Source organism: Tauraco erythrolophus, chromosome 1 (genome assembly GCF_009769465.1).
Source record: "Tauraco erythrolophus isolate bTauEry1 chromosome 1, bTauEry1.pri, whole genome shotgun sequence".
Lineage (NCBI taxonomy): Eukaryota > Metazoa > Chordata > Aves > Musophagiformes > Musophagidae > Tauraco > Tauraco erythrolophus.
Window position 1 is genome coordinate 57,896,489 of NC_141465.1, and position 143,205 is coordinate 58,039,693.

The following is a 143,205-nucleotide window of genomic DNA, read 5'->3' on the forward strand; positions in this document are numbered from 1 at the left end:
AGTTCCTGGTCTGTGCTTTAGTCTAGACTGTCTTGTCTACACAGAACTGCTAGAACATGTTGGGTAACGGCCTTTTCAGAGACTCATAGAGTTGTATGTCAATAGGGATTATTACATCATCTAATCTGACCTACAAGATATCAGAAAACTTTACATTTCATCCACTTATTTCTGCATTAAGCCAAATAATCTATTCAGCTAAAACTTTTCTCCCAGAAAGGCATCCAATCTTGGGCTGAACATGTTAAGAGAGAAGTCTATGCCTTCTTCAATAGTTTGAGATGGAAAATGGTGGCTATTTCCTGTTTGCAGGTGTCTATCCAGATTCTGCTGCCAGCCACTGGTATTTGTTAAGTCTCTCACCATTAATATTATTGACTCTAGTATTTGTTATTCCACCCACCCCTAAAGAAACCTATATTCATGAGGAATCACCTTTGGCATATTCTTTAATCAAGTCTTTTGAAGCCTCTCACTGTAAATTGTGTTCTGTGATCCTAGAATTATTTTTATGTATCTCTTCCATTGTTACAAAAGTCCTTTTGAGAACAGAGATATCAGAAGAACAGTGTTCTAGCACTCCACTATTCCTTATTTGTGTGTATAAAGTCAATGATCACATAATCCTCCCTCTATACTATCTGGCAATTCATGCCAAGATAAAAGGATGCTATCCCTAGCCTCATTTCACAGCCACTCTTTCCAGGTGTCATGGTTTGATGGGTGGCAGGAGAGAGGCTTTACTCCCTGTGACCTCCCTGGTTTTGGAACCAGGTTAGACTTGGTTCTGGACACCAGATCGGACTGCCATCCCCCTCGGGGTTGAGCCAATCAGCGCCTCTGCGAATTGCCCTATTTAAGTCGGGACAAAGGAACCGAAAAAGGTGCTTTGCCCAGGAGCGAGGAGAGAAGGGAGGAGGGCACTGCCCCCGCTCCCTGGCTCCTGGCCGGGCGGCTGCCTGTGTCGGGCTGGCGCCGCCCACTGAAGATAGCGGCAGCAGAGCCGGCTGGGGAACTCAGGGGCACCCCACTCCCGGGGTGCCCACTGGGCTGAGTTCACCTGGAGAGGACTGAGATCTGAGAGAAACAGCCGCATCGACAGCAGGTCAGTGAGGATGGAGCGGGAGGAGGTGTGCCGGAGCTGAGTTTCCCCTGCAGCTGGTGGTGAGACGGCAGGCAGCCCCCCTGCAACCAGGACGGCCTCGGTGGAGCAGAGACCCACTCGCAGCCCGTGGGGAGAAGATGCCTGAGCCTGAGGATGGTCGTGTTGGGATGCACAACAAGGTAGAGAGGCATCTGGAGTCTGCGTGACGACCCACGCCAGAGCGAGTGGCTACAACTTCCTAAGAATCCAAGACTGTGGTAAAGCCCACACTGGGGCAATCTGTGGGGAAGGATTGCTTCCTGTGGGCTGGACTCACGCTGGAGAAGTCTGTGGATTTTTCCTTGTGAGTAGGGGATCCACTGGAGCAGGGGAAAGGGGTGTAAGGACTCCTCCTCCTTTAAGAAAGAAGCAGCAGTAACAGCACGGAATGAACTGACCTGCACTCCCCCAGTCCCTGTCCCCTGTGCCACTGGTGGGAGGAAGTAGAGCTGGGAGGAAAAGGAAAGGGGGCGGGGGGAGGTGTCGGTTTTAAGATCTGGCTTTGTTTCTTTTTATCCTCTCAAGTAACCGGTTTTGTTTCCCTTTGTCTTTTTGAGTAATCATCAATAAATTGTTTTGCTTTTAAGAAAGCCGAGACTGTTTTGCCCGGGACCATGGTTGGTGGGTGCTCCCTCTGTTCTTGTCTCAACCCTCAGTCCCTTTATTATATTTTTCTCCTCTCCACTTTACTGGAGAAGGAGAGACTGTGTGAGTTTTAGTTGCTGGATCAGTCTAAAACCACGACACCTGGATATGCTCCTTACTTGATAGCTTTCCTTTTGCAGTTCAGCATGTGAATGCCCTGCCTTTCTCAAAAGGACCCAGGGTATCAAGCAATCCAAATTCTTCTGTAGGAGTGTCTTGTCTTGATGATTACTTAGTTTTCTTCAGTCCTTGCAGCAAACATGTTCAGCAGTAATTTTTTGCTCCAAGTCACACGGACAATGTCGATTGCACTGGATCTAAGGCAAATATTTATAAACACAAGTCTTAGAATAACATTTCCTTACCAATAACTGCCTTGTTCTTAATAAGCCAGTTAGTCGGTTCTTAATCCATTTAATATATTCTTCACCGGTATTGTGGAATATTTACTTTTTAAATTAGAATTCATTTTACATTATATAAAGGCTTTCAAAGCTGTAGGTAGATTGCAATCCTGCAATTACAATCCCCTCCCAAAACAGTAATTGCAAAGGAAAACATCAGGTTTGTTTAGGCTTGCTCAGGTCACTCTTCCTGTGCATTTTAAACATGACTGTCACATTGCCACTCGCCTACTTTTTTGAAACTTCCTGTTATTATCAGTATTTATTCTAAAAGTGTGGCATTAGGCCAAAGATTTCCTTTGCCACCTATTCAAGTATGCAGTCAGTGCAGCATTCAGTTCAAGACGGATGTGTCTGCATAATTGTATCATCTAGTTTCGGTAATAACTAAGCTTCCCGCTTTGTAAAAAGGTCATAGATGAGCCATGCTTGAGAGCTGGTAGTCTCCTAGCATCTCCCACACTTTCTGTGTGTGCTCAGAAAAGGGAACTTCCCCCACTACCACCCCACAACTCACATGGATCAGTTCACCAGCTGCAGTATGGAGAATTAGAGGATGTGTCTTTTGGTTACGTAACCCCACAAGAAGGATGAAGCCAAGAACATACCACTAATGCAGAAACAGTAATTGAAACAAAGACTAATATGTGCTGTCTGAGCTGGAAGCCGATCACTCAAATGGTGCCTGCAGTGAACACACACCCTCCACAAGCATGGCATAGGGCAAATCCTTAGCTTTCCCCACATCCGTCTCCTTATTCACAGGCTCAAACTGCAAGGAAGATAAAAAGGCTCTTGCCTCCCTTCCCAAATGGCCTCTGTGTCACACTTCTTTGCTTCATTTCCAGCAGTGTTAACACACCTGGCACAAAGCAACTGCTTTCCTCTGGCTCTGCTTCAGGAACAGGGCTGGTGTCAGTGCAGTTGACTGGACCCAGCAGGTGGGAATAAACCTTTCCCCACAGCTGCGGTAGGTTAAAATCACCCTTTCTTCTCCAGAGCATCTAGAGACAGGGCTATAAGTGCTAGGGCTATAGGTGGTACTCCAGCTATAGAAAGTGCTATGTCTATAGGTGGTGCTCTGGCTATAGGGAGTGCTTCACATATAGAGGTTTGGGCTGTTAGACTTGCCCCTCCCATTCTCATCAGACAGCTTGTGCCAAGGAAGAGGTTTAGACTGGGTATTAGGAAAAATATCTTTACCTAAAGGGTTGTCAAACATTGTAACAGGCTGCCAAGGGAAGTGGTTGAGTCACCATCCCTGGAGGTATTTAAAAGACGTGTAGATGTGGTGCTTAGGGATGTGGTTTAGCCGTGGACTTGGCAGTACTAGGTTAACAGTTGGACTCGATGATCTTAAGGGTCTTTTCCAACCTAAACAATTCTATGATAAGAAGTGGGGAATAAACAGGGTTTAGGCCATTCATTCACATGGGGCCTGCGTCTGTTCCCATTTTGTTCTTCTTTCCCTCAGCCTGAGCTGAAGTGAAGCTGTTGATGTATATGGCAGCAGGCAATGAAAGGTGACTATTTCAAGGAGGAATTCTTTACAGCAGATGTTTTTTAAATAAAGTGGGTTTTTTTATCTAATGCTTTTAGCAAACTTGAAGTCAAAATCTGTTCTGAATATATAAAAATACAGCTTTGTGAAAGGATTTATTTATCTTCTGATTCTCTTTTACTTTACATATCATTTGGGGGATTGTTTTTTCTATCTTTTAATTACAGGAGTGCTTCTAAAACAGGATTCACTGGCTTCTAACATTTCTTATCTAAGGAGTCAGATAGCAATTAATGACTTGTTGGAAGAGGAAAATGTTATTTTCTGAGCAGATTTTTTACTCCACAGAAGCAAACAAGCTAATGAGAGAAAACAGGAAAGAAAAAAATGTTTCCAGTCAATGTACATTATTGAGAGCTAATACATTTCTCTTGACAGCCTAGTCATTGATATCTATTCTTCATTTTTAGAGTAGGTTCTTATATGTGAGATAGATTGAGCTCCCCTGGAGTTCCCAAATCTCCTACAGAGCCCTATCAGAGAATCCTGCTACAAATTCTGCCAAAGAGGAGCACAGTGCTGCAAAACCTCAGTGATGATAAGTGTCCTAGCACCAGGCAGCTGAGAATGACGTCACTGAGAAATGTAAAACAAAGCCCGTGGAAGATCTAAAGTCTTTCTTTTGTAAGCTGTATGACATTTCAAAGTGATTTAGGAAAGTGAACTAAGTTAGCCAGAAAGTCATGTGGGGATTTTAATTCTGTGAAATATATAATAACTAAAATTATAATATACTTGGTACATCAGAACTAGTACCCTTCAGATTGATGAATGCTCAGAAACATGTACAGGCTGAAATTAGAAGATATTCATATAAAACAAAGCCTGAGTCCTGGGATGCCACCTAAAACCCTGTACATCATTTACATCTCTATAGAGTTATGGAATCCATTAGAAAGTATCTGAGCTCTCTTCAACAATTTTTTTTACCTGCAGTTGTTTTCAGGAGAGGACAAACTTTATTGGGTTATGTTAGAAAGATCTTCTGACTGGCAAAGGATGTACATAACCATCCTCCATTTTGTGCATTTTGTTTCTGCTGTATACATTCAAAGAAGTTGTCTTAGAATGTAATTGTCCAGTAACTTACAGACACTTTAATTTATTTTAAACATCTACCTATTCCTATCTTGCATACAGATAAATTCTCTCAGAGGATTTTAAAATGCATCACAAAAATGGCTATCACCATCACAGAGTTTTGGACTGTAACGAAGAGATACAGAGGACAAGAAGTCATCAAAGCCTTATGTAAGTAGGCGTACTAAAGTACTTGTATACTTTAATAAGTAGTTGAGGCTACCTAATGTATAGATAGGCTTCAGCCTTCCAGTCTTAGAGACTACCTGGGCTCAGCGTTGCAAACTTAACACTCAGGTGGAAGTGAACCCTGATACTCAAATACACTGGCAGAAGACTCTCTGCGTGCAATCAAGGTAATTTTCTGGATTTGATTCATCTCTTGTCTGGGAGCTGTATTCTGTTAACTTTACTCCTGAACAGTCATGTTGAAAAGAATGATGGAGGAGCCTCTGGGTCCTAAAAGCAATGAAGCAGAGTAATTTTCCTTGTAGATCAGGGTATTTTTACTTGCTGGCCAATGTTGTATTTCTCTACCATCTAGTGGTGAAAACACAATCTCAGAAAACAACTTCAGTAAGTTTTAAAAACATCGATATTTTAGCCAGAAGGTAGTTAGCATTTGGAAGTTCTTAATGAAAGATGAAATGACTTTTTATGTTGAAATAGGATACCAAACCACTTAAGGCACCAAAATGTAATAGGATTCCACAAGCACCGAGGTGTCCAGATTAACAAACTCAGCCTGGAATGAGAGCTACAGTGCGTGAGAGTGTGCATTAGTAAAAGAAAATGGGGCATGACTCAAATAACTGCTTGTTACTTATTTCACAGAGTATTTTAACTAAGAATCTCAGGTTGAAAGTGCAATGCATATGCAACATGTTGTTAGCAGAGGCAGAAAAAGTTAAGGTTTACGCAATGCATGTGGCTTCTAACCACATCATTTAATCATATGCTACAGTTCAACCCAATAAATGAAAAAATGCAAACTTTATTTTTATATTAAAAAGCTTGTTTTCCTGAAAATTATGTTCAAGGATTTTGTCCATTCATCAAACTGATGAGTATTAGTTGTGAAGTACTGGGTATATTCTAGTTGGATTTATTATATATTTTGCATAATTTGAAATGTTACCTCACTTTCTGGCTAAATTAAGCCAACAAGCTGGGATAACCAAAATAACTGCCATGCACATGCTGTATGCCCAAAATATGTTAAAATACTTAAAATGTATAGGGGCACACAAATAATTTTATCTTAACTACTTCTCCATTATTTCTCCTTCTTCAGTTGTTGCCTTTATAGATAATTTCTACCTTAGAGTTTATAGTATGTTGCAGTAAATACAATAAAGTTTAGCTGATTGTTAATATCAGAGCCTAAATAATGAATAGTTAGTCTTCCTTACTGGTCTGAGCATATGGAAGCTGTCAATGCACTTTGGATCACAGCTGCTACACTAACGAATGCCTGAAACTTGTACGTAAAAGTAATACCAAACACCGTTCATACAATCTTCTGTTGGGCACAGGAAATTGTTTGGCTATGGTAATAATCATTTCTTCAGATATATTTTCCATACCTATTAACAAAGTATTTAGCACTGTAGCATAACAAATATCCTCCTAATTACTGTATCTGGACCTGTTTTCAATGCTAATATTCTACTTTTCAGTTTCTTGCATGCATAGATAGATACACTTACTATGCATACACATATGTACTGTCATGAAATATATATGAAAAATAATTCACTCTCATCAGTGCATAAGAAATGTAAATCAGTTCAGAGTTGCTAAGATGTGATTTCCTTAATGCAGAATCTGTAAAGAACAGAAGTGAATAGTAGTGTCATTCAAAATCCCATCTCTGCTTTTAACAATGAGGGCAGCCTTCTGGGCGGTCTCCAGAAATGACATGGGCAACTATAGGCGTCAGAACTGAGTCTGCTGAAGTCAGAGTGACATCTCCAGTATTTTTACGTCTGTCTAAAAGAAGTAGAGCTTCAAACCCCAGCACAATGCTCTTCCTTCTTAACCAGACTAGAAGAGAATAGACGAAGGCAGAGAGAGAAGAGAAAGATGTAATGCAGCCCTGGTGCTGGCATTAAAGACAAGAAAGCCCTGGTGCTGACATTAAAGACAAGACAAAAGCCCATGTCAGGAGACACAGAGGGGTCAGGTCCCAAACATCTTAGCTAACACTGAGACAGCAACTGAGTGGGCAGCCCAGGCTCTCTGCAACATCACAGGGTTTCCCCACACAGGGGTATGTTTAGGAAGAGAGAGCTGGCGAAAAGTCAAGACTGCTGAAGGAGCACATGAATCTCTAGGTCTTCTGCAGTGAAGTGAGCATTTAGGATTAGTAAAGATTCTGAAACAAGAGGGTTTGGGTCAGGGTGTGCTGTGGGGCTGCGGTGAGGCAGGAGGGGAAAGGGTTTGCAGGGGAAAGAAATCTGGAAATGAATGAAGAGCCTGGAGCCTCTTTGGGTCCTGGGTAAACCTGCACATAGATGTAGCCTATACTGCTGGTGATGAAAAGCTAGGAGAGCCCCTAGAGACAAATGTTGACTTTGGCAGTATAGCAGAAATAAAGTACCTGGTAATGCTGAGCACTGACAGTTGTAGACCAGTTAAGTTATAAAACTACAGGGGAAACTTTTGGTTTGTTTAATATTTTGAAGCTGCCCAGTGCCTGCAACACAATACGGGAAGGAAGGAAGCCTGCAGTTTGTGGGAAATCTGATATGCTTCATTGGTAAACCCAAGCTGGCAAATTCCAGGATAAAACTAAAATTAAAGATACTTTTAAATGAGTGCTATAGTAAATATATGGCATGTAAAATATAAGGAAATTTTACTTGGTTTCTATAGAAGTATTATTACCAATTATTATAGACTTGTTAATTTTAAAAGTTAAAGAGGGGAATTCTGCTTCTGAAAATCTGCCTAATACAATGCCAGCTGTGCAATCACTGCTTAAACTTCTGTAACAAGAAAATGAAAGAGAATTCACAATTTCAAAGACGTTTCTTAATGACTCAATAGACATATATAGAAGGAGCAAAAGATAAAACTTTCTAATGACATTTGTGGGTATATTCTGTATATTCTTCCCCAAGCTACATTAGCAGTAGAATTTAATTCACTGGTCTTTAAAAAGGGGGGTTTACAGTACTTAATAGCAAACCACAAAAAGCCAAGAGGGAAGTAATGGGTAGGAAAATCAGACATATTAAAATAAAATGGGCACATGGGGGAAAAGGAATTAAATATATAACTTCATAAACTGATAGGTAATTGGCATAGAGAAAGCGAAATACAGTACTCAGCATTTTTATAAGGCTGCAGATGCTATAGTATTTGGATTCCAGATCACAGCATGTAACGTACAAGCAAAAATTCCAAGACTATTTTTATATGTTTGTCTACTCACCTCTCCCCAAGCCTACAGATGTTGAAGTGAGGTATTAGAAGAAGATACAGAACAGTCATGAGTGAAAAGCATGAGACCACATCCATTTTCAGAGCACCTAAATGCCATGGTAGAATATGGTATCAGACAATTAGTTCTGCTGAAGACGCGTTTTTTATTAAAAAAAAAAAAAAGTCACTTCTAGTATTTCAGTTTGTTTTAGCTGTTTCTTTCCCACAATACACTGGCAAAAATACATTTCACACCCTTGAACAACATAGCTATGCCAGCAAAAGTTTGTAATACAATCTTGGCTTAAGGATGCCATTGATATAAAAACATTTCAGGCCTCCTAATCAGTGTTTTTGTTCTATGTAGACCACCACAGCAAAGCTGTTTCTTTATGGCTTCATTGGGAATGTTCCCACCATTGATTTCTGGAGCAACATTGCATTCCTGAGAGTGCAAACAGCATGTGATGTGATGAACTGCACTTATCCTTTCTGCAGCACTGGAGCCATTTAGATGTTCAACTGTTGTGATTGCAATGGACGATTCGCGTGACCTCTGATTTTAAATAGGCAAGAAGATCTACTCTGAAGTCAGTCCTCAGTTCTGAAAGACAAGTGCTCTTCTGCAAGCTTGTAATACAAAAACGTTCTTTAAAAGGACTTGACTTTGATTTAACAAGAACTATTTTTAACACTCTGTATTTACAGGTCAGTGTTTTCCTTTTTCTCTATATTGTTTTTTCAGTTAATAGGCTTGAAATCCAAATGTGTCATGGCTTTCGAAATTCTATACTCAGAAACTGCAGCTTGTGGCAGTTGTCAGAAAAATACTGAAAATAGTTTTAAGCTGACTTGTGAGCTGTAGTAGCAAGGAACAACATGTCTATAAATCTAGAATAGTAACCATTACCAAAATGCACGCCAGGGTTTCTTTTTGACTTTGCCATTGAGTCTGTTTGCAGACAAACAGGAGTATTGTTCTGTCCCCGACAAGTCATACTCAAGCTGTATGCAACACTTGCTCTATGGTATGGCTCCCAGCTTTTTAATGAGTCTCAAGACTTTTTACCTTTTAAGATTCTATACCTCTGTGGATTCTTCATTACAGATTTCCTCTCTTGTGGGTTCAAATGATCACTTTACAGTAGACAAAAAAATTGACCTGAATATGAAATACTCAAAGTTGTTAGGCTGTTTATTTTACTAAAATTTTATATAATGACCAATTACTAATAGCCATTATTATTAATTGCTAATTAATAAGCAATAGAAACTAAAGTTTCCTATACTTCATCTTTAAAATCTTTGATAAAGTATATTAGTATGGCATCAGATCATCATTAGCCAGCTGGACTGAGTTGAATATAACGAACTAATTAACTAATCAACTCAAGGTACCGATCCTGCCTACAAGAGGCAGGCCATTTCCTCCTGGCTGTGGAAGATGCAACAGTGTCCTTGGTGCTGCAGCCTGGGCTGGTGAGCAACAACTGGTGACCCTGACATGATACATCGGTGAGACCCCCTGAAGCCCTGACTCCCTCGCCGGAGCCGAGAGCCTGAGCCAAAAGAGCCGGAGCCAGAGCGAGAGTCCTCCAGTGAAGAAGGTAAAGCCGCAAGCCCCAATGTGGTATTTACGGGAGGGAAGCGTGCTGGAGTTGGATGAATGGGCCGGGTCTCTGCTCACCCTAAAGCCTTCGTGAAAACAAAAAATTGTAAAACAAAAAGGGGGAATTATGGCATCAGATCTGTCGTGGTTTTAGGCTGATCCAGCAACTAAAACTCACACAGTCTCTCCTTCTTCAGTAAAGTAGAGAGGAGAGAAAAAAAAACAAAACAAAGGGACTGAGGGTTGAGACAAGAACAGGGGGAGCACCCACCAACCATGGTCCTGGGCAAAACAGGCAGAGCTTTTCTCAAAGCAAAACAGTTTATTAATGATTACTTAGAAGGACAAAGGGAAACAAAAACCGATTACTCGAGAGGACAGAAAGAAACAAAACCAGATCTTAAAACCGACACCTTCCCTCCGCCTTTCCTTTTCCTCCCGGCTCTACCTCCTCCCCCCAGCAGCACAGGGGGCAGGGACTGGGGGAGTGCAGGTCAGTTCATTCCGTGCTGTTACTGCTGCCTCTTTCTTAAAGGAGAAGGAGTCCTTACACCCTTTTCCCCTGCTCCAATGGATCCCCTACCCACGAGGAAAAAATCCACAGACTTCTCCAGCGTGAGTCCAGCCCACTGGAAACAATCCTTCCCCACAGATTGCTCCGGTGTGGGCTTTACCACAGTCTCGGGTACTTAGGGAGCTGTAGCCACTCGCTCTGGCGTGGGTCGTCACGAAGACTCCAGATGCCTCTCTGCCTTGTTGTGCACCCCAACACGACCATCCTCAGGCTCAGGCATCTTCTCCCCATGGGCTGCGAGTGGGTCTCTGCTCCACTGAGGCCGTCCTGGTTGCAGAGGGGCCGCCTGCTATCTCACCATCAGCCGCAGGGGAAACGGCTCCGGCACACCTCCTCCCGCTCCATCCTCACTGACCTGCTGTCGATGCGGCTGTTTCTCTCAGATCTCAGTCCAGGTGAACTCAGCCCAGTGGGCACCCCGGGAGTGGGGTGCCCCCGAGTTCCCCAGCTGGCTCCGCCGCCGCCATTCTCCGTGGGTGGCGCCGGCCCGACGCAGGCAGCTGCCCGGCCGGGAGCCAGGGAGCGGGGGCAGTGCCCTCCTCCCTTCTCTACTTGATCCTGGGCGAAGCACCTTTTCCGGTCCCTTTGTCCTGACTTAAATAGGGCAATTCGCAGAGGCGCTGATTGGCTCAATCCCGAGGGGGATGGCAGTCTGATCTGGTGGCCAGAACTAAGCCTAACCCGGTTCCAAAACCGGGGAGGTCACAGGGACCAAAACTCCTCTCCTGCCACCAGAACCACCCCCCCCTCCACATCAAACCATGACAAGATCATTATTCGCCAGCTGGACTGAGTTGAATATAATGAACTACTAATTAACTAACTCAAGGTACCGACCCTGCCTACAAGAGGCAGGCCATTTCCTCCTGGCTGCGGAAGATGCAACAGCGTCCTTGGTGCCGCAGCCCAGGCTGGTGAGCAACATATTAGCACAAAGGCATTCCTGACTTCATACTACTCAAATTTATGACCACATTGAAAATCTGTGACACACTGTGAGTGCCTTATCTAGTCTTCATTTAGTGACACTGGTGGCTTGTGGTTTTTCATTATGTTATCTTATAAATTATCATTCTAATAAAAATATTTTTTGAAATTTTTATGTTAATTTTTCTAGATGGTCTCTGCCTATGTGAATGCATCTAGTCTCAGCATCAGAAAACAGTCTGAAATGAAATACTGTAGATTTTTGACCATCCCCTGTAGTTAGAACAGCACCCAACTGAGACTATAACTCTTAGTATCTGCAAGAACAGCTGCAGCGCTGGAAAATTCATAAGTCATCAGAAGACAATCTCTTGGTTTTCAGTAGGGATAGAGTTAATTTTCTTCTTAGTAGTTAGAATAACACAGTGTTTTGGATTTAGTATGGAATTTGATATGAGAAGAATATTGATAATATACCAATGTTTTTAGTTTTTACTAAGAAATCAAGGACTTTTCAACTTCCCATGCTTTGCCAGAGTGCAGGTGCACAAGAAGCTGTGAAGGAGCATAGCCAGAGCAACTGACCCTGACTGACCAAAGGGATATTCCATACCATATGACACCATGCTCAGCATATAAAGCTGGCGGAAGAAGGGAGAGGGGGACGTTCAGAGTGAGGCCATTTGTCTTCCCAAGTCACTGTTACATGTGATGGAGCCCAGCTTTCCTGGAGATGGCTGAAGACCTGTCTGCCAATGGGAAGCAGTGAATTAATTCCTTGGCTTGCTTTGATCATTTGTGCAGCTTTTGCTTTACCTTTACAACTGTCTTTATCTCAACCCACAAGTTTTCTCATTCTTACTCTTCCAATTCTCTTCCCATCTCACCCAGGGGGAGTGAGCAAGTGGCTGGGTGGTGCTTAATTGCCTGCTGAGTTAAATCCATAACATATGGGATCAGGTAGTATGTTCAGATCCTCATGCACCTCTGTGCTTTATTCCAGCCTCTTACAGATTTAAGCAGTTTTAAAGGGCAGGGGTTTTAAGAACATGCTAGATATGTGCCTTACTTCCTCCAGCTATCAAAATAAAAATCTGGTTTCTGTATTTTATAGCTTGTCAGAAAAAAATCATGATGTTTTGGTGGGGTTTTTTTCAGATCTCTCCACTTTATAGTGATCTTATTATTGGTGAAACACTCTTGTTTTGGTTTGGTTTAATATTTTCAGTGCAAATTTTAGTCTAGCAGCCTCAACTGCCTAAAAGCTGCTCTAAATCTCTTTTGCTCTTCTTTGCCATGAGGGAAAAAAAAAAAAAGCAGAAATATTTGAAATAAGCTCTATAAATTCTGGTATGTACATATGTATTATGTAAACATTAAGCTATGGCTACCTTCACTGCAGTAGAATGAAGAGAGGACAAGAGACCACCTGCCTGTTATTAAGCATTTAACTTACATGTGACTGCTCCTAAAAAGCAGTATCCACGCAGACTGCAATGGATGCACACATGGCCTGTGTTGTTCGGAGCAGTCAACATGATGATATGGTACTCAGAGGAGGTGAGTGCCGCTCTAGAGCAGCACACAGAGAAGTGGCCACCTCTGTGAGACAACACAAGGGCTGTGCACTGCTGAGCAGGAAGAAGCCAACAAAAAAAAAAGCAGCTGCAAACCTGCAACAAAAAAAGTGCAGGACCAAGGGCCTCAGGAGTCTGAATTAAGCACCATCTTGTGCAGGTAAGCACAAGAAGGAGAAGATTATTTCTTTTCCATGGAGATCATGTACAGCATGGACAGAGTGGTCAGGACCCTTTTTGCTACCTTACAACACGCTATAAGCTGCTCTGAAGAGTGCTAACATCCATCTCTCTTGCAAAAGGTGAGATTCCTGAAGGGAAATCCAGAGCCATGGTTCCTGTTGTAAGTGCTCTTTATACACCTTATTCATGGCTTTTAATTAAAAAAAGGGAAAAAAAAAATCCAGCAAAAATCATGGGAGAAAAAACAAGAAAAAAACATTTCAATTTTTTAGCTAAGTTCCCATCCCACTCTGCTGAAGAGTTAGAACATGCCTACATGTAGGTTCCTGGCCCATACTACTTATACTGTCCAAAGTAGGTTGTTATGCTTAGACAGAAAAGCAAATTGTTTTTGAAAAATGGAAACACACACTGATTTTTTAGATTTGCTTGGGAAGTTAGATGGGATGCAAGTAATCTGAATCGTTCTCTGAGACTTGTGAGCAGCAGCCTTCTAAGTCAAGCCTTAGGCAGGAATTGGGGCATCTGAATGAATGCTTTACCCCAGACCAGGAGTGCACTTCTGAAGTGACTCTCCCACTCACCCCCACTTGCTGCACTTTGGATAACGTTACAGAGCAGTCCTGGAGTGCATGAATCAGATTCCTTCTTGGTGTCACAAACCTGGATACATGCTCCAGGACAATAGATAAGGCTCTGCAACTGCTCCTGGGCATTCAGGCCTTGAAAACCTACTGTAAATCAGAGTTAAAAGAAATAACACCGTTTTACATCATTGTGCAATGACTTTTAGAAAGGTAGAATGTGAATCTAATGTTACCTGAAACAGAAATTTCAAAAATAAATTAGTCGCTAGAGGGAGCCCTTTAATCATCATAGCCTAGTGTCAGCCCACCACTAACTTGGGCCTTCAACACTTAGATGTTGAAGTACTTTAATAGGGTGAGTGAGTACCACTTCTTCCAGTATTCAGCTCAAAGAAAATTAGGGAAAAAGACAAGAGCATGCAAGGCTTCTGCAAAATTCCACATTCATTCCACATTCTGAACAAATACAGGCTTTCTAAAGATTTCCGTACCGAAAACCAGATAGACACAGTTAGTGCAATGGCTGGGAACAGAATTACCTTTGCCTCGAGCTTTTAAAAATGCCATGTTTACACGGCACCAGTGAGAGGGCATTCACCTTTCCCTCCTTCAAAGATCAAAAACGAAAACAAGCACAAGTTGTCACTGTGAGAGGAAAGTCTTTAGACCACAAGCACTACCCTCCCTCCTTTGTCTTCATTACAGCGTAGCTGTGCCCAGGCAGTCATTCCCAGCAGCCAGATTTCAATGAGTGCTACTTACAGCAGTGATCTGGTCTAGCTCTGATTTAGAAGGCTACGTGCGAAACAACAAAGATGTGTTCCTGCAGTGTAATTGCAGACATGAGTTCAATTTTCTACTATACTCTAAATTTAGCAAATAACGTAGTAGTTATGGCTTGTGGTTCTCCAAGTACTACAGAATTTGCAAGAAGTCCTGGAAAAACACAAGGAGAATAGAAGAGCTGTGGAAGAGACCCCAGCTGCAAGAGGGGTTCTCCCAGTCAGCAGGGCCTGGCTGGGATTGATTGCATCCTGGATAGAAAAACCTAGCACCTCAGAAGGTGCTTTTTTTTTTTTTTTCCAGAAAATGTACAGCAGCAGAGGGCATCAGAAAACAAGAAATCCTATATATGCTAATGAATCCTAAAGCCCTAAAGGCATGATGAAGTGGAACAGGAACCAGAAAGGTGCAGATTGAGATGCTATAACATAGGTGGGGATAAGGAAGCAGGTGCTGAGAGAAGGAAAAACAGACACACCACTTCTGTGCATGCTGACATGCATGGAAATGTTGGGGTGGGAGAGAGCAGGGAAGGGATCAGCTCTGGTGCTGTAGCCAGCCTCAGAGGTGTTCCACTAGCAGACCAGTCTGAACACTGCAATTGGTGATGAACCACCAACTCATAACAACATCTCCCTTCTCTTTTAAGATACAAAACACAGGAAATTCTGTCAGTAAAGCAAGATTGCTGTTTGATCGTATCTCGTCCTCTCCCAAAACACTCGATACAACAGGACTCAAACAAGAAAAATCAAGAAAGCAAGCATTAGCCAGCATGTAACCTTATTTTCTGCCTTTGTGCAATGACCAGGAAACAGCCAGCACTCAGAAGTGAAGCCAAATGACTCATTTTCTGCAAAAGCAAATTCAGGTCTCCTGCCAGCACTTCCTCCCCACTCTCTGAAACTATTTCTTACTGCGCATGCAGAAATTACGTCCTCAGCACTGCAGGCACTCAGGGCTCGCATAAAGTGAGGCTATTTGCTCAATTTCTTCTTCTACAGGTAAGCAATTCTTAATTGCTGCTTCGTAAGTACAGCTATTTTCTGTTTTTCTTGATGGAAACAAGGAGAGGTTTATGGGGAACTGTTACTTATAGTGCCTGTCATTGGAGTGTCTCAGTCTTGAAGGAGGTTCTTCCCTTCCCTTGAGAAACCGCTGCTTGGGCAGAAAGCATTTTAGCTGCATTAGTGGCGTTCCCCAGCCCCACCCTCACACATGTATGAATGTCACCGTTGTGCAAACGGCAGTGGGACGTGCAGCTTAAGGGACTCTGGGATAAGTTAGACCACCCAGCTGCTTGTAAGCTCCAGTATAACACAGCTTTCCTGTGCCTGAGTGCGCATGAGCAGCTAGGGCAGATTTAAGGACTGCCTTCAGAAACAGATGTTAGACGCCCTGCTGTAGCAGCAGTCATCGTGCTGAAAAATTTGGAATGGTTTTAAATCAACTGAAAATAAGCTCGTGCTCCAGTCTATCAGCTGCCTGATTTGAGTGTAACTTGACCAGGTATTGTATTCCTCCCTTACTATGTTGGGAAACGCACAGGAAAATTTTAATGGGCATTTGGAAATTAGAGGGGGTTTTTTGCTTCTGTAGATATAAATATCTTGAGGAAGTTTTTAAAAGGCATTTCCCTTTACAACGACATTATTCTCTTACATGCCTGTGTACAAAGTGAGAACATTCAGCCACAGGCAACTTGTTATCTTAAGTTTGGCTTTTATTGTATTTATATCAAGTCTACAATATAGGAATTTTTAGCAGACTTTTTCACAGACCAAACAGTACCAAATTGAATGGAATTACCTGTAAGATCTTTCACCAAGTGTTGCCAAACTGATGCCACAAACAGGTACTGTTTTTTGTGAAAAATGTATCTGAGTGTATCTAAAAATATTAATATTTTCTTGTATGTGAACTGGCTTGAATTGAGATTTCAGTACCTTGTAAGTATTTTGGTAGAAATGTAAAGACACATTATAGAACTTCAATCAGTAAAGGAAAACAGTGAAGTATGAAATATATGCAAGCTATACCCCCCTGGATTATTAAAATGGATAAGAAAGGGATAAAATCTAAATTACTTTAGCGGGGTTAAATAATGGGAGAGGGAGGAGTTTTACTTTAAGCCAAATGCATTTCAGATCGCAAACTGGACAGTTTGCTTGCAGCATGGCTTGAGTGCCACTCTGGCAGAAGTGGTCCCAAAGAAGTCCCAAAAAAGCACCCTCCGAACTGCTTGTGGCTCAATCAGGTGGGCATTTCCTGCTGCCCCAGCTGCCGAGGGACCAAGCAAGGAGCTGCACGGCATTGCGGGGACCTGGGGTCCCCCCGACTTCTTGGAAAGGGGAGGAACGTGTCAAGCAGTTTTCACCATCCCTCTTCTTCCCACTGGAGCTGCTCAAGTTTCTCTGACTGGATTCCCATCACCTTTTACTCAGGAAATGGCTTGACAGGGATGAGATCAGTCAGTGCAGCGGCTGTTTTCTGTATATTACTTGCTATTGTACAGGGAGCTTCCGAAGGATCTCAGCCTTGAGCTCCAGCCTGTGCTTTGAAGAAGCGTCTCTCTACTGTGAAGTATGGGCAATTAGCAACAACCGATTACACAATTAAATTTGAGTATTTCCAACTCCCATTTATTTCCGCTGTTTCGGAGGCACATAACATGTATATGTAAAAGATGGCTGAGGTGTCCTCCAGTATCTTTGCGATACACACTCAGGATGCAGCAAAGGCACAAATCCAAATGCAGGAAACTAAGTCTGAGTGTCTGTAGATAACAATGCTGCATCAGCACTGGTGCGGATAAAGAAGTGTTTCGAGCTGTTTGGATGCCAATTTCCTAAGCACAGAAATTTAAATTTTCCCTTTGAGGTCTGTAGTGTTGATGAATAAAATTTAAGAACTATGGATATTAACTAAGCTGCTAAATACTATCATTTCTGGAAAAGAAAATGCGAAACCAACATGATTTATAAAATTGGGATGCTTGGGATAGTTCAGCTAGACGTGGAATAAATTTGAAAATAGTCTGTTTTAAGCCTTTGAAGCAAGGTCATTTGGCCCTTACTTCAAAGCCTTTAAACAGTTTATCTTGTCCTGGCAGCGAAAGAGAAAGCCTCTGAGGAACCTTTGCAGAAAGCTGTGCAGAGAGAGGGGGAAGAGCATCACACCCTGAAATCTGACACATACAAAGAAGGAAAAGGCTCAGCTCAGAGTCAAACAACAGGAGGTCACAAATTCAGTGTCTTCTAAGGAAATGTCATCATTGGAAGAGGATGACTAGAATTTCTACAACTAAAGATATCTTTTACAAGCCTGAAAGGAAACTCGGCACATTATGTGAAGAAGCAGCAGGCTGCTACTGTCCCTGTGATTACAGAAAAATAAATGATATTGAGGACTGGATTTTAAAAAGCTCTTCTCTTCCTTTCTGAACAGTAAGTACTTTTCATACAGCTTAGTCGTGTAACAAAAGAGAATTATTTTGCTATTTCAGATAAAGTTCTCTACACAAAAAGAAAAATTCCTCTAAGAAGGGAAGTGCTAGCAACAAAAATAACATTCATGCCTTTACTCTTCTTCATTTAGGGTCTGATCCAAGGTGCACTGAAGTAAATAAAACAGAGAGAATGTCGATAGGCTTTGATTAAGTTTTTTATCTATTTTTATCGCAGTCATTACTAGGAAAATGCAAACATGTCGTGGTTTTAGGCTGATCCAGCAACTAAAACTCACACAGTCTCTCCTTCTCCAGTGAAGTAGAGAGGAGAGAAAAAAAAAAAACAAAGGGGCTGAGGGTTGAGACAAGAACAGAGGGAGCACCCACCAACCATGGTCCTGGGCAAAACAGACGGGGCTTTTCTCAAAGCAAAAGAGTTTATTAATGATTACTTAGAAGGACAAAGGGAAACAAAAACCGATTACTCGAGAGGACAGAAAGAAACAAAACCAGATCTTAAAACCGACACCTTCCCCCCCCCTTTGCTTTTCCTCCCGGCTCTACCTCCTCCCCCCAGCAGCACAGGGGACAGGGACTGGGGGAGTGCAGGTCAGTTCATTCCGTGCTGTTACTGCTGCTTCTTTCTTAAAGGAGAAGGAGTCCTTACACCCTTTTCCCCTGCTCCAATAGATCCCCTACCCACGAGGAAAAAATCCACAGACTTCTCCAGCGTGAGTCCAGCCCACTGGAAACAATCCTTCCCCACAGATTGCTCCGGTGTGGGCTTTACCACAGTCTCGGGTACTTAGGGAGCTGTAGCCACTCGCTCCGGCGTGGGTCGTCACGCAGACTCCAGATGCCTCTCTGCCGTGTCGTGCACCCCAACACGACCATCCTCAGGCTCAGGCATCTTCTCCCCACGGGCTGCGAGTGGGTCTCTGCTCCACCGAGGCCGTCCTGGTTGCAGGGGGGCAGCCTGCTATCTCACCATCAGCCGCAGGGGAAACTCGGCTCCAGCACACCTCCTCCCGCTCCATCCTCACTGACCTGGTGTCGATGCGGCTGTTTCTCTCAGATCTCAGTCCTCTCCGGGTGAACTCAGCCCAGTGGGCACCCCGGGAGTGGGGTGCCCCCGAGTTCCCCAGCTGGCTCCGCCGCCGCCATTCTCCGTGGGCGGCGCCGGCCCGACGCAGGCAGCTGCCCGGCCGGGAGCCAGGGAGCGGGGGCAGTGCCCTCCTCCCTTCTCTGCTCGATCCTGGGCGAAGCACCTTTTCCGGTTCCCTTGTCCTGACTTAAATAGGGCAATTCGCAGAGGCGCCCTATTGGCTCAACCCCGAGGGGGATGGCAGTCTGATCTGGTGGCCAGAACTAAGCCTAACCCGGTTCCAAACCAGGGAGGTCGCAGGGAGCAAAACCCCTCTCCTGCCACCAGAACCACCCCCCCCTCCACATCAAACCATTACAAAACATGACAAGGCTCTCTCTCTTGGTTTTGCAGAATCTGAACACTTCAAATGCAGAAATGATTTGGCAGCAAATATCTTATTGGTAAGAAAAAAGTTTATGAATTATTGTTATATCATACTTAGATCTAAAGGGAGCAAAGTTTATTAATGACATAATACTGTATTATAATAGAGTAGGGTTGTTTGTCTATAAAGTATACTCATAATGTGAATTTGTTTGTTTGTTTTTCTTGTTCTTAAATTTTTCACTACACAAAGGTCCCAGTAAGGGCAAGAAGGATGTCAGAGGAAGTTGATCACGTTCTCAGTTTCACAAACCAACTTCTAAAAAACATCCCATGAAGCTACTAAAGCAAAAAAACTTATACGTCATCTGTCACATGTAACGTCTCAAGTGAGACTGCTCATAGGAAGTTTGGAATCTATCAGAAAAGTAGATTTTAAAGTTATGGTCCTGACACTTTCATTTTCATGACATCTGTTTGGGTCAATGATCAAATTTTAACACATCCTCTATGTCTGGGCAGAGAGTGGTGTGATCTGCGGCCAAGCTCATGTGGGAAGGTCTTCAGCCACATGCAGTGGGAATGATGAACGGCCAGGTCATTGACTTCTTTTCTTCTTCTGTGTTTCAGGACATCCCTGGTTACACCTCTGATTTTTGGTCTGCTTCTGCAGCCACCGCTGACACAGCTTTCCATTGTCACACAGCCAAACATTGTCCTGTTGATGGCTGATGATCTCGGCATAGGGGATGTAGGTTGCTATGGGAATGATACTATCAGGTAAGGAAACTGAGAACAACAGTGAACAGAGCTGGTGTGTTATTTAATGTAAGACTGCAATCCCCTGCCCATCATCAGCTATTCAAGCTGTCTTCAAGTTCATTTCCTGGAGAAATGGGAGGATCCCCTCAGGTGCTGTTAACGATAAATGTAAAGCACCACCAAAATTATCTCACAGCCTAGAGGGCATTCCCAGGGCCAGCTCTGCTATCCCAAGCTGTTTTGCTGTGGGAATCTGCCAGCCTTTCTTGTGTATTCCTTAATTGCTTGACATTGAGAAGCGCCAAGCTCTTTCACATACCTGAAGATAGAAATGTTGTCCCCTCTTTCAACATATCAGGCCTTATTACTTCATTTAACTTTATTTTGCCATTTTTTCCCGGTCTCACATCAAAATACAGTATAAATCACTGCAATAATCTATGTTATTAGGAAATACTTCTCTTTTCAGACCCAAGGACACAGAATTTCCCTTCTCTTTAAAAATCATGCTATGTTATTGACTGCTAGTTTCCTACCAGCTTGTCACTTCTTTGAACAAAAGCAAATCTGATATAATCATTCCCCTCATCCAGCAAAGTTCTCAGAATCTCACCCTGATTGGCACTGGCCAGCAAGCTTCTGATAAGTAGCTGATGATCCTAGGTAGCTGATGAGGCTCCGCATGGCTGGACATCCAGTTCAGTATAGCATCACTCCCAAGGCATGAGTTTTCTTCTTCAAGGGCAGTACGGTACATTTCTGCAAGGTCGTTTACAGGGCTTGGGAAACAAGAAAGAATCATTGGCTTGAAATTTATCTGCATAGCTATTGATAATGACGAAAGAAAAAAAAATATTTCCCCATCACTTAAGAAAATTAAAATAAAACAAAAAAAAAGATCTTTCTTAGCCATCTTCCAATAGAAGAAACTTCCCAAAATAAAGATAAGTATATTATTCCTCATCCCCATTCCTTTGAAGACCCTCTGAATGACATCTGACAGTGTTGGTTGCATTTTTAGGACCCCAAACATTGATCGCCTGGCAAAGGAAGGAGTGAAACTGACCCAACACATTGCTGCGGCTCCACTTTGCACCCCCAGCAGAGCAGCTTTCCTCACTGGCAGATATCCCCTCCGATCAGGTTTGCCTTGCACAGCCAAGCAGCCTTTAAACATTACTTTATTGCTGAAGGGAACAATGTCATACAATGGGCACAAAAGATGTAAGGATGTGCAAAGACAAGGGGTACCACAGACATGTCATCCCTCACTGAGGCACACACAGACACACCAGCTAGGTCTAGTACCTTTGAGGTGGCATCTAGATTTATGGGGTACAATGAACTGCCCTGGGGCAGAGAAGAACAGACTCCACAGAGCAGCTTGCTCCCCCACCAGCTCACAATTTCAATTGCATTTTGGTGCTGTATTGCACAGATTTCAGCCAAAAAGGAGTTAGCACAAATTGTCACATTCAAAAAAGTCATTACACAGAACTTGAATAATAATAACACATTTCTAAAGCACTAGTTACATTAATCTCTATCATGGATTACTCCTCATCAGAGATCAGAAACAGCTCAAGCTCCCTGCAAGGAGCAGAGTAGATCTATGCAGATTTATGTCCATTCCCTCCAGTTGAGGTGCAGAACGAGTCGTTCACAGGAAAGCTTTCTTACCTGTATGTCAGAATTCATCTGTCCTACAAAATAACAGTTTGACAGCTATATTATTTTTCCCAGTTCTGTTTTTGAAAAAAAAAAAAACTATCCTGTCAAACTGCATCCCTGAGATGAAGAGGTATGAAAAGCAAATAGCTCTACATGTTTCTAACAGCGACTCTCTAATGCTTGTTCTATTGCAAATGATCTTCAGTGCCTTCATTCCTGAGGCATTTTGAAGCTGGTATGTCATCCTACTTTCATCCTGACAGCTCCCACTGAGATAGCTTGAAAACACGCATGAGTTTGTACAGACTCTCTCCCATTATAACAGCAGGGCCAGAGATGTGTGACACTTCCATGACAGACTGTACTTCACGTTATGTTGTATGATGGGGTGACGCCAGTATATAATGCTAAATAACAGAGTGTAAACCTGCAGGTGAGAAGATTGCAGTGCTAGATAGTTATTCTGTGGGCTTGAGAATTCAGATGTCAGCCATGCCACTGTGCAGGGAAATCTTGAGTTCCCAGGCAGCCTTATGCCAGTTGGAGTCTGAGGCTGACAGAGGGCTGGAGTCTTCTACTCCAGAATAAGTATTATACAATGAAGAGACTTAACTCATTCTTGTCCAGTGGCCTAGATTCATATCCCCAAACAAACAGCATTAGGATAAAGGTTTAAAACTGTAATACCTACAAAACCAGGAAACGAAGGGTGTTTGATAAAAGTGCTCTACCAGTTAGGCTTACTAAGACTGTTTATTATTGTATTTTGTAGGAATGGATGCTATAAACAATTACCGTGTTATTTTTTGGAATGGCGGCTCAGGAGGACTTCCTCCGAATGAAACCACTTTTGCCAAAATACTGCAGCAGCAAGGCTACAGCACAGGACTAATAGGTATGGGGACAATCCTGAAGATGGTCTAGAACTTGTTTCACCTGCATATCTCACTCGAACCACTTGCTTTAGTTAGCAACTCCTCATACATAGGTTGTAATATTTTTATTTCCTAATTTAAGAATATCTTGTAAGAAGAAATCCTGGCCTAAAAGAATCTCACTTCAAAGAACAAGCATCTGATAAAGAGAATAATTGTTGTTGACTTGCTTGCAAGCACAGCTGTGGTTGTTCAAATATATAATAGAAAATGTGTTAATATTTCTTGAATACTATTCTACCAGGTATATAACAATTTTTCCAAAGATATTTCATAAAAAAACCCCCACAAAAATATGAGTTCCATTTAAATATGCATGCTGATGCTTTACACAGCTCAGAGCAGATTCACAACAAAAGGTAACAGCTGCTACTTAAAACAATAGAGCCAGTTCATAACATCACAAGATCTGGCCTTTCAAAACCAGAAACAGAGCAATTGTTTTTTCTTTAATTACAGCTTGCCAGTATAGTTCACCAGATTTCAGTACAGTCCTCAAAACATGGCCTCCTTCAGCATTAATAAGATTTCCATTTTACTTTATATTTTACAGGACTTTTCCTTTTTAGTACAGTTTTAACTTTTGGTCATGATCCAGCTGCACATAATTATTTGTCTTAGGTATGTCACATAATTCCACAGACTGATAAAACGCAAACACTCCTGGCCTGAATTTTCAACTATTTGCCCTACCTCATCTGAGCATTTAAATGTCAATATCCAAAATCTGTGTCTGACACATAAAAAAATTGGCTGCACAAATAAACTGATTTTACTAATAAAAGTGTCCGGAGGAATGGATTTGTATTCATTCAGCAGAATAAAACTAAGCCATAGAGGACAACGCTAAACAAAGCTCTCCAAGAATTTTAAGTTCTATGTTACTGAATCTTGTTCTCCTGTTATTTTTGTAAATATATTATTTTAGTTCTTTTAATCAGCTCATAAAAAAGAGCACATCTATTAGCCACTTGCTTCAACTTGGCTTGTAGTAACTAACAAAACAAACAGATTTGTCTGCACTTTGTCAGAGGAATTGCCCTGCGGGGAGATTATGCTTCATCGCTCCTAGAAGCTAGCTAGCAAAGCGGGCTGGTGTTTTACTTGTGAACACCTCAGCTAAAATCACACCATAGACACCCAGACCATCACTTAGTTTAACTGGATTGACAGATTCCAATTAACTGCGCCTGAGGGGATGATGGAAAGCATTGGTTATAAGTGACACAAAAAACCTCATACAAACAACTTCACATTCAAGTCATGAAGCAAGAAATCTTACAAAACATCTACCCACGTCACCACAGCTGAATGAGCACTGAATAGTCTCACCCGAATAGTTTGTGATGGTTTTGCTCTGAGCACGACCAGTTTAATTGCAAAGTTAAATCCTATTAATAACCTCCAGCTTGATGTGATAATGAGACTTTTTGTTGGGAAATGCTTTGCAGATTCTTTGTAGTCAGAAAGCTGATGTCGTGTAACATATACCCTCAAAGATTAATTTATCTTATTTATACACTTAATCTTGTGGAGACTTGAGTCTTTCGTAGCATGTCAGAAGCCTTTATCAACCTCAGCTGGAGATTTAGGTGTTGGAGTGCATCTGAAGTAAAGGATACTTTAGCTGCACCTCTATTTATGACCAATGCATTTATGTATTGATTACAAATCTGTTTGATTCTATAGCTGGCTCTAAATATGTCAAGAGGTAAACTGATAGAGATTTTAGCTGAAAGTGATTCATCCATGTAGAACAGAACTTTCACTCTTTCTTTATATCTTAAAAGTAGCATTTTTTTTTCTCTTAAACAGTTTTTTCTACTGCTGTTGTAATGCACAGCAACTCTATTGAAATCTACTCAGGGTTGGCTGCTACTATATATATGGGTAACATAGTGAACAATCTGTTTAGGATAATGTCCTTCAGAAAGTACACAGTTCCTTACTCCACAATAAGAATTAGTTACAAGTTAGTTTTCAAGTAAAATTCTGAAAGTTTATTTTCATCTATAGATCTGGTATCCAAGGCTTGCATTACATTAGAAATCATAAAATGCAATTAAACTGCATCTTTCTGATGAGAGGTAGAGTTTGGTCACTTGATTCAGATATTCACAAGCCTCAGTGTTTAAGCCAAACGAGTCAACCTTTCATGTCTCCGTGTAAGCGCATGACCAGTCTGTTTGAATAGACTGGAGGGAAAGCAAAAGCATGGTTTCAACGTGCTATTCATCATAATAGCAGACATATGTTCATAATAAGGAAAAATTGTATTGCAAAGGGTCAGGAGATGTTACTTTTGATACAGGAAGACTTCAGAATTGAAAAGAAGGTGGCGTTGACTTTTTAAATTTGATGAAATACAAATAAATGGCAAAAATATGTATAAAACAAGGCCTTTTATTCTCATCCAGTATACGGAGATACTGTTATCAGCAAAGTTACTTACATGGGTACAGCTTCCCGAGAAATCTTGATCTCTCTTCTGGACCTGGTGGTTTGTCTGCCAAATCCACTGCTGAGCTGCAAGTTACTTGACTACACTATCCACAGCTTCCCTTATCAGTTTGGCACCAACACGTCGCTGAGTGTTGCCATAGTCCTGACATCAAGCTATTCAAAACTTTCCAGAAACAAGTCTGCATAGCACCTTGAAGGTAAAAAGACAACAAGACAACAAAACAATGTTATTTTGCCTGGTACTTACAAAAAGACTTAATCCTCCTCTTTCATACTTGACAGGTCTGCAAGGAAGGCCATACATTTTTGCTTTGTTCTGAAAATTTGTATGTTTCTCAATTTCTAGTTCCCTTTATAGTTCAGTATTTCACATTTGATCAAAGCTACAGGGCATGGATATGTATACAGAGCACCAATAATTCTGTTGGAAATCCATAATTTGTAGACTTTTAGTTTCATCAATCATAAGAAACATCTCATTACGTAAGTACATACTTGGTGTATATATGTAGGATGAAGAAGTTTTCATGAGTAGGAAAAAAAAATGATTTTTTGAGAAATGTTTTGTATGAGGAAAAGCCCAGTTTAAAATATTATCTCTTACCATTTTTATTTTCAGGGAAGTGGCATCAAGGTGTTAACTGTGAATCCCGCAGTGATCATTGTCATCACCCTCTAAACCACGGGTTTGACTATTTTTATGGGATGCCTTTTACGTTAATAAGTGACTGCCAGCCAACGGAAACACCAGAGATGGACAGAGCCTTTAGAAGGAAACTCTGGGTTTACACTCAGATGATTGGCCTCGTTACACTTACCGCTGCCCTGGGAAGACTGACCGGCTTGATTTCAGTCTGCTGGAAAACGCTGACCTGCCTTGCTGGGTTTAGTCTTCTGTTCTTTGTATCCTGGTTCTCAAGCTATGGGTTTGTACGATACTGGAACTGCATTATGATGAGAAATCACGAAGTTACTGAGCAGCCAATGGTGACAGACAGGACTACACCCCTTATCTTGAAAGAGTCCATTTCGTTTATTGAAAGGTAAAGTGTAATTCCTTTGATCACAATTTTCTGGTTCTTGCACGCCTTGCAACTTCTAAACAGTACTTTCTTATGTGAAGTTTTTATAATTTTTATAATATTATATAGGATTATAAGTACCATTATGCCTATTAACTATTAATAATAGTAATAATGATATATTATTAAACAAAAAAATTAGCTGCTGCTTAAGAACGTCTGTTATTCCTAGCTTCACTAAAGCTGATAACATTTCCAAATTTCCATGGATTGGATTGAATATTTCTAGGCTGTATTGAGGAATTACTATTTCTATCAATGAGATCAACATTGCAGCCTTAAGGGATAGCAGCTGATGGCGGAAATGTATGTGTGGGCCAGGGAACGAGAAGTAGAGCTGTGATGCAACCTTATCATATGGACTCATAAGTGGGCAACAGCCAGCAGGAGATGACTCTGCTGCCTTCGTTTCTGTAGCACAGTGATGGTTTGCAATAACAGAAAGTGGAGCATCAAACCGGAACTTTTCTATCTTTCATTCAGGTAAAAAAGAGGGTCATTTTATATAAGCCAAGTATTATTTTATCAGATAGATTCTAATTGCTGGGTTTTCATACTTTACAAAGCAAGATGTTTCTGAAGGGATTATTGAAATATGTATATATGCAAATCATAATACCATTTCCCATTATGACTGCTCTTTGTATGTACTGAGAATCTTCCTCCCTAATAACAAAGAATTGATTTCTGTTTTTTTAGAAATAAGCACAAGCCATTCCTCCTCTTTCTTTCCTTTTTACATTCCCACACCCCTCTCCTCACCACAAAGAAGTTTCTTGGGAGGAGTAGCCATGGTTTATATGGAGATAATGTAGAGGAGATGGACTGGATGGTGGGTAAGTCACCAGAGCAAATAACAATATCTCCAACTACCTAATACCTAGGTCTGAATATATAATAAAAATGCAGTTGTTATTAAAATAAAAAGGAAGAAAATTAAAAACAAGAAGGGAAAAAGTCCAAAAATTTTCATGAATATCTGTCAATCTTCTATGAGCCCTGTTGGCTTACAGTATTGGTTTTTTATTTTCTCCAGTCTTGGACCAAAGGAATCTTTCTGTTCACTCAGGTTTTTTGATCCAGTGTTTACCAATTTTAACCATGTCTCTTTGGCTCCTGTCAGGAGGAGCTCTCCTGCTCTTCTTTCTAAATAAGTGAGAATTATTTCGTTTTCTACAATTATTAAAGATCAGGTAACTTCAGCCTTTTATGCTCATGTCTTATCTATTTCTAAGTGACACATCAGAAGGTGATACAACTGATAAGTAAATTAATTCCAGGTGTAAACCAGCAGGCTACTTCTCTGTGACGGATGCATTCAGCAGAGTACTGTATATTTTTCAGCTCCATTAACAAATCTAGAAATGTTCTTAAATGTTAATCGGTACGCTCCCGATTAGATTCATGTTATTTCTCAGCCTGTGTTTTGTAGGGCAAGGAGAATGATTTATCATCCAGTCATGACAGAGGAGATGTAGCCACATTTGTAAACGGGATAAGAATCACGCACACATACAGAAAGAATTGTTTTCAAACCTACCTGTCAAACACTTACACACCACAAATACAATTAAGAACATCAGAAACAGCTCAATAATGACTTTTAAATAAAAAAGAACTATATTTTTAATGCATATTATACCCAGACAGTAATTTCATACAAATACCAACTGTGGTCTAGACAATGTAAGATAAGTGCACGTTACGTTTTTTCTTCATTTCTCATGATGGCCACCACTGATGCAGAATCCAAGTTTCTGAGGCCTTGGATCATGCTTTCTTTCCGTATTTCTGCAGCACATGGTACTTCTGTCCTTTCCAACACAGGAAATATGTTCTGTGACTGTGGTTTTTGCACTCCTTTGCTATAATACTGATAACAAAGGGGTTAGGGCACATCACAAATTTTCTGTGCTTTTACAGACAGTAACAACTACAAATCTCAATCCTAAAACATTCTTCTTTTAAACAATGAGCAGCCCTACATAGATAAGAAATTACACTGATGAATGTTTACAAATCAGAGGCTAAAATTTATGTAGTTTAAATGATAATTTTGCTTTTTAATACAGACATATTCCTGTGTTTTACAGGCCAGGTTCTAGATACTATTGACAAGGAAGGCTTGAAAAATAATACACTAGTTTATTTTGCCTCTGATCATGGTGGATGGCTGGAAAGACATGAAGGCAAAAGGCAGCTGGGTGGTTGGAATGGAAAATACAAAGGTAAGAGCTGTCAGGGATGGTGACAATCCAGCAACAACTAGTAAAGTACTCAGGACACCCCTAAAGCTTATATAGGACTGTATGCCCAAGCAGTAACAGTCTTTTATCATTGAAAAGCAAATTTGTCTCATTCTAATTTAGCATTTAAAAATGCAGTCAATTCTAGCCTGTCCAGGTATTCTTTATAAGCATGAATTCTCAAACTGTCATTTCTTCTTAAGGCAACTGATCACAAGTTAGTTTTTATTAAGATTGTGTAACTTCTCACTAAATATTAGTTGCATTATGCATCTGAACCTTTGCTTTAACCACAATAGGTATGTTACAGGATTGTAAAAGAAAGAGAACTAGGCTGGGAAATTACTTTATGCCTGAAAATTTTAGCCACACTGAGTTTGGATGGGGCAACATGTTCGTAAAACAGTAGAAGGGAGTAAGCGTATAAGATAACTCAAGAGGTCTGATGTAGTGAACACACTTTCACTGATGCTGAGGAGAAGGAACTTAGTGGTATAACCAAAAGGATAAGGAAGGCTCATAAAGGTAACATTAGACAGCTTATAATAATATAATAACATTTGTCTAAAATGTCTCTGTTTTAAATGAAACATTTGTTTTAATGAAAATTTATTATTTTCTTTTATGAAAGGTGGAAAAGCTATGGGAGGCTGGGAAGGAGGAATCCGAGTCCCAGGGATATTTAGATGGCCAGGAGTGTTACCTGCAAGCACAGTTATTGATGAACCTACAAGCCTGATGGACATTTATCCTACAGTAGTTCATCTGGCTGGAGGGGTGTTACCCCAGGACAGGTACAAACACAACTGTCTTTATTCCTCCTTCTCTCCCAATACAATGGAAGGTCTAGTTTGGAAACACATTCTGAGTCTGACATTTTCTTTTCGCTCCTGCTCCTTTTCTAGACACATAAATGTTACCACAGCTCAGTCGCCTCTTCTCTACATTTGAGATTCAGCATCTACCTGCAAGCTTCTACAAGCATCTTCCTCGTTCAGAGTTGGCAGTTCCAGCAAGAGACATTAAGGAGGAATGCAGTCCTGTACAGCTTACCCCAGTCTGATGATCTCTGTTTTTTCTGTTAGGGTAATTGATGGCCGGGATCTGATGCCTTTACTGCAAGGAACAGTTGAGCACTCAGAGCACGAGTTCCTGTTTCATTACTGTGGCATTCACTTACATGCTGTACGGTGGCACCAGAAAAACAGTGAGTACACAACTTCTTTCCCAAGAATTACGTTCAATCTACAGGAGTACAGATTTGTCTTACACAGTTTTTCTGGGATTGCAACTTTTCAAGTAGTTCCAGGTGTAAGGTGGTCAATAACTTGCTAGCATTACCTGTATTGTATGGCACGAAGGGTTTGTTTGCATCGTCAAGGCACATGGCATACTGGGCAGGCTATTGGAGCTCAGGATGGGTCTCACTCATCGCTCCATCTGAATTCAAGGCCTGGGGAGTCCATGCCCTCCTTGTCTCATGAAAAAGTCTTTGCCTCAGTCCTTTGTCTCTCCTACTGTTACCTTAAAAAGGAAGAAAGCCATGGAAACCCCAAATCATAGAATCATAGAACTGTTAGAGTTGGAAAGGACCTCAAAGGTTATCTAGTTCCACCCCCCCTGCCATGAGCAGAGACACCCTCCACTACACCAGGTTGCTCAAAGCCTCATCCAACCTAGCCTTGAACACCTCCAGGGATGGGGCATCCACAACTTCTCTGGGAAACCTGTTCCAGTGCCTCACCACCCTCGAGGGGAAGAATTTCTTCCTTATACCTAATCGAAATCTCCCCTCTTTCAGTTTGAAGCCATTGCCCCTTGTCTTATCACCATATACCCTTGTAAAATGTCCTTCTCCAGCTTTCTTGTAGGCCTCCTTCAGGTACTGGAAGACTGCCATAAGATCACCCCAGAGCCTTCTATTCTCCAGACTGAACAACCCCAACTCTCTCAGCCTGTCATTTTTTCTTTTTTTTCATGTTTTCACAGAAAACAAGGTCAAGTGCAAATGATACTTGCTGAAAATTTTGGAGAAATTTTCAAACATAAGAAATAATTTTACATTATTGACTTAATTTCATGGCACTTAATTTTAAATGAAATCAGAATACCATATGAACTAATAATTGTAGAGCTGAAATGTAATCAGAAATGAACTCTAGAAAAATATTTGCTCTTCTAGTGTCTTGCGATAACCACTAGGGTCATTGCAAGCCTTCTTTCTTTCCCGCCAGGTGGAGCCATCTGGAAGGCTCATTATGTGACCCCTGTCTTTCATCCACCTGGAGCTGGGGCTTGTTATGACAGAGGATTTTGCCCATGTTTTGGGGAAGGTGTGACCCGTCATGACCCTCCATTGCTGTTTGATCTCTCACGAGACCCTTCAGAAGCCAAACCTCTGTCAGCTGACACTGAGCCCCTCTTTGACACTGTAATAAGAAAGATTGAAAGAGCCACGGAAGAGCATCGCAGGACACTGACGCCAGTCCCAGAGCAGCTCTCCCTGTATAATGTCGTGTGGAAGCCGTGGTTGCAGCCGTGCTGTGGGACATTCCCATTCTGTTGGTGTGATAAGGAAGGTGATAATAAACTTGACAACCTCTAAAGGAGAGAAACAAAGTTACTTCCTCAAAAGTCTTTTTAGATCAAGAGTATTTTCTTCAGTGGCGCTGATTGGTGGGTTGTTTGTTTGTTTTAATGGAGCCTTTATATGAGAATTGTTCCAGTGAATGGCACAGTACTCGGTAAAGGTGGCTTTAGACTCAACACTCTCAGAGAATGAGCAAGACAGACCGATATGAAGAGCATGTTTTAATGTCTCTTGACAACTGCATGAATAGTTCAAATGCAGTGAAGCGGACCAAGATTAGAACTGTACAAGTGATGATATACCATGTTTCGTTGTTTATGAAGGTATACTTAGAATCTTGCTTTGTTTTTTGTTCTGAATTTCTAAGTAATTCATGGACGGAGATCTCCCTTAATTTTATTATCCTCATTGGTGATGCATAAGGTGCTGCTATAAAAACATTTTGCAGACTACTGCCTCCAAAATAATTCCAAAACAATTGTGCCCACAGTTCTTCAGAGAATTGGCTTTAAAAGTAGCTTCCTTCATTCCTTGTAGCTAGTCCCTCCAGCAGAAGTGATGATGGCAGCTGGTTAGCCTGGGGCTTCTGGATCAGGAGAAATTGCCCAATTGCTTGGAAAAGTGATGAGCTGGGTAATGGCTGTCTGTGTGGGACTCCTCTAATTGGAGTCGGCCTCTTTTGATGGAGAACACAAACGAGAAAGGATTTTCCCTTTCCAAAGCTCTCACTGCACCCAGCTCCCTCAGCAGCACAAGCAAGGGCATGTGGCACTGATGGTCACAGAAGTGACCATCAGTGACACTGATAAACAGTTCAGTCATTTGGGCAAGGATTACATGAGTTACCTTGCTGCCCGTATCTCAGTCATGACTGGTTCCTGCTAACAAGTAGTAGGTTTGGAAAAGACTCTTTGAAAGATGTTTGATACTAATTATGAAAACAAACAAACTCTAATTTACTGTTAAAAAATGAAATGCAGAGTTAGGTATTTTTTTCTTCACAAGTTAAATTATAATTCCACCAGTTAGGTTTACTCAGATCTATCTCCTTTGCTGCTGTAAATCCAATTCTTCCCTTCTTTGTGTTAAAATACTTGTTCCTATTAAAGTGGACTTGCAGGTAATGCTTTTCTTTCTAGGATACAATATATATCTGTTCACACGAACAAGTTTACAACAGTATATCTGAATATGTAGGCATCTGAGAACATTATTTGCCCATTCAATTTATTTCACTTTTTTTAAACTATTTTTGTAACTATCATGCTAGGACCCTTTTCAGTTGTCCCCCTCCTTTGATAAATGTTCAGTTTATCTTGGTTTTATTTTCCCCCTTGTTTCCCACAATTCAGCCCTCAGGAAATCTGCAGGTAAACAAAGCCCTACAGCTTAAAGGCAAAGTTTTATTTTATGCTGTGACCTCATGCATTTCACAGAATTCACCCAGATGTTCCATGAGTGCTATTAATGAGAAAGGCACTCAGTCTTACTGTGAAAATTTCAAGAGATGAAGTGAATCCATTGCTTCATATGTACTGGATTGTTGCTTAATTTCTTCCACTGTTAAGAGTGTGTGCTTTATTTCTCATTTGAATGCACTCTATTTCAGCGGTTCTTTCTTCAACAGATTTAAAGGTCTTTTCATATTCAATACGCAGTGTTTTCTTTAAGTGAAATTACTGTAATCAGACCGGCATTTTCCAATTTTCTCAGTCGTTTTACAAGATCTCACTTCCATCCTCAAGCCAGTTTAGTATCTGGGATTTTACATCCTCTCAATTTTTCAATACCTTTAAAAATATGTGAGTATAATACCTGTTCATATGATTGAAATAGTTTTTCTTGCACAGAAATACTTCATAGCCCTAAAGGATATCCATTTGGAGATAGTACAGGAAGACAACTGAGCTAGAATTTGTCCTGGACACTGGTGTTTGGCCATGAAAACAGAGTTATCAGGCCCTGCTGGTACGCAAAGTGCCATGGGATCAGCAAATGTTCAGGGCTTGGTAACATGGACATCATGCGTAGAACCATTCTGGGCAATAATAAAGGCTGCCTTGACAAAACCATACTGGGGTTTTTTTTGTTCCTTTTGACTAGTCAGTAGATTATGGTATTCTGCTTTCCTGTGCAGCTGCAGCGGAGAAACAACCTTTTAAAATTAATTTTATTTCCTTTTTCTTTGGGAATGCTAACCTTACATCTGCCTATATTAAATGACGTTAGGAGCACAGCTGACTCCTCCAGCCTCCCCAGCCCAGGATCCTCCTGCCTGGCTGCTGGAGCCCAGCCGGGTGCCTGGGAACCCAGGGTCTCTGCCCAGGCTGGAGGGCACTGCTGCTGCTTTTCCACTGTGCAGGTTCAACCTGTGGTGAAGCTGAGCACATATCCCAAAGACATGGGCGCACACAAAGGACATTGGCTTGGCCAGTCACTGTCTCCATGTATTGAGCTGACACGTATTGTGTAGTCTGAGGAACGTGGCATAGTCTTACAAGCAGTTTTGATAGACTCAAAATGGCATTTTTTAGATAAAAACAAAGTAGTGCATCAAAATAGTCTCCTTGACAGTAAGTATAATCAATGTCCATTTTCATGCAAATATTTACCACAATTAGGAGTCCTTCAGGTTGTTTTCCAGTTGAACAAGAAGTGTTGGATTAAGACAGATATTTCTTTAGGATAATCTTATTCACTTATAAAGAATGTACCGTCTCCTGTACATTCTATAATTACCATGGGAACTGGTTTCTTTTTTTGCTGTTCTTAACCTCTTCTTTCACCAATTTGTTTGAAAATCCTTTTTTTCAAAGTAATTTTTCACCTTCAGGCTGTTCCCCCTTTTCCATTTATTGTATAGCCATTGTGACAGTGAGATTTGCAGTTTCTCACAGCTGGGCTACCAGCTTTTCCCCATGTTGAGAGAGCATCCAGTTTCATTTTGCAAACTGAAAGATCTAACAGTTAGTATTTACTAACATTTTGCAACCTGTGCTTTGAGCTTGTTCATCTTTGGGTTTTTTTGCTGTTGCTTAACATTTTCAGCTTTTTGGAAGCTCATTAAAATCAGTGGAAACTGCCAATTTCAGGAGATTTGAAACTAGGATTTTTACACATCATTAACTTATTTATTGCTGCCAAACCTGACAGGAAGTTGCAAAATAAACCCAACAGTATTCCTTTTTCCTTTACAGCATCCTGAGATATAAAACTCAGAAAACACACAGCAAATAAAATGTTGTGGATAAGAAAAAAGTTCCCTAGGAAAAAAACAATATTCTATCATATCTGGAAGTAGACTGCTATTAGTTATATTGCCATACTAGTATCATAAAAGTAGTAATTTTATATATCTCATAAATGGTTATATTAAGTAACTAATACAACTATGTCACGTATTTTATACTTTAAACCACTGGGTGAATATAAGATCTATAAAACATGAAAATAATGTGGCTTATAGGTGGTTTTGGGTTTCTCTTTCTTAGTCTTTTTATATTACCAGCAGCATAAACTGATGTGAGGAGAATTGAAAGAGGACTTTCTAAGTATCAGTTATAACTCTTTGGCTTAACTAAGGGAAAAAAAAGTCAAAGCCAAAGCATAAAAATAAAGTACTTTCACATTGTGTTACATGTCAAGCATCAAGCTTGAGCAAAAGTACTTCTGAGAAGCTTGAAGGGAATTAGAAAAAGGCTGGAACAGGAAGGGTTTTACTTTTCTCTTATGACAGCAGTTTAGAGTTAATAATCCAAGTTTTGTGCACTCTCTCTGTTAAATGGAGAACACCAGGGGAACGGTTGAGTTGTACCAGAGTGCCACATCAGGTTCTCAAACCCACCACAGGTAAAATTCAGTGCAGAGGAACACTGAGTTTTCTCTTCTCTGTGTGGACAGATCTCCTGCCTTCTGCAGAGAGAGACAAACTAAAGGCCTCCCCCAGATTTCCCTGCCTCTATGGCATTTCAGGAAGGGACCTTAAAGATGATCTAGTTCCAACCCCACTGTTACGGACAGGGACACCTTCCCCTAGATCAGGTTACTCAAAGCCTCATCTAACCTGGCCTTGAACATTTCCAGGGATGAGGCATCCATAACTTCTCTGGGCAACTTGGACCCATGCCTCACCAGTTATCAACTCATTTTCTTGGCCAAGTAATATGAACTACTTTATTACTATGTTATTAGAAACAGAGTAAGAATTTCTGTTGTCTTAGAAAGACCAACAATATGTAATTTCAGGTGGGGTGTTTGAGCTCTTGGTCATGAGCTAACCAGGTAGTAGAAAGTAATCCAGGTCATAAAGAATAAATAATCCAGGTAATTAAAAAAAGATAAATAGAGAGAAACAGAGAATTGCCCAATTCACTCCTCAGTGAAGTAAACTTAACAGAATCTTCATACATGTAAAATAGATCACATGATTTCTGCTAGCCTCAGGAATTTATAATCTTCACATGTACAATACACTGCTTCCCTGAGTCAAACCATCCATCATGACATATGATGGATGATTCTATGATATAATATATGATATGATAATATATAATAATATGATATGATATGATTCTATGATGCTACTATTCTATGATATAACAGGGGAAGACAAGGCATCGTATGTCCTGTATAAACTAGCACATTTTCATTAGACAGAAACACAATCAGCAAATGCTACTGCTCCCAAGCTCTACGTTGCTCAAGGTTAGTAACTGTTCTTAGTAACACTAGATTTGCTGTTAACAACCCAGGACTGCAGGTCCTTGGTGCAAAGATCCTTTGAATCTTTGCAAAGCACATCAACAAAATTGGTGCCAGAATGAAATAGCCACATGAAAAGAAGGAGGAAAAAAACACATTCATTCCCCTAGAGAGGTGAAACACTTACTTACACTGAGACTGGTAAAACGTTGATTAAGTAGCCTCCAAGGATAGAGAATGCCTGTAAATGAGATTTTGCCTCGTGTTATGAGTGTTGCAGTAGCCCTTCAGGCTGTATGACTCCTAGCTTTAGTCTATTTATGGGAGTTTGGATAAACAGCTCATGAGAAGCTTTCTTCAGCCAAGTACAAATAGTTCACTGAAAGCTCTACAGGGTGCTGCACATTCCTGCACTGTCTGGCACACTGCTCTGGGAACCTCACATCTATTGAGATGGAAACTTTTCCCCCATTGCAACAAACGTGCATTTCACTTCCATATCTGAGAACCAACCCAGAGACCATGTGTCCCCAGTCTGGTCTGCACTGGCTCTCCTTTCCTCATTTATTTTCCTCTGAGCTTTTTCATGAAATGAGCCAGGCCCTGCATCTAACTAGTTTTCAAGGAATCACCAGTAAGTCACTGAAGCTCTTACTCTTGTTCCAGCTCTAGGAAACTCCCCGTGTTCCCTGTGATGGGTTCCTGCTCTATCTCTGCAGAACACCCAATGGCGAGTCATGAAGGGAGCGAGGATTAATTTCTGTCTTGCTGGCACAGTCAGTCACAGCAGGTGAAGGTCAGATAGCCTACGTGTTGAGGACAGTGCCAGTCTCTGCTGATGTGCAGTCTTCAAAAATACAAACAAAAAGACTGAAATGTGAATAAATGTGGATATTTTTTCCTGTAACAGATTACTGCCATTCGGAAACATGAAATCACTTAGCCTTACAGGTAACTGAACAAATCCACACAGACTCGTACTCATTCCCTTCAGGTAGAATTACAGGCAGGATGGCTGGCTTACAAGACCAGTTTTTTCAGCTGGGTATCAAATTTTGTTCATCCCATAAAACAGCCATCACTTTGACAAGTATACTATTTTCTGAAGTTTCTTCTTTCAAGAAAAGCTATCCTGTCAAACTGAAATCCTCAGAAAGCTCAAAAAAAACAGGTAACTATATGCCTCCATCAGAAGCTCCCCAGTGCCTGGTACTGCAATGGTCTCAGTGAGCACATTCTTGAAGGAGTGACGCGGGTACCTCCCTCCGCTTCCATGTTGAGAGCTCCCACTGGCATTATCTGAAGATGCAGTGAGAGCCAGGCAGCTGGCAAGTGTTTTCTGCAACCAGATCTCTTGCGTGGTTTTGCACTACAATTTCAGTGCAAATCATTTGCTAAGACTGATTTTTACTGCTTAGTCACAAAACGGTTTTCGTCTAGTTGCATTTGTACCGGTCATAGCCTTAGACGACATAAATAATGTTCAAGACCGGATTTCAAGAGCATCTTACAAAACTCCTAAAATCTAAATTTTGATATTGAAAATGTTTCAATACATTCACAGCAGCAAGCAAAATTTGAGCATGAAAATTAAGCCACTGAAAATCTACTGATCTCTCTTCATTTAAAAATTTTAAAAATATTTCTCTGCTTTACTGAAAATGAGATCTTAGCAGCTTAAAGAAGAAGAAAAGAATTATTACCTTTTTTAAAAAAAGTTGCATTTAATATATTTTATTTTTTTTTTGCTTTAGAATTACAGGATTTTTTTTTAAGCTGGTTTTGAACTCTCCTGAACACACATTGGCCAAGTGCTCTGGCTTGACTTCAGCATGTAATCGTCAACAAGTTCACATAGTTTTCAGTGTTTCGAGCTAACTGTTTCGAGCGTCGGTTCTTCTGTGAAGACCATGACGCAACATTTTGAGAATCTGGCTGGCCCTACGGAATAACAGTTTTGGCTCTGAATATACAAGTTGGTATCTGTGATGTCTACTCTTGAGCACTGTCTCAAGCAAGACTGACAATTTCAGTCAAATTGCATCTCAGAGGTAAAGCAAAATATCAGCAATCAATGGCAGTACCTAGAAACGTTGAAATCAGGATTATAAAAAACCCCACCTCATACAGCATCTCTCTGTACCATGACACTGGAATGGATGCAATGTTGCTTCATAATTTCCATTATAGCAATCATAACATAGTATTTTATAACTAAGTATTTTTGTCCTTTCTAAAAATAGTAATAAAAAAAATTTATCCCTAAGTAAATTACTAGCAACATGATATAAAGAGCAAACACTTGCTGTCCTGCTTTTCAGGATACAACTTCAATTAGCATTGTTTTCTCATTGGTGTTTCAACGTTTTTGTCTTGAAATTTCAGTATATTTCATGGGAATGTTTTTGCATTTCTTTTTTCTAATAAAGGATTTTACTAGCCTCAAGAGAAGACTGGGATACTTTCAAAACTCAAACACATGAGCTAGTTACAGAGTTGACCTTCTACCATTAGGCTGTTCATTTATGCCTTATTAATCACTGCTAAAATTAATAAACTACTTATAAACTGGTTACTTATGTTCATTCACTCCATGACATCTCATAATCTCTTTCTAGACAATAGAAGTAGAACAAGAATGGTGTTTTATCCTTTGCTTAAAGCTGGCAGAATTTTAAAAAGGTCAGAGATATTCTGTTTTGCCTTGGAAATGTGGGCACTTTAAGATTCTGGTTTATACCTCTTTCTTGTGTGTGATCTACATTATAGGATAATGTGGAGGTCCTCCAGCTTCTGTAGAATCTTGCCAAGGAAAGGAACAGCAATGCCAAGGGCTAGCAATTTCTAAGCAAGGAAACTTGATTTTAAATATTGTTTCTTAACATTTAAAAACATTCATATTTTCAGGAAGCCACCGTCAAGGTGCTTACTGTGAAGCCACAGTGACCAATGTCATCACCCTTCAAACGATGGGTTGGTTATTTTTATCGAAAGCCTTTTAGCTTAGTAAACAGCTGTCAGATAACTTGGCCTCCAGGACTCATGAAAGCCTTCAGTGTGAAGCTCCGGCTCAGATAATTGGCCTCATTACGCTCACTTTTGCCTTTGGATGACTTACTGCCTTGATTTCAGTCAGCTGGAAAACTGTCATCTGCCTTGCTGGGTTTGATCTCTTGTTCTTTGCCACCTACTTCTCATTATCAATTTGTAAAACACAGGAACATGTTATGACAAGAGCCCATGAAATTACAGCACAACCAGTGGTGATGGAAAGGACTTCATTTCTTATCTTCAGGGAGGCAGCATCACCTACTGGAAGCTAAAGTAGTTTTCCCTGCAAATATACTTTAGTTTCTGGAACATCTTCCTTCTCTGTTTGAATGTCTGAGAAATTAATGATCAGTAAGTTAATTGTCTCAAGCCAAGATTTCAAAAGTAAGACTGACTGTATATTAATGACAATATTATGTCCTCATTCCAAAAGCTAAGGTTGCCCTTCATTTTCCATGATCATTAGCTTTTTTCCGGGCAATGACTATTTTTGAAAACTTTCAGATTTTGGAAAACAATTGTCCAGACCACACTTAAACGAATATTTATTTTCACTCAGGAGACCGAATCTTTTTAAAGGATTACAGCCAAAGACAGGAGCAGCCTGGCCTTCCAGAATAGCACATCCTATGGCAAGTATTTCGTGCTCACTTCAGTCATGGGCCCAACAAATTACTTGCATCTGATGGTACTTTCCTTGAGCTACTGACCCATGTAAGAACTACAGGGAGGCTTTTTCTGTTCTCTGTCCAGCACTTCCTAGCAGGGAGGACTCTTCATAACTTTTAAGTTTTCCCAGTTCTGGCAGTACTGCCTAGCGCAGGTGCCACAATAACAAACCACACTAATTTCTGCAAGGGATCAAAAAGCCAGGGAATCTTACCTGCTCGGCAAATCACATGTGTCTCTGAAGTTTTAAACTTATCTCCTTTGTCTTCCAGTCACATGTCAGGAAATGTTATCACAGCATCTGTAATCATAGCTGAAAAACCAACACAGATCTGCTGAAGAAGAGAGACTGATTTGTTATTCTAATAACAAATAACAACTAATAATATAATTAACATAGTTTGACTGTAACTAATAGATTTTGTTAAAGTACCTAATATCTCGAATTTCTTCTTTAAGTGCAATGACTGTTTAGTTGTTAAAATATGCAGGTGTACCAACACAAGTATACTCAGTAGGGTTTGATTTTAAATAGTGCTAGATGAGACTTCAAATATTGATATAACTGATAGACAAATATCATTCTAACCTTAGTACTACCTGTGAGTCTTCAATATTCAGAAGAGCGCTGACTGTTAATGAATATTTTCAAATATAAAAAAGACGTTTATGAATTTTAATGTTTAACACTTAGGAGCACAGCCCATTCTCTGTCTTTGCATTGCATGACAAGGTCTTGGTCTGGAACTGGGTCTCTGTATACAGCAGCAAAGACACTGCTAACAAGGAGCTCCCTTCACAAAGTGCTCTTTCTTGGCACTTGCAGGCTTTTCCTATGATTGAAAATACATCTCCTGCAAACACTGATGTTTAGGCTCTGTGCAGCTGGCCCGTCCATTAAGTCTAGATGACTGGAGGGGCTGAATTTAAAGCGGGTCTTTGCTTATTTCTGTATGTTGGGGATCCACATGTCATTCAGACTGATTATGTGACTCAGCTCGCCAAATAGATTGGCTTAAAGGACTAACAATAAAACAGCCGTATCGTAAACTCCAAGCTAAAGGTATTAAAGTCACAAAAATGTCAAAATAACCTATAAAGACATGATGAATAACACTGGAGAAAAAAGCCAAACAGAAAAATATATTTAAGGTTAAAAAATGCACTTTGCAGTTCTGTGGGGAAAGAAAGAACAAATATGTATGATGTAAGCTCACTAAAACTGGTTAAATAAATAAAAATACATACTAAAGGATTCACACAAAATTAACGTGTATAATAGCAAGTATTTTTAAAATGTCATATTCAATCCGTATGAAAGAATTTGAAAAATAAAAAAAAAAAAAGTCTAATCAGGAGATATTGAAGTTGCTTTATTTCACCATATTTCAGACTTTCTCTGGAGGCCAAACTAAAGACACTGTTGACAAGGAGGGTTTAAAAAACATCACATTACCTTTCCCTGCTTCTGATTATGGCAGGTGATCAGAGAGACAAGATTGAAGAGCTTTCTGGCTGGATAGAGTGAGATTTCCACAGGTGTGAGAGTTGGGAGTGGTAGGATCTGCACTGGAAGGGCAAAAGGGCCAAAACCAGATTCCTACTTTCTTCAACATGCCTTTGCAGAGCGGATTCTTTCCTTCAGTCTTGGTTTATAACGCAGAAAATTGCTGAAGATTCCTGAGTTGTAGCATTTCCAGCTAGCTCTTTCTAAGTCTCTCAAAAAAATCTTTCTCCTTAGTTTTTCTGAATCTTTCTTGTAATATCTGCTCCTTGATGCATGCAAGCATCCTTCTCTCCTCAGGAGTGTCCTCGTCCTGATTTGATCTGAAGGCTCCTTCCGTGCACTCTCATGTCTTTGCCCCACTCCATGAGCTTCTCCCAACTTGAATTACTTCTGCCAATTACTTGGGCAGAAGTTCTTGACTCTTGAGGAAAATGGTGCAATCGTTACTGCTATATCCAGTGCTAATCCAGGACATTTAAGTCCCTAATGTTCTCCTTCAGACTTAGGCAGTGCATCCTCAGATGATGCTATGAATCTCATTGTATACATACATTGTATTTATCAAGGTCTAGTTATTAAGTTCTGACTGTTTTTTGCACTTTGCCATGGTATTTTGTATTAATATTTATTTTTGGCCTCTGAGCAATAATATGTGTACACCAAGAACTTCTATCCTTTTTTCTGTCTTCCTTTGAGTAAAGCCCTTATTCAGTGGATCACACTATGACACATTTGTACCCTGTCTTTAAACCACAGTAAGCACAGATAGCCAGTAAAAAGAGGGGTCTGGTGGCCCCATGAGCTTGCAAAGTTGCATGGCAAGCCAGACTGTGCTACCACATGAGTGTTGGTGCTGGCACAGGAGAGATCTCACAGACCGAGGAACTATAATAACACAATGGGGAATTAGCCAGGCTGCCAGAGCTGGTATGTGTATACCAATATGACATTATGACTGATTTTCTTTGATCTCAAGGACGCTAGTTGAATCCCTCTCTGCACTAGCCATGGTTATCCTGCTTCCATCCATAGGGTGGTTCTCCACACAGCACGATGCATCCTGTAGTCTCACTGCCCACGATTTATGATCTTCTACTCAGTTACTGGCTAAAGCTCTTTCTATTGGCCTTGGCTGTTATAGGAGCTGTATTTCCAGCTTCTACTTTAAAATAGTTCTTCCTTACCCAGCACTGCCAGCCAGGAACTGGCAGGGAAGTGCTCCTCTGAAGCAGCAGGAATGAAATCCCTTAGCTCACGTTCTTAAAGGAGACCAGCACCCACCAGTTACTCCTATATGAATATACGAATATACAGGCCATGCTTTTGAAAAACCCTTTTTAGAAGCAAAGACCAGAAAGCCTAAGATGAAGAAGAAAGTGAGAACTAAGCTCCTGCAGCGAGTAAGCATGGAGTAAGTAAAAGATCAGGGTTTCGTTTTGGGGCTTTTGTTTGTTTGGGTTTTTTTTTAAAAAAAAAATCGTCTCTGTTTTTCCTTCGGGGAGGATTTTTTCTTCCTTCCTTTATACAAAGCTGACATGTCCTAGCAGCGGGGGTGACTTCGCCGTCACTCGCCGCCCAGCCCCGGGGCCGCGCTACCAGTGGCGCCGGCGCTTTCCCATGAGGCGTTAAAGGGAAGCTGTGCTGAAACAGTGGAGTTTGCCCCGCAGAGCCGTGGTTTCCTTGGGCAGCGCCCTGCCCTTGCTTTTGCTCCATCTTTTTCTGCTCAGCTCCAGCTCGCTGAGAGGGCAGCCGGCCTCCGCCTTCCAGCGGAGCTGGTCCACCAGACCATTAATAGCAAAACCAACGTGTGAGCAGGGTTAGAGCGTGTGAGAGAGGGGAAAGAAGGAGACTGCAATAATTAAAAATCTGTGTTTTCTTTCCTTCTTTATTGTTTCATACCAAACTCCAGTTTCTTGAGGGTTAAACAGTGAATGGCAGGGGTTCTGCTTTTGTTATTATTATTGCTAGGGTTACGGCAGCTTTCCAATGGTGTGCACAGAGCAGAACTTGCCTCTAGATTGCTTCCATGTGATCGTCACTGTTTCTCTAGGAGCTGTGCTCCCAGTTACCATTCTTTTATCTTCGTTTGTCCGCCTTGTTTCTGTCTCCAATTTTCCACCCTTGTGCGTTGCTCTTGTCCGAGCTGTAAGGAAAGCTGCGTGTTCCTAGATGAGTAGTTTGAAGCGAGAAGGCACAATTCGATCATTTAGAGCAGGGTTTGCTCATCGTGATGTGAAAATGCATGAGCTGATTTAAAGCCTGGGGCCAGACCATCCCCTTGTGCTGTTGCTCTGAAGGCGGGGTGCAGCTGTGCAGCAGCAAGGGCAGAACAGGGTAGCCATAATAAATTAAACAATTCCAGTTGCTTGCCATGGGAGTCCTGGTCACTGACAATGCACAACTCTAAGTGGTGATACAATGCTATAATCATGGTAACAAGTATTGATATCATCCAGGTCAGTAAGAACTAAATCCCCCTAGTGAGCACTGTTACAGTTGATTCCCTGAGAGCGCAGAATGGATAGGAAAACAAACCACTGAGAAGCTGCTGATATTTGGCTTTTACCTTTTTATTTGGCTTTTACCTTTTATTTGGCTTTTATTTGGCTTTTACCTTTCTAGCAAGGACATCCCTTGTTTTATGGTTGATGAACAGCACCTGTTTCTGGCTCATCAGCTTCGAGTCCTGAGCAAGTGTCTGTGTTCATACCAGCTGTGAGCTTTTTCTTCCTTGTATCTATGGTTCCTTTCTTGTTGCTTCTCCCCTCCTGAACGCCTGGATACTTAGAAGCTATCAGAGAGAGGGTGGAAAGGGACAACAAGGTGGAAGAGTGTGTTGTATATGGTATGTTGCATGTGTTTCTTCCAGAGCCATAATGCAAGCTGAAATTAGATTTTTAATTAAGTTCTAATATACTGTTGAATGTGATTAACCTGTTGTGTAGTATATTTTTACAGAAGGTGGAAAGCAAGTGTTTATTTTTGGCTAACGTGAGCAACAACATGCCTCCAGGTGTTATTTGAAAACGTTTGTCCTAATATTTATAATTTATTTTTTGTTATGTTTTAAAAAGTGGTAAAGGGTTTGGGGTTTTGTTTTAGTGTGCAAATAATTTTTTTCAGTATTTCAAGTTAGACAAAGAAAGGAAAAAGAAAGCAAATTCTTTTACTGTGTCTGTTTGCAGACTTTTAACTTAACTGACAAAAGCTTATTCCAAATTTTTCTGTTGGAGCTGCACCTTTCAATATTTTTAGAAGTGAGAAGTTCCTTTCAACTCTGGTGTATTCCCAGAGCAAGTGGTGTTGTTGCTAGTCTTCTGAGGTTGACAGTGAAACATGAGATATGCTTGGCTTTTCAGTAAATATTTTGGCCATGAGCAGATATTTTTGAAGCAGAAGTCTGCCTTTTTTTCTTTTGTATAAGACTGTAAGAAGAATAGTTCCAATCTGGGAACAAATTCAACAAATGAAATATTTGGAGGATGGAGGAAACTGCCTGGAGCCAAGCTGGTGGGGGAAGAAGGGGCTAATTTTCTAGCAGTTTCAGGTTTGTAGCTTGCTTTCTGTAAAGCAAAGCTGAAAAGAAAAAAAAAAAAAAAGGGATCTGCACAAGGCAGCTGGCTAGAAAAAGCTGTATAACACTACTTGGAGTTGTTGTTAATCTATTTGAGTTAGGTCCACCTAATTCAGCCTCTTAATAAACTAAGCAAAATCCGTTTTTGCTAAATCTCTTCAAGTGACCATTGAGGCAGCTGCAGGCTTTGTGGTGTTCCTGGAATGTTGAATGAATTGCATTGTAAGTCGATTAAGTCTTCGTTAATGGCTGACAAAATTGGAAAAAGAAGGAGTAGGGCAGTCATGTGTAGTATCAGCTGCAGAAGACAGTAAGTTTTGGATGAGGTTTACAGACAATTAAAATTGTTTAACTGAGTGGAATATGTCCACACGAAGTTGTGCTGGCTGGTTGCTACTGTTCATGGCTCTGTAGGACTTGGTGTCATTCTGCAAAAATGTTTAGACTGAATTATTATAGAATCCTATGACTTTTTAGGTGGAGGTAATAGGCTGAATACCTGATGCTGTGTACTTCTGATAGTAAATGAAGTAACAATGTTTTTAGTTAATAATGGCATTTAAGAATTCTTCAGTTGAAATTTAAGTAGTAAAAGCAGTGGTAAATTGCAAGGCTGTACAAGACTGTCAGCTTGAAAATAATCTACTCAACTAGACTCTGGGGAATCCACAGTTGCCTCCAGTGATTCTTTGTTTGGGGAGACGTTTGTTGAGAATAACTTAATATCATCACATATATTCAGTGTCCCCTTTGTCCAGGCAAAGACTAATCAATCTATAGAATTAGTATTTTAAGATTACTTTGGGATTATATGAACCACAAGAATTTATTTAGTGTGGGGGTCTATTAGTGTGAGAACTAAGCAACCTGGAAATTAAAAAGGAATGGTTTGATGAGAAGCAGCTTCTTCAAATCAAGGGCCATTTTCTTCAGGTTATTTGAACTCTTTAGGTAAGAGTCTTAAAATTAGCTTTAATTGAGGTCCTTTAGGTAGCTTAGGAAAAGATGAAGTGGCTGCTGGGGAAGATACTCTGGAGTTTATATCAGATTGTTGCTCTGATCATGTTTACTGTGAACTGTAAAATTTCAGCTGACTGCCCATTATGAGAGTCCCATAACTTGTGTTTCTTTACAATACTTTTCTTTCTTCCACATAAGGTACACAATCATGATTATATTGCACTTTGCTTGGAAACATGATTGAATGATAACTGAAAAAAATGTATGCGCTGTTTGTCCCACTTCACCTTCCAAAATATTGGCTCTGTCTCAGCAAAACTGATGAGCTTTCTAAGACCTGTGTTTGCTCCCCATGAATTTATGCACTAATTAATCTTCTACTATCTCATTCTTGATTGAGCTCTTATTCTCTCAAAACATATTTTCCCACTTTTGAATCATTTATATGTGGTTTTCCCCTTCTCCAGTTCTTAAACTTCACTTTGAAAATAGTCCGCTTTTGGTCAGTACACAGTGTGATCCCATCAGTACTCATGTCTTTGAGGTAAAACCATCTTGCTAGTCCTTCTTTTGTAAAGAGATATAAGGATTGATTGAGTTCTTTTTTTCCTCCAATGTCACACTGATGGCTGTGTTCAATTTGGTGCTTACTACAAGCTTAACTTATTTTCAGGATCGCTGCCTACCAGGAGATGATTGCACTGCTACCTTGCACAGCCATTGCTGCCATTTTGTTCAGGTGAACAAATTTCTGTCTCCTCCCTGCATGTATTTGTCTCTACTTGGCAGAATTAAAATTGCATTGTTTGAATTGACCCACCTTTTTTTCCCAAGCAACCCTGAGCTCAAATTAATCATTTTTCCTGATGTTTCCTTTGCTTTAAGTCTTTGTTGTTCTTTTCCTTACCCCTATGTAGGAAATTCAACTCCGTTAAAAATCATGTCATTGTTGCTCTCTCCCCCACCTTTTATTATTTATTTTTTTTTAATTTCTCCCTGATTGTGAGCCCCACAGTGTTCTAAAGTTGTGTCTCCCTTTGTATAGGCCCTTAGAGAAGTAGTCTAAGGTTCCAGGCTCTTTCACAGTTATAACTTCCCTGTGAAATCTTGTAGGAGGAGCAGATTTCTTAAACAGAAGGATGCTATAATCTCATAATGCTGTAATTATTAGGTATGAACTACACACAGTAGTATCACCTTAGAAAATAATTTTAAGGCAAGTACAGGCACCAAATTTTGCAGTTCAGTAGGGTTTTTTTCAACATCAGATAGCCAGTGCCAATGGCTTCTAAACTGTCCTCAAGACGTCGTTGTCAATAAAGCTATGGGAGCTCAACTATAGTATATATCTATATACGTGTTTTATGTTCTACTTTCCTTCAACTCTTGCTTTCGAGATTTATTGATGTGTAGTAACCAAATATTCTTGCACTCTTCCTCCATGTATTGCTGAAAGACGATCACTTTGAGCTCTAAGCATGGTTATTTTATAATGTACGGTAATGCTGCAAAATAACTCTAGGACACAGACTTGGAACTATAAGCAGTAGGTTACCTGAGATGAAATTTGTCCTTGACTCTATCTTAATCCACAAGCAGGATTACCACAGCAAATAAGTCAGCAAATATCCAGCACTTAACACCATGAGAAAATAAAGTACTAGGATGAGGCTGCAGACATCAATAAAAGCAGATTTTATCCTCTGCCTTTTTTTTTCTTTTTTTTTTTCTTTTCTTAATGTGACAGAAAGAGGTGGAGAGTGCTACTCTGCAAGAATGCCTGAGTGACTGAAATGGGCTGTTGGGAGCTTCTTATTTCCAGGGTCCTTCAGAAACCTTCCCCTGGAGCCCTAACTTAATGTATTAGTGCTCCGACAGGATTTATTGTACCAGTATAATGCCCTGTAACTCTTAGATGTACCACGTTGGCAAATAGAAAATTCTCCTTTCTTTAAGACGAGTAATCCAAGTATAGAGAGGGAAATTGTCTGCAGTGCTTCTAAAGCTCAGTTTTACCACAACTCTTTAAATCACTGTTGTAACTTGGTAGTACAATGTACAAAATACCCAGCTGAAACTTTGTTCTTGGATGATTAAATCCCCATAGTCACTGGTTACTAATTTACAACCAGGAGTTCACAGTCATATGTACAGAAAGTGCTGTATGTTGTGTTTGCCTGTTAGAGGTGATGGTTACTTATTCATTCAAAAATACATTTTTGTATACAAGATCCTCACACCAAAACTGCAAATCCTGGAATGATTTGAAGGAACTTTTCCTCAGTCTGTCCTAGAGACTTGCTGCTGCCTCATGTCCTGCAAAACTAGTACATATCGCAGTGATAACTCTGTTCAAGTGAAAAATCAATCCAGGTTTAAGTTTTAAGAGTATTGATCAGCAATACTTACTTGGAGGAACACATAGCTTCAAAGGTTCTAGACATATTTTTATAATGAGTATGGTATGTATGTGTGAAAACACAAATTCTATTTTCTGCAGATATTAAATATAGTTATGGTATGGGGTTTCGCTGGCATATTAGAAGGGTGGTAGAGCAGATGGCTTCAAGTTCAAGTGTTCTTGAGTTGGAGGGGAGAGTTTCTTTAGGTTTTTCCACTTCTATTCCAAATATAAATAAAACTGCTTTATTCACTGGAGACAGGATATTCAGAAAATGCCAGAGTGACTTGGGAACATAACCTAAAATTTCACAGAATTTATGAAACTTAAAACCATTTATTTTTCTCAGTTCTTTGAAGTTTTTGACATATTTTGAAATCCATGCAACTGATTCAAGATGAAAATTCCTGGACCAAATGAATAAGATGACAACCTTCACTTATGTCCATGCTGCTTGGGCTGTAGCAAGGCTACTGCAGCCTCTCTGACTAGAGTGATCTAGGTGGTAGAGATGAAAGAAACGGAACCATTAAAACTCTGTCCTCCTGCTTCCCACTGAAAGTGAGGTTGGAAAACAAAGTTTCCCACTATTTTGTGGGAAGAGATCTGCTTGAGATCTGCTGCCAGAGGGCTCCCATCACTCTCCATCCTTTACAAGCCACGTAAGTCAAATTTTGTGTTTCAGGAGGTATCTCCTAATGGCACAGAGTTCATGTTTGTTCTGGAACATGTTTGGCTTGAATGCAGCTGTAGACTCTAAACCCAATATACTTCTGTTTCTGACTGATGATCTTGGCATTGGAGATATAGGTTGTTATGGGAACAATACCATAACGTAAAAGATCTCTTAGTACAATATATTTAACACTAGAGAATATCTATCCTGGGTAATTAAGCCTAATTATAAAATAAGATACATTCTTAATCTCTTAATCCAAGGCTCTAGTAATTGTGTATATATGCACATAGGATCGGGGCCTAAGTATACAGTGTGCCATGAAAGGAGACAGGAGGTACACTGCTAGAGGCTCAAACATTCTGAAAGTAACTTCTGAATGGGAAGCACTGCCTCACCATCGGACAGATCTTTATCCCGACTTTATGATGAAAATAGATAGGTATGGAGAAATGCCAACAGCAGTAATATCTGTCGTTTCCTTACTGCAACACAGCCTAGGGTTGACAAAATTCTTCTTGATGGTGAGAGGTAAGGGCTTGAAACAGGGCTGCCAACAAAGTGCAGAAAGTCAAAAAACTCCAGTGGAAAATGGAGTGTTGCACGCATTCCTCACCTACCTAAGGTGCCTTATAGAGGATTTCTTAGATATCAAACTCACACTAGGTGCTATATAGGAAAATTAGATACCTACTTTGAGAGCTAAGTGCAAACAGTGTGTGTTGGATGAACTGTATCTCACAATATAATACAACATCCCTCTGAGGTAGCAAAATGCAGCTGTTATCTCTCATTTTAGATGAAGAGCAGAGAGACTAAATTATCACAATTACTCAGAAAGGCAGAAAATAAAACCAGCTATGTGCTGTCACTGGTGATTTATTTCAGTTTGATGGTAAAACTGGTGCCAAGCAGTGTTTGTTTTGAAATGTAACTCTTGACTATCTGAACAGCTTATACACAGTGTTGTGACTGGCTATAAGATAATGCTTGGTTTTACATCTTGTGAGGAACTCTGCTGGCTTCAGGTTGAGCTTCTGATGCAGAGGTTGGCAGGAGCAGCTCAGCTTCCGCCAGTGGGGAACAAAAGGCCCGCAGGAATCACTGGAGTTGTTTCTGTCAGGGATGACGTCCAGCAATGGGTATCGAGCACTGCAGTGGAAGGCCAGCTCAGGAGGGGGCTCCCTGCTAATGAAACGACTTTTGCCAGGCTGCTACAGCAACAAGGCTATACCACTGGGCTCATAGATAAGGGGAAACATTTTAGTGTGACCTTGAAGAATGAACTAGTTATGTGCAGGGATTTTAGAGATTGTATTTCACCCAAAATGTTCAGTCACAAACACGAATGTTCTTCAAAAGGTCGGGGGGGGAGGGAAACCTTCTTATTTGCAAGAAGACTAAAAATACTGCAGTCTAAAGAGTTTTAAGATAATGATAACGCCTGTACAAGGCACCCAAACAGGAAGAATTAAAAACCGTCTCATGATTGCAATGGGTGAATGCTTATTTTACTTGGCTTAAGATTTTTTCAAAGGTTGGTCCACTGTGAGAGTTTTGTTAATGTAGAGACTTTTCCAAACAAAATGATGTCTGTAAGTATATCCTCTGCTTTTAAGAGACAAGAAGTAGAGAAACAAAAGAGAATAGGGAAAGAAAGTAACAGAGTTTGTACCCTCAGAAGAGAAGATGAATCATAGAATGGTTTAGGTTGGAATGGTCCTTAAAGATCATCTAGTTCCAACTCTGCTGCATAGGCAGAGACACCTGCCACTAGATCAGGTTGCTCAAAGCCTCATCCAACCTGGCCTTAAACCCCTCCAGGATGGGGCAGCCACAGCTTCTCTGGGCAACCTGTGCCAATGCCTCAACACCCTCATGGTGAAGAATTTCCTCCTTAGATCTAATCGAAATCTCCCCTCTTTCAGTTTAAAGCCATTGCCCTTTGTTGTATCACTACACACCCCTGTAAAAAGTCCCTCTCCAGCTTTCTTGTAGGCCCCTTTTAGGTACTGGAAGGCTGCTATGAAGCACGAGTGTCTTGCAGATGAAGTTGTGAGGTCCTAAAGAGCTGTTGTACAGTGACTGTTTCTTCAAATGAAGCTAAAATGCAAAGGAGTCAGGGAAACACTGCTGCAGAGCACCTTCCTGTCTGTGACTTTGGTCAGATCTCAACAGTTTCAAGATTCATCATTCTTTTGCCAAGTATCTCTAAAATCAACTGGCAGGCTCTCTTTTCCCTTCTGCTTACTTTTATTACTGTGAAGTGGCAGGCACTCCTGCAGTGCATCCCTTCATATAAACAGGTAGGTAAGGTAAGCACTGTGTCCCTTAAAGCCAGGGGGTTTGGGACTGTCTCTGCCAAATTCATTGTCATCTCCAAGTGCTGGATATGGATGTGGCTGCATTGAATCACGAGCTAACAAACTGTAGTCTTCCTGGTTGAGTCTGTAATTACTTGGCAGTCACATAACCCAGCAAACCTCAGGGTCCTTTGATCCAGCACGATTTCTAAGCAGACAACAATTTTGTCTACTTGCTATTTTGGGCAGGGATATACGGAAATGTTGGTTTACAGCCTTTTCTCCTTTTCATACGGAGTTGAGACATGCCTGAGAAAGCATATTCCTGAGTCTGGTGATCGAGATATCTGTTAACATTGGACAAAAGTTTACTGGATCTTCCAATAAATTTGTAACATTACGTTGAGATGAAGTTGCAGGTAAACAACTGAAAGTTAGGAAGGGAATGTATTAAAGCAGCCAGTGAGTTCAAGTACCTTAATTCTCTGATTGTCATTGAAAGGTAATGAAATCCTGTCCTTTTGTGAACCTCAGCCGAGTAGCTGAGCATTTTGCAAATTTCTCTGTTTATCCCATGTCTAGTTGGAGATGTCCCATTACAGTATGCATCCTTGTGCAGGAGGAGAATGCATTGATGCTCTGTTGAAAAATAGTGTCTCACCTAATTCCCAAATAGGTGCTGATGATGCTACCTTGGGCTCCTTTTGAGTTGTTAACCTTAATGTTCTAATTTCTTTCATGCTTTTTCTTAAAACCTTCAGGAAAGTGGCATCAATCCTTCATTGTCATCATCCTCTAAATCACCGGTTTGAATACTTTTGTGGTATGCTTTTGACAGTTCTAAACAACTGTCAAGAAAAAATACCTCCAAAGCTAGATGTAGCCCTTCAAGCGAAGCTTTGGCTTTACAGTCAGATAATTACTCTTGCTGTGCTCACTCTCACTTCTGGAAAACTGACCAGTTTGATTTCCGTCTGCTAGAAAATAATTGCCTGTTTCACTTTGGTGGGAGGCCTTTTCTTCCTTTCTTGGTACTCCTGTTATGGCTCTATGCAGTATTGGAACTGTATCCTGATAAGGAACGATGATGTCACTGAGCAGCCCATGAGGTTAGAAAGGACTGCTTCATTCATGCTGAAGGAGGCAGAATCATTTATCAAAAAGTAAATGATTTTCTGTAGCTTTCTTTTAAGGGGCCAGGATGTTCTGGGCCCTTGGAATAGAGTATTTTTCTCCAGTAACTATAGCTGTATCATGATAACTGCTTTGAAACTCATATCCAAGTTGTCTATTTAGAAACCGAATGCACTTACATTTTAATTGCAGCTGACTGGCATTGGAAGCTACAGTAAACGAGATGGATTTTAACCATCTCACTATGCCCTGTAATCTGTAATTACTCTACTTGCTTCAAGATTAATCAGCTAATTTTTATACTTCACTCTACAGGCCTCCTTTGTGCTCCTTTTTCATAAACCCTAGAAAACACCTAGATAAAATGTGTGCAATGCACAGAATTATTTCATGTGAAAATCTCAAACACTTTAAATCTGTTTTTATGGGCTGAGAAGGAAGCCAAGCAAGATCTTTCATTCAAACTCTGCCTGCATAGCCTTCTATCATATTTCTGTGCATCAAGTGTCTTTCTATAAAACAGGGAAGGTAACTATTCTTAAAGTTTGAAAACAAGTATACTGAAAATTGTAAGTGGCCATCTTAGAAAAGCCATATGAATATTTAAGTAAATATGAAACTGTATCCACTTGCATTTAATTAAAAAGGTATCAGAGTTAGGCATATGATTCATTTAAGCAGCGTGCAAATGCTATGCCTGTTTACACATTGGAATTTGAAAAGAATCTGGCTGAAAAGGAGCTTTCTTGCCCACATTTCATGCAAAAAGAAAACTGTCAACTGTGATCAATGGGGATGCACTAGATGTGGGTACAGTCTAGATATGCAGACATGTAGATATGTATTGTGTGTGTCTGCACATGGATGAATATGAAACCATTCAAAATCATTCCAAACACAACAAAAATATTTTTATTTTTCATTTCTTTTTAAGAAATATTCATGGACCTTTCTTCCTCTTTATTTCCTTTTTATCTGTTCACACACCCCTCTTTACCATGGCAAAATTTCTTAGGAAGAGCCGTCACAGTTTATACGGAGACAACAGAAGAAATGGCCTGGGTGGTGGGTAAGCATTCTTCGTGAAGGATTTGTTTCAGACACATACACTTGTGCAGGAAAACTAATAAGGCCAAAATACATACAGAAGTCTAAGCTATTAAAAACTTCTTATAGGGTATTGCAAAAGATTATTATTGAAATATTATGAATGTGGCTCGATCTTTTTAATTGGTTAATAGGAACCTTGGTGTCTCTTTTCTTAAATTTAAGGCAAAATTCTGGATTTGCTTGACAAAGAAGGTTTGATGAGGGAGCTGGGTCTCTTTAGCTTGGAGAAGAGGAGTCTAAGGGGGGACCTCATAATGTTTATAAATATGTAAAGGGTGACTGTCATGAGGATGGAGCCAGGCTCTTCTCACTGGCATCCAATGACAGGACAAGGGGAAATGGATATAAGCTGGAACATAGGAGGTTCCACTTAAACCTGAGGAAGAACTTCTTCACAGTAAGGGTAACAGAACACTGGAACAGGCTTCCCAGAGACGTTGTGGAGTCTCCTTCTCTGGAGATGTTCAAAAACCCTCCTGGATGTGTTTTGTGCGATCTAATCTAGGTGGTCCTGCTCCAGCAGGGGGATTGGACTAGATGATCTTCTGAGGTCCCTTCCAATCCCTAACATTCTGTGATTCTGTGAAAAATCATACATTCACAAACTTTGCCTCTGATCATGGAGGAGCCTCCACTTCGCCACTTGGAGGCTCAGGGTGGATCTGCCCAGCTAGATGGCTGGAATGGTATTTATATATAAAGCTAGGAAAAACACTATGACTTTACATGAACATTAGGATCAGAAACATAAGGAAATTGCCTGGCTGAAGCTACCAAGGCTGGAATAAGTTGCATTTTTAGCTTGAAATATAAGTGACTTACAGAGGTGTTTTAATCTTAAGGTCACCTTTTCTTTCAGTAAACTGCAAGCATTATTACACATCTCCTTGACAAAGCTATTGTCTAGCTCAATACCTGTAAATTATTTGTTCTCAAGTAAAGGGAAAAAATGTGATAGTTCCTTATATTGAATTCTGTCTTTCTGTGAGTCTCTCTGAGGCTTTTTTCCCCCCCACTCTCCACAATAAGGCTGTTTCATGATTTGCTTGGGTTTTTTTTCTCATTATGTTCCAGGAATCATTGTTGCCCAGCTAATCAATACTGAATAGAGTAAGGGCATATGGTGTCATGACTTGTGGCAACAATTTATTCCCCATATGCTTTTATATTCCACCTAAAATCAGTGATTAGCATAAAATCCAAATGGTCTTGATGGTCTAAGAGGATCTCAATGTCTACATCCTACTTGTCCTTTTCTGCTATGAATCATTCTTCAACCTGCTGAGTAGTGCAGTGGCTTTTTTCAAGCCAAGAGAATATGCATTCATCAGATTTTCTCCCACCTACTCCAACAGCCCTGTCTCATCAGACCACGTCATCCTGTGGCCTGTCATGAATATGTGACAATGTGTCAGGGCTAAGGCTCTGTTATCTCCAATGAACCATCCACCTCTTGCCCAAAATTTAATGTTTTTATTGTCCTAAAACAGGCTTCTTCCATTTCAAAACCTTCTTGAGCGACTCCACAGGACATAGCAGAGGTCAAAGATGTGGAATTTTGACTCCCATGAGGTGAATGCTCTGCTGCTGAACAATAGAGGTTGCTGGCCCTTATGAAAGGGAAGAGCTTTCAGTTAGGCTGTTCATCTTCCATCTCACTCCCTGCTTTTGCTTGAGAAAGTGCTTCTCTTTGTGGATGATAAAACTGATTCATAAGCCTTATGGGATCTAACAAAGGCAATGTTTTTGCCGTATTTAATATATAAATTAAAACAGATTTCTGCTTTGGGAGTTAGGTAAATACTGTCTTCATACACCCACCATCAGGATGCTTTATGAGGTTATTTTCTGTTGCTCACCAGCCTGGGCTGCAGCTCCAAGGATGCCGTTGCATCTTCCGCAGCCAGGAGGAAATGGCCCGCCTTTTGTAGGCAGGGTCTAAACCTTAGTGAATTAGTTAATTATATTCAATTCAGGCCAGCTGGGTAACAATAATTGGATGCCATAATTCCCCCTTTTTGTTTTACAGTTTTTTGTTTTCAAAGATGTTTTCAAGAAGGCTTTACAGTGAGCAGAGACCCAGTCCATTCATTCCAACTCCAGCACGCTTCCCTCCCATGAATATCACGTCAGGGCTTGCAGCTTTACCTTCTGCACTGAAGGACTCCGGCTCTGGCTCCAGCTCTCGGCTTGGGCTCTGGCTCCGGCGAGGGAGTCGGGGTCCTCAGGGTCTCTTCGGATGTATCACGTCGGGGTCACCAGTTGTCACTCACCAGCCTGGGCTGCAGCTCCAAGGATGCCGTTGCATCTTCCACAGCCAGGAGGAAATGGACTGCCTTTTGTAGGCAGGGTGTAAACCTTAGTTAATTATATTTAATTCAGGCCAGCTGGGTAATAATAATTGGATGTCATAATTTTCTGTTAGCAGCAAGTTGAGAAAATATGTTTTCCTGCCATGTGATGTAAAGAGTATATGGTACGATTTCATAGGTTCACATTTTTTGCTTCTGAGTTGAGATGTCCATTAATCATTGGAAGAGTCAGGTCAAAATCTCAATTTCAAAAAAGGAAGAGATGCATAAGGCATATGGAAATATGAGCATTAAAGACATGTATTTTGAAGGGACTCAATGGCTATAAAGAGAATTTTTTTTTTTTTAGCTGCTTATTAAAACAGGATACTAATTAGTAAGTCTTGTGTGTCTGGTGAGTTCTTCCAATTTTCAGTTTCCTCTTTTTTCTTTTACTGGTAAGCTCTTCAATAACACAGGTGAATGCAGGCAACCTGCAAAATGGAGGATAACAGAACATTGAAGCTGTTTTATTGCTGCTGAACATAGTTTTCAAAGTTAGATTTATTATTCCTACCCTCACCTGTGGTCAAAGTTAAAATACAGATTGCCTCGCTCTATCTTCCTAGGTTTGGATGAGTGATACATCACATTTCGAGGCCTTCTAAAGTATGTGGAGTCCAATGCAAACGAGGAGTTGGTTGGATAAGCAGTGTTTTACTGCACAGTTTTCTATACATACAAATGCAACAAGCCAATGAAGGGGTTTGTGTTTGCCTCTGAACTGCCATATGTTGATTCATTTCACTGCAGGTGGAAAAGGCATGGGAGGCTAGGAAGGAGGAATCTGTGTGCCAGGAATATCTAGTTGGCCAGAAGTGTTACCTGAAGGCGCAGTTACTGATGAATCTACAAGTCTTAGGGATATTTATCCCACAGTTGTTCCACTGGATGGAGGAATTTTGCCACAGGACAGGTATGGAGATGTTTTCAACAGGAGAGATTGATAGGAGAGCTAACTGCTAAAAATTTACTGTGTTTCTTATCATCCTTGTAGATCCCACAAACATTGCTCAGCCTCAAGCCTATTCTGAGACTTTAAACTAGTGAGCAAACTCTCCTAGATATGCCCACAGGTGTGCTCATGACCAGAGGAGTTGTTCCTGCCGAAGACCAAGCGTTAGTTTGAAACCCAGGTTCAGCCTCATTTAGGAAAGTATTGGTGGCTAGGGTTGTTTTGGTGCTGACTGACTTGATTTATGGACACTTACAAATACCTCCTAAAGTCATTAAACTCATCCTTGCTCAATATATTTCTTTAAGCTTCTCTGGAAATAGCTAGATGTAAACAATTATGAGATTGGTATTGATTTCCTGAATAAATTACTTTTTTCCACCAGACCAAGCTCTAAATATTATGTATTGCTAAATGGAATGAGTTGACCCAGCTTTTAAAAAATTATCTAGGGATTTAAATATTCACTTGGCAGTCTGCTGGCTGCTCTATATCTATGACCAAAATATTCTGTATGCTGTCTCAAGCACTGGTGCAGCCAATGCAAAGGCAGTGATAAGTATGCAGTTGACTTTCAGGTTTGCCCCCACCTAAATATGCTTCTCTCCTTTACATTAGGGTGATTGATGGATGAAACTTGATGCCTCTACTGTGAGGAAGAGCTCAAAAGTCAGAGTAAAAGTCTCTGTTTCAGTAATGTGGGTCCTACGTCCTACTTTCATGCAGTGTGGTGGCACCAAAAGAACAGTAAGTATAAACGTTCGTTCCATGGTAACTGCAAAACACAAGTTTTCTTCTCTTGATAGCCATATTGCTAATTGACAAATCTGTTGCATGATGGGTGTTTATCAGTACTGATCTCTGAGATTCTTGAAAGTGTTGTGCATGACATACCAGAGACTCTGGCTAGCTGGATGTGTCTCGCAACAAATAAATATTTGAGTAACAAACCTACAGGAAGTGGTGTGAGAATACAGGCCATCTACTACTACACTGGCAACTTAATGTGGTTTTCTTCATATTTCTAGTGTTTTCCCTCTTCACACTTGGTACTCCACACAGAGAATCTGATTTGTGGTGATGGGAGTGCCAGAGTGTGTGAGAAACGGTCTCCTTAGTGAATAGCTGTATTCCTGTTGCTTGAAGGCACTTTCTGTTTTCCTCTATTGTCTTGTAGTTGTGCCATAAGGTATCTTTCCTGCCAAGTGGAGCCATCTGGAAGGGGCTGGAGCTTGTTATGGAAAAGGAATTTGCCTATGTTTTGAGGAAGGTATGACCCTCCATTGCTGTTTGATCTCTCACGAGACTCTTCAGAAGCCAAACCTCTGCCAGCTGACACTGAGCCCCTCTTTGACACTGTAATAAGAAAGATTGAAAGAGCCACAGAAGAGCATCGCAGGACACTGACGCCAGTCCCAGAGCAGCTCTCCCTGTATAATGTCTTGTGGAAGCCGTGGTTGCAGCCGTGCTGTGGGACATTCCCATTCTGCTGATGTGATAAGGAAGGTGACAGCACTCAAAGTTTGAGAGATGGATATCTACTAATGTGTTCTGTGGCACAGAATCCTCTGCTGACAAAGCTTTTGGGAAATAATTTTGTCCTTTCTCTCTCTGGGAAGCAAAGTGGATGAAAATAAAGAAAAGGAGTAACGATCAGAGATTTTTCCCCTTCATACTTCACCACTAGCCAAAGGTCTAAGGAAATCCTGTCTGATGTGGTAAAGGGCTTGAATGGAGACTGATTTTTCAGATTTAAGTGTAGGAGACAGCTGTAGAGGTATATGCCTAATTTATGCCTGCTCGGGGAAGAAAATTGGAGAAGTCTGCAGGGAGCCTAGTGTATGATGCTGAGCCGGCAGCTGTAAGAAATACCAGACTTAGGCAGAACTTCAGATGTTTGCAGTTGTGCCCCTGTAGTCCACAAATCATGGGCACGCTCTATTCAAACGTAGTAGTTTGTATCATTATTGTTTCCTGTACTTCCCTGTTATCTCTGCAGCAATCTTGCTGAGATGTTAAGCAATACCTGAGACAGAGTGAATCTGAAGTAGTGAGGGATTGTCCTCAGGTTGTGAACAGCTTTTTGAACAGATCTGCCGTTTTAGCTGGGTAACAATAACACATATCCCAAACAGTACAAAGTACAAAATGTTAAAGTCCAGTATGACTCTGCAACAGTTACAAAAGAGAGAGAAGCATTTTTCTCTTCAGCAAGAGGTCCTGGTGCATGCTAATTTGGCAAATAGCAATTCTATTGAATATAAGATGCCAATAAAAAATGTTTTGGATTAATAACTCGAGCTGTTTCAATGCCAGTTCCAGGAAGACAAGGTTCAATTGAGAGTCATATTGAAATTAATGCTGAAAAACATTTGGTAGCAATATACATAGGTTTACAAACTACAACTTGTAAAAAGGGGTCTTGCCAATACCAGTTAAAAAAAACCCAAATACCACCATCTCCCCCCAAAATAAACCAAACAACAAACACAACAGAAACAAACAAAACAAAAATCCTGCAGTGGTGTGACCACAGCCAGACTTTCTAAAAAGACATAATTTGCACTGAAGTTTGCAGGGAAATTGCAGAGATTTTAAGGCTTTAAATTGTATTAATGACTGGATTTTTTACAGGAGTGGATGAGGTCAGAGTTTACTATAAGCATGCTGCTAGAACTCTAAAGAATTTGGAGGCTGAAGTGAGTAAATGCGATTATTTTAATTTGTTTTTTGTTGTTGTCATCCTGTCTGTCTTCCTCCTCAAGGAATACACCTACAAATGTTTTACTTGCTCAGCCAGTTTAGCTGATTAATGATTTTCTTTTTATCTCTTAGTCTTTTTTCTTAAGTGTGACATAGAAACAATTTTATGAATTTCTGCTTGTATCATTTCAATATTTGTGTTATTCACTACTAGAACTTCACTCCAAAAACTTGTCAAAGCTCGAAGGTACTCTATTAATGCCAGTGTTTGCTTTTAATACTCAGACATGTGCAAAAAGCCCAAGAGAATGTGGCAGTGTAAAGCACATAATGACTCAAAAATTGAATTTTTGCTGGCAGAGAACTTGCCTGTATGCAGCAGGGAGTAAACAGCAGCTTCCTATGCTCAGGCACAGTGAAAAAAGAGGAGGAAATACTGCAGGGCTCAAAATGCAGAGATAAGAATCATCTCCTTTCTGCTTCATTGTTACAAAGCTCTTTTTTTTTTCCTTTTTTCCTTTTTTATTCTTTTTTCCTTTTCTTTTCCCTTCTTTTCCCTTCTTTTCCCTTCTTTTCCCTTCTTTTCCCTCCTTTTCCCTCCTTTTCCCTCCTTTTCCCTCCTTTTCCCTCCTTTTCCCTCCTTTTCCCTCCTTTTCCCTCCTTTTCCCTCCTTTTCCCTCCTTTTCCCTCCTTTTCCCTCCTTTTCCCTCCTTTTCCCTCCTTTTCCCTCCTTTTCCCTCCTTTTCCCTCCTTTTCCCTCCTTTTCCCTCCTTTTCCCTCCTTTTCCCTCCTTTTCCCTCCTTTTCCCTCCTTTTCCCTCCTTTTCCCTCCTTTTCCCTCCTTTTCCCTCCTTTTCCCTCCTTTTCCCTCCTTTTTCCCTCCTTTTCCCTCCTTTTCCCTCCTTTTCCCTCCTTTTCCCTCCTTTTCCCTCCTTTTCCTCCTTTTCCCTTCTTTTTTCCTTTTTTTTTCTTTCCTTCCCTCTTCCCTTTTTTTTTTTTTTTTTCCCAAGGCAACATGACAGAGGAAAAGAAGGAGGAAAAGCTAGTCCTGTTATTCTGCCTGGAAGACTGGAAAAGTAGGGTGGGAGAAACAGAACCCTTGGGGCTTTGAGTGCTGTGGTGTTACTGTTTATAGCATCTCTTTTGAGGCACTGAAATAGGCTTTATACAAATCTGCACAGAATTAACTGGATAGAGAATCTAGCAAAGGCAGTAGCCATGTTGTGCCAGTGTTTCAAGAATAGGGACTTTGTACTTCGCTTGGAATTCATGTAAAACGGCACAGTGGTTGCAGTTTGCCGGCTGTTGCCGGCGGGGATCCCAGGCAGTTTCTGTGCTGGAGGCTGGGGGAAGGGAGAGCAGGTCCCAGCCTGCTTCATCCCACGCACGTCTTAGAGGATTAGGACTGCTCAGCACACCAAGGAGCAACAGGGATTTCAGAGCAGGAAGAATAATTGAGACAAGGGTTTGTTTTCTGGATTGTTAAAAGGGGTTGGCCTTTTTTGTTAGTCTCGATAGTTTATTGTGGCGTACTGGCTTACAGAGGGAACTACTATCTGATGTTCTCTCGGATTTCTGTAAGTAACTGCTGATTTCTAGAGGCTGATGTTAGATTTATGGATTAAGCCTTTTTTTTTTCCTATTTTTTTTTCCATTTAACAGCTAAGGAAACTGGACAAGCCATAGGGCCCCATACTGGGTTCATGACACTCCTAGCAATGTCAGTGAGAGCTCTGCTTTCAGAAGGAATCAGCTCCTAACATTAAAAGATGAATATGCATATTTAAACTACTCTGTATGGGTTTTTTGTTTGTTTTTTTCAAAAAGAAGTTTGATATTTCTTCTCGTCTTTTGTAAGGTTAGTGTTCCAAAAACGGCTTGCAGTAAATCAGGAAGCACTAATTTTAATCATGCCACTGCCAGTGGTATTAAGATCCAAATATCTTTTAATACCACCACTGCAATTCCCTGGTTTGAAATTCCCAGATTTCCTAAGGGGCTGTACAAAGTCTCTGTCTAAATACCAATGTGCCTGTTGTCACCAGCTGGCTGTGCCACATGAACCTGTGGGGAGAAGGTGGAAGGCAGCAGACCTGTTGTACCAGCTTGAGAAGCTTACCAACACCCACGGGAAATCAAGGGGTTTCTTAGCTGTCCAGATCTGTCTGGTTCCTTTGTTCCACAACAGCTCACAAGGGCTGTGATGATCCTCAGCTACTCTGTGTAGGCTGAGAACATGTTCATTGCAGTAGCTTTGGTTTAATCATGCACCTCGAGCCCTTTAAAGGCAACACTGCCTCCCAGTCACTGGGAAGGCAGAGCTCTGCTTCCATTGTTAAAGCACCATAAAGAAGTTCCCATTCTAGATAAGCGCCAGAGGCATTGCTAGCTCTTCCTTCTCACAGGTTAATGCCTTCATGCACTGGTCTGATGGTCACCTCTGCTCTGTCCTATGAGGCCATAGTTCATCAGGGCTTCAGGGGAACTGCTGCCAGGCTGTGATTCTGAGGCATCACTATCACATAAATGAAAGATCTGAGCTCTTAGAAGTGAGTCTTTTGCTTCACATTAATACAGCCTGGTTTTTAAAGCATGATATTAGGCTTTTGGCATCTGCATTCAGCCTCAGGGACCTTGCAGCTTCCCCGTTAATCTCTGACTCAGTGGGTGGGAGGGGAGGATGAGCTCTCGGTACTGCCTTTCAGAATCTTGCCAACAGAGAGGGGGAAGTGTCACCAACCCTGTGGAAAATTCCACATTTAACAGAGATAAAGGGTTTTTTAATTATTTTTATTATTTTTGTTTTCCATATTGTCTCAGCTGTGGCCAAACAATCATCTAGATGTTACTTGGAAAAATTATCAATGGACCCCAGGTTCTGACTCTTTTTGTACTATTTTCCTGGTCAGAATAATAGCATCTGCAATTTTTTTATCCTATGGCTCATTCTTTGGAATGCATAGGGCAGAATTATACTCTACTCTGGCCAGTTTAGTATTCCTCAGGTATTCAAGGTAACTGTTAACACTGTTAGGTACCAAAAAGGCAGAAAAGAGTTCCCTCAGAAAATGCTATTTTTTCCCACTGAAGAACATGGTGATTTTGGAAAAAAAAAAACCAAACACCATAGGTCTTTCCTTAGTCAAGGTGGAACTTTTCAGTTCTCTGTGTTTAGAAGTGACTTTATGTTTATAGATGTGCTTTTAGATGTGCTTTACATTGTTATAGAAAGCAAATATTCTTATTAGCTTCAATCTGTTCCTTCATAGAGCTGAGAACATGTTTGTTCTTGTGCTGGCTTGAAGTGGAAAGAAGTGTGGAAGAGTAGGGATTTCGCATGGAGTGAATTTTTTAGATTTGTACCTCTCTTCACAGTGAAGGAATGAATTTTATCTCTAATTGACTTCAGTTGATAGCATGAAGATAAGCATATGCTAGTTCCCATGGAGCTGTTTACCGTGTACTTCTGCATGACTGTTCACATGATTCCAGTGCAAATTTTCTGCAGATCTCTTAGTCTGTGTCCATTTACAAGGAAAAGGAGCGCATTTCCCAAGCCATTCTTCATCCAAAGTGACTAGTTGTACTGTCTCTTTCAGCAAGCATAGGAAATTTCTTTCACTCATAAAATTTGCCTTGCCAGACGGAAATAAATATTTAGAAACTAAAAGGTTATTTCTAGGTTTCTAAAGTCCAGGTTGAGTTCATAGACTTGATAGGTAGAAAACCTGGCTTGTTGAATTTATAAATGGCATTAAGCTTTGAAGGTCTTTAAGAAAATAATCATAATGGTATTTATGTTTCTGGACAGTTTTTAGTAACATCCAGATAGAAATATCTCCTTGAATGTACTAGATGGCATCCAAACCTAAGAATGTTACAGTCCCTTCTCTAAGAATTACACTGCAAATATTACTTTCCAGGATGGCTGTCCTTTGAGGCTTTTTTTTGTAGTTTCAAAGCTCACAGTAAGGATTAGATCGTTTTACTGGAACTTAAAGGTAATTTGAGGTTAAGTAAAGAGTGAGATACTAGTTTTTCTTATCATTACCTCCTCTTTGTAAAACAATGAAAACCTTCCTTTCAGTGAACACCAACAGTTCTGTGCACATATATAGTTAACTGGCACCTTTTAACACTTGTTTAAAGCCATGGGAGTTTAGCCTTCTTGCTAAACACTCCCAAGTCCTCCAGAAGTTATTGGCAGCTGGGAACAGGCCAGATCTTGCAGACCTACGTGCTGTGCTATCTGACCTCGCCTGTCCTCAGAAGTGCCCTTTCTGCCTTGCGGTGTCAGTTCAACAGGGCTCTGCAAGCACACGTTCAGGAATGTGGGACCTGCGCAATCAAGCCCTAGTTGTTCAGTCCACCTCTGTCGTAGCAGCCGCAGGCAGTGGCCATATGATTGTGGTAATGCAGGGAAGTTATTGACTAACCTCACAAACAAGATCACCAGGGCTACTGGGCTCTGATTTTTTTTTTTTTTTAATCTTTTTTTTTTTTTTTCCACCAGAATTTATGTAACCAGCTATGTACCTGTTTCGTACATGGGGAAGCCGCGAAGTTTACCAGGGAAAACAATGGTAAGAAAAGACATTTACTGAAGGTCTTTTCTAGTTGTTACATTTTGTGCTTAGAAAACATTTAAGGCCTTTCATCCTATTTTATAGGACATGGAGGTTATATAATATGTGCTAATATATAATGTATATATAATGTATGCTCAAGTACATTTACTATGCATTTGTCACATTGCAGTATCTACTAATGAGCTAGTAGTCAGTAGATACGTTCTAGTATATCTGTTTTACTTCAGGTGAACATCCCTAAGTTGCCTTTTGCCAAACACCTTGAACAAATAAGACATGCAGAGATATTCTTAGGGTCTTCTAGGAAGATAAACAAGGCCAAGCCTGTTGCTGGAACCTTGAAGGAGCACTTTCCAAATGCTGCATGTAGCACTGGGTGCAGTGGATGCAATAGTCAAGGCATTGCTATCAAAACCAATGTGCTTGCTTACCAGCCACCGTCATGCTCCTGCCCACTCGTTCCAGGAGCCTTGACAGGTGTTCCCTACACTCCTGTACAAGGGGTGCCTTAGGAGACTTGCAAGCATTCAACCACTCATTCTACTGGAAACTTCTGCTGAGATCAGAGCAAATCTCAATAAAGAAATGTACATACAAAATAATTCCAGGGCAAATAAAAAATATATTACTGGTTTTAGAAAATTCAAGAACTTTTGTAAGTATTCAGGAGCTCCATCTGCTGGCAACGTTTCATAGCTGGTTGCATCTATACTGAGTCCTCATAAAACTTTAATAATTTAAAGTCTGTTGTAAAGCTTACAAACATTTTTTTTTGTAATATTACCTCTTTACTTTTAATTTCAGGAGCTGCCTAAACATTGGGCTATTTTTATGCTTGTTTCCAAGATCCTATGTATCAAATCCTTCAAAACCCAATTTTTTACTGATACTAGCTGACGATCTTGGTATTGGAGATGTGGGTTGCTATGGCAATGACACAATAAGGTAAGAATGTATCCTACAAAGTAAATTATCCCTTCTTGGTGAATTTCAGTGGAAAAAAACACTGATGACACTTACTATTAGAAAATTCATTACTACGGATTAGTTTAGCTAGATACACTTATTTTCAAACCATGTGCAAAATAAAAGTTCTATGGTAATTCCTACTGGAGTAATAATTATACAAGCATGCTTGAGCAACTTTCTGGGACTTCTAACTTTCAGCATATACAGTCAGAATTTTGCAAACGTGTTCGTGCACTGTATTTGTCAGGCATGTGTATGATTTATAAGTTTCCACAACTCTAGGGTTGCAATACTAAAAGACTGAGACTAGGATTTGATATCAGGTAACAACTCTAGTAGGCTTGTTAGGAAATGACAGCTCAGTCTGTGTGATATATTTATCCCTAATGCAGTTATCAGTCTGTATATAGATTGATTGACAGAACGTTTGTATATATATCCTGTGTTTACTCTAACCTATTATAGTGTTGGAAATTGTGATGTCCTGTATCGATTAATGGAATCTTTTCACTGTGCTGCATGAGCCTTTGATACGTGGTAGACCTAAAACACCTTTTCTTGCCTTTTTTTCTTTTTATTTATTGATAATAACATATTTATTCATGGAAAAATAATTTCTAGGGGTCAAGTTATCTCAAGAAATATATAACACAGCGCATTCCTAGTTGAGTTGTAGACAGAGAATTTTGTAAATTTGATGGTGATGTCATTGACAAAACTAGGAGTAGGATACCACGAACCTCTGTGTAATATTTTATCAGAGATGGGATTTTTCTCTTTAGGACCCCTAACATCGATGGCCTGGCAAAGGAAGGAGTGAGACTTACTCAGCACATTGCTGCAGCTGCTGTCTGTACTCCGAGCAGAGCAGCTTTCCTGACTGGCAGATACCCCATCAGATCAGGTTGGACCTCTCTCTAATGGTTCACTGTAGTCTGTCTAGCCACTATTGCTACTAAAAATCTCCTTAAATAAACCATTTTAAAGACACATTAATATAAGGATTTGAGGTCTCAGTAAGACTGGCAAAAATAAAGATGGCTAGATTTAGTGATTGATTTCTGTGAGAAAATGCCCACGTAAAGCACATTTATTGTGGCTAAATGACAATAAAGAAATGGAGGAAAATCCAAACAGCACAAAGCACCCAGAGGTGGAAACATGAAGAAAATTGTGTAAACACTATATGTTCAGTGATATTAAGATTATATTAAATAAAGTATAATATTTTTAATATCCTTGCAAACTTTTTCACCGTGAAATGTGTCAGACTATGGAATAGTTCTCAACAATTATGTTTTAAAACAAATTTACTTCAACCATGCAAATTCATGACAGAAAACTTCAGCCAACTGCATATGACAGTAATAATCAGTATAGCTCCTCTGATGTGATTCTAACTTACTAAAGGAGAAATGTAATCATGAACTGTATATTTCAGAAGTGTATTCCCCTATCTCTATAAACCTTTTGTTCTAGATAATGTTTCTTTTTTTTTTTTCCCCTTTTTCTACTTCTAACATTATATTTTGATAGAGCTTTGGTTGTAAGAGGTTGCCTAATGTCCAAACATAAGCATGTTAGTGCTGTTTGTAGACACTGCAGTGTAGCTGTGGCATTTGCCTTGGACTAGCAGATAATGACATGAGACTTGGAGGACACCTCATTGTGGAGGTCAGGCTTAGGCAACTGAGTCCTATTCATTAGAACGAACAATCTGAGAAGATGGAAAATCTGAAATCTGGCTTGTTTTATTTTAAAGACTGTTATTTCTCCCTAGGCATGGCATCCAGCACTCAACAGCAGATTCTCTTTTGGAATGGATGTTCTGGTGGGCTCCCACCAAATGAAACTACTTTTGCCAGAATACTACACCAGCAAGGTTATTCTACAGCACTTGTAGGTATGAGACATAGCAACTTGATGCCTTTTCATTGCTTGTTATTCAAATATTTTTCTTTTCATTTAGGATCTGTTAAACTAGAGTTTCTTTGTATGCATATCTTTCAAAATCAGCAGGGTTTTTAGAATGTGATCCACAAGCCCCAATGACAAGACAGTATATCTGGTAAATCCAAAATGAGGGTGTATGGAATACATAGAAGTACACTGCAAACAGAAGTAAATGCAAAGGAAAGAATCTTGGTTGCCCAGTACAGATTGCTTTAGGAAGAACCAACAGAGATATTCACTGATCTATTCGACCAGAAAAATGTTGTCTGCCAGTTGGTACCTAGATAACACAGTGGTCTTCATTATATCTGGTGGCTAGATTTTCTGTTATTTACACATGCTTTTTATTATCACTGTTAAGACATGTGCCTTACTTTCTGCAAAACTCTGCCAAAAAAAACCCAAAAAAAAAGCTGAAAGAGTCACGTTGACTTCAGCGGATTTGGGATCAGAATATATGTCCAGAACAGAAAATCCTGTTAAGCCTTTGCTAATTCTGCCTGAACAGCAATTAAAGGCTGTGCCTTTCAAGCACCTCTCATTTTTAAACTCTTTTTGATGTAGTCAAATGTGTCATTTTCTTAATTGTTATTACTGTGATTTTCACACCTCTGCTCAGCTCCAGCACACTGAGGTGTCATTTAGTTCCTAAATTGAGGTGAGTCTTAGTGATATACTGATAACACATAAGCCTATGCAGTGGGTGAACTTGCCCTAGCTCACTGCAGTCTGGTATATCTCATACTGTAAACAACATTCATATACATAAGCACAGAGCTGGTTAGCAGTTCTCAGAAGTTATTTGTCTAGCTAATAGCCCCTAAGTCCATGGACATGGATTGTCTGTCCTTCAATGTCAGGATAATTACACCGCTCTGTAATATGACCTCGTTAAAGTTTGTTATTGGTGTGTGACATATTCTGATATGTCCAATTGTACTGGATAATTGGAATGGCCTATTTTTGTTACTCATGTTAGGGTGAATACAGACACACAGAGCCAATATGTACACGTTCTTTCTAAATTTGTTCCAGGACTGTGAAAGACAGAATTTGTGTGTAAATGAGTTCATGTTTTTGCACTTAGCCGTTTCTTTTGGCACAAGGATTTCTCCCCACCAGGCTACCTATTAATGAATGGCTACTTTATCATGTGAAAAATGATAAGCACCAACTACTGCAACCTTATTTGTTCTTTTTTGAGGAGGCATCTGAGCTGGACCATTGGCCTATGTGGAATTTTAACAGATAGGTGAGGAAAACCAACTGGTTTAAGCAGATAAAGTGCCAATGCACAATTGCTCCCTGAGAGTCTGTCCCCATTCCGCACCAGCTCCTCCCTTGGTTGTTTCTTAACTGAGGAGTGCAGCCAACCTATCAGAAGTACAGGCAGACACACCCAAGAGTAACGATGTTGGATTTAAGACCTTTTGTTTTATATTTCCAGGAAAGTGGCATATGGGCGTAAACTGCAAATCCCGCCACGATCACTGCCACCATCCTTTAAATCATGGCTTTGATTATTTTTACGGCATGCCTTTTACGCTTTTGAATGAATGTCAAGGCACAGATGACCCCGAACTGGCCAAGTCTTTTCAAGATACATATTGGCTTTACACACAGATGATCATCCTTGCCGTGCTCACTCTGTTGATTGGAAAACTTACTGATTTATTCTCAGTAAAATGGAAAATAATCATATGTCTAGCCATCTGTGGTCTCCTGTATTTCATCTCCTGGTTCTCCAGCTATGGTTTCACCAAGTACTGGAACTGTATCCTGATGAGAAACCATGATATCACTGAACAACCGATGAATCTAGAAAAAGCTACTTCTAATATGCTGAAGGAAGCAGTTTCATTCATTGAAAGGTAACCAAGAGAAACTGTATAGCGTTTTAAGGGTTTTTAAAAATAATGTGATTACTATGTCTTGCACCACTAGGTTAGGCAGCTGTCGTGCTAAACTACCTGTTCTGATGCTGGCCAGTAATTTGTTATTTTCTGGCATCCCCCTACCTGTCGGCATTCAACTGCTGTCCTTTGTCTTATAGATAGCTTGTCAGCTCCTCAGGACAAGGAAGATGATTTTTTTTTTGTGTTTGTTTTGTTCACCTAGTACAAAGGGGTCCTGGCCAAGGACTGGGCCTTCTGCCAGTGGGAGCGGAGAAATTATCTTAGCCTGATGAATGGCCTGTCATAGAAAGTGTCATATGAAGTTAATATTTTACAAACAGGAGGGTGATAGTGAGTTTTGTTTTGTTTTCCAAAGGTGTTCTTCATCTACAATACTATCGGTAACCTCAACTGGAATTTAACAAATCACTAAGTCTTTAAAAGTGTTCATGTGTCAAGTCTGGGCATATCCTTGAATCAAATTATACTATTTCAGTCAAGGGTTAGAGGTTGTTTCTTTAACAGAAATTGGGGGTGGAATAAAGCCCTTCTCTAAAACTTGGAGTATTGATAATCCCAGGTTCCTAGGGTATCCTGCCTCTTTCATGAGGATCTCAGATGCTGAGTGTCATCTATGTTTAATATTAAGCAGACGAGTTTGACTCTCCTTTCTTCTGAGAGTTTGTCAGTCTTTTGGCTATGAATTTTCCTAGTTACTTTATTAACATTCTACACATGTTTAATTTGGAACCAGAAAAAGAAAGGGCCCATTGCTATTTTGATTTTAATACAGACCATCTTTGAAGGGTATTTTAATCTCTTCTGTCTCCCAAAACCTCAAAAATGCAAAGATGTCCAAATAAAAAATTTTTAATTTAGGCCACAATAACAATTTTTATTGAGATAGTCACTACAATACCACTGTTATATTTTGGATTGAGTGACAGTTTGCAGAGAAATGACTATTGTTTTCCTTTATTTCAGAAACAAGCATAGACCGTTTCTTCTCTTTGTTTCCCTTTTACATGTTCACACCCCTCTCATTACCACAGAGAAGTTTCGGGGAAGAAGCAGACATGGCCTATATGGAGATAACGTAGAAGAAATGGACTGGGTGGTAGGTAAGTGGCGGTCTTGACAAAAATCCTTAATTTATTTGAATGTGGAAAAGAAATTAAAGAGGTGGTCACAGTACTCTTTTTTTTGCATATAATAAAAATCCATCAACTTGCCTTGGATACACAGTTAGCTCCAGAGATTGCCTTACCTTTACCTTGATTTTTCTTAAAATGAACACCCAAACTTTTCTTATGAGGATTTGTTCTTTTTATTTTTTAATTGACACACTTCTGTGCTGCAGTGGTAAATGCAGTCACATAATCAAATATGTGCTTGATCATATTGTCAGTCCAAATGTACAACGTTTCTCCAGCTCTGTCTAGTCTCAGAAGATATAAGTGGTGCTGCTGCTGACTATTACCTTATATGGTGGTTGTTTTATGTACTTGTTCATTTTTATCAAAGAATAATCCTTGGAGCAGAAACCAGAACGCCCTCCTAGCCAAAAGGCCAAGTTTAAAAGCTATAGAGTTTCACTTAAAAATTGTGTGAACTCAGTACATTGTGAAGACCCACTTAGGTCTAAATTTAGGCTCAAAGCTTAAACCTAAGCCTTACGTAGTAGTTCCTTTCTGCTTCAATAGGAGGGAGGGAGATAGCTCCTGTTTGTATTTAGTCAAAAGTGAAAACCCTATTGTCAAAGTATTCACCTTCTGTCCAGGCCAAGATTCAATGCCTGAAACTTTTCTTCCTCCAATAACCATGTTTACAACAGCTGTATTTTGAGAGGTGCCCCATTTGTTCTGATGGGTAGGCTGAGAAGCTCAGCAAGATTCAGTTGAACCAGAGGACTCTGCCATGCTCCTCTTCCAAATTTTTGGCCCCAGTCACCTTCAAGCACAGGCTGTGCAAGCAGAGCTGAAGTCCAATGGTGTAAGGGTTGGACAGCTAAGTAAGAAATTTGGGGTCTAATTCAGAACCAATATGCATAGACTCAATCTAAACTCTTTTTGGGGGAAGGCATCTATTTTTGGTAAGATCAACAAGCAGTTTGACCAAGGAGAGACAGAAAGTCTGTAAAGAAGAAGAGATTGAGCAAAAGAGCCAATCACTGGCTTATGCTTTTTCCTTGTGTAGTCCAGATTTTGCTGCTGCTTCTGTAGCTATGAAAAGTGTTTTTGGCAAATATATTTGATGCAATAGGTGATGAGGAAAAGCAATGAAAGATAAATCATATTCTGTATAAACATTTGTTGCTATCAGTACTGAAAACATTCCTTGTGAAGTTAGGTTTGAAGTGCACTCTGTGGACCTTTCCCCTGGACATCAGGAGAAGATTTTGGTTGATAGTATGCAGCCTGATCTCAGAGTCCCTATTCAGTTCCTGGTGAGACACAGCAGTTTCCTATGATTAGGAATCTAGGTAGCACTATTATTTAAGCTTCTTTTCATAGCTCATAACAGAACTCATTCAAGTAAGTGGAAAGACTTGAGCTTCACTGAATTTTGAGTCAAGATCTAAAAGAATCTGACTGCATCTCAGGACATAATTATGGTGCTTTTTGTTTATAGGTAGGCTTCTGGATGTTATTGACAAAGAAGGCTTGAAGAATACCACATTCATTTATTTTGCATCTGATCATGGAGGATCTTTAGAGGCTCACAGAGGAAATGCTCAGTTGGGTGGATGGAATGGAATCTATAAAGGTAAAATTTTGGTAGTGTGTATATGCCTAAGACTTTCTCTTAAAAAATAAAATTATAGAGTAAAATACATCTAGATAGACTATATTTACTAATCTATATGCTGGGATGATAATCTTGGACTGTAGGGCTGGAGCAAATGCAGGGCATCAGCTACTCATCTTTCAGCCCCCAGACAGGATTACTTTCACCAAAGCAACTCCTGACAGCTATATTGTCTAGCCTATTCCTAAAGACCTGAAGTGATTCCTCAGATAATCTGGTTTTCATTGTCTATGCTACTAGAGGTTTTTTCCTGGTACCTACCCTGGATTTCCTTGGTGCAGTTTAAGCAATAGATCTTGTCCTATTCACCAATCTACAGAGAAGAGGTTCCTCCTTTTCTCCTTGCAACAGCCTATTGCTGCAAGGTCATCATGTATTTCAGTGCTGTTGTGTTCCCCCTTGTTCATCCTTTCCTTAGATTCCAGTACACTTGTACCCCCTTCTAGTTCCATGTAGTATCATAGGATCGTAGAATATCTCAAGTGGAAGGGACTCACAAGGATCATTAAGTCCAACTCACTGTCTCTCGCAGGACTACCTAAAACTAAACCATATGACTAAGAGTGTTGTCCAGACACTCCTTGAACTCTGACAGGTTTGGTGCCACGACCACTTCCCTGGGGAGCCTGTTCTAGTGACTGACCACTCTCTCAGTGAAGAATCATTTTCTAGTGTTCAATCTGAACTTCCCTGATGCATATCCAGAACACGCTGTTTGGAGTCTCACTTGAAACATCCTTCTGTTTTTCACAGTAGACAGTTATTCCTGTAAACACTGGCAGATATTATGATAACTATTTTGTTGATATAGTTTTCCATTTTCTCATCTATCATATAGATGTTTCTAGACTCTCTTTCTGCTGGCTTGCAGCACAGTGTCAAAAGCTCTATGGAAATGAAGACCTATGGTATCTCTTGCATGTGCTTCATCCAGGCTGCTAAGCCTCAAAAAAACCACTGTAACAGCTTGGGCATTTTGGCACTTACTGTATAATGAAGCCTGAAAACTGCTCCCATCGTTTATTTCCCTACAGAGAAGATTCAGGTGCCTTGACCTTGCTCAGCATCAAAATACCTATTGTCTAGTAGTAGGTTACTTGATGAGCCACACAAGCAATGTTTGATACAGCTGGGATCTCATCCAGAAACAGTTCTAAGTGCTAAATTAGGCTTCAGTTCTGGTTGTGAAGTTTTCATATAAGTAACAGATGCAAAAAGGCCAACAGGTTCACTCGAATAGCTCAGAATGTAACTTAGGGAATTCACTTCTACTAGCCTAGCATGAGTATATTAGTAACAGGAGAGTCCAGAGAGAAAAGGTGAATGTGATTAGGTAGAGATTTCAGTATGAGAGGACAATGATGAAATCATGCCTGCTTAGAGAGGACACAAGAGGAGATAGAATATCGTTTTAGATATTAGTAACAGAAAGGCATTCCCATGTATGTCCACATGCAGCAGAACAGGGGACATCCCAGTCAAACTAACTAGCAATAACTCAAAAAAGATTCAAAAATTTAGTTTAATTCATGAATGTCTGTAGAACTCACTGCTGCTATTGCTAACAAGATATTAAAAACAAGACAAAAGATAAGCTACACATGAATAATGAGAATAGCCGCTAGTGGATAACGAAGCATGAGATATTGTTATTTTACATAGCACAAAAATTATTGCACAAGCAGCTGGGCTTGTCCTGTTCATAATCCATCATGCCACCCTGTCAGCCTTTAGAAACAAGCTCTGGGAACCTTGCCTCTCAGCTGTAACTATGAGCACACCTCCTCTAGAGCAAAGCCTGCCATTGCTTAGCAAAGCCAGAGGCTAATATAAACTATCATTCAGCTGCTGATTTATTAGCTGAACTAATAAGGTAGCTTCAAGTTTTGTTTGCCAATTTTCCTACAATGCTTTCCAGTGATGACTTGTCATTTCTGACCTTGATAGGAGGAACAACAGAGTAAAGGTCATGTAGGTATCTGAGCTTCAGCGTTTTGCAGTTTTTGTTTTCTAACTGGACCCTCAACTTGGAGTTCTGGCTTTAAACCACATTGTTTCATTAGTATGCCCATCCTTGACATCTGTTATTCATATCTGTAGTTAGTTAATGGTTCTCACTTTGAAATACTATTCAAAACAATTAATATTTTGACTTGCAAGAGAGCAAATGCATGGAGGAGAGAATTTAGAAGAAGACTAGAGGAATGTAAGAGAAACTAAGTTAAGAAAGACTCTCTGGATTACCTCAAGACAACTTCAACAGAAACGTAGGTGGGAAGTCTTCATCACTACAGCATATCCAGAGCACTTCCCTATTAACTGTGAGTTCTGCACTCTTCCATTTGAGACCATCTCAGAGCATCCCTGGGACTGTAAACTTCTGGAGGCCAATCAAACGTTATCTTAATTCCCCTCAGCACTCTCCAGGACTGCAAATCATTTTGTAATGTTCCTGCTGCCTCTGATTATGAACTGTCTGACAACCAAGCTGGCCCTGTGTTAATCCCCATTCCCTGGTCACAAAGTAGGGCTGTAACCTCTATTCCATTGATGCCTAGTCAGATTTTGCGGTTTATTAAGAACAGACTTTTTTCTTGGGCATGTTATTAGGGAGTATGAAGATTATTCTCAGACATAACATTAAATTAAAATAATGGGTCAGAATGTCAGAGGGTGGAGTTGTTCCTCTCCTGCCAAAAATACTGTTTAGTATGGGTCGCTGTATTTGCACTCAAGAAAGCAGTGTAAAATAAAGAGGTTAATAATACTTATTTTGAATAATGGAATTTGCACTGTAGTCATTCTACTGTTCTCCACGATTTAGTGTGTTTTCATTGAAGTTATCTGAATATTCTAAAAGTTTTAAAACCTTTCAGTATACATGCACAATAAAAATCTAATATCTTTCATTCTTTTTTTTTTCTTTTTTGGTACTTCCTCCCCCCTCCCCCCCCAACAGGTGGAAAAGGAATGGGAGGCTGGGAAGGAGGGATCCGTGTCCCAGGAATAGTTAGATGGCCAGGAGTGTTGCCTCCAGGGACAGTTATCAATGAACTGACAAGCCTTATGGACATTTTCCCAACAGTGGTGCACCTGGCTGGAGGGGCAGTGCCTCAGGACAGGTACAAAGGTGGCTCCATAAACCATATTTGCTTCCCTTTCTTGATTTAAATAGAAGCTGTCTATATGTGTCCTGCATCCTAAATTCTGTTTGTTTCTTAATCAAGCAATTCTCTAGCTTTCTTTCTATGTAGCTTTCCCCATCTTATCTGTTTATATGGAAAAGGCAAAGGAAAACAGTATGTTTTACAAAGAGTCATTTAGCTAATTCAGTTTTCTAATCACTAAAAAAAGCAACCAAATTTTGGTCACTGTGATGACTGAAAAAAAAAAAACACAACAAAACAAAACAGAAAAACCTCTTTTAAAATTACTTTTTATGAAAAATCCACAGATATTCACAATAGAGTACTAGGACAGGCCCTTTCTAAGACTAGAAAGCCTGGTTCTTCATGAGGAGGGAAGGTGGAGCAAATGGCACATGGCCTGCACTTGGCTGCCAGTATTGGAGAATTAGCTTCCTCAATAGTAAACAATTTGTAGCATCTCTGTTAGGCTCCTCTAAAGAACAGAATAAAGTGTGGGTGGCTAAGCCATTTGAGCAAAAAGTGTGAGTACTATGGTGTGTAACTAAACCATCTGCTAGTCAAGTCAGTAAGAGGCACTTTTTTTTTTTTTCTTAGGAAGCCACAAGCTCACAGAGCTATCAGTGGCTTCCATTTCAGGGAGAAAAATTAAAAGCTGTGAACCATGCCTTTATTGTGGTTATCACTTACTTCCAGGAAAATTACAGTAATGGTGACTTAGCTCCCCAGGCAGGATGTGTGAACTAGCTGTAATTGCAAAAACTGCTAGTAACTGCTAATCACTCATCTCCACCCATCCACACAATTAAAAAATCTCAGGGCTCATTAGCTAAACAGTAGCTTGGTTTAGAAATGACATTTGAAATCCGAACGCTGCATACATGGAGAGCGAGTGCTGCTCACGCCCCAGCTATAGACTGAAATTCCTAAGCACCGTGGTGACTCCTGCCCTCTCCACCAGGGTGATCGACGGGCGCACCTTGCTGCCTTTGCTGCGGGGGACAGCTCAGCACTCTGGGCACGAGTTCATGTTTCACTACTGCGGTGTGTTTCTGCATGCAGCGCGCTGGCACCAAAAGGACAGTGAGTATAAACATCCCCCTCCTGCATGTCAGAGATGATGTAATGACCTCTAGCTTCCAATAGAGCGTCACGTAAAAACATACGTGTGTGTATTTATCTGGAGTAAGTTTAATACCTCAGACTCTCGGTTCTTCTGCAAGGTGAAGAAAGGCTTCATCGTTAGCTGTCCTGCCTCGCCCAAGGTGAAGGGTTTTGCTCCCTGGGAAGCACAGCTTCAAGAAATCTCCCTGTTGTTGCAGTGTTTCTGCTGCTTCTGTTGCAAAAGCTTTCGGGATCGGCTTTAGTGTAAGATTGAAGGAAAAGGAACTGCACACATAAGGTCTTTATCTTAAGCAGTAGTTTGTTTTCAATAGCCCTATCTTACTTGTTTTGCTTTTTCAGCTGCGGCATTAGACAAGCTGACCACAGCTGTTGTTCTTTCCTGAGCTTTCAACAAGCACCCCATCTCTGCTGGTGTCACCCTCCATAACAATGTAAAAGAGAACAGGCCAGTGGCTGGTAGCTGTGTCCGTATTCCTGCTCAGAACAGAGGATGGCTTTTGTACAACGAAACACAGGTGCCTGGATCTGAGCTCATTGTTTTATAGTCACTGAAGAGACACAGATGTTTACAGGGTGTGATTCACCTCCTTCTGGTTAGCACATCTGGGCTAGATCAGTCGTGCCTGTTTCTCTCCACTGACTAAAAAGGGAGCTGAGGCTGACCATATCGGATACAAAAATCACCCTTATATTAGCTTGAAGTTAGTTGAGATGAATTGCACCTTCTGTGACTGGATGATGTGACAGCAAAATGACAAATTCATGGGGATACTGTACTCAGGTTTTTTTCATTCTGCACAGCTGGAGAAATGCAGAAGACAATGGAGTAGGCTATGCCAGCTCATCTTCCCATCCTTTAGAAACTGGAAGGAGCTCCTTTTAATTTTTGGTTTGTTTTTCCTATCTCTGAAGTTAGAGAAGAATTATGGTGTTTTTGAGAGACTGCAGTTAGGCAACAGTTACAAATGCTAGGGCGTTCCACCACCAGCTGCTGTTCACGTTCAGCTGGTATGTTGACAAGGAGCTGGCTGATGGAAGAGCACTTTGAGTGCTGACTGTGGGGTGAGATAACCTTAGGCAGCCCAGTAGGAAATCCTTATGTCACAGTGTTAACTGGGTGATCTTTCTCATGCAAATTTACATTTATTTTATGATACTTTCTGATATGACAGTATCGAGTACAGAGAGTATCAAGCCAAGAATCTACTTGCTCAGTGAACACTTTAAGAGTACAAAACTTAATTGTACTTGCAAATGTTTCAGAATCGACTTATCTGTTTCCTGAAGTGTGAGCATACACACACACACACACGAGTATCAGGATAACGGCTGAGAACTTTGCTGGCTATCCTGTGGGCATGAATAAATACATACCAGAGTTGCAACACCCAAACTTTCAGTCATGCTGCCAGTTTAACCTTGAGGTCAGTGCCCTTGTCATCATGCCATGTTTGCGAGAAGCACAGCTCCTGGGCAGGAAGTTACTGTGCTCGACTGGCAGGAAACATGGAGGAAAAAGACTAAGTTTGAGGATGTGGTGCCAGGTGCTGTGGTGGAATTTTATTTTTAGGTTCTTGATCCCCAAAAATAAATCTGGATACTTCCTTCAAGACAAAATGGTGAAGCTATACAAGCCATACAGTACTTGAGGAGCTATCCATTTAGGGTGAGATCTAGAACAATCTGCGTACTGCTGAAGGAGCTGTATGGTAGAAGGTAAAAGGGTGTTTCATAAATCCAGTTCTTCCATGAGTGGAGCATCTTCCAATCCTCCAGGGTAAGGTGGTTGTTTTTTTCTCTTGTGAGCTGTCATTCTTTGTTTTCTCTGGAGAAAAGATATAAAATTTTTGTCTAAGAACTAGGAAAGGGATAATTTATTAAAAAACAAAAAGAGAGAGAAAAGAAAGAAAGGGCAAACAGTGCTGCAACTGCCAATCTTCTGCCTTGTAGCTGAGGGTAAGGCCTTCACAACCCTACCGGGGCGACTACAGTTCGTCAAAGCTGGTGCTTGGTGCAGCTACAAGCAGGTGGGCCTGGTCTGAGCAGTTTACTCTACCTTGCTGCTTCCTCTCTAGTTGGGGATTTGGATGACCTGATACTACCATGGCTATAAAACCAGATGATCCCAGTGAGGGAATCACGCTTAAAGTGCTTAAGGCCAACATTTTGGCTGTCTCAACTATACTTATCTGAAGAGACAAGGACTCAATTCTTTCCTCTGGGCACAATCAAAATATATCATGTCTAAGTGACGTGTAAATCACCACTCTGCATCTTTGCTGTTCCTATGGAAATTCGGTGTCTGCAGTAATTATAAATGAAGATGAGGACATGGAGCTGTCAGAGCAGGTCCAGAGGAGGACCATGGAGATGATCCAAGGGCTGGAACACCCTACAAAGACAGGCTGAGAGAGTTGGGGTTATTCAGTCTGGAGAAGAGAAGGCTCCAGGATGATCTTGTAGCAGTCTTCCAGTACCTAAAAGGGCCTACAGGAAAGCTGGAGAGGGACTTTTTGCAAGGACGTGTAGTAATAGGACAAGGGGCAATAGCTTTAAACTGAAAGAGGGGAGATTTTTACTAGATCTAAGGAAGACATTCTTGACACTGAGGGTGGTGAGATACTGGCACAGGTTGCCCAGAGAAGCTGTGGATGCCCCATCCCTGGAAGTGTTCCAGGCCAGGTTGGATGAGGCTTTGAGCCACCTGGTCTCGTGGAAGGTGTCCCTGCTCATGGCAGGGGGGTTGGAACTAGATGACCTTTAAGATCCCTTCCAACCCTAACCATTCTATGATTCTGTGATTAGTTGAACCAACCCCATAACCTAACACTTTAAGCAGTCAATTTTGGTTAGGAGTCATCTCCCTCCCTTGGTGTCACAGTTTTTTGTTGGGTTTTTTTTTTTTTTTTTAAATTAAGCATATTAACGCGACTAAAATACAGGAAAAAAAAAATCCCTAGAGGAGCAACTGATGGTGTGCTCTTTGCCTGCTAAGTGCTTTAGCAAGCAGGCCAGCAAGGGAGAGAACTGCCTAGCAGGGGAACGCTGCAGATGTGGTGCTGTTGTGCAGCGCCCACCTCCAAAAATGTTCTGCTTCCCCCTAGCCTGACCGTCCCCAGCACCAGGGGACTGAGGGTGTGGGCTTTGAGTGGGGCTGCGGCGACCGCTCTCCGCTCTGCCGGGAGCGCGGGGTTGGCGGTCCCGGACTGAGGTGCCCTGCATGAAAGGCCACCAACCTGTGTAGGTGGGCAGAGGGAGTGTGGCCAGGCCCCCACAGGGTCAGGTTTGAGCTGCAGCTTGCTGCCCTGGGCTCCAGGGAGGGCATGGGGCAGGCACAGGCACAGCAGCCGGGCTCATGGTCCCAGAAGCCCTCACCAGGCACCTCCATGTGCAGTGGCTTTATTTCTAAAGCATCGTCACTGCTGGCGCCCACCTGAGGCACACTTTGAGCTCCAGGCCAGAGGTTTGAGCTAACACCCCAGCGGAGCAGGGGATGGCCTGTGCCCCAGGGGGCACTGCACTGTTGTGCATGGAGCTGACAACAGCCTCTGCTTGGCCAAAACATGAGAGTCACCACTTTGAATCTCTCCCACCATGCATCCAATACTCAGCAGACCAGGGAGTTAGATGGTGGGAGTACAGCTCTCAAAGCTGCCGCTAGAGACGGGAGAGACCAGTTCACCTGACAGGCTAGTGCCAAGGCAGTCCCACACCAGAACTGCCAGTAGCTCCAGACTTGATCACATCTAACCCTGAGCCCATTCACCTGGTCACATTACCTAAAGCAGAACAGTGGTCAGAAACACCAGTCTGCCATGACGTCACTGGTCTTAGAGATCTCTCTTCATTCAGGCCGCATCTGGAATATTGTGTCCAGTTCTGGGCCCCTCAGTTCAAGAAGGACAGGAACTGCTTGAGAGAGTCCAGCACAGAACCACAAAGATGATTAAGGGAGTGGAGCATCTCCCTTATCAGGAAAGGCTGAGGGAGCTGGGTCTCTTTAGCTTGGAGAAGAGGAGACTGAGGGGGGACCTCCTTAATGTTTATAAATATGTAAAGGGTGACTGCCATGAGGACAGAGCCAGGCTCTTCTCACTGGCATCCAATGATAGGACAAGGGGAAATGGATATAAGCTGGAACATAGGAGGTTCCGCTTAAACATGAGGAAGAACTTCTTCCCAGTAAGGGTAACAGAACACTGGGAACAGGCTGCCCAGAGAGGTCGTGGAGTGTCCTTCTATGGAGATGTTCAAAACCCGCCTGGAGGCGTTCTTGTGTGATCTAATCTAGGTGGTCCTGCTCAGGCAGGGGGATTGGACTAGATGATCCGTTGAGGTCCCTTCCAATCCCTAACATTCTGTGATTCTGTGATTTCTTTGTAATGTCTATTTTTTCTGGACAGAGAAAGGTTTTTCTGATTGCAGTGACTCCTGGAGAAAATTGCTGCTCGAAGTCATGCCACACTTCTCCAGTAAAAGGCTAAATGCATACTCCATCAAGGGATGAGCTTGAAGAACTGCTTTTCAGATTAAAGAACTGTTGTTTTCCCCTCCCTCTCACCTGTTGTTCTCCTAGGCTATGTAAGGTTTGTCTACATTACAATTTTAGTTCAGATCAGAAGCGTGCTTCTGAAGCAAACCCCTCTTGATCATACCCACTCGTTGTGCTTTGGTTTGCAGTGTGGAATGGGCTTGGAGATCATGACTTTAGATGAAACTAAACTGTAAAACAGGCTCCAGGATCGTACCTGATGTGCTCTAATCACTAAAAGATGTCATGCAGGTAGGACCAGACAAGAGTTAGCCACCAGTAAAACACCCCCAGACAAACACGGTGTGAATGTCACAGAATCCTAGAATGGTTTGGGTTGGAAGGGACATTAAAAATTATCTAGTTCCAACCCCCCTGCCATGGGCAGGGACACCCTCCACTACATCAGGTGGCTCAAAGCCTCATCCATCCTGGTCTTGAACACTTCCAGGGATGGGGCATCCACAACTTCTCTGGGCAACCTGTGCCAGTGCCTCACCAGCCTCAATGTAAAAAATTTCTTCCTTGTATCTAATAGAAATCTACCCTCTTGTCGAGCCATCAGTAACTGTTCTGCTCTACAGATCAGTTTCTAACAGGCCACACTACCTGTAACATAAACACAGACACTATATGCAGATGCAAGGCATATTTTTATGAAGCCACATGCACAGCTAGATCTCCTGTGCGTGCCTTCCTGCAATTTTTCCCATTGAGCCACAACTGCTCATGGCAAGGGTGTTGGAAACAATGATCTGCATATGAAAGACTGGCTAATCAAATATTACTGTGGGGCTCAACTTTCAGCCGATCCAGAAATTTTGATTCTTTGCTCCAACTGCCATCACTTCGGACTCAGCTGACAGACTTTTCAGTCTGTTTTAGCTCATTGAGAAGTATATCACGTTCATATTACATATTTCTTGTCTGTTTACTTCTATCTGTTGGACAGGCTAGAGAGCAAGCCATTGTGTCTTGATGTCACCCAGGCAGGACCCATCAATTAAGCCCTTCACTGAAGCCAGAAGGATCCTTTGTCTGTATGTTAGAGTCCTTTCCTCTACCGCAGCACAATAAGGCTTATTAGTGACAGTCCATTTCTTTCTGCTCGTTAAACTGACTGATTGTTACCAGATAGGTTTGAGAGATGTTTGGATTGAAGAAGCAGGTTTCCTTTCTCTTGGACATATTTTATTAACATGTTGCCCTAAAATTCACATGCATTCCTCAAATTCTGTCAGAGCTCCTTCAGTAGCAAATTGCATATCCCTCTTTGCCTCTTGGAGACGACCGAAAACCCCTGCTGCTTTCATCAGCACTGATTTCTACCGCCTTTTTTGTTTCTTTTATCCTGCTGTAACCCTGCTGCCTACTCAGCTAACCAATACAGGTTAATTACAATCAGCCTCACTGTATCCTTCAGCCTGAACTAAGAAGCACTTGCTCTCTCCCACTCTGCAACTCCTGTAATTATTTGCAGTGTGAAAAGTGAATGTTAACATTTTGCAGAATCAGAACAATTCTCCCCAAACACTCTACACTAACTTCTCTGAACTGCCCTACAGTGTATAAGTTATGAGGAATTCAGCTCAACTATTTATGGAAAATAATGATTACTTAGTTTGGGTTTTCTGAACATTGATCACAAACTCTTACATATAGCTAGATAAGTCTACCCTGTCCATCTTGTATTTAATCTATTAAATGGTTATTTTATATCACAATAACGTTGACTAGAACCAGCTAATCAAAAAAATGGATATGGCCCACAGAATACTTATTTAACTCCTTCTAACAAGCATCTATGCTACCTGACCACAGACATAAGACTCAAATCACATGCTCAGGTAACCCTGATATGACAGAGGATGCTTGCATTTTTGTCACAAGGCAAATGCTCTTTTAATCATGAGACAGGGAAAAGTAGAAGGACCTGGAGCACATCCCAGACAACAGCAAAGCATGCACTCAAACAGAGCTAAGGAATATCTGTCTTTAGTAAGCCATCAGGAAGTGAGCCCGTTTCCTTTACCAAATCCACCTTCTGCATCCTTTCTCTCAAAGTTTCAGAAATGCAGATATCTAAAATCTACAACATTTCTAAATGTTTTATGCCAAAACATTTCAGAACCATTAAGACACCATCCCTCCACAGAAGTGCGGAAGCGTAGCTTAGCAGACATGGAAATGGTGAGGTGGAAATCAATACACAGCCAACCAGCCAGCAACTGGAGATTTTAAGAGAAAAAGGTTACCTGAGCCTTAATATCTGTAATTTGTTTCCCCTCACCTTTTTGAATTTTATTTATTAACAAAATATGTTCTAGCAGTAGTGACACAACAGAGGCAGAAGCTGCAGACTCCCAGTCATGAAGAACAAGAGAAGGAAGGACAGTTCAGCTGATTCCATTGACCCAAAAAGAAAATGCCATGTAGTGACAATGCAGTTGTCAGCTATTTGCGCTCAGTGCATTACAGAAGTGGCTCCAAGTGTTGAGCGTCTCCTTTATTCTCCTCTCCCTTTTTCAGACATAGTATCCAACTGCTGTCTTCTCATTGGGCACATCCTTGCCTCTGAGTTCAGTGTAGTGCTTTCTAAATGTGAGGTGAGGAACAGGGGAAAAAAAGAGGAAGGAAAATCTCCTGTAGAACTGCATTCAGATTTAGTCCTAGTCATTTGTCATTTCTTCTTTACAAGTTACAGACCTGCACTTACAGTCGTCAGTACAAGAGCTAGATAAAGTACAAGCTATAAAGCTGCAAACTAGTTGCCTTTGTTATGTTAACTTAAAAACTTGACTCCAGATTATACTGTTTTCATGGCCCACAATTCCCATCCTATTTAAAAATGTGCTGGAACATGTGCATGGAAATGAGCTGTGATCAGTTTCTGCACAGAACACTTGCTCAGGCATACAGAGCCAGCAGAAGAACCACCTACCAGTACCTGCACCCAGAAATCAGGGGCTGCCTTCTCCATCCTCCCACGTCACCCAAAGGCATGTAAAGTTTTAAAGGAACACAAGAAAGTGGCAGAGATTCCCTCTGCACCCAAAATATTAGACTTGATCATCCACATAGTGTACATGGCCCTGCACGTACCCAGAGCCCAGGTGTGCCCAGGAGCCACGAAAACCTGTCAGATTCACTGCTAGCTCCTAAAAGAGCCTTTCCTCCCTCATGTGTGACAACCACAACATAAGCTTACCCTAGGAAGAACAAAGCAGATCACTTAAAATGTGAACCAATCTTTCAGGGACCCCCCCCAGCTCCAGATGCCATTAAGCTGTTCAAATGTGCTTCTTCTGTGACAGGTGGCACCATATGGAAAGCTCATTATGCTACTCCAGTATTCCAACCAGAAGACTCTGGGGCCTGTTTTGGAAGAGGAATTTGCCCGTGCTTTGGGGATGGTGTAACCCATCATGACCCTCCACTGCTGTTTGCTCTCTCGCAAGATCCTTCTGAGGCAAACCCTTTATCAGCTGACACTGAGCCCTTGTTCGATACTGTAATGAGGAGAATAGGAAAAGCTGTGGAAGAGCATCGCAAGACGCTGACTCCAGTCCCACAACAGCTGTCTCCTTGCAATAATATGTGGAAGCCATGGCTGCAGCCATGCTGTGGCACATTCCCATTCTGTTGGTGTGATGAAGAAAACAATAAAGCAGATGGCATACTTTAATACCAAAATCAAATTATGATTAGCTTTAAAAAAGCTGATAATTTTCACATTTGCATGACTGCAGTCATACAGAGATATGGGTCAAATTACACTAGAAAACTGAGAGGGACATTATTGATACTTTTATTCAGCCCTTTCTCTTACCCACAGAAATTCAATAAGCCTGTAGTTTAAAAAAAAAAACCAAAAAACAAACAAAAATGCTCCGAACATATTCCCCCTGCGGGTCACTTGTATAATCTATACCTCATGTGCATATTTCTGGATCAAAATCTCGAATAAATGAAACAAAACTTCTTTCCTTACTGATTTTTCAATTCAAGTAAATTATGAATTATACGAGACCAAACTTTAATTGCAGCTGTGTGTACAGGTAATACGCTTGTTAAGGCAACAGGACTGAGCCCAAGAGGGCACCTCTATTCTGGCCTTATCTTTTAAATAAAAAAAACCTGTCCTGTGTTTAAAAGCACAATTGCTTATTTAATTTGGAAACATACCAAGACACATTTGCCTCTAAGAAATAAACACCTAATAATTTACAGCATTTTTTTGCCTTATCTTTACGTTCATTTATCTATCATGTAAGAATTCTCAGGAAAAACTTGACAAGTATGTTTTAAAAAATACATAGCTAAAGTTACCATCTCAAGTTCAGCAGCAAAGTATCTAGCTATTCTGATATGCTAGATGACAGCAATTCCTACTGACATACATTTTCGATATTGTTAAATCATCTCACTTGCAAGAGCATTGAAAATCATCACCCAGCTGCCTTGATGAGATAGGTTCCAAATTTCATGATCTATGAGACATAAGCTGCATGTCCCACTTGAGCAACAGTGCTCCTGAATTCCATGAGTGCTGTTATGCTCCATGAAAAAGTGCCTTGTTCTGTGAGACAGCACTTTGTTTTCAGTAAAAGGTGTTAAAAAATTCCCTGTACACACTAATCACTTCAGTATACAGGTCACCTCCTCCAAGCCAAACAAGTGTCAGCACTCTGTTACAGTCATTAGGGAAAGGCAGGGAATTAAAATACCTAATCCTCTCTTGCTGCCCTCAGGTTAAATAAATTCATCTTTCGATATATAATCCTAACCGTGCTTTTGCAGGGTTTTTGTGCCAAATCCCATTTTTTAAGCAGAGGTTCCTGCATTTTCTGCTTAAAAAAAAAGTAGATTATGTGCCAGAGATTCAGATTCAAACTTCTAAGCCTTCCTGAACACTGTATGTTCACTCCTACCACACAGCTAAAGGTCACCAAGGTTTAATTTAGAAGTAACAAGGGATGGTTAGAGCAGCACAGCAGGTGCTCCAGGTGAGCTGTTTCCCAAAAGCTGGCTGCCTTGCGGAACCACGCCAGTGCAGCTCTGTTCAGTACCAAGGTTATCTGTGTGTCATTTTTCACCTTTCAGAAACAGGTGGAGATAAGGCGGCCCATGGCAGCTGATCCTCCCAGAGCAGTTCACTGCTCTCAGCTCCTGAGCTGCAGCAGCCTGTCCCAGCCCTTTCACCAGCCTCAGGACAAAAGAGAGTGTGTGCTTGGACTATGCACCTTTCGCGGTGTTTTCCGGCAAGCTCCTGATTTACACCCCCAAGGTGGTACGTCACCAGTGCAGTAAGTGGCTGTTATTTTGCTCTGAACAGCATGGGTCGTGACCACGATGCAGCACCAAAAGCAAGCCTCCAAAAAGCTGACCAGGCGTTTCTTCAGGTTATTTCCTGTTTTACCTTTCCTCTAAAAGGTCACCAAGCGACTTATGTGGAAATTATTCCACATAAATCAAAGGGCAAATCTGACAGTGAACCAATAGGACACATCAATGTCAGACTTGACAGAAGTCTCTAAAAATGCATTTGTTCTTCGCGCTTGATAGCCTTTAAATCCACATCAGTATTGCTAAGAACTCATCAGAAGATTTGACATTTCTCTGTGGCTGACAGAGATTGAAACCAAAGCAGCTGCAATTCAACGGGATTCATGCAGAAAGAAAAGAGCATAAAAGACCATGCATTTTAAAGCCAGTTTGGCCGATTCAGAAATGGAGGAGAAATCTTATTGCTCAGTGCTGAACTAAGCCAAAAGCTGTTCTCTAGAGTCGAGCTGGTCAGTTCAGCAACATCTACATTGTCAGTTAAACATGAGGATAAGCTTTTCCTCAGCTCACCTCACTGCCCTCCCGACCTCCCAACCCATTTATACACAAGAACATGCCCAGTTGCAGACGAGGCCACGATTAGAGCATTTACCAGGGGATGGATGGAAAAGGTGGTCAAGCATGCATGCAGCATGTAAGCATAGCTCCAAGCTCCTGTTGACACTGGGAAGCCCAGTACATCAGGAAAAACCCTGAACTCCATCTCCAAGCACAGCGTGAATGCTTTCTACCCAAGTTTAAAGCCAGGCTAAGAGCTAGCAACATAAGCAGAGTGCATTTGGATTGGCTTATACCACATCCATCCTGCAAGCCTGTCCTTCACCTCACAGGACAAAGATCACCCCATATAAAAGTAAACATTAAACGTTTGTGCAACGCCACACTCCTCTGAAAGGTAAATTTGCTGAAGTGCTGTACAGAATCAGACGCTAAGGACTCACGTGAATATACGTGCTGCCTTCCTGACATCCCGACACAGATAATTACATTTTGGCTGGCACCTGTGTAAAGCAAGAGTGGCTTTTGGGAAGGAGGGGGACAAAACAGGCCTGGCAGCATGGAGTGACCGGCTTTTGTCAAGTAACTGTTAGAGACCTCAGCCAGGCACAGGGAAACGGGCTCTCCCCACACAGAGAGGGAGGAAGAGGGCAGACAGTGCACACAGAGGTAATCTGTAGGTGACAAGGGGGACAAAGGAATAGGAAATCACTGAATAGGATGTACAAAGTCACTTTAGAAAAACCCCACAACACTAGGAGGGAGACAGAAGAAAGAACGCCCTAAACAGACTATTTTTGGTCCTAAACTCCTTTCACTGTCTAAAGCTGAATGTATCTTAAAAGACATGAATTTTGAGGGGATAGTGGTAAGCAGGGAAAGGAGGTAAACTATTTTACCTGTTTTCTGCAGATCCTAGCCACAGAGTGCTCGCTGATCTCTTTGTCTGTATACACTGAAGCCAGAGCACGCAAGCTCTGCACAAGCTGTTGTTCTGATCTCCTGGGAAATGTATGTTCCCCATAAAGCAGGGGAACCCAACATCACACTTAAGAGTTGTCCTGGTCACATGTCCACATAAAACGCGTTAATAGGTAAAAAGCTGTTACAGAAACTGTTTGCATTTGAATAATACTGAAAGAAAGAAACTCAAGTCGGTTACCTAGGTTTGCTTGAAAAATCATCTATAATGATCTTTTGCAAAATATATAAATATAAGAATAAAAGCTAAATTATACGCTTTCTCCCTTCGTAGAAGGAGCAAGCACCACATAAAATGGCCTGTTGGGAAAACCTGAGACAACTGGCAAATCTCCAAGCCAGTGTTAACTATAGGAGAATGTGTCTATACATGGTTAAATTTAGACACCACAGAGAGGGAAGCATTACTCTTAACGAATTAAGTGTTTTTCACTGAAGAAGCTGTGGCCAAACTGTATAAGTGTTTGACATTCATGTTGTATGAAGCTGACTTCCATCTAAATAGTTTAATCATTATTAGATGACATCTGGAATCACTGCATTAGACTGACTCTAATCATCAAGTCTCACAGTAGTGAGACAATAAGCTTCTAAGAGACCTCACTTCAATGTGTTTAAATACCAGATATGTCACTTCACGCTCTGCTGGGACCCAGGGGAATGCCAGCGTATGGATCACGAGATCACATTGCTTGAGGATGCAAAATAACTGCGTAACAGATAAACTGAGAAAAGCAATTTGAGCTTAAAGTTTATCCAGCTTGAAATTCCTAGAGACTCTAAGTGTGTTTGAGAAACATTTACATAAATGACCAAAAAGGAGGAGTAAATATCAAAAAGCTTTTGCTCATTGCCAGACTGTAGGTTAAAATACACGCACACACATATATATATAGCAATGATAAAATATTGGAGGATTTTTTGTAGAATGTTTTGATTGTAATGTTACATCAATATAACTCTGTAAAAATCAAATTTCTTAAAAACCTAGTTTCTCTTTGAAAGACCGTACTCCCACATAACTAAGATTTTTTGAAAACAAGAAAAAAATATTTAAAAAAACCCCAACCCTGCATTTCTGAGATAAATGGGGATATTACAGGTTCCAAATGACCCTGGCTTCTGTTCTGCCATTTATCTAAAAGCTGTAAGTAAAAGGTTTGAAACACAAAGAATTGAAGGAGGTTTTAAAAAAAAAAAGTCTTTAAACTAAACAAAACAAACCAGGTACCCACCCATCACACGCAATCAGTTTTGTTCCAGGTATTTAATAGTATAAGAAGGCTTTGAAAATCATAGTTATCTAAAATGAAACAAATCACCTGTTTCTGATTTTACACAATCTAAAGGAAAATCACATATATTTATCTTGGTTCAGAATCCTGTACAGCACCACGAAAGGGAACAAACACTTTTCCAAGGCAGTTAACGTCATGCCATCCTGAAGTGGGAAAAATATTAAAATAATCACAAGTCGGAGCCTGGCTCTCCTAGAATTTTTTTTTTTTTTTTCCCCCTCCAGTTTCTTGAAGTTGAAAGGGCTCTGACAACAGTCAAAGTAAAATTTGGGAAAAACGCTTGCAACAGTGGTTTTTTTCCTGTATTCATAGTAGATCATGTCCAGTCTTCTAACAATTAGTTTTTACAATGTTTTAAAGTAAATTATATATCATTGTAATTTTTTTAACTACCGTTGTTACAAGTATGGTATGCTGTTATTACAAGTTGAAAGTTTATACCAGGATGCAACGTATTGTTTGAGTGTCGCTCCTTTTAACTGTCAGCACCAAAGAAACTGTTATTTATGAGCCAACCAACCCAGGATGAACAGAATTTCAGCTGAAGCATTCTGCAACCAATAGACTGAAAATGCAGACTATTTCAATGACTAGTATTAACTGGCATGTCTTTTGCAGGCTATTTAAGAATTGACTGCTATGCATTTAATCTCACTTATAAGGCTAATTTAAAAATAAAATAAACCCCTAGAAATAAAATCCCCAAATTATGAAAACTGGGGACAAAAATAATCAAATATATAAAACATTTTTTCCTTAGACTGACCTAAATACCTTTACACAAAGGTAAAAATATTAGAGATGTGAATGAAGAATACAGGCCCATCTCATGTTATTTTCTAAGTCACATTAATCAAAACAGTTTAGATTAGCAAAACCAAAACAACAGAATCAGATCCATTAAGGAATAAATATGCATGCTGCAGACTTGTTTCTGTTGAACAAGTAGACATGCAAACGTATAAAGCCACCTGCTACTAACCTAGCCTCCCATGGACAGAAAAATCAAGGGCGGGGGGGGTGGGGGTGGGTGGGGAAACACCTCAGCATTTTCTCAAATACCAGCCTTACAAAACAACTGATGTGAGCTGACTGAACTAGACAGACAATGAAAACTTCTTTGCCAAGAACAACCCAGTTGGAAAGGTCCTCACAAGACACCAGGCAATTAAGTAAAGTGATATTTCAAGAACAACAATCTCCTTTTCCTGTAGGCTAGGAAAGTGCATTAACCCACATGTCTGAAATTTTCAAGAATTTTCCTTGTGGCACACCCACACTATCTCCTGTTTATACATGAAAATCATCCAATAAAATTGTTGGGCGGCAAATAAAATTACGCAGTCTAGCTGTGAATAACTCTAAGCATATGACAGAGGAAGAATCAGCATGTTTTGTTTTAAACACAAGTTGTCCTCGTTAAATACAGTCTGCCGCACAGCAACAGGTCAGAGTTTCTCAGGTCACTAGGGCTTAAACACTACTGACAAAACTCTCAGTCACACACGCACAGACCAGCCGGTAAAAGATCTTCAGTGGTTCTCATTTTACCATGCCATTTTTTCCCCTTTACATTTCATTGAGGTTATCATTCTACAGTGCCTTCTGAATTGCTAAAGGAAAAATTTGTCTTGTTTAAGGAGGAATGGTGCCACCAAAAAGACTACATTTCTTAACTTTATTTACCCTAAAAATACCTATGGCCATACCACACTTTAACATGGAAGAAATTCTAGCTGAAGATTGGTAAGGTTTTTTTCCTAGTCGTGTTTCAACTTAGCAAACCTCAACCCTGTAGTTCATGGCAACCTGCTGCCCGTAACACTCCCCAGAGCTGCTTGTGGCCCCAAGATTTCAGAACGATGTCTGTAAAAGCAAAGAATGCTGGCCAAAGCACAGAGCTTGCAAATTCTGGATTCACTCACAAGATTCTCGCTTCTCACACCCTGGTGACAACAGTACTGTGCTGGAATCCACTACAACACTACTTTACTTGTGATTAGTTCAAGATTTTTTGTGTGAAGACAGTACACAAAAACTCGGGCAAGGTTTTAACCAGAGCTATGTTTTTCCATGAAACACAATAAACCAGCTACTGTTGTGCTAATTGAAGAGATCCTAAAGCTTATGATTACGTGTGTCTGTAGAAATAATTGTAACTCAAACCTTTTAACTCCGCTCGGCTGGCAGTGCTAATGTCTCAAGAGCAATTTAATAAAATTAAAAAAGCATATTAAAGTAACCGGTAAGTCACAAATAATATTCCCTGGCACAACATGAATGACCTGTAACCCCACATCATCTGATAAGCACATAACTTCGTATGTCCTTTCCATTTCTATTTTATTTCCATGACATTAATGTACTACATTTCTTTGCAAAACATTATGTAATCCATACACAGTACTATTTTACATATTAGCACTTTCAAACGTATTCCATGACGGCTCCTTTTACTACATTCATATGTCTGTTTTAAAACCTTTCAGTTACTGATTTCAGGTCAGTAACTTTTCTCCCATAATCTAATTAACATGTTTAGTAAGATCTAGTAGTTACAGTAAGAAGTACAGCTGCACAAAGCATGAGTTCACATTGTTGACTACAGTTTTATATAGTCTTCAAAAACTGTTTCAATTATATTAACAATAATGCTTACAAAACAGAAAATTTTCTTAGAAGTGCACAATTCTCTAAGAAACAGGGATAATCAGCAGATCAAATGCCACATGAGTAAGAGTACACTGCAGCTGCTGTAATCTCCACACAACAAGAGGTAGAATCCACCTACCAGTGTCGAAACATACGAAGGTTACCTACCCACCCAGGAGAGGCAAGCTATCAAGGGTCCCTTTATGATCAATGGAGAAATGGAGAAAAATCATCTTATGGACATCTCCTTTAACTTCAGAGACCCTAAACATCTAACTTGAACTAGAAGCTTGAATTCAGCAAACCAAAGAGATTCCCGCTTGAAGAGTGCTTAGAATAAATGACAAATAGAGAACCAGACAAAATCAGAAATACCCCACTAAAGTAAAAGCAAATCCACTACTGTGAATATTAGAAATTAATCCCAAAATACTCAAAGATTAATTTTCTTCCTTTAAAGGACCTTTTGACTCTTTCTTTCCTTTCTTAATTTGTGCAAGTTATTCCCTGCCCTCCTCTCCCATCTTTTTTGATGGAGAAAAAAGAAACAAAAGTTCCTGCCCTCCTACCCTGCCTTTTTCTCCTGTAGCGTCTACGGCAATGCCTCTAATTCATAATTTACATCATAGTCTTTTAAACAGAATTTCCAAATTTAATTAGGTACACGTCTACCAAAACTGGTGACATATTAAGATTGAAACGTATTTCAAGTCCTGCATCAGCACGGAAAAGTTATTACAATATTGAGGGGCATTATGAATAACTGCATCAAATCTGTTATCATATTAGCATGCCTGTCAAGCTGCTTTCTTTCAAAGTGTTTCTTTTTCCTTGTTTGTTAAGACAAACTTGCTGAGATTAGTCAAAAATAAATACCCAATTTCACAAAACAATTCTCTGTAAGTATACTTAATATTATGGAGTCTCATCAGTAGATTTTTTTTTTGGAACTACACTCACAGATTTATTAGTTCACACACACAGCTATTGTTTAAAAGATCTTCAGAGGGCCTGTTTGCTAAAACAAATGCCCAACTGTGTTTTCAGTTGCACTCAAACTGTCTGCAGTATGGGGCAACCATGCTAAACGAGAACGCCTTTGTCAACTGCAGTTCGGGGTACTGTAAACAAATTGATACAAAGCACCAGAAGGTTTACACCATAGTGACAGCATTTCCTCCTCCAACCACACAACTCCGAATATGCAAGTAAAGCTAACAATATTTAAAAAAACAACAGTATCCTATAGCAACAATATAAAAGGTTAGTGTACGTTATCAGTCTATCTTAAAAGTTTTACACCATTCTTCATCACACTGCTGATGAGACTGAACAGCTTCCTATAGATAGCGAGAACATCCACTAGCGCTCACAAACAAAGCCTGAACTTCCTCTAATCTTAAATATACTTAAATTTGAAAGTTTTGTTGCAGACTCCTGTGAGGTCAGGATTTAATCTCCTAATTTTTTCTCGTATTGAAGTTTACACTGTGGTTGCTCTTGAAAGTGTTAACTTGGTTTCAAGAACGAGGTTTTCATTTAAATAATTTTATAGCATCTTACAAAAGTATTTTTGGAATGATCTCAATTTGTGAAATAATCTCAACTTCCAACATGTTTCATACTCACAGCAGAACACTACCGGAAGGAACAGGGAAGACTGATAAATATGAGAGTTCAAACTTTTTCATTATACTTCAGAAGGCACTATGGGAGAACAATGAAGACAAGACACATGTAACAATAAACATGAGGCACACTTAACAGTTAGAAAACAAGAGTCTGTATCTGTTAATCTTCCCCCAAAATAAATGAGGATCCATATCTATCTAACTTTGGTGTCAAATAAACTATGAAGACAGACAAGTAGTCAAGAATTTCATTTATAGAAGAAACATAGTTCATGATGGCAATTACAGTACACTCCATCTTAACGTAAAAATGCATCCAGTTTCTTTTTGATATGTTCAAAAGCATCTTTCCCCATATAGTCTATACGCCCTTCCTCCCATTTTCTCCGTTCTTCTTCTGGACTTGGTTCTTCTGGTTTGAAGTGAATAGACAGCTCTGCAACAGAATGTGCGACCTCATTCTGTGGGAAGAAGCAGAACAGTGCGAAAACAGTCATTTGGTTGTTCTCATTTCAGTGCTGTGAAGTTAAACCTTAATGTCAAACTTCTGCTTTGTACAGTCCCAGTTAAAACAATAAACCAAACAGTACTCAAGCATTCATTCTTGTTTTGATAATGTGATCTCATTTTCCCATGCTTTCACTAATTGTCTTAGAACATAATAAAATCTTGGAACATACCAAACGTTTGCCTTGTCTTAACTCAGACCTTGGCATACTCAGCAACAACACAATGAGAATATTACAAACACGGTCTGCTTAGAGTAGAACATCTCCTACAATAAAGTGTAACCATGTATCTGTGCAAATTTGGTCTTTGATAGGCTTTCATGTGAACGTAAGTTCCCAGAATTTTTGGTCATTTCTTTTATCTGATCTCCAGTGAGATCAGTATTATCTAGCAGATGTGAGACACATTACCCATACAAAATAATTCAAAAGATGACACTATTCATTATACTGATAACTAGTTCATTCTGAATGACAGTCCAAAATTGTGAATCTTGGTTCAAGATCAAATTATTATAGGTGCACAAATGCAAGACACATTATTAGTGATAATTTCAATCGCATAAAAGAAAAAACGTGTCTGTGATTGATCAAAGCCAGTAACACTGGAACATCGCAACAATTATTACGAGTAATAAAGCTGAAATATAACAAGGACTAATCAAGGCAGCAACTGAAAACCTGTTTTCAGTACTACTCCAAGAGGCTTTGAGGCAAACAAATCATCTCCTGTTATACACAAAATTGAAAGCAACCAGAATAGCCTTCCAGTGAAGCCTTCAAATTTGATATAAAAATGTTTCTGAGTAGAACTTAATGGGCAGGAATCAGTGTCTTAAACTGCCTAAATGCCCTGGAATATCCATTACATCTGCCGATTCGGGGCAGATAAGGCACAGGACTTACACAAGACCCGCAACTGCAGACCAGGTGAGGTATTTCAAACAGCCAACATGACACTGTATGCTTAGGCAACTGCATCCTTCCATATGTATCCCCACCTGGGTCTCACTCTCCACATGAATCTAAACATGAATAAACACTCCAAAGAGCATGCTCACTCCCTATATTTGCAAATATGCAACAATACTTGGTATTTAATTTTCAGGCTTTGTATACAAAACTGCAGTAATGCATGAAGATTCCTTTCTTTACCATTGGCAAGTCTTAGCAAGAGCTTTGGATGTCATTAACAAGAAGACAGGAATCATCATGTTTTAGAAATGAAGAATTTTAGCCCCAAACACTCCTGGTAGCACAGGAAGTACACTTTGACCTACAGTTTTGTTCTTCAGTCTTAAAGTATTTCACCATGGTGCTTCACAATCATATAAAAGGCCTCAGGAAAATAGCTGTGTTGTGTAACTTAGAATATACAAGTCCTTGACACCCTGTCATCCCCATCAACACCAAGTCTGGCACTGCTGTCACACTGCCCACAGATCAACACAGGGCAAGATCACAAAGGAAAGCCTAGTAGCTTAGGCTCCGTGATCGACTCACTGTACATTCATTTTCTGCTTGCTTGGAAACATCACTTCAGCAGGTAAAAAACCCAAACAAATCTAAAACAGCCCAAAAAAACCCACCAAAACCCACCCAAACCAAACTAACAGCTTTGCTTGTATTAGTATTGGAGAGCTAAAATTAACACCATGCATTTATTACTTGGGGGTTTGCACAGGAAAATATACATTTAAAAACTAGAAGTTTTTAAAAGAAAACTAGAAGCAGATCATATCCCAGTATTGGAAGCAGTTAAGGAACTACATAGCTAAAAGATTAAAGAATTCATTTGCACATTGCATAATAACTATTTGAGATTTCCCAAAATTATGTTGGCAAAGACATGCATGCAATTATGAATAGATGTACAACACAGAAAGCTACATGTACCATTTCTGAGGTTTCCTGAAACGCAGGATGAAATACAAGTTGTTCTGAAGGTCTGTCAGGCTCAGAGAGGTGGACGTTAGAATCACTTTGTTCAACTTCATGTACAGGTTGCTAAAATACAGTCACTGAGGTTTTATTAGGACAATACTTTTTCATAGTTTCTTTATCATGAGAATTCATACAATATAAATAGATTTCAGTCTTGAGGTAAAGGAAAGCAGTGGATGGGAGGAAAAGGAATGGAACGCATTATCACCAAGGACAAAATTCATCTCACCCAGCTTTAGCTATCAAAATGGCATTGAATCTAAGCTCCTACTATAATCAATCTAGGATAAGTACCTCCAGAGGGCAGCTCATCTCATCCTAAAATAGGTCCAAGAGTGACTGTCATTCTTCAACAACTACCGAAACAGCCTGGAAAGCTACCTTACAGCAGATGTTTAACTTTCATGAGGCCAAACTTCAATGAGAAAAATCTTATTTTAGGATAATAACTTGCTCTATAACTAATGAGCTTTTGTATGTTTAGAATGAGAACAGAACAATGTGTTCCAAAACAGAGGTAAAATAGATTGCACAGAAATACTGCCCCAAATATTTGCCTTTGCCAGGTATCAAAATATAAATGAGTAGAGAGGCACAATTTGGAAGTCTCTTCCACCAAAACTAAAACAATCCCACAAGGCTACTGAAGCTAAGCAACAAAAATTGGAATGATAGTGTTCCAAAGTAAGAGAATCAGGCTATTCATTTCTAATTAACATCATCTTCTTATAGACCTATCCTACTGTACTGTAACTGAAAAATAAAAGAAATTTAAGTTTGAATCACATTACTTTAAGTGAACATTATGATTTTTTTTACCCTAAACAAGCATCTTGAAAATATGTCACGATTTGATTTGAGCATTTCCAATGGAGTCAGATGCATGAGGCACACAAGATAAGAGTAAATCATTTGCAAAGCATATGTTAAGTTACAGACCTGGAAGGTCTGCAATTTTCCTTCAGTCTTCCACACTCAGGGTAGAAAAGAAAGGAAGGAAGACTATGGTTTTACTTTATGGAGTAACTACAGTCTAAAGGGATAAAGCACTGAACATAATAAAAACTGTCTTCATCTTACTAGATGGTACTCCACATGTTACAATAGCAGATGACATTAGATTATTAATTTTATTTTCTCTCAATAGTACCTTGCTGTAGCATAGTTTATCATACAGCACATAATGACTTACTCCTGCAGAAACATTGCGCTATTATGCCCAACTTAATTCCTGCCTAAAATAAGGGGAGACCGTGCAACAGAAACATCCAAATACAAGGACAGTGACAAAAGAACCAAGACCTCTGCTGTGTTCATCAGCAGACTCTTAAGACACGCCGTGTTGTCCAAATCACTGAAATTTGAGGAACAATTTTCTGAGTCAACCCTTCTGGAAAAAAACCAGTAATTTCTAAAGAGGAGTCATAGAAAGGTTTGTAGTTTTAAATATACTCATTCACAAGAGTATTAATATTCAAAAGATTACTGTGGTAACAGAATTTTTTTATATTACACTTTTTAAAGTACCTAACAACTTTCAATAAGCAATCTCTTCATTAAATTCAACGAAAACTCTTTCAACCTCCAGACACATCATGCATGCCTGACTAAAGACTAAAGAAAGTAAATACTCTTTAGACTGTTCCTGATGCTAGCAAGAAAATTCAACAGCTACAGCTAAACTGAAGAAGACATAATCTCCCAGATCAGAAGCATAAATAAAATATCTCATTGTAGTATACCATTTTGCTTTGTTACTGCATTTAGTAATATACAACATACTTACAGCTTTGACTGCGAGTTCCTCAGGTGAACACGCTGTGGGATACACTTCGTATGTCTGCTCTGGAAGCGTAGGCATTTGCAGTGAATTGGCCACATAAGGACTGATCTTTTTCAGTGTAATTTCAACTCCATTGAAAGTATGCTAATAGAAACAAGAATATCTTACCACTGCAATACAATTTTGCAGGAAATTAATACCTTATTTACAACAGCTTCACTTCCCTACAGGGATTTCAGCATTAAAGGAATAAGTTAATAAATTCAAAAAGGTTTGTGGTCTCAGATTCAGAACATGTTGCAATTTAGATTGTTACAGTCATGAGTATGCCAGCATCATCAGGAAGTAAATCTAACAGGTATTTTCACCTTCATATCACTGCAGCTGAAATATTTATTTACTGCACAATTTCTTAAAAATTAAAACATGTTAAAGTATGAGATCAAAAACTACCCATTCCTTCCCCTGCTTCCCAATTAGCCATGAGGTTGACAATCAAAATTCCTCTCTGGGGCTTTGTCCAGCTGATCTTATGGGACTATGCGATTAGTTCAATGATGGTAATAGCTTAATTTTGTATCCAGACATGACAATGTAGACCACTTTTATGCATACAGAAATATTTTCTTATTTTTTTAAAAAAATGTTAAAAATCTTACTTCTCCTACTCATTACTTTGTGCTGCTGGTCTCCAATAGATTTTTTTTTTTTATTCTATTCATGGAAACCATACATTGCTGCATTTCCTTTAAAGGAAAAAAAAAAAGACACTTAAAGAGCTCAGTAAATGCTTGATGAGATATGAGTACCGTATGTAACATCTTCAATGTCATTAATACTGTCTTTGAAACTCTGATTTATTTGCTATGACCCTCTGGCTAATTTGTATCATACGTTGTGTTTAATTTGCAGAATCTATACACATACACTCCCATTCAAACACTTCATCAATTAAGAAGGGGGCTGGGAGAAATCTTTAGAACACCAGTAGTACCAAAAGTCCTTCCAAAACTGATAGTTTTTATGCTTCTGGAAGCAATCACTGCTACTACCAGCCAACAGATACTGTGTTTTTCCTTGTAATTTCTTACTCAAGTAAATACAGAATTTTCTGAATTTTTGTTGTGATTCCAGCATATTCCCACTAGCTCTTTATTAGTTACCTTGCACTCCTCAGATTCTGATTCTTCCATCTTTTGAAGTTTTTCTAACAAAGGCAATATACTGGCACTGTATATATTCCACCAGAGGGCAAAAAATGACATCTGATGAAAAGATCCAGAGGTGGTACTATCCTGTATAACATTCTTGGTTTGAGGGTTGTATTTGTAGTTCCAGGGCTTTGTTGCTCCCAAGAAGTGAACAACTTTGGCATCTCTACCAAAACTGTAGAGATTAAACATACAGGTTTATACACTTTTTTATTATTATTGTTTTTTATTTTTAACCTACATAAACTGTTAAAGAAATATGCTTACTCTCACTGGTGAGATAATTTTGACATTTTGCAACTGCAACACATTCAACATAAGTATATATATTAATATTTTTTTCTATCTTATTAGATACTTGAAGATATCTCATTTGGCATACAGAAGGCTGGATTGCCATTTGCTTCCAGTTGCTGGTTCTAGTAGAAAAGTTCATGAAGGAAACTGACAGGCTCATGCAGTACCATTTCCAGTCCTCCCGCATACTCTGTTCACCAGCAAATAAATACCACTTCAAATATCGAATCAACAAAAGTGGTTATTACCAATCCCAAACAAAAAATTACTAAGTTCACCTTCCAGTAAGAGTGTTTTGTACAACTGGTACAAAGAGTAACTCATGACACCCTAAATTCAACTTGCCTTCTGCCAGAAAAGTCTCTCTGACTGCATTGTCTGAAATCACATAATTACTAGCACAAATTTTGTTTCATGGAAGAACCTAAGAAATGGTTTTAAAAAAAAAAAAAACACCACCACCCAACTGTTTCCTATAGAACTGATGGGAAAAGAAGGGAACAGCTTCCAAATTAAAGCTATCAGAACTTAATGCTAAAGTAATATATATCTTTTCGAATATGAGAAAAGCTTCTCTGAAACAACATATGACAGTCTAGCCAACTCTGGGACTCCTTCTGTGTCTAGATGCAAGACATTCAAATTGCATTGGAGCTTCTACTACATGATTTTTACATAATATCATTTGTGAATACTGTACTTTATAATCAACAGAATATGCCATTATTTTTCTCTCTTATGGCAGAATGTTTGTTAACAAACTACAGGAGTTTACAGTCAGAAGTGTTATTACTTACTGATTGAAAGCAGGAACATAGGTGTATACAGCACTGCTGCTTAAGTTATAAAGGAAAGGTAAATGTTTCCCAATATCTGCCGTTGCCCAGTTGCTGAAGAAGCTATTCAACAAGCCTTGATCACCCCCTAAAGAATACATAAAATAGCATTACCATAATTACGTGCAGACTCAAGTTTACATCAGAATTTCACATCCAAGGATGGGAGTGAGACTGGTGTGTTCATGGGACTGCAACTTAGACTTGACAATATGGCCACACGAGCAGGTACAAGCGAATAATACCTGATCCACTTCGATGCAAGTTCATTGTAAATGGAGTCCTATTGTAATATATGAAGAAGGGAGTAGGAAAGGGTTTTGGTTTCCCTCAGAGCAGAAGACTGAAGATCGTCTGTATGTCTCTCTCCTAAACCAGACAGCAAAATTAAAACTTACTGAGCAAGACTCAGGCACAACGTCTCTTCATTGCCCTTTTCTGGAAACAGAGTCCACAATAAGTCAATAGCTCTTAAATACAGTGTAAGAGGCAAAGGTCTCCACCTTCAATTTTTGTGGGGCAGAATAACGTAATGCCCAGAGAACTCCTGCCTTCCTCCATTCTGCCAGATAGCATAGAAGCTATGGAAAAATAGCTTACAGAGAAGGAATCTAATGTCTTGCACTTCATCCCTTGTGCCTTGCCCCTTACCATCAAAGCTGCCATGCTCAGCAGCAAACCGGAGCAGTAGGTTGTAAGTTTTCAAAGAAGGTCGGAACACAAATACACCACTGTTAAAGCAGTCAGGCCAGCCAGAATCAGGAGCTGCTGAAAGTTCTTCTCGATCAAACAATTCATCAACATTGCAAAGCACCTTAGAGACAGTAGGAAAAAAGAAAAGTTGTCAGAGCACATGTTTTTCTAGAACATGAGTAGCTAAGTCAGTACCAACAGAGTAAATTGCTAGTTTGGCCAAGTATATAGCTTGCAGGGCATAAAAGGAGTGGCAATGCAAAATATGTTAGGGGTAAGAACCTCTATTTTTAACATAGCAAGGTAACATTATTTGTGGTTCTCCATGATTTCTCTGATAAAAGCATAAACCCTGAGAAATTATGAGCCTCAGAGACCCTCTAGAAGGTCCTTTTAAATATTGTAACCTACCATGCCTCCCTTTTAAAACTGGCCTGCCTTCCTGACCAGAATCAGTCCAAATGAAAGTATTTGACAGAGATCTGTTTTAAACATCTGTCAGAAGCCTGTTTGCATAGAGTGTATTTATGATCACTTTAGAGGACATTCCTGAGGCGACTCTCAAAACGGGATTTATTTCTGTGCAGCCAGCAAAATGGTGAACGTTGCCAAAACATGCCAGCTGGAGCTTCTGCAACCTTTTGACCACCAGCAAATCTGGTCACTTCATAGGCCAGTAGACTGCCTGACAAGGAAGCACTCCACATTCAGAGTAGCTCTTTAAAACAGACACAAACATTTCCATGGCTCCCACTCTGCTCACCAAAGTGTCTGCATCCATGAAGACACATTTGCTATACTGAGTAAGAGTCCAACAGCGAAGCTTAGTGAAGGTTATACCCAGTTCTGGCCTCTGCATCAGAGCCAAACGGTCTGAGTCAGCACTGTCAAGTGCATCCACCTCAATTACTTCATCAAACACGCTGTGGAGGACAGACCTACCAAAGTAAGAAGTGGAGAGAAAGAAGGGAATTTAGAGAGATTCATCAGAGTTCTCTTCTGGCATGAAAACAGAAGTGCAACATTTTTTATGACAAAACAAAGGCTAGACTGATTGGTTAGAATGAGAAGCCAAAAGTGAAAAGTGAAAGTCTGCTGAAGTGGCAGCTATCGGGCCGTAAACCATCACCTCTTCCACTACAGGGCCAGCACATCTCAAAAGCAATAGGTGCTGTATAGAAGAGAAACCAATCCTTATTTTAGTTTCTTAATCTCCTATAGAACCACTAACAGAAATTAAAGCAGGTTTCTTCCTGCACAATTGTCTCTGAAGACCAGCACTGTACTGTGTTCCCTGTGCATTGCACAGGATGTGGCATGCGCTGTCAGTGCAGTCATTTGCACCTTTTATGCCCAAGTAAAAGCAGCTTCAAAACTTCACCTTTTAAAACCAGGCAATAAATACTTGCTCACTACTACAAATCAGCTTAAATGAGACTTTAAGGAAGATAACTTTTTTCTGTGCATATATATCATAAGGATTTTATAAGTGATACCAAAGTAGGTAATTTTCCTTCAAGATACAACAAAAAAAGTCTTAATATAGCTTATTTATTTACATTACACTATTAACTACAAAAGTCCTGGATGTCATATAAACACAAAAAGTAAAGCCTGTGCTGATTATCTAGATTTCAGAGTCATTAGCTTTTGCTTGACTGATCTTCAAGGGACAGGAGTTAGCTGGGAAAGAATTAAGAGTGGGTATAGATTTTTAGAAGCATATTTCAGTGATGCACTTTTTTAAAACCCTATCCTTGATCAAAAAATATATTATAAAGGTTTTGCGCCCCACTGAACGGGGATGAAAAAACTGATGGACTTAGTATCTACTTAAGTGTCAAATGTATACAGTATTCCCTCAGGAAGGTTACAGTGTTCTGACAAAATCCATACTTTAAAAAACCTGTAAGAACAGATTTCTGTACATCTAATCACAGCAAAAAAATTGGAAAATGTGTTTCTTGAGCCAGGTACAGTGCAAATACTTTCACATGGCATACAGAAAGTGGGAGCTTGCACATTTCCTAAGCCATAGCAGAACTAAGAGTTTAAGCAGCTGTGGCATGTCATGTTCCTTTTAATAAGCAAGACAGTCCTCCAAATAACAGGGATGGAGTTCAGCAGATCTAATGAGATTTCTGTACATGCAATTCTGTAGTGCCTATAGAATCGCAATCCAAATTGGAAAGTGATTGGCAAAAAAAAAAAGGCAAAAATAAATTAATTTCTCTTTATGACAGCTGTGCACCAATATTTTAAGATTAGTCATCTGAAACTGAGCCCCTAAGGTTTTTGGAGAATTCTGATGTCACAGATGGTTACATATCTTGCTCTTTCTAAAAGAGAAACACTTGCAGGAGGAAGGGGGAACAGTAGTGCCTTTATTTTGGCTCAAAAGCAAAACACTAAAACCTTAATTCCTAAACTTTCAGCTTATGTTCCTAATTACGGGCTTAAGACAACTTGCAGCCACAAGTTCTACTTTTTGCAAGGCAATTCTTATTAGGCTTATGATCTTATTACGGATGTTATTTGGGACTCATCTCAGAAATCGCTAGCCAAGAGGGAACTTCTAGAAGCAATACTGTGAAATCCACACTATTAAAATTTTTTATACTGTTGTTTATGCTTCCATATTATCAACCTCTAAAAATACATGAATCCTTACCTCATGCCACTGGAAACCTCTGGTGTAATTAGTACTACCAGTTTTCTAGATGTCCTATGGTTCCTCAATGACTGTCCGAGAACCAGAGCGCCTTGACAGTACACATCATTGGTAGCAAGGGTCACAAAGGCTTGATCCGTTACTGTAAGCAAATATTCAGAAGAGTCACTTCACAGCTTTGACATAAGCTCTTTTGGCAGTTCCTACAATCTCCCTCCTCCAGCTAACCAACAGGCTGCAGCTTATAACAACCTGCTGTTTCTGTGATAAGCTCTTTTTTTTCCCCAAACTCCCCCAGAAGACATAGCTGAATACAAAAACAAGTGAACAAGACTGCACAATGTATGTTTCTGAATTTTGTTGGGTTTTGTTTGCCTGATTTACATAATAACAGGTATGAAGTTTTTAGACTAACCTTAAACAAATAATTCCCCAAGTCTTATTGCCTAAACAGAACGTCAATCAAAAAAAGCCGACCTGTAAACATTTACATTTTACATTTAACTAACATAATATAATACAATAAGGAAAGTGTTCCTGTTTATACAGTGCCAAAAACTAAGGAAAAAACCAGAATGTTAAGTACTAGCCAGAAATGTACTTCTTTCCATGACCTCACTGAATCAACCTAACAGGCATTCTTTTTTGCTCTGTCCTCTTTGTATGGGAATAACTCATGCTGGCTGAACAAATGCAGAGAAATTGCTACTGGTGGGTACACCTCCCAGAAGCTAAGGGTCCCTACCTCAATTAACTCCAAGAAAATTAGAAATGTTTCTCACTGTCAATGGGGAAAAAGTTACAATAGAAAAGAAAGCAAGGTACACTCCTTGCACAACAGTAGACATGGTGTGTTTTGTAGAGATGCCAGGCCTGAGGCAGTAACACCAGGGGCTGCTTCTTCAGCTCTGCCCTCTGACAGAACCACTGTTATCGGGGTTCTCTTACAGAGAGACAGAACCTACGGTTCTGCAAGGTGAACAGCATCCTCAGAGCAGAAGGAAGACCTCAGCTTTCAAGGCTGCAAAATTCACCAGAAAAAGATGAGTGAGTCACACAGATGAGGGGAATTCCACTGAGCTCTACAGAGCTTCAATAAATACTTGTGTTGAACTACTTGTTTAAAATGACCATCATCTTAAGGGACAAGCAATTATGTTAAATAAATTAAAACAACAACAAAAACACCCTGTCATACAGTTTCCAGGCTCTGAGAGAGACACTAGGAAAGAATCTCACAGGACTAGTTGCAGAGAACTCAACAAATGACCTCATGGCTGCCTCAGCTGCCAAATTGAACAAGTTCAAAACTCTAAACCAATATCAAGGTATGCAATGAGGCATGGTTGGTGCCAGTGACAAGCTCTCAGGTAATTAGTATTTTCATTTTTCTTGTCCTCCAAATCCAGAGCAAAGGACAGACCTACTGGGGTGCTCTCTTCTTCCCTGCTTTTTGCCCTACCTCCCACTCATCTCCAGCCAGACCTGAACTGGAATCAAGCACAGACACTTCACTTTTGCCGATATCGCAACAGATCCCTGCACCTCAGGAGAATCCCAGTAGTGTTAAACTTGGGCAAAAAAAAATGAATCATCCATCCAAACTTAAAATAGCTTGCAGGTCCTTCAGATAAGCGACATCTAATAACATTTTTAATTACAGTTCCAGAAGCAACAAATGAAAAAAGGAGCTTTCAAATCTCCCATTATTCAAACGGTTTGAGCATGTTATAGGTGTTACAGAAAACAATGAATAAGGAGCTGCTTGCACTGAGAAGTTTAAAAGGACAGTTGTGCAAGTGAACTGCTCCTACTTCAATTTTCCAAAAGGTTAAATGAAAAAATATAAGCATACACAAAAAAACAAAACAAACCAAAACAAACAACCACTGAAGGCTACTTTAGCAATAAAATTATTCTCAAAAGACACAAAGACTCAGCAAAGAAAAGCATTTTTGTGTTAGGCAACAGGCATCTTTAGCCAAATAAAGGTAATAAAACAACTACTGGGAGAAACGTGGGAGGTAAGTTAATACAAAAAAGCAAACTGTGAAATGAGTGGGAGTTTAAATCTTAAAATACTATTTAAATAACAACCACAAAACTGAACACATAATCTTCTTATTACTTTTGCAAATTCTTTTAGCTACAGAAGTTGAATCTTTACATAAGTAATACATCTAAAAATACACAAGTTACTCATCAAACACAAAAACGAAGCCTACAGAGGGTGGAAGCAAGGACAGGCAGCCTGGGAGGAATACAGAGAAATTGTCCGAGCAGCCAGGGATCAGGTTAGGAAAGCTAAAGCCCTAATACAATTCAATCTGGCCAGGGACATCAAGGGCAACAAGAAAAACTTCTATAGGTATGTCAGTGATAAAAGGAGGATTAGGGAAAATGTAGGCCCTGTCCAGAAGGAAACGGGAGACCTGGTTACCTGAGATATGGAGAAGGCCGAGGTATTCAATGATATTTTTTCCCCCCTCAGTCTTCACTGCCATGAACTCCAGCTGCACTGCCCAAGTCACAGAAGGCAAAGGCAGGGACTGGGACAATGAAGAACCACCCACTGTAGTAGAAGATCAGGTCCGAGACCATCTAAGGAACCTGGAGGTGCACAAGTCCATGGGACCTGATGAGATGCATCCGTGGGTCCTGAGGGAACTGCTGGGTGAAGTTGCTAAGTCACATATTTCAGAAGCTGTAGCAGTCCAGTGAAGTTCCCACCGACTGGAAAAGGGGAAACATAGCCCCCATTTTTAAAGAGGGAGAAAAGAAAGACCCAGGGAACTACAGGCCAGTCAGTCAGGTCTCACCTCTGTGACTGGCAAGGTCATGGAGCAGATCCTCCTGGCAACTATGCTAAGGCACATGAAAAAAAAGGAGGCGATTGGTAACAGCCAACATGGCTTCACTAAGGGCAAATCGTACCTGACTAATTTGGTAGCCTTCTACGATGGGGTTACAGCATTGGTGGATAAGGGAAGAGCAACTGATATCATCTACCTGGACTTACCCCAAAGTATTTGGCACTGTACTGCACAACATCCTTGTCTCTAAATTGGAGAGACATGGATTTGGCAGATGAATCACTTGGTGAATAAGGAATTGGCTGGATGGTTGCACTCAAAGAGTTGTAGCCAACAGCTTGATGTCCAAGTGGAGGCCAGTGACGAGGGGCGTTCCTTGGAGGCTGGTATTGGGATCAACACTGTTTAACATCTGAGTTGGCAACATGGACAGTGGGATCAAGTGCACCCTCAGCAAATTTGCTGACAACATCAAGCTGTGTGGTGTGATTGCCAGACTAGAGGGAAGGGATGCCATCCACAGGGATCGTAACAGGCTTGAGAGGTGGGCCCGTGAAAAACTCATGAAGTTCAACAAGGCCAAGTGCAAGGTCCTGCACATGGATCAGGGCAATCCTAAACACAAGTACAGGCTGGGTGGAGAACGGATTGAGAGTAGCCCTGAGGAGAAGGACTTGGGGGTGCTGGTTGATGAGAAGGTCAACATCAGATGGCAATGTGTGCTTGCAGCCCAGAAAGCCAACTGTAATCCTGGGCTGCATCAAAAGAAGCGTGGCCAGCAGGTCAAGGGAGGGGATTCTGACCCCTTACTCTGGTCTCATGAGACCCCATCTGGAGTACTGCATTCAGTTCTGAGGCCCCAACAGAAGGACATGGACTTATTGGAGCAAGTCCAGAGGAGGCACAAAGATGATCTGAGGGCTCAATCATGTCTCCTCTGAACGCAGGCTGAGACAGTCAGGATTGTTCAGCCTGAAGAAGAGAAGGCTCCTTCTAGCAGCCTTCCAGTACTTAAAGGGGGCCTACAGGAAACCTGGAGAGAGACTTTTTACAAGGGCGTGTAGTGATAAGACAAGGGTCAATTGCTTTAAACTGAAAGAGGGTGGATATAGATTAGTTCTAAAGAAGAATTCTTCACTCTGAGGGTGGTGAAGCACTGGTACAGATTTCCCAGAGAAGTTGTGGATGCCCCATCTCTGAAGGTATTCAAGGCCAGGCTGGATGAGGATAAGCAACCTGGCCTAAGGGAAAGTGACCCTGCCCATGGCAGGGGGTGTGGAATTAGATGATCTTTACAGTCCCTTCAAACCCAAACCCTTCTATGATTCTATGGTCAAAAAGTTCAGCAAGTTGGTTTGCCAAATTACCACATCCTACATACGCTTTCATGCCCTGTACCTCTCATGCTAAAGGTGTCAGAAGCACAAGGAAGCAAACTGCCAAACACATATAGCTTCCAAGAAACTCTTGCTAATACCACACGCAGAAAAACACCTCGATTATCTCTTTTGAGAAGCAGATGTGGGATACATATTATGGCCTTCTTAATAGCATGAATCATTACAGAGATAATTAAATAGATAATTAAATATTGACTGAAACCATGCAACATTGAAATATTTCTGTTACAAAGAGAGAAGCATGTCCTAGCTATTTAGAATCATACAGGGGCATCACTAATCCATTAAGGATCGTAAGGGGTTTAAAATCAAAAGATTTTATCATTATTTGTTCTTTCATCTAATCCGTGTTTTCAAGGAAGAAGTGTTACTTGACTTGCCTCATTTATAGCAGTGTTTGGAACTCTGTCCCTATAAATATATGTTTTATAACTTAAAACTAAGGATCAGGTTTCATATAGACTTGTGAATGTAAACTGTTTACCCCGAAAATTCCCATTTAACTGAAATCAAGGACAATGCTGCATTAAATCTAATGTACACAGGGTTTCCCTCACTGACTTTAAGCTGCAAAGAAGATTCGATCTTCTAAATTTAAAAGCCAAAGGTGCAGTGTTTAAAAAAAAAAATCCAGTTGCAATGAATTTTAAGTGTCAAGCGCAGCTTTATGTATAACTTTCAGTTCTTTGAGCCAAATGACATAGGACTTTTCATGGAAACACCTAGTGTGAACTGTATTAAGTTTCAAGCAAATGTTTTCAAGCTGTGGAACCCTATAGCTAATACCATTGACTGAGTGAATTATGAGAAAAGTAAGTGTATGATTAGAATCACATTACAAACATGTCATTTGAATTTATAAATCTGCTCATTTCTCTTGTCTGGATTACCACAGAGCATATGAAGATGCAAATTTAGAAATCATCAGCAGTGGCTCCTCAGTTTTTAATACTTAACAACAGTTTCTCAGAACAAACCAAGGACTTTTAAGCTAAGAACTTGGTGATTTGTATTGCAGCCTGCTCTGCAGCTACAGATAGCAACACAGAAAGGACAGCAAATGTAATATGAATCACTACAGTCAGGGTGATTTTATGTGAAACTTGCTATGATTTTTTTAGCCAAGATTACCAACTTCTTATGCTACTTACTCATAGCAGTAATACCTCTGACAAACAACTGCCTTTCAGGCAATTCTTCAACAGACCTGAAAAAACACTTCTAGGGCAGCTAAAAGCCTTACTTAGAATCCACACCAGCAACCAGACAGGGTGGTGTTCACTTTGATGTTCAAAGGAAAAAGAGGGGCAATGAACAAACAAGCAGGTACCCACTGAGAATTAGGAGTGACTCACAATAACAAGCACTGGAATGAACCACATGCACCTGACAGCTTCAAAACAAGTTTAAGTAAGGGGGGTGGGTGTCCATAATCCACTAGACATAGCTTTTGGCTGGGGGGTTGGAACTAGATGATCTTTAAGGTCCCTTCCAACCCTAACCATTCTATGATTCTATGATTTTAAACATATTTTGGTCTTTCTTCTGATAGACTGAGAAAGGATAAATGTGCGCTAGCTGCAGCTCCTAGAGTAACAGCTCAAATTTGCCAAGTTCTTAATTCCAAAATTGCAACAGGAGACCAGAGACTCATATGCTACAACTTTCCTACAAGCATACTCTAAGTAATGCATTGCCACCTTTATGCATAAAAATGAGAGCAGATAATCAACAGGCTAAAAGCTTCCAGAGGCTGGTTAGGTCCTCAGCACGTACTGCCATTCATACTAACCACCACTGTATCATTGCTTTCTTAAATTCCTCCTCTGTACCATCTATTGTTCTTTTGTCACACTCCCCCCCTTCTACTTCAGACACAATCCGCAGGACGGGCAGGCTGCAGTCTGGACCCGTGCCCACTGAGCCAAAAGCACCCTCCTGAAATCCCGAGCAACGGTGGCACAACACAGCCCCAACTCGCACCATGTTTTCTAACAACCATTTTGTTACTCCCCCTCCCACACATAGGTCCCTATGCATCTTCCACCAGAAGCACGTCCAGTAAAGATGTGCTAGACTACTGCAAAGACAAGCAAGCTGCAAGCCTGCTGCTCACTTCTCTGACCTAGCACAATTGTATCAGAAGCACTTGGAACAGAAAGCTCTGCTCCAGCTGACACCTGCAACTTCAAAAGAAGCCAAGAAATATTTTAAGTAGGTAAAATGGATAATGATGTCAGACAATAACTTATCTTCAGACCACCATCAGAAATTATTACGCAAGTTTGCAGCAAAGAGGTAGTTCTTGCCATAGTAAACAACTGACCGCTGGCAATTTCAATTCCCATGCTTCCTCGGGCTGAGTCCAGCAGTAGAAACATTTACATTACTGATGATGACACAACCAACACCTTTACACAGACTTTTTTATAACAGAATATAAAATGGCATTTGAGGGCATGCAATATTTTCTTGGTCTAACAGAGTTCTGCCTGAGCCAAAACTAGACTGCTTCTTATCGTTATTAAAACAATACTGAATTTTAGTAGACAGGATTAAAACCACTAGCTTCGAAGGCTACAGAAAGAAGGCTGTTTCTGATTTGTGTAGATTTTACTACGTATCTTCCAGTTAAGAGCAGTTACATTCCGCTTCAAGACACTGCAATTTTGTTATTCAACAGATAGTAAAATGATCTTTATGAAAAATCAAATGCAATGATATTATAATATGTAATATGCATAATGCATAGCACCCAAAACTAGTCCCAAATAGTAACAGACCAGTTTGAAAAAAAATAGTAATAATAGCTTAAGCAATCCAAAGACATCACAGAGGACTTGATACATTGTTAGATGTTTCCAGTCTTTCCACTTTCCTTTCAAAAAACCCAAGACAAACCAAACAAACCCACAATCCTTTAATCTTTTAATTTGCCGACTCCCTTTCTGCATCTTCCTCCAGCGCTGAGGTGCCACACGCATTAATTCAAACTCAAGAGCCACCAGGCCAAATACCCAAGGAAGGTATGTCTGCAAACCTTCTTCGAGTGGTTCAACAAACCCAGCTTCAGGGGGCTGCCCAACTTTTTCCTCAATTTTGAGAGCACATGCAAGAAATGAAACAGCACCTGCGTCCACCCCATGTGATTAGCCCTAAACCAGTCCCTCATGGCTTTACGGATAACTGAATACAACCAATACCACTGCTACGTAAGAATGGACACAAGAAGGTTTCTCTGAACCTGCCTCAGCCTGAGGGAGCCCACTCCAGCCCGTCACTCCACAGATCCAGCAGGAAAGCGGGCAGAGGCCCAGGAAGGCCATCCACATGTACGAGCAGAAGGTTCGTAATGAGTTTAGCTCTTTCATCCCGCCAGCCAGATGGTTTTAAATCCTAACCCGAGACCGCTAATCACTGCGCAGTGCTCTGTTGACAACGAAACAGAAAGAGACCCTCGCCCACACGGAGGTGCGAGGAGGGAAACCACCGGGGGGAAAACCGGCCTCCGCCGCCCGTGCCGCCCGCCGCCCCCGAGAGGCGGCTGAGCACCGACGCGGGGCGCTACGGAACGCGACGGCAGCCCCTCAGCAGGGCGCGGCGGCCGGAGCCGCGGTACTCACCGGACATGGTGCGGCAGGCGCGGGCCAGGCGGGCAGGGGTAGGGACAGGGGCACTGCCCCACGGCGCCCGCCGCCGCCGCAGCCGCCGCCGCCTCACCCGGCAAATCGCTCAATGGGATTAGCCTCTTTTCTGCTGAAGGCAGTCGCAGCTGAATTATATTCGCGGGGACTCCTGCGCAGCAGCAGCGGAACGGCATTAGCGGCAGAGACCATTTGGGAGGGTTGGCACGACCCACGCCGCACCCCGTTCCCGGCGCTGGCTTTACTGCGAGGGGGCCAGCCCTCCCCTCGCCCCCTCGCACCTTCCCCACGCGCTCCTCCGCTAGCGCCCCGCTCCCGAGGCGAGGCAGCGCCCGAGCTCGGCCCCGGCAGCGGCCGCCGCCACCTGACGCGGGCCCCGCACCTGCTCGCTGCTCCGGGCCGGCCCGACCCACCCGCGCCCGGCGGCGGCTCCGCGGCACCTCCTGCCGGCGCGGCGTGGCGCGGCCCTCCGGTGCCATTGGCCGCCGCGCGGCAGCGCCCACCCACCCCTCCCGCCCGGCGGTGACCCGAGAAGCCCTCCTGTCGTGGCGGGGGCGGGGGGGTTTCGCCTCCCTTCCCCTTCCCGTCTGTTCCCTCCCGTCCCGTCTCCTGCGCGCTACTCTCCGGGGCCATGTGTTTCAGCGGGACCTCCAGACATCCCTTCCCCCAGTCGCTTCCTCTCGGGCCGCCCGCCCGGCGCGGCCCCTGCGCGCTGCCCGGCGGCCCTGGGAAGGAGAGGGTCTCCCTCGCCCCCGCGCCCCGACGGTGTTTCCAGGCTCCCGGGCGAGGGGAGCCGGCGGCTGCGGGACTGCGCGGCGGCTCAGGCCCGTAGCGAAGAGCGAGCCCTGTGGCCGGGAGGGAGGGAGCGCCCTGCACCGCGGCTGCGTACCCGCCGCGCCGGGAGCGGGAGCGCCCGGACCCGGCCCGGCACCGCCGCCGGTGGGGGGACGCTGCGGGCCTGCGGGGACCGGAGGGTCACGGCGACAGGCTGACAAAACGAGGGGAATGTGGGCTACCGTGCGCCTTCGATGGCAACACAGCCTGCCCGCCACGCACACTCCTGTGCGGAAGCGGAGAGGAGGAAAGAGAAACTGGGGGAGACTTCCGCCGAGCAGCCCTCGGAGGAAAACATCAGGCGCCTTTGGTGGTCCTCGAGGATTGAAAAGTGTGGAAAAAAGATCTTGGAGCGCGAGTGCGATGACTCAGCATGGCTTATGGTAACCCAGATATGCAGGAGTCACTGCGAGCTAAGGGAGTCTGGCCCCGTAACTTCTCTGGAACCACCATAACCCCTTCGGATGCACGCAGTCTGATTACTTGTCACCCAGATAAATAAATAAATGTTTTCAGAGAGCTTGTGCTATTCAGAATGATATATGCGTATGTTTCACAAATGTATATAAAAATGCACATGTATTCGTGCTTTTGCACCCAGTAACTTAGCATGCTGTCAGGTTGTGTTACACGTAATTCAGCCACACAATGTCTCTGCAAGGTAGTTTAGGTTCATCCCAAGCGCTTTTGCACCAAACTTTCTGTGAAGATCAAGAACAACTTATCACAGGACAGTGATCTAAGACACTGTGCCACCAAAGAAAACGCACGTACTACTCAACTATTTAAACTTTTGTTTCCAACCATTTGCAAGTGATGGATGTTGCCATGCCAAATAGCAGCGTTTGTTCTCTCACACACTGGGAGTATTCTAAAGGTCCACCACAGAAGGGAACATCATTACTCCAGTAGTGGTGGTTTAAGGAAGGAAGGGCACTGATCCATAGGAAATTGAGCTTTACTTATCCCACGGAAACAAAATTCTCAGGAAAAGTGTTCGTCATGTGCTTGTATAGACTGGCCAACTAAACAATATGCTTACGAGTAGCAAGTTCGCTGTTGCAGATGATTTTAATGGCAGACCTATTTCAGTTGGGAGACTTTATAATCAACAAAAGCATTTTCTTGGTAATAAAAGTACTACCTAAATTTAAATGATTTTCTGTTTTACTTGTGTACCAGCAACTTTTTTTACAGTATAGAATAGATTTTACATGTCAGAACCAATAATACAAACTAGAGTCCTGATGGTCTAACAGCCAGTTTATATTCCTTCCTTCCCCTCCAGATTTAAATATGTTGGAGCTTCCCTACATCAACCCCCAATTATCAGAAATAATGATAATAATAATTATTAATAATAATAATATAATAATTATTATTATCATCATCATCATCCTAGTTAAAAGGAAAATTAACACTGAATAGTGTGCCTGCATACAAGTATATTGGTTGTATGTTGATGTTAGACCAAAGAAGGTTAAATATTTGGGGGGGCAGGGTTTACCAATTCCAGTTCATAGTTTTTCCTCAAATTGCCCATAATAAAATCTGGGTTTTGGCTAATAATATTAACATAAGCAATTTCAACTGAGTAAGAAATTCTTTTGAAAAAACTATAAACAAATTTAAATAATTTGTAATAATATTTCAAAACCAAAAATCTTAATAATGCACATAGATCATTCTCTGGACACTGCCCCTTAAAAAAACCAAAACCAAACAGATTCTGAAACCATTGTTTTTTGGGGTTTTTTTCTTAATGTCTTTAATTTGAAACAATTCTTTCTCTTCCCTAGCAGGACATAGTTGAAGTTGTACATAAAAGGTATCAGCCAGCATATGTTCCAGAAAGTAACAAACAAAACAAGTACAACACAGATCATCTTAAATAAAACACAGTGTATGTTTGTGGAAAATTTTCAAAAGAATTAAGTAATATATATATTTTCATTGTTAAACTGCTGAAGTGTTAACTGCAAAGCATTTTAATATTTAATTAATCAAAACTTATGTCTACCTGGGAAAATATGTATCAATCTATTTTAACTTTTAACATAGGAAATTAGTTTTTTAAAGAAATATCAACTGTCCTTGAAAACCATATTAAAAATATGTTATAATTCATATATATGAAAGTGCCAGCCACAAAGGTGCTCGCTCGTTTGTGTTTGTCGAGGTGTTTCTCTGTTTAAACTGATGTACATTATCATATGATTTCTTACTTGCAGGATCAAAGTAAAGATTATGGTAATCTTCTCAGCAACTGATATATATCCCTTTCAAATATAATTTAGATAGAATACTATTTAATTTTATGAAAACAGTACTTTTTCAGATTATGTCTTTCTCTCAACAATTTAATAAACACAAAATCATGTTTACCTCCATCTATATGGAATTTCAGTAAGAAAAAGCATCCTTCACATATAAAATGAAGATAAAAACACATGGATTTTCTCTATGCTTTAAAGAGTTAGCTAAAATGTCTGTATTGCAGAATTATGTCAGTAAACTACTAGTTTTGCCAGTTTTCATCTGCATTTCATTCATTTGCTAGGATTTTGATTCAGTTAGTTAGCTGAATGAAGGCAGAGAGACTGGAAGAGTGTTAGTTTTTGTGAACACGTTTGTCTACATAAGGACATTTGTTAGCAAGGTTGATCAGGAGCAACAGAAAAGGATAAAACAGCCTTGCAAACAAAACTGCAAATATCAGTCATACCTCTGCATATGTATAGATTGGTGTGATAGAGATTTTATAGGACAAAGTGTCACAAATTCGTTTTAAATGATCCTGAAAACTTTGTACTTATTTTCCCTTTATAGAAATCATGAATAATACTTTTCTTAAAAAAACCACAAACCTACTAGATTAATGCCTTTAAAGGCTTCCTAGAGCAGGACCTAAATTTTCAAGAAGAGAAACAAAATGTACGTAAAATTTCAGTTCCTTAGAAGAGCTAAACACCATGTCAGTAATAAATAAATAAATAAATAAAATCAGCATGTGTTCCTCTCATTTTTATTCCTTTCTAAGCAGTAGTTCGTCAATGTACATATTATTTTCATGCTATATTTTAAAATTAAGAATGAATTTTCCATCTATAGCTCCTTTCTCTTTGTTAAAATTCAGACATAAATGCAAAGTAAAGGCATTAAAATTTTTAATCCTGTATACAACTTCAAGTTTTCCTTAAACATTCTAGACAATAGAGAAATATATTGAAGAAACCCAACATGTATGAATCGAAATGGCAACTTCCTTATTCCTATTCTATCAGAAGGATTAAATATTTTGGCTAATTCTGGAAAGAGAAAAAAAAAATTGTTCGGTGACTCAAATACTCGCAAACCAAAATCTTTCAATTTTTAGCTTATATTAAACTTGGTTTCTCTGTTGTTTAAAATAACTTACAAATCAAAACGCATATCCAAATGTTATGAATGCCAGTCAGACAGTTCAATACCATCCCTGGACATTTTAAGCACATCTTTGATGATGTAAAGCACAAGGTGCAAGAATGACGTCAGATAAAAGAGTAGGATTGCAATTTCTCAACAAAACGTTCATTACAGGAGGATTTTCTTTTGTCAAAATGATAAAGTAGAAAAAAATTGTTGGATCTGTGGGCCAAATGTCACCAACCAAAGGAGCCTGTCATCCATGGGCAAGTCTTCTTTCAGCGGTTTACACTCTAGCCGGACCTGAAAAACAAAGATCAAACATCCAGCGTTTGCACCACGGATGCCCTTTGCCAGCTTTTCTGGGCTTTTTTTACTCACATCCCCAGAGACATATAGACAGCCTTCCCCGTTTGTCTCACTCTCCCTTTCCAGAGGGCCACAGGATCCCTGGCCTGATGCTTTAGTTACATCCCAGCTGTAAAAACGGAGGAAAATAAGTTGACTGTCAGACCCTAAGGGCACAAACAGCCTTCACAGCCCTGACCGACATCCCCTGGGGCATCCTGGGCCACGCTCCAGCTGGATGTCCCCAGTGTAACTCTGGCCAAGTCTTCACCCTCGGGCTGAGGCTTTCTGAAGAGCCTATGGATCCCAGATCTCTCAGAAATGCCTGTGAGATTTGCACTTCTGCACTTCACTCTAGTCTTAGTGGAGTGGACGAAGAGATCTTACGTCATAGAATTTCCTTCTTAAATAGACATACATCTATCTTCTAAGCACATTATGGCTTCCTATACTTGTCCTTGATGAAGAATGCTAGTTATCGGTTTCTCTTACAGACCAGTGAGGTCGTTAGGACAAGATTTTCAAACGCCCTTATCCCTGACCTGTTTCTGCACCCACTGGAATTGTTGGTAAAATTCCCATTTACTTCAGCACTAAATCAGCTCAGAAAGTGGGAAACTGATTTGGTCTCACCTTGTGGTTTGAAACAAAGTCTCTTGTTCTTGTAAGCAGAGTAGGCCACTATCGATCCAACAACTAATATTACAAAAGAAGAGATTATAGGAGATGTAACTCCAGCTATTAATCCTGAATCTGTAGGAAAAGAGAGAAGTTTTTTTCAGAGGTGCTGAAATGGTTTGACTTAAGCATATTCTCTACTAAGGTGTGCTTTTGCCAAACTATGAGAATTGTTTGGTGAGGCATTGGAAATTCATTAAATAGAATTAAGCAGAAGACTAGAAATTATGTTACATTACAGCTGGTGTGAAAACAATGTCTTAAAGTCTAATTTAGTATATGTGCTGCGACGATCGGAAACAAATTATAGAATAAAGTATTTACTATACCCGTGTTTCCTCCATTATTGAAATGATGCTCCTCTTCTCCTGCAATAGAGGGTGAAGTATCATCAAGAAATGTTTTTCATCATCTTGTTTTGAGAACAATGTCATTACTCAGCAAAGCATGATTTCGTACAGAAGGTAAAAGCGGGCAGCTTGGCAGGACTGTGAGAGAAGAGCTCCCCTTCCAGTACTGACAGTTGCACTGGCAAGAGGAATAATTGTCCATCCTTCTGATACTTTGTTTTTGGAGAAGAATATTATCTTCCATAAAAAGGATAACACTTAGCAGTCTACATCAAGCTGATTTCACAGAGAATGGGAGGCCAGTATACTCTGGCTATACTCTACTACCAGACGATCAGACAATTCATCAATAATTTAAGTCAAGATCATAGGCCTGGTGCATCTACTTTCAGTTCTCGGCAGAAGCTCCTTGCTTTGGGACTGTCCTAGCTGAATTCGAAGAGATTAATCCTGCAAAGTTCTGGAATATGCCAGAATGCTACAAAATGTTTAGGAATATGTTTCAAGTTTGAGCTTCAGGCTCAAAAACATGGTTTATGGAGAAGGATAACTAATCTAAATAAAAATATCAGAGTCTTGTCCTGCACCTTTAGTGGCAAACACTTTACTGCTAAAGCAAAACCAGACAGATCCAAATTACAAGTATTAGAGAGAAGCTGCAAAGAGAATTGGCAAGTAATACCTGCTATGTGTGGTGGTAAAACCTTCCCATCAAGGAGATCCGAGTCATCAAAACCTCCTGCAAGATAAAGATTAGGATTTATGTTGTGAAATTATCTGAACGATGGTAACCCTTTCATCTCTCTTGTTCAGTCTTTTTGTAATGTTCTAGGGAGGAGTGAGGGACCATTGAAATCCCAGCTTCAACACGGCAGATGGGTCAGATGTCTCTCACTGAATAGTCACCTATTCAAATTCACCTGGAAGCTGGAGTACTAAAACTATTGGTGTCTACCTATTCTGCATCTGTATTGTCACCCGTGGGATGTGAGAGCTTGGGCTCTCAGTAGCACGAATCCTTATATAATATGGACATCTCAAATCCCAGCGGATTCCTGGAGCAGGAATTCAGTGGGTCCCTTCCAGAAAAGGCTCTAGAAGTACTCCATAAGGACCTGTCCACAGCACACCACAACAATCATACCAGAAGTAAATATGGGATAAATGATGGTAGCTGAGATAGATGTGCCACTTCCACTTCATTCAAGTGTCTGGGACCACACTCAAAAGCAAATCAGGCTTACATCCATCTCACCAGTCCCACCTGTTGTATGCCCCAGGATCATCTCAGATGCCCATGTCAGTATGGATTTGAACATAGGTTTATCCACGCCCTGTGGCTAGATGACAAATTTGAACCTTAGCATGGTTCAGTGTACACATACTCAAAATGAAAAGGGAAATAAGATGAGCATTTGTCTGATGCTACTTAGGAGTCAACATCCTACATTTTGGGCAGAGAGAAAAGCTTTATGGTACCAACATTAAGACTCAGAAAATCTTTCCAAACACTAGGTCAGGAACAGTGATTACAAAAGGGAGATGGAAGGAAGGGATGATAAAAACTATTAATAAAGAAATAAGAGGGTACAGGGGGGTTGGAACTAGATGATCTTTGAGGTCCCTTCCAACCCAAACCATTCTATGATTCTATGATTCTATGATTCTATGATTCTACACTATTCAAAATATCTGCTCTGAACAGCTCAGAGTGCTAGATTTTCTTAGGAGAAAATATTCTTACCAGAGTTACTATGGCTTCCTGGTCGTGGTGGAAGAGGTGGGTATAAAGGCTTTCTTGGGATGTCACCTATTGATAATTAATATTGTTAGATGGTTGGACAGGCAAAACTGAGAGCTGTATACAAAAGTATGATAACCTGAGATTTTATACCTAGTGCTAATTTGTCCTCCAGTTAATCAAGAAAAGGACCTTGCCACTAGTTAAAAGGTCTCAAGCACTGTATCAACAAATAGTTAGCTGCTAAAACTGATTAGAAAGTGAAAAGGGAATATTTTCAAAATTAAAATGAGAGAAGAATTCACAAAAATGTTGAAGGAAAATAGTATTTCTGGCAAGTGCCAACACTGTTTAATGCTGACGGCTGGGAAGCACAGTGTATTACTATCGGTGTCAGTGGTGCAGTTATGCAGAGCTGACAGAGAAATTGATGTTCTGAGCTGGGCAGGATGCAACAGGTTATCTCTGTGCCATCAGCAGGTATTACTAAGATCTTGAGATTAGTTTTATCTAACAGTTGCTGAAATCATCTAACGCATGACAAATTTTCTACTCTTAAACAGTGCAAAATGAACTCAGACTTAAGCTTCCTTGATTAGGACTCTGTGCTGGTATTTGGCCTTGATTTTTGCCAAAGTGCTAGGAAGAGATGCATTGGATAAAGTGGTTGATCTGATGACTAATAGCAGTTTCCAAACTGCACATACAGTGCCGGAGTAGCAAGAGCTGACTCAGGTTACAAGCTGCCAAATTTACCACCCAGGGATGTTGCTCTGCATGTATAGAGTAGGTTTCCTCTTGTCATCCTTTCTCCAACCAGTTTAGTCACATATTTAACTGTTCTTATAACCAGACAGTGAGTTTAGCTCTGAATAAATCAAAGTTAGGTCACAGAAATAAATACCAGTTTCCCTTCCTCTCCTTAAATCTTTCTTTCACCTTCAATCTGTGCCAGATGCCCTTTTCTCATGTTTTCTTCTTGCCTAGCTGCTAAATACAATGCTTCTGCTGTAAGTAACGTTTAGGTCCTGATTCAGCAAATTATTTAGATATATGCTTAACTTCAGGCGAGTTCAGCCTACTGCAGTCAATGGATTTTAGGGAGAGTCTTAAAGCTTTGCTGAGTCAGACTTTGCCCAATTAATTCTATTCAATAGAAGAAGAGACTTATTCTGTTCCAGAACTGTGTGTAATGAACTAAGACTCACCATGGCAAAAGTGCGGAAAACTACTGATCTCCTTAGTCATTTCTATTACATTGGTGCACTTGTTCAGTCTTCTCTAAGCATAAGAGGATATATTCTATGGCATAACTAGTGAAAAAATCATGTCTTCAGAACTATTGATAATGAGGTATGAATCACTAATCCCATTATACCATATATGAATGTCAATTAAGAACCTGAACTGAAAATGGAGCAAAGAAATAAAAACTGAGGGAAACGTGATTTACCATCCTCTGAATGGAAAGATGGGGTTTAGTGAAGATACTTAGGCTATTCATTAGTAATTTAATCAACATACTAAACCTATCGTCTCATAAAAGTATCCATTAAAAACTTGCAGGAATGGAACAATTGGTACAGTTAGGAAGAAGTAATTGTATAAACATGGGAATTATAAACAAAATAAGGTTCAACTTTATAAAGTCTGGGCTAATGTGTCATTCAAACACAGGCATCAAATGTCACAGGGGAACCTGGCAATGCAGAAAGCCCTGGAAATGGGAAGAATATTATAAAAGTTATGATTCTCTAAGGCTGAAACATGAGTAAACCAGACAACTGCAATTGGAGTCATAATTCAGAGGTTCTGTGCAATGGGCTGAGAAGTATTTCTGTGTGTGTGCATGTAGCCTCGATTCAAGTGGAATTTTAGGCTTTGATTCAATACTACTTGCATTTTAGATAATTTCAGTGCACAAGAACCTTTCTAGAGTACTTCACGTCCTTGGTATACTTCTAAATACACTAAACAAAATGTGGTGCAAAAATTCCCAGTGTCAAGGATTTCATACGTCTACACAGCTCGACACAGCACGGTGAATACTTCCCGGGTCAGTTTTGGATGTTATAGAAATACCTGGAAGTTATAGCAGATGACAACAGTTTGACTACTTCAAGCTTAAGCTATGTTTTGTCCATCAGTGCTCACCTCTGAAACATTCCTTCCTGCATTTCTGATTTGGGATCAGCAGAGCTACAACAAGCTCACACCTCTCTCTATCCACTGTTACTTCTGATTCTTAATCTTAAGCAGACTCATTTTTGGTAGCTGAAGAAACTACTGCCATCACCTGCTGTTTTCAACCATCTGTCAGAGGCCACCACTCTGAATCGTCACGGCTGAACGGGCAGTAGGATCCTCTGGCCAGCCATGACTGTGGTAGCCTGGCATGGTAATGTGAACCGTAGCTGACTTAGCTGACGCAGGTAGGGCAGCCTGCAAGCTCCTGGAGCTGGCAACCAGACACAGCCATCCTACTGTCCCCGCTCTGCATGATGGCCTCTGGCAAAAGGACTGCATGTACATCAGTTGTAGTGACTCCCATTAGTACAGATCCTCCTACAGTCTTGAAATCTCTTTTCACAAATTAGGCAGACTTGAGAACAAGACTATGAAAAACCCAACTGTTATATCTGAGAAAAGAACAGAGTACTCACCCCCACCAAGAGCATCTCCTAAATGTAGATCGTTGTCTAAAAATGACAAGGAGGAAGACGTAGAGAAGTGTTATGCACAATTCTTGAGGGAAGTGAGATGTTAGTTTTAACAGAAAATGTGCAACTGAATGTTTGGCAAGTGACTATTTCAGGACAGTCCCACAAATTCAGATAAGGTATTATGTTTTTCTTGAAAACTCTTACAGAATTTAATATTTGCCCACACAACAGTTGATAAATGATGCAGTAGTTTCTATTCAAAATACAAAAGATTTGTTCCTGCTTTAAATAAGCTCAGAATAAGTCTCATAATGGAATCAAGATCAATATCTCTTCAATACATATGCAAGTACTTAAATAAAACTATCTATTTTAAGATACTAAAATATATCTATTTTTAAAATACTTATTAACATTTATGTCTGTGGCTAAAACTAGTGTATGCATGTTTGGCTCAAGTGTAATTTGTTGAACTGCAAAAACTGAATATCCATTTCAAGAACAAATACTGGGGAGTAATAAAACTACTTAGGGAGAGAGAGTTGAATCAGCAAATTTATTTAAGGGTCATGGTGACATAAAAATTTTTGCTTCAAACAATCATACGTGCCTATCTGAGGTCAGGTGACAGTCTGGTTTTCTCTGGCTGAGCTATAAAGGTTTTAAAATTCACTTAAATGTCTGCATGTGCATGTTATGCAGTGAATCAACAGGCTATTGCCATTACTCCAGCACTGCGCACATGTCTTGCTCTACCTGGGATGGAATTTTCCTTCCAATAAACAATTTATCAATGAGCTGCAGATGCATAAACAAGAGGAACTTAATTTCCAGCATGCAGGTGTGGATATGAGTATGTGGGTGACATTTTAGGGTGTGTACGGAATGATTGTGGGCTCTGAAAGGTAACTGAGTAATAGGCAGAAATACTTTAGATGGATGTCATAACTCCAAGGATCCCTTTCTTGCTCCTTACAAATGTAGAATGACGGAATGAATCAGAAGGGACAGCAAAATCTACCTAAATTTTGATACCAATGCTTATTACCACAGAAAATTAGATAGACGCTCAATTAAATGTATTTTTCTTCACTATATTTGTGTCAGAATTCCTGAAACCCAGGAGAATCTACCTAAATGCATCACCATGCAGAAGTCCGCCTTCAAGTGTTCTTTATATCCAGAGGGAGTGGGAAGCTGCTTTTGTGCAGTATCTAGTCTCATTTGTGTAACAACTCAGAAAAGCTTTGATGTCACCAGGAAATTCAGCAGGAAAATAATCGAATTCATACTACATGACTCGGTTTGTTCTCGTCAAGCCAGATGTTGATCCTGTCTGTGTCTGGCCAGCAGAGAGTTGCATTTCAAAAATACCTTTACACATCAAATGCTATCACTGTAAGAAGCAACGAATTGCAAACTGGATTCAATTTATTATAGAAATTAAGAACTCAGGTAAAGGGCAGGGTTCCACTCTGGAGGGTTCATGCAGAAATTTGTTGCAGAAATGCTAAGGCTGATGTAAATGAAATACAAATGGAAATGTGCGTGTCTGTAGGGACCTGAAGAAACAGCAAAGAAAAGAGTTAAAAGAGCAGACTTTAAAGGTCACCATTCCCAGCAGTACAATTGAGGAATGTTGTTTCTGTCAAAACCAGCAGAGCTGCGCTCCGATAAGACGACAGCGCAGATGACTTGTCAGCAGAAGGAAAACAGAAGGGCACCTTAAAGCCAAAGGTTGAAGCATATCGCCTATTCCGTTACTTTTCCTGTTCACCCACCCAGAAAATAGACTGTAGAGGTAGTTTGTGTACCTCAAACAAGCAAAACCAGACAGTGGGCAGCAACCTGGCCTGGGGTTCAGAGACGTTGAAGTAAGCAAACGACCTCTCCATAACAGCTGATGACTTCTAAAGAGTATAAAAGACCTTTACATAAACTAGCTTGTCATTTCTGATGGAGAATAGCCACAGAGACAGGATAAGGACTCAGTAGCTGGCATATGTTGTCCCATGTTGCACATGATGCTCACCAGACCACCTGAGCACACACATCCTGGTGCTCATGAGAATGAGGGTTTGAGTGTATGGCTGAACTAAATCAATGGCAGGATGAATGTGAGTGGGGAAAATCAACTTATTTAGATATTTTATGAATAAACATCACCTTCTCCTTCCATCAAGTTTTGTATTGAACTTAGTTACACTAGATGGGAGGTGCCTACAGGAGAACTTCAACTCAGGCAGAGGTTTCTATGTGGGAAGTGATGCTCAGAGGACATGGCCTGTACAGTAATTGGCCCCAGCTCAGTCAAAATCATCATCTCAGCCAGCCTCGTTTCGCAATGCAACTGGCTGGATGGGACATAGAGGAAACCCTGAGGTGAAGATGAAGCATCAGGCAGATGCTAGGACATACTTTTGTATAATCTTTCAGCACGTTTCTAAATCCAGTAATTGATTTTTAACACTGTTTTGTTTTGGTTTTAATTAGTTTTAATTGCTTTTAAACTCCCTTCAGTCCTCTTCAGTGCTGAAAGAGAATCCAAAATGGTCTGGAAAACACGTAATTCTTCATTCCCAAGAATTAGTGAGTTGTGTAAGGTAGGGTAGATAATCATCTGACGGTCATATCTCTAACAGATTTAAGAGTCTCTAAAAATCAAACTCCTTTCACTGAGGCAGCTTCACTGTAGGTATTGACATTCCTAGGCTACCTTTAAACATGACTGAGGACAGAGTCTTTCAGGGCACCATCCGAGTAATCTACTTAAAATGTCTATATTAGGATGAGAAGAAAGCCACATTTAGAGTGATGTGAACCATCCCTAGACATGCAGATTTCTCTCCACAGACTTTAAAGAAAGTCAGAACAGTTAGCTAAGTAGAGGGCAGTGGCTTAGCAGTACTTTACAACAGACACTTCTAGTCTAGGCCAAATACAGATTTTCTTTGCAAAATGAAGTGGGAAGGAAGAATGCAATCATTAGAGATTTAGTAGCTAGCACATTTGCAAAACACTACCTTGTTTGTTCAAAGAGCAAGCCAGAGAATTGCGTGGTAAATGTAACTGCTTTCGTGTACCTAAAAACTTATTGCAATGTTTATCCAGAAAAAGACTGAAAGTTGTTGTGTGGGCAAATGTTATCCAGTATTTCCTGATTCAAGCATTTTGTTTGATAGCCAGAAATTTCTTTCAGTGTAGTTTAGGTGAAAAATCTCTAAGTTATCATAAAATGTTCATCATAAATGCATATGTGGTTTTGTTGTTGTTTGGGGTTTAGGTTTTTTCAGCAATAACTGGTGTTCATTGGAAATCGTCAGTTGTCATCCTCAGGACTACAGCTAAAACCTTTTGGTTCTCTCTGCTGTTTAGAGCCTTTTTACCTTTCTGACACAGGTCTTTGTAGCCATCAATACTAGATAATATTAAGTGAATACATGGGGAGAAGAATACCCCACTACCTTCTGATTCTTTTCCAAGTCTGTTATCAAGCATCGTGAATATTTATGTTAAGAGAAAATATAATGGAATAAAAATAGGACAGTTACAACAGTTAGCAGCAGTACCCATGGTTATACTCCTCAAGCAGTTCAATACAGGCTGGAAAAGTGTGAAGATCTTCAGGAAATTAAATGTCATCAGTGGCCAGTCGTGCTCTAAAGCCTTACTGGAAGCAGTAAAGACAAGTAATTGGCAATTGTCCAAAAACCACTTACTCTATGTACAGAGACAGCTAGTATTCACACAGATTATCTCAGCTATGGTGCGTTAGCAAATATGATCAAGAACCTCATGGGAGACAGTTTCCACATATCTAAAATCAGTCATAACCCGTTGTTTTCATTACTCACTCAGCACAGGCCGTGTCGGTCTTCTGATCACTGGCTTCCTGGTAATTATGTCATCTGTGGGACACAATGACATGCCAATAAACAATAACAGCTTAAACTTTTTCAACATACCAAAATAAGGTATCTGCAAATCTAGAGAACTGCATTCAATAAATCTTTATGTATCATGTCAGAAGCTAAAAATGAAGGGATATGTTTTCAAAGACATTTTTTTGTTGTTTTAAAGAAAATTTTGGTTTTATGACAGAAACATTGAGATCTAGCATTTATCAATTCTGTATATTTTTAACTTAAGTACTAGCCACTTGATATTCCAGTCCTCAAGGAAAAGGACTAGAATTGGGTCTAAATGCCAAGATAAAATAAGAATAGGAGATTTACCTACCTGGGTGATCAAGAGCATCAGCTAAATCAAAATCACGTTGACCTAGAAGGAGGATGACAGAAAGAAAGAGTCTAAGTCAGTGGGCAGGTTTCCATGACCTCCAGGTCTGAGGGCTCTGGACAAAGCCAGAACACCAGTAAAAGGCAAAAGAAAAATCCATCCAAATGGGACCAGGCACAGAGTGAGCTTCAGACATTGTCCATGTGCTGCGTGGCCCTGAATGACCACGAGAGATGGACTCGTTTAATTCAAAGAAGCTATTCCTTCAGGTAGCGCAAAGAGAAGCTGCTGTCTTATGTTATCCATGTCCAGCCGCTGTGCAAACATGCCTTTGAAGAACACAGGTTACCTGTTACAGGGCACAAGGGCTACTGCCAGGAGGCGGCTGAAAGTAGCGTTCTGTGTGGTACTTGCAAATCGTTAGGTGAGAACTTTTAATATCTTCATTATTGTTTTACCAGCTCAGCTTCAGAGAGTAGCTTTTACAGGCTAGCCTGCCTTGTGATCACTTTTAACATGAATCAACTTGGTTTTTTAATTTGTCCTGTAACATGTGCCAGCAGTAAAAGAAATAAAGACGTCTTTACCTAGTTTAGTTTCCGTTGTACCGTAAAAAATTTGAAAGAGGACAGAAGACCTTCCTGTTCTGTGTTAGGTGATAATGATGTCATTAAATGTCACAGCAGGGCAATTAGCATCCTGACCTTTGAAGTTAGCACGTAAATAAAACGGGAAAAATGTTTAAAATGTATAACCTGAAGCACATGATGTTGAGCTGAACACGCACAGTTATTCATGTGAGTTTTCCTTTCCCCTTTCTACAATCTGCCACTTTCTTTTTAATACACAGCCCTCATGAAACACCTCTTTGCAGAATACGTATCCATTAGTTTTCATCCAGACTGAAATTTCACCATCCTTGTGTTTGCACACCAAATACAAGATGAGCCTGCACAAACCCACAAAAAGTCACAAAGTACCATGGCTTCCTCAAGCAGAAATGCTTTACTGTGCTCTGTCGAGTAAGCCTCTTGATCTGCATCTATTTATTATCCTGTCTAAAAGGCTTAATACCTAACTCTTCAGTGAAGTGTTTTTCTTGGTAAGACTTGAACACTTCACGGCAAGAAAGGCGTCATTGTTCAGGTGGGGAACCTGAGGAACAGAGAGAGTCTGTCAGAGGTTCTCCAGCACAACAGTGCTCTGGATTCATCTCAACGCTCTCTTCTCGACAGGTGCTGTCCATCTTCATGGCATTCTTCACATTAATTACTGTTCCTGAATAATAGCTCTTGTCTGTGTCAAAGAGAAAATCTTTTCTCTTGGAAAGATTAATTATCAGTGGTAAAACACTGTCTGATCCTCAGATAAAAATCAGCGCAGGAGCACAAAGTAGAAACATTTTGATTCCCGTGAGGATTTTCACGTAAGTCTGTGAACTTCATTATAGCTGGTCTGTCTGACGGAAAAGATAAAACGAGGCTGGAATGCAAAATAGTGAATGGCTTCTAAAGCAAAATTGTCCCTATAAAATATTATGACAAAACTGTGTTTGGAAAGGAAGAGCAGATAACAGCATAAAACTTTCCTGTTAATGTTATTAGAGTAACATTTTATCTCTTATTTGAACTGATCTTGGAGTGTCACTTTTAGACTGGATCCTTAGCTGGATAATATTCCAAGACCCTGACAGGTTGGTTTTTTATATGAATCCATTAAAATACATAAATACATGAAATTGACAAGTAGCTTCCTCAGAAGATATTCCCTGCCGGAACCCTGAGGACATCACTTACTGGCCCTGAGTCCCCACCTGTGGGCTGTCACAGCCGTGTTGCTGCCCAGCCATGGGACCATTTCATCCCACTGCAGACCCCTACCTGCAGGCTAACGTCTTGGCATTGCCTCAACTTACATGGTCAAATTATATTTTTCTGAAGCATTTCTTCAGCGCCAACAATATGAGTAGCCTAAGTTTGACTGTCCTTTGATTCTTGTCCTTCATTCTTGATCTGTGTCCTGGGTGCTGAAGGAGGCTGTCTGACCTGAGCCCTACTGCCGCAGGATACTGCTGGCAGGATTCGAACCATTTCTCATCAGAGTGAGTCATCAGAAATAATTCTGTAACATCAAAGAGCTGTTGGCCAAACCAGCTCCTTTGTTAAGGGTCCTGACACGCAGGAACTAATGATATGGAAAGGAGCTACCAAGGTCCTAATGCTGTAGAGAACGTGACAAAATCGTCTTGTGAAGGAAAAATCTGGAAAACTTCCAGGTACAATATCTTTTTGAAGTTAGGGAAAAGAAAAAAGATGGAGGAATCTAATCAAAGAGGTTATGGAATTTGAACAAGATGATGCAGATGCTTCCAATTGCCTGAGACCCAAAGCAAAACAGCAGACTGAAACAGTTACTGACATCTGCCCTTCTCCTGGACAATACCGACGTTTCCTTCTCCTGTTGTGTGTCTGCTCTGTTATAGAAAAAATGGGAAAAGACAAGAGATGTTCTTTAGAGACAGCAAGGGAGAAACAGAAGACAACTACAGAACTTTTAAGAGAAAAAAGCAGCCTGAAAATGCTTTGCAGAGATTATTCAGATTGATTTTTTAAAAAATTATTTCTCATGATAAACCAAATAATAAAATAAACAGACACCAACACAGAATGACTGATTGGGAGTAAGACAGAAATCTACATTGAAATCTCTTTGGCTGTGTAAATATGAACTTTGATAGGTGGGCAGATTGTATGTGGACATCTGTGCAAGATGGTAAATGATATTCCAATAAACCAAAACATTGCTTGGACTTCTATCCTGACTTCCTCCAATAATAACATCAAATGACTGCAAGGAGTAAGATTTTGTGGAGTAGAATTTTAAATGCTCATTACCATTTCTGAGACTTCACCTAAACATTTTCAGAATCTAATTTTGGAGGACAACAGACGGTTGAATAGCTGAACAGCCCAGATTTCATCTGCAAAATGGTGGGTCTAAAAACAAAAAAACATTAGAGGCTCAGAGAATATTTAGCTCAAAAGGAACTGGCAGTCACTTCAGGGAACTCTGAAGATAAATGACAATGGAAGTAAATTAGTCAAGCTTCTTCACAGAACACACTGAAAGAAATTAATTTTCCACATATAAAAATGGCCTTTTTTTTGGACCAGCTTCCATAATAGAAACAGCTGGAAATACACTGATGAAAATGAGAAAGAAAGAAATTTTTCTGGGGAGAAAACAGCTTTGCTCCTTTGGGGTTTTTTATTTGGTTGGATTTTGTGTTTGTGTGTTTTGTTGAGTTTTTTTTTTAACCTGCATAAAGTTATGAAGAGATTCAGCTATGCAGGAGGTATTATCTCAGACTTATCTCTGTTATTACTGCTTTGGGCTAGTATGCTATTTCTTGGCATCACTTCTAGCCTTTCTTCTGGGAGTATCTCTGTTTCTACATAGAAATAAAATTGTTGTAATAGTGGTTTTTGTTGGGTGGTCCATGATGATTCATAACAGAGAATTTGAGAAAATATTTATAAGCTTCTGCCTGACACCACAGAACAATCCTTATCTGTAAATGAGAAAATGTTAAGCTAAGAAAGCAAGCCTTCCAGATGGATATACAGTTTGTATATCCATCATGAAAGGACCTGTTTTAATTATGTTTATACTAGCTGCTCAAACACAATTAACTATACTAACAGCAGGACTTCTGCTGGCATTGCCAGCCTTATTTGAGATGTAATTCCCTCATCTCCACCCAACACATGTAGTGGTGCCTATAGAAATCTGAAGTGTAGGCCTGCCCTAAATAGTTAACTACAGTAGACTTCTCTGTAGCAGCCAGACAGTGGAGAGTAGACTCCACAAAGCCAAGATCAAAATACAGTAACTTAAATTTCCAAGTGACTACATTTATTTTTACAGGCATGATTATTTCGAGTAAGACGTTTGCTTTTACTAACGCCAATACTTTCTATGAGCCTTTTAAATACAACATGTGGAAGGCTGGTGATACAAAATCCTTGTTAGTCCACTTGCTCTACTATGGAGACTGTTACCGTTGCTGTTTGCCACAAAGATACTGAACCAGCTTTTAGTAAGTTCCCTTGAATATAAGACATATCCTGCTGAAGCATCACGGAGCTGAGATCATCTCACCCCTCCAAGGCAGTTCCCTGCAAAGTTGTGTCCTCAGGCACGCACGTATTCAATGTTCACAAACTTTTGCCCATATTAGTTTTCTGAAAATGTGACCCAAATATCCAGTCACTAGAATGCAGACAGCAGCATCTTTTGCCTATGGTTGGATTTATGACCTAAATGTTAGATGAATCCATCGCCCTTTAACTGCGATCTGATTGATCACAAGGGTCTGAGGTCCCGCAGTTTTTGAGGAGGATTTAGGAGCAAAAAGGCTGGATTCTGCGGGTGGGTGCTGCCTATTCGCCATGACAACTGTAGTCAGAAGTTTTCTGACAAAAGGCTACCATGGCATCGCTCTGCAATTTCTAATCTCCATAAGTAGGCTCAGTTCTGCACTGGATCCACAGGAACATAGCTTGTGGCCATTAAAATGATGCACATTTAATAAGACAGTATGAATATTGCTAAATGAGTGTCAGGTTATGCAGCAAAGGAAATTAACTTCTCAGACATTTAATATGCATAGTCTAGTATTAAAAATGAAGCTAAGATCCATGATAAACTGTGTCTATATGTGTACATACTTGCGTGTGGACATATACCTTAAATGCGTACATGCACATGTGTTAGGTATTTTTTTTTGTCATTAACGTGATTAAATTAATGGGCTTCGAGCGCGTTGCTAGCAGTCATATGATTGAGATGAGATCACTTGTGTTACAAATAAACTAGAAGCAACTAACTCAGAAATGTCAGCTAGATAGAAAGAGAAAATAAGTTGATTTTACATTTATTGAAAAACAAAAACAAATATAATTTCTTCAGTGTAATCAAATAAGAATTGTTTTGTGAATACAATGAGGTTAAAACATTATGAAGCTGGCAGAGACTGAGGAAGAAGTGGGTGACTCACAAATGAGAACAAAACTTTTCTAAAAAGGAACAACATGTTACCAAAATTGCTCGTGGGACCCATTTTATGTTCTTTTTAGCTGAAATGGTAAGTTGTTCTTTGCATAGATCATTTCTGATTATTATACAACCATGATAAATATTTCCCCTGTAATGAGAAAATAGGATGTATTCTCCCAGGTATGTGATTCAGAACACACTCGTTCAGTGGTCCAACTTTATTCAGGAAGCAATTATGTTTGTTTAAAGGTAATTACTCATGTAAAAAAAGTTGCAGGAGAACCTAAAGGTTTACACCCAGCATGGAAACTTTGGGCAAAATCTCAATGAGCAGGTTCTTTTTTTTTTTATGTAATACTCTCATGGTCCATATTTCCTGATGAGGTTACTGTAGCTTTTTTTTTCCATCATGGCCCTTTCGTTTCATAAACAATGATTACCATTACTACTCCTTGATGTTGGGTTGGAAAATGAATATGCTTTAAAATCTGTAATTAAGACCTAGGTTCCAGTCCATAGACCACAGCATATGGACCTGCTTATTGGCTTCACGTTTTTTCTAGGCCACTTCTGTTTATAGTTTGAATCCAAAGGAAATGAAAAGGTCTCTCTCACTTATTCATACAAGAACATGTTCAAATAATTACCAGCAAATAAGATGCACTAACAAAGCAACAGTGGCAGTACTGCTTTAGGTCTGTGCAGCACGGTCTCATCAAATATGAAAGAAAATCTTCTAGTTTGACTGTGTTTACTTTGCTGTGGACAAACAACAGCTGTTCAAAGGTAGCTGCTGTTCTTTACAATGTGATGCATGCCCTGCATGTTATGTATGCCCTGCATGCATAAAATAAAACATACATAATTTCCTATATTTTGCTTCAGAGTGCAGAAGAAGCTGGTGTGTGATGTAGAATCACAGACAGAGCAAAGGAGTTGGGATCTCCAATGAAGCAGCACCGTATGTTTGCACATCTTACTGAAACTCAGATTTTCAGCTTTGTGTCACGAGGAAGCAGAACTTAGGCCACGGCCTGGACTCTTGAGTCAGAGCTTCTCCCTGTCCCTGTGTGGTTCACGGGACTGTCAGCCCTTTTCCGACGCTTGGTCTGACAGTGTCAGCCTTAATGACGGTCAGGTTACGTGAGAACTGTACACATAGTTAGGTTCAAACGAGACACCTATATGAGTGTTCCTACTGAAACCCCGCAGCGTGGCACAAGCAACAGCTGCGTTGGGCTCTCTCAGTGACCACTCACTGCCTAAGTACCAACTGGCTAATCCATGCTTTTCCCAGTTGGTAGTTTAAAGGCAACAGAGGGAGCTGAAGATAATGTGGGAGGTCAGGGTGATGCCAGGCTTTGTTATTTCTGTTACTCACAGAGAGTCTCTTAATGTTCCTCATCCCACCTTCATCCCAAACACACTGGTAAAATAAATGCAAAGTACCTTTAGCTCTTCTTTATGTATAGCACAGATCTCAGTAGTGCTATTCTGTAACTAACATTGAGTTGAATTTGTTTCAGAAATTCTGTTGTATGACCAATCCTGTGCCCCCTGAAGTCACAGTAGCCCGTTGACATCAAATCATTGTTTATATTGTTTCCGAGGGGGTTAGTAATACCGCCGAGTCAAAGCATTTCGTACACATTCCTTGCTTGTGTGTTTAAGATGCAAGACATCAAAGAAGCAAGGCCTGTATCTTCTCTGTTTCATTCTATTAAGAACGTGTTTTCTGGAAAAGAATAATGCTGGAAAGAGTTGCTGGACGTCAGCAAGCAGGTTTGTTCAGCAACAAAGTCTTGGCGGAGTCTCTGGAGCCACCTCTCATCTCGTTTGAACTAAATAAGAAAAGCAATTAGGGTCCCTTTGCAGAGCTGAAAAAGCCTCTGCACCTGCCACTGGAGTGCACAGAGAAGCCTTTCTGAATGACCCTGGGCAAAGGGTGATGGAGCATCAGTTGGTATCTGAACTTCAAAAGCAGGAGACTCAGAAGAGGATCTGGCAGCTTAGCCTTCAGAGGCAATAGAAATCAAGAGTCTTGGCACGCAGAATGCTCTGCAAATCTAGATTGGATTTCTGAACAAAGAGCCAGCCTTCTTTTTGTTACCATTATGTTCAGGAAACAAAATGGTCTGTACAATCTTTGTGAATAGAAGCATCTGGCTCATATCTCAATGGTAACCTGAAAGGTAGAGTTGCAGTTTTGATGCGACATAGATTGTGATCCAGGAGGCTTTATTGCTGTTAACTCAGGACTGTTCCTGGTGTGGAGCGTATGCTCCTGGTTTCTCCACCACTGATGTTATGAGGCCTAGGACATAAGGAGGGACTTTGCTTTAATTTGTCTGTTAATAGCAGTGGCTGCTCTGGTCTTTGTTTTCATTTAATCCGAAGTATTGCTGTCTCTTGAAAATATTTTGCTGTGATTTAGCTTTTAAAATTAATTCCTTGAGAATTAAAAAATGCATTGATGACAAGCAAAGCTTATACAGAGGAAGTGGGACTGTTATATCTTCATAACGTATTCAAGCCCTTTTTTTCTTTTTTCCAGGCTTGCAACGTGGCAGCAATGTTTGAAAAGTGAACCTGAGAAGATGAGTAACTACATCGGTTGTTAGCTCTTCCTGAGCTCTGATGTTGCAACAGCTCTGCTGCTGTTAAAGTTTCAGCCATTTCAGGTATGTCTATTTATCAAACTGCAATCATATTCTTGGATGATAGCACTGACATGCCTACAGATGATAGCACCTCTGGTATTGGGAGTGAAACACTTTTGGCACTCCGCAACAAGAGAATTAATTGTCTGACATATCCCTGCTGGTAGTGTGAGCACTTCAGCATGTACTCAGGGACCTCACACAGAGCGGCAACAAGGACTTGAGCTCGATGGAGCAATATAAGAAAAACAGGACTGTGATTTTCATCTTTTCCATTCTGTCTTTTAACTCCAGTGGAAACTACATTATTCGTAAAACTAACCCACACAGTGTCTCAAATCCAAACAGGTCTGTAATTTTCTCCCCATAAAGCGTCTAGTTAATTAACTGAGAAGAGTTAGTTTTGAGTCAACATCTTTGTCAGCCTTAACTGGACAGTGGTACATGGTTTACTGGCTAGCAATACATGCTGTTCCTTTTACCTATATAGCATACAATACTTGATGCAGTAAAGTTAATGCGTCTTAAACCTCGTCAACCTTTGTGCTGTCTTTGTTACTGACTAAACATGCGATCTATTAGTTGGTTTTAAAGACCATGGATTTGTAGATTGTATCTATATTGGGAACATGAGGAGCACTTCTGAGCAGTCAGGTCTGAGTGAGAGTCTCAGCTGCTTTCCATATAGGAGAAGAAGCCCTCAGGTTGCACTGCTTCCTCCCCACCCACTACAGTACACACACCAGATGTACTGCCCAAATGGGACCTGCAGTATGTTTCAAACAGGTGCATGATCTCAGTTATTGGGGGACTAGGACCTAACTGTACTTACCACACACCCTAAGTGGGCAGGTGTAGACAGAGCCAAGCTGAATTACCACAAGTCGGCCGAGCTTGCAGGAACTGACCTGAGACGTTGGCATAAACTTTCAGTGGAAGCAGTTTCTATGAAGTTTCTTTCATTTGGGTTGAGCTAAAAGCCACTTGGACTATTAGTTGTTCCACTCAACTTATATGGGAGACCTCCTGTAATCTGCATAAGCTTGGAAATAACAAAAGCTGTTATGTAAGATTCTGAACTATATTAGGTCTCACTTTCCTTGTGCAATGTGATCCTTGGTTATGCCACACTTCTGTTGAGACCTGTCCATCAAGGTTCTCTAGCCAACTAACTGAAGACAGCCATATGTAAAGGAAATGCTAAATGGTAAGGGGGAGTGACGTCACCTGGCCTGGCCATGGTGGCACGGTCATTTCCAGAAGCTATCACAGATGGCTATACTTAGATAAGAACTGAGGCTTATCATGTCATAGAAATTCCCATCATAGGACTTAGACCAGTTTTCACTAGCATGGCCAACCTTTCTCATATCAATGTTTTGACTAGGACTGAGAAGTGATTCCTGTAAATATCCTCTGAAACATGGTAAATACTTTGATGAGAAATTCAGTGGCTGTTAAAATAATTCATTTTGCTTTTCAAAGTGGATTAAATAGTTTCTAGCCTAAGACGGTGCCCCAAGCTCACAACAATTTTCAGCAATGACTTCTTCCCCAAAAGCAGGGCCTGAACTGGCTGTAAATTATAGCACATGCATAAAGCAGGAAAAGGTGGCTGACTATCCTTGTAATTAAAGTGATAGAGTATATGGAAATTGGCTTGCCCATGCTCAGACTGTTTGAACAGAAATATTCAACATAATAGAGTCCTCCCGAACAAGAAAGTCTGCATGCCAGTGATGAGAGACCGTGTGAATCACAGCTGTTCACCACATACTACAGGGCAGCCCAGCACAGTCCTACGGCCCCGCTGTTTCTATGCCACGTTACTTGCTGAAGACCTCCAAATAATTCCTCATGTGTTAAAATGGAACTATGGCATGAATTTAAGGCAAGGTTTTTTCACTGCCCATCACTGCAAGATCTCCTGAGGACTCCATTTAAATCCTTGGTGGTGGGAGGATGAGCAGCAGCAGCTATTTTGGAACTAGTGGTTAGTGACAGATTTCTTCTTGCAGTCAAACACCGTGCTACAAGTTTTTGAAGTAATGCTAATATACAAAAAATAAAAGGTTAAAGTACACTACATGGCAGATGCACATGAGGATGATCCTGTTTGGTTTGATATCCAAAAAAGTTGTACACAGTATTTTGCTAAAAGAATATCATGTTAGAATATAGAAAACAACTCAATATGAAAGGACTACATTTTCCCAACTGCTATTAATTTGTCAAAAAATATGTCCAAAAGTTGTATTCAATTCTGCCGTTAATCTTGCATGAAAAAAAGCATGCTGCTTTGGGATTTTATATATTCAGAAATATGTTGGCAAGGTTAAAAACTTACTAATTTATATTATTAAAGCATGAGCACAAATATGAAAGCAATGAGCTCTTTAAACTGAATCAGAATTTGGTTTTTCACAAGAAGTAATATGTTTCAAAATACCAATAACCAAGAAAAGCTCTAAAACCATGAAGTTAGGCATTTGACTAAGGATCTCTTGGAAACTAGTTTTGCCTAAACCTCTCATTTTACAGCTTCCATTTAAAAGCTTATGCTCAAGTCCAAGCTTGTGGATAATTTTAGGGGAGCAACACTAAAGGGAAAATAAGAAATTATTACAAATTCCCACTAGTAATGGCTATTATGAGGCAATCATCCAAAAGATATCTATCTCTTTAGAAACCGCAGAAGTACTTATCTAAACACCTCTTGAATTCTTCTCGTGAAACAGTAGCACAAAATAACACCAGTAAGAATTTCTAATAAACAAACATTTTTTTTAGGGTTGCAGTTTAGCTTTTGGTGTTGGTGTTTTTTTTGTTTTCAATCATCTTGCCCAGAAATAAGCCAAGGTAAGGTCGCTTACCTCTTACATGGACTAGAAGAATGCCAAGGCACAAAAGAAGGATACTTCTGAATTTCACCCATGATCTTCTGTGCAATGCCTTGATTGCACTGGTTGTTTGTTTTCCCAAGTGATGACAGTAGATGTTGCAACTGCAGTGCCAGGGGTTTGAGGGAGACGCTTGGAATCAGCAACTCTGGTCCAAGGAGTTCCCTCACTATCACAATCGAGCACTGAGGAAGAGAGGGAAGTCCCTAAAAAACCTCTTCTAGTACAAGACAAGTAACGAAAGCAGATGACCCCTCTACGGCCAAGCTGTAAGCTGCACCGTAGGTGCCACCCACCCTCTAAGAAATCTATTTATCGCCCAAGCAGGGAGCCGTGGAGAACCAGGGAACCAGCTGCAGCACCCAATGAGAGGGAGCCAGTGTGCTCTGAATCCACCTCCTTCCCGCAGGTCAAGCCAACCTGTTTGACATCCTCGCCTTCAAAGCAGGGCGTGGTGCTGTGGGAGCTGAAGCGGCTTGTGAGAGGAGACCGGCCTTCTCTGAAGCGTACTTGAAAAAAAAAAGCTCTCAGATACAGTCTGTCCTCAAAGCGCTGCTTCCCTGCTCGGTTTTTAAGGCCGAGCAATAACTGCTGATAAAAGGCAATCCCATCAGAACCCTAACCACTAACTCAAGCTGCCAAACAAGGGAAGTGGAGGCCAAGAATCTGCCTTGCAAAGACTTGGGATTGTCTACAGAAGGATGACAAAACCCTGATTTTATAAACTCAAAATGTGATGTCGGACTACTGAACTGAAGGATGCTCAGCTCCCTGGTGGCTTGCTTATCTTCACAAGGTAAACATCTCTTGATTTTTTCCATTGATCTAGATATATTTTAAAATATAATATCTTATGTTGTCCTACATGGAGAGAGATCTCAGATAATGCTGACCGTTAGAACAAAGCTTTGGAAAATGAACAAAAATCACACATCCACCCATACATGAACATACTTTAAAACCACTGATGTGATTTAAATCCAGTTTTGTCATAGCCCTCTCTCTAGCAAACGTGTGCCAGCTGCACTTGTCTGTTGAAGGGACTGCCACCATCACACCGGTGCCGCGCACCAGCAAGGAGGACTGGTACGCGTCCTCCTTTTTGCTGGGGGGTAAGCTGCAGGTGTTCATGTCAGGTCAGCGTTGTTTCTGACAGGGCAGTAAATACTCTGCTACCCATGAATGCCAATCTGTACATTGTGGTGTTTTTCTGGGTGGTCCCGTATGATGGGAGGGACAGGCCTGGCCTCAACTCTTTACCTAGAACTACGATATGACGTGTGAACTGAATTTGTGCTTTTATGGCTAACTGTAAGAAAATTGATGCAACAACATAAACTGGACTGATGAAACCTGGTGATATTGGATCTTCAAGAAGCTCGAGGTTCAAGTAGGTCAGCTTCACCCCGCCCCCAAATGTTGAACCAGTAGAAAGGTTTCTGAACGCCTGGCTTATTGTATCACACAGCTTAACTATTTTTAAGCTACTAATAGAAGTTCTAAAGCTCAAGTTTAGGGCCCAATTGCTCAATCTCAGAAGAGTTAAGGACATTTAGGTTAAGCAGTGTGATTTTGTCAGCCAATGAAAACAAGAACTATACCATGACACGAGGAATCTCATAAGTCCACTGTTTACTTTTTTCCAGAATTACAAAAGCAGGCACGTACATGCTAATAATCTTCCTATCGGTGATGAATTTGCCTGAAAGGAATAGGAAAGTTAGCAAGGCTATGTACTAATCCCAGGCAAGTCCAAGCAGCTCACAAATATTCAGTAGCTTTACTTCAAAACAGTTGTTCTTGTAAGTGAAGTCTTCCCAAAATGTTTTATCTCGCCTGTCTGATGATACTGGTTCATTGGAATGTTGAAGATTTTAAAATTAAGTTTGAAGATGATGCACCCCTGGCTAGGTCCTCTGAAGCCAGCTACTGCTCTGTCTAGTTGAATGAAGGTGGCACAGGAAGCATTGGAGTCAGGATGTCTCAAATGCTTATCCCACTTCTGTTCTTGAAGCACTGCAAGAACTTCTTAATCTCAGCTGCATCTGTCAAAGATGTGCAAGTGATTGCCTGAGATAGTAAGTAAACAATATTATATATTAAAAACAAATATAAGGCCTTACACCTGACCATAAATTGCAGTTTTATCACTCTGAGAAATCATTGACTTTTTTTTTTTTTTCCCATTTAAAGGGAAAACAAAGTTCTGCCTCATATTCACCTGACAAGGTGGATGACTCTTTTCACTTGTTCTTTCAAGAAAAAAACATATATTTAAGAAATAGCAAATGGGTGGAGAAATGGAGCCGGTGCGTGCGTCTGTTCTCTACACCATATACTTTTAGCCCATCAGGCCTCTATTAGATGAGACAAGCTAAAAGAGAAGATGAGGACAGTCACAACCCACCACAGCTGCAGTCCGATCCTTCCTGTAGGCAGAGGTTAGACATTGCTCTCTTTGGCACAGGTGACCTGCTGTATGAGTCTATCAGAGATGAAAGAACCAAACTATACACTAGAACTACTGGGGAAAGCCACTAATATCCTACAGCATTCATCTTTTGTCATAAAAATGGAAGTATTTTAATTAAAATATTGAAAAATCTGGTAATATTAGACATGAATTTAAACATAAGCCAAATATGCAAGTGAATCAGTGACAATTTCTTGGCAAAGCAAGAATACAATTACTACACGCTAGCTAAAACTTCAATGGTTTTTCACAAGCAGATGGAGAAGCATGCATTTTAGTATTTTATCCTTATGGCTCTTAAGGTACTCCAAATGCGGGGGCTTGAAAAAACTGCATTTTTGCTCCATTCAAGTCCTTTTCCTATTACTAATCATCTCACTTTCTTTCAAATGTATCTTTCACATCTGCATAACAGAGAAGAGCAAAAAGAAAATAATCTTTTCAGTTTATGAAAAGGTTAAGGTTTGTTTCGTAGAATCATAGAATGGTTTGGGTTGGAAAGGACCTTAAAGATCATCTAGTTCTAATTGCCTTGCTATGGGCAGGGACACCTTCCACTAGATTAGGTTGCTCAAAGCCTCATCTGACCTCACCTTGAACACTTCCAGGGATGCGACATCCACAACTTCTCTGGGTAACCTGTTCCAGTGCCTCGCTGCCCTCAGAGGGAAAGATTTATTCCTTAGATCTAATCTAAATCTCCCCTCTTCCAGTTTAAAGCCAATGCCCCTTGTTCTATCACTACACACCCTTGCCAAAAGTCCCTCTCCACCTTTCTTGTAGGCCCCCTTTAAGTACTGGAAGGCTGCTAGAAGGTCTCCCCAGAGCCTTCTCTTCTCATAATCTTGTCAAGTGAAAAACACACAGAGAACAGTAGTTTAGATAGTGGCCTAAAATAATTAACGAGAAAAATACCAAAATGCACAATTGGGAGTTAATTCGGCCCGAGGTACACTGAAAGCTGAGTGCACTAAAGAGTTTTCCTTAGCATTCAAAGTTTGGCACAGACACTGAAATGAACATGAATAGGAGCTACAGTAAAAAACTGCCAAATGTTATGCTTAAGAATTGCCTGCTTTCATTTCCACTGCCTGATGAATTTGTTTGGATAAGTTTAGATAAGTATTTGAAATGGACATCATGTTTGAAAATGGTCAAAACATTTTTCGAGCAGTCCTCTTCACTGACAGTTAGGACAAATTAAATTGCCACCTCAGCTCCCTTGTAGAAGCTAAAGTGACACGATATTCTACAAGAAGATCTTGCTTTGCTTTTTTCCTCCTATTACTGGAGGTAACTCCTTCTCCTCCTCAAAGGCGGTAGACTGGGGAAAAAACAGAACTGAAGAGGGTGTCCAAGAGGAGCAGGACAGAGCTCTTTGTTGCCATCCATTTAAACTCAGTTTAATGGTGAAGGTACCTCACCAGGAGTGAACTTGCAGTCTAGGCCTGGAAAACACAGTAATTTTACATTGTACTGCACAGTCTGATTGAAACCTGCATGGAAACTAGAACATTAATTCCCAAACTGGGATCTGAAAGTCACTGAGAAGCCCATAAGGCCATGATGGGCAGCAGGTGACCCCCTGGGAAATGACCATGAAAGTACTCCAGTAGGGTGATGAATAATTGCTAACTCATCATGTTTCTTGCCCCAACAAATGTGAGAATTAACAAATTAGGATATTTAGTTAGGCAATGCAAGAGCAGCTGAGCTAAGAGGGCACAAGATTGAAGTCTCAATGGAGAGTGAGACAAACAGCAACGTAGCAATTAATACCCTGATCACAGAATCACAGAATGTTAGGGATTGGAAGGGACCTCAACGGATCATCTAGTCCAATCCCCCTGCCTGAGCAGGACCACCTAGATTAGATCACACAAGAACGCATCCAGGAGGGTTTTGAACATCTCCATAGAAGGAGACTCCACAACCTCTCTGGGCAGCCTGTTCCCAGTGTTCTGTTACCCTTACTGGGAAGAAGTTCTTCCTCATGTTTAAGCGAACCTCCTATGTTCCAACTTATATCCATTTCCCCTTGTCCTATCATTGGATGCCAGTGAGAAGAGCCTGGCTCCATCCTCACGACAGTCACCCTTTACATATTTATAAACATTAAGGAGGTCCCCCCTCAGTCTCTTCTTCTCCATGATAACTGAAAAATAAGTGAACTGCTAAGTTTTATCCATAGGTAAACAACAGAAACCCATAAAGCAGCAGTTTCTTGCTCACTACAAAAGATCAGCCTGAAATTTCAAGCCTTCTCTTAACTTTTTCTTCCTAGGTGGCAGCAGCCAGTCCTTCTTCCTTCTCAACACAAACATCATTAAGTTTGCCGATACTAAGCCTTCCATTGCTGTGCATGTTTTCAGTAGATTCTGTCATCAAATCCAGGTGTTCTTCAAAAGCCATGCCTTTCCTTCACATAGATGTCTTCTCTGCACTTAGCACTGGTAAGCACCCCGTGAAAGCAGTGCACAGCTTTGTTGCTACTGGCCAACTTCCTTCTACAACGATTAAAATGTCTGTAAGAAATAAACCTGAATTGCTGCTGAAGCAGGAAGACAAACTCCCTTTGAAGACTGCTTCTCTAGCAGAGCACCAAAATTTTTGTATTTCTAGAGCTACTAAGAAGGAAAATACATAAACGTTCTTTTTTTTTTTTAATTTATTTTTAGAAAAATCACAACATTGATAGGAGGTTTTAATAAGTAATTTTTAGGCTTGCAAAAGCTGAAGAAGGATTCAAGAGTCTGATTAGCTAAAAGCTAGTTTGAGCTTCCCCTGCTGTTCCATCCCTAACGAACACTGGCTTATTTCTGTTTTCTCTACAATTGGTGTTGATACGAGATACCTGTTGATTCATGCAGGTGAGCAGTACGTTTCATTTCTCTATGTTTATATACATCAAATGTTTATACAAAAATCAATTCTCCACCCTTAAAACACACTTAAAGGTTTTAGCACTTTTATACTAAAAGTAGAAGTGGGGCAAAAAGAGGTTTACAAATTAATTCCATAAGAAAATACTAAGACCTACATAAAGCTTTGTTGCAAGCTAAGAAACATGTACAAGAAATTCTTAAATGAATTATCCTTGGTTTACATTCATACTTGAATGCACAGATAAATTTGCATGTTTAATATCCAAATTCATAATTACTTCTAAGATGTTCCATGAAATGTCATCTTTCTGTAGAACTTTGCCAGGTGGCTGAAGCACATTAGTAAGACACACATTGTAAAACTGCATGAAAATTGGAAACGATTAGAATAAAAGCCAACAGAACTGGTCAGACTATTCCTTCCAGACAGAACTAGTTATTATTCCAGACTTAGTCCTTTAACTGGTATGAGTTGCACAGTTTTCCATGTTTCCACAGATCCTTGAAACCTTCCTGTGGCTTTCAAGAGCCACAGCAAATCTCACAAGTGCCTTCAATTGAGGATGCGATACAGGTCCTCACCCTGATGGCAATCCTTCACAAGTCCAAAAGCATTCTTCACACATATGCTACTTCCACTGTTCAGTGGATGCTTGTGGAGTGAGGTTGGGTTGTTCTGGTCAGTCTGGCTGTTATGAACTTTCAAACTGTAGCAGTTTCTGTCTTTTAAGTGTGTATGGGAAGCCTTCCAAATTCAAAGTATAACATTATTTTCTGTTAAATTTTTTGGTTATGGAAGACTGAATATGTTAATCCCCACTCCCTGATACTTCATCCACAACTGTTCAGACAGCTGTCAATCATCAATCTCACCAGATGTACAAAATCCAATTATGGTTCTGATTTGAAAAATCAGGCTTTTCCACATCTGACCAGCTCAGTACTTGCTAAGCAAGAAGAGCCAGAAAGGACAAAGGGTCTGCGTGCACTAGTTCTGGTGTTCTGAATCTGTACCAGACAGATGCAATGAACAAAATGCAAAATCAAAACTCTGAATTTTTGTCTCTTGAATGCTCAAGAACACGTCTCTCTTCCCTGGTGGCTGACCTAGGCAGCTACGCAGATTGTACCAGCAGCACCCACACCCAGATCCATTATCCACACACAGTGAGCCATTTGCTTTCAGGTGCCTACACCATATACCAAGTTGTTTGGTTGGTACACTTACTGCGTACAGGATATTAAAAAAATGCTTGCACTGCCTGAAAGCAATGGTGTAGCAAAACATTAATTGCTTATTGTTTTTGGAGAGGTAAGGAAAAGTTAAACATACTGAATGCACTTGAGACACACCCATTTGTCACAGGAGTACAGGAAAGAATGTGAAGGCACAACATACTTCTACACTCCTGTCATTAAGGCCATATATTGGTGTGCAACAATATTTCACAGGGCTAACCATACAAAAGTACTCAGGCCTAAGTCACGCTCCCAGAGGTGTTTCAAACAAGATCTGTTTCCTCATGCAACTTCAGACTCTGCTTTTTTATTATGCTTTTTTTGTTTCCTTTTTTTCTTTTTCCCAGGCAGAATGCAGGCTCTCCATCCAGTTTCATTGGTCTGTTCCTCATCATATTTTCTTTAATTTAGTTCTCCAGAAGTGTGCGCTGAACTAAAAAGGGAAAAACAACTTGAGATCAGTACATTAAGTTAGTATACCTTTTAAGTTATTATTACTATGTAAGAGTATATGTGGACAATGGACATTTTCAGTAGGCATTTGAAACTGTGAGATAAATTCAGGTAAGCAGAGGCTTGATTCTGTGTAGCCGGTACCCTGCATACAAAGGTTTCCCAGGTTTCTCACTCCAATAACCACATCCTACGACATCCGTGTAGCTATCTACACGTGCAGTATACCCCAACGTGAAGTTTCAGACTTGCAGTTTTGCAGATGTGAAAATGAAATGGCGTACAGTCTGCGTAGCTGATGGAAAAAGTGGGTTATTGAAAGAAGGTGCTAGCCTCGGTTATCCACATCTTCAGGAAGTCAAACCTAAGTCTACATAAAATTTTAAAAACGCGAACCTGTTCTGCCATGCCATCTGACCTGGCTTAATGCAAGATTGCTTCTAACTAGAAGCTTTGTAGGTACGTCAACACTACATTATCAAAAGCAGAGCTAATGTCTGCTGACTTAATTAGGAGTAGCACCATGCTGACCATGGCTGCCTGGTTCTTGACCTAAAACATGCTCATGCTTGCCCGCAAAATATAACCAGAGGTTTAAAATTTGGGAGTTATATGACATCAATATGTAGGGCAGCAGTAATCATGTTATGGCAACATCCAGGTTTGACTTTACTGGTTATATAAAGTATACATCATCTGAAGCATTTCACACCTGAGTTCTGGTGAATCTTGGCCAAAATTTTAGCATATCCTGACTCCAACTCATATGTTAACTGCCTTTGGTAGGTGTC

The 143,205-nt window shown here is 40.5% G+C and overlaps 4 protein-coding genes and 1 pseudogene across 4 annotated transcripts; 4 read left to right on the forward strand and 1 right to left on the reverse strand.

Annotated features, from left to right (window-relative positions):
* The first annotated feature begins 19,470 nt into the window (after window positions 1-19,470).
* Window positions 19,471-31,186, forward strand: LOC104371881 (arylsulfatase D-like). Its single transcript, XM_009977426.2, has 10 exons — window positions 19,471-19,499; window positions 20,053-20,202; window positions 21,206-21,327; window positions 22,628-22,750; window positions 25,873-26,296; window positions 27,035-27,171; window positions 28,429-28,563; window positions 29,213-29,375; window positions 29,667-29,788; window positions 30,816-31,186. Exons 1-10 carry the CDS (start codon window positions 19,474-19,476, stop codon window positions 31,184-31,186), a joined length of 1,773 nt encoding a protein of 590 aa, XP_009975728.2. The 5' UTR covers window positions 19,471-19,473.
* A 17,844-nt stretch (window positions 31,187-49,030) lies between these two features.
* On the forward strand, window positions 49,031-53,529 carry LOC104371882 (arylsulfatase D-like). The gene is given in 7 exon segments (XM_086615651.1): window positions 49,031-49,152; window positions 49,757-49,886; window positions 49,889-49,976; window positions 51,780-52,176; window positions 53,082-53,192; window positions 53,194-53,216; window positions 53,420-53,529. Coding segments are annotated over 7 exon segments (981 nt in total).
* A 347-nt stretch (window positions 53,530-53,876) lies between these two features.
* Window positions 53,877-58,194, forward strand: LOC147529405 (arylsulfatase H-like; annotated as a pseudogene).
* Window positions 58,195-63,795: 5,601 nt separating this feature from the next.
* On the forward strand, window positions 63,796-83,966 carry LOC104377332 (arylsulfatase D). Its single transcript, XM_086609619.1, has 10 exons — window positions 63,796-63,848; window positions 64,659-64,799; window positions 65,606-65,727; window positions 66,604-66,726; window positions 68,224-68,647; window positions 69,656-69,792; window positions 71,303-71,437; window positions 74,439-74,601; window positions 75,587-75,708; window positions 83,596-83,966. Exons 1-10 carry the CDS (start codon window positions 63,796-63,798, stop codon window positions 83,964-83,966), a joined length of 1,791 nt encoding a protein of 596 aa, XP_086465745.1.
* Window positions 83,967-92,986: 9,020 nt separating this feature from the next.
* On the reverse strand, window positions 92,987-110,478 carry GYG2 (glycogenin 2). The gene is made up of 9 exons (XM_086609629.1): window positions 110,468-110,478; window positions 102,632-102,773; window positions 100,724-100,898; window positions 99,919-100,081; window positions 99,229-99,355; window positions 98,087-98,309; window positions 96,927-97,067; window positions 95,093-95,203; window positions 92,987-93,148 (listed from the first exon to the last, which is right to left on the reverse strand). The coding sequence occupies exons 1-9, from the start codon at window positions 110,472-110,474 to the stop codon at window positions 92,987-92,989; spliced, it is 1,251 nt and encodes a 416-aa protein (XP_086465755.1). The 5' UTR covers window positions 110,475-110,478.
* Between the last annotated feature and the right edge of the window lie 32,727 nt (window positions 110,479-143,205).

Bases quoted from the DNA above. Each gene is read 5' to 3' on its own strand.
- LOC104371881 (XM_009977426.2), top strand. From the start codon at position 19,474: ATGATTTGGCAGCAAATATCTTATTG. The intron at 20,203-21,205 runs GTAAGGAAACTG...TTGCATTTTTAG, and splicing joins TATGGGAATGATACTATCAG to GACCCCAAACATTGATCGCC. The intron at 29,376-29,666 runs GTACAAACACAA...TTTTTCTGTTAG, and splicing joins GGGGTGTTACCCCAGGACAG to GGTAATTGATGGCCGGGATC.
- LOC104377332 (XM_086609619.1), top strand. From the start codon at position 63,796: ATGTACCTGTTTCGTACATGGGGAAGCCGCGAAGTTTACCAGGGAAAA. The intron at 63,849-64,658 runs GTAAGAAAAGAC...TTTTAATTTCAG, and splicing joins GTTTACCAGGGAAAACAATG to GAGCTGCCTAAACATTGGGC. The intron at 69,793-71,302 runs GTAAGTGGCGGT...TTTTGTTTATAG, and splicing joins AGAAATGGACTGGGTGGTAG to GTAGGCTTCTGGATGTTATT.
- GYG2 (XM_086609629.1), bottom strand. The intron at 99,356-99,918 runs GTAAGGGGCAAG...TGTATTCTTTAG, and splicing joins TGAGCATGGCAGCTTTGATG to GGGGTGATCAAGGCTTGTTG. The intron at 98,310-99,228 runs GTAAGTAATAAC...TAATCTCTACAG, and splicing joins TATGTTCCTGCTTTCAATCA to TTTTGGTAGAGATGCCAAAG.